The following is a 142,514-nucleotide window of genomic DNA, read 5'->3' on the forward strand; positions in this document are numbered from 1 at the left end:
ACTTTACTCCACATGCACTATTCCCATGGACACTAAGAAGAAATTTCATGTATTGTGCTGAATTAAGCCTATGGAATTTTATGGACAACAAAACCAATAACGTATCAGAAAAAAGGAGAAACAGATACTATCCAAGATTTTTTAAGAGATGGGTTGAAATGAGACATCCAGGATGATCTGACGCTGGACAAAAAGAATTCTAAAAATCCTTTAAAGTTGTCGGACTCTTTTATCAGTGTTTTTAATATTGATGTCCAGTGTCTCTACTTTCCTGGTGAGCCGATCCAGCATATCATCCTGCTCCTCGATTTCCGTCTGCAGACCCAGGGCCAGGTTCTTCAGCCGACTCAGCCCAGAAGACATCTCATCTGTCAAGGGAGAGAGGGACCATAGGGAACCACCGTGGTACAACACACACTGCTCAAATGGACACTGCCAGGATCCCCCCTCCTCCCAGGTTAGAAAATGTCAGGTACAACTTCTCAGCTCTGAGTGTTCCTCTGCAGTAGTGGAAGCACTGCTCTGTCCATAGTTGTACTGCTTCACTACCACAAGTGATCACTTCCTTCTTTCTTCCACTACAAGTTAACTTCAAATGCTTAACACCAAACTGGATCTTTATCGAATGACATACCCTGTAATGTAATTTTTATTTTTTAAATGTATTTTACAGAAAAATCAGATGCATCTTTTCTCAGCTCAGGATACACAATCTGCTCACTACCTCAACTGTTTTTCCTTAAACTTCATGTAGAAGTATCATCAATACTTCTTAAATCTTCAGTGTTATTTATCATAGATGAAAACCTCCCATTTCCAGATTTTCTAATTTGGCTACAAGGTGACTATTTTATTGCATGATTGATTGGTATAAATGTTTCTGAAGCAAGTAAGTTTTCCACAGCTTGTGAGTAGAACAATGTGTTTCCACTAAACTCTTCTGCCTATTTCTTTGATCCATTCCTTTCTGATTTCTTTCCAATCTCTTTTTTCTAGGTCAGCTACAGAGAGACACGTGTAAGCAAAGAGGCACTTTGTCTATATGTTACAGAACAAAGGAAGGCAAAGTCAGCTGAACAGCCTCGGGAAGCAATAAAAGGAATGCGGCAAATTCACAAATTAAATATTTAGTGCCTTTCGATTCTTCTATTTTTGGCAAAACATGTTAATTTCAAAAGCTGTGCAGAGTTCTAAATTATTTGGGTCCAAGCTGATGTGCAATTTAATATCTGAGCTGAACTGTCAGCTCAGTTGAATGCACTTTTCCATGAGAGGTAAGCTCTGGAAAAAGCAGCAGTACGGCATCCCAACTATACCAGTGTGATCCTGTCTGAAGCAGTATTTTCTTGTTGATGCTACAAGAACCTGCTTTGTAAGATTTTTCAGAATGGATGGATAAGACTGTTTGCCCCAGTGATACTCCAGTCAGTGGACAGGATGACTCAAAGAAACGTTTTTCACCCTGAGTGCCAGTGTTGTGGGACACTTCAGCACCATTTCCACATCCGAATGACAGAGACCTGCTGGCGTGTTCACACTTGGTACCAGTGGCTGTCTCACTGTCAGTGTGTGATCTAAGAGGACTCATGTTTTTGGTGTGGGGTTTTTTTTCCCCAGGTTGTTCAAGGACAGCTCCAAAACTCCTCAAGCACAAGCATGTGGCAGAAGAGTTGAAGTATTGATGCCAATAGTGTATCACCCCACAGCAGGTTTATATTATCCCAGACATCCTAGCTGGTTTGTTTCTAGCTGTTTGCACTTCAAATGCATTTCTAACTCAGATTTGTTACTAATTTTTGGGAGGAGATGACCCACAGACATCCCCTAGCATTCTACATTCAAATAATTTATGTTTCAATCAAACTTTGGATTCTGCCATGTAGACAGTTTAGAAATGCAGAATACAAGCAAATGAATTTTTTATTTATCGTCAAATTTCACATATTAACTAAACCAAAAAGTCTTTGTTGGTATTATATAACTTAGTAATTTTATCTGGCTTAGGAATCAAGAACTGACAACTGTATTACATCAAACAGCTTCAGTTTTCTCACTCACCTAAGTTGGTATCAATTTTCTGGTGGTAAGCTCGCAGCTGTTGGTTCTTAGGGTAGGAATCATCCCTTTGCACTGAAGAAACTAAATCTGCTTTGCTGAAATCACTGTCTGTTAAGGGTGTAGAATACAGAATGTTATATAATAAAAAAGCTAGTAAGAAGAAGCTTTACAGTTTTAGGAAGGCTGTTAAAAATTAGCCTGAACACAGCTGCCAGGTAACCCCATCACAGGGGTATCAGCAGCAGTCCAACACCGCTGTCTACAGGGCACCTCTCAGGATGAACAGTGAAGCTACAATTCTTCTTTTTGGCTGCCTTTTTTTTTAGTTCTAGTAGGCAGCTGAGAGAATAAAAGGAAAAACCCAGTCTTCCAACTCACATCCAGGTGGGACAAAGAGGTGGGACGGTCTCTGTACCCGCAGGGAGCCGTCCCAGGCGAGGCCCCCGAGGCTGCTCTGCCCTCCCCTGGACAGAGCTCGGCATTACACGGAGTGGAGCGGAGACACATCCCAAAAGCATTTCTCTCTTTACTCACACAGCTACAACTGTGGATCTCCTGCTGCTTTCCCACTCCTACCGCGCTAATTAACCGAACATCCCTCGAAAAAGGAACACTTCCTTGGCACATAAAAGCCATCCCAGAAGTTAAGGCACTGTGGGAAGGGGGAATGAGGCCAAACCCCAAACGCTGCCTTGTGAGAATCAGGTGATGACCCGAGTAGGGAGGGTTACAGTCCATGTTTGAGATAACAAGGAAAATGTATCTGACAAATGATGGTTAAGAGGAGACCCTCAAAAATAAGCTGATGTTTTGGCAAACCTGGGGCAAGGCTGCCTGCACACTGTGTGCATCTTTGGCTACAGTCTCCTCTACGTGAATATAAGCACCAAAAGCTCTTAAAGTCTTTACTAGCTATAGAATAAATTCCCCACTGGAAGGGCTAAATAAAATCTGTATCCAAATTAAAAGAATATCACATCTGCAGCATGGGTATAAAGGGCTTTAGGGGAAACAATTCCCTAGGATTCAAAGCCATGAAAGCTGGGATACAAATCTCCAGATGCTGGGCAGCAACATAAGTCAGCAGCTGGGCAGGCTGAAGGGTCTCTGCCTTCATCACTCTGCAAGCTTGCTCCACGTGGATGACAGGCAATGAGTGTAAAATAAAGTTAACAAACCTGAATTATCTAGCTTCCTTAAATTTGGATGGCTTTCCTGGTATTTTGACTCTTGTTCTTTACTAGACATCATTGCTTCTTTTAACCTAGTGAAAAAAGAGAAGAAAGAGAAAATATTGGTATGGACCACAGGCCTCATTCTGAGTCTGTTAAACAAGAAAAGATGTCAAATTTACACAAGAAGAGCAAGTTTGTTAGACCTGATCCAAAATGTTCCTTTAAAAGGAACTATTAACCATCAGCATTTATGTTCACTGAAAGCAGAACTGGTCACTTTTGTGCTCAAAATAGCAAACGGAAACATTGCTATCAAAACCAAAACTGCATCTTCTGTCTTGAAGGCAACATATTCCCTTCCTTTAGTGGAGCATGGAGGGGCAAGGGAGGGAGGAAATCAGTGTATGCAGCATTATCAGGCTTTACAGAAGTTTCTCAGGTGAAGAGAAACAAATACTGTAAGATACAGTAACTTCACAGGAATTCATTTTTATTTACAGCTTTAATAGAAGCAAGAGAAGCACACAGTATTTAACTGGGAGCACATCAATGCTACAATTTAAGATTTCCTGGTAAGACTGAAGCAAGCACGATAATTCAGAAGACTGAAGAATTACTTGTGTAATTTTGTGTAATTGGATTGATTTCCCACAAAGTTATTCTTACCACCACAAATAAAAATAGAAGTACAAATATTTTTTATGGGTGTTAAAGGAAACAGGGAGCTAGAAACCATCTCAAGACTTTGCTTGACAAAATCAACAGATCTGGTGACATTTCAGAGATGCTGTGGGAGACAAGTCCCAAGTCAAACATTTCTTTTACTTACCTGCTGTTAGCATAATAGTCAGGGGCTCCATTCTGCTCTGGCTTGCTCTCTGGAGGTTTGGCTCTGAAGTAGTTTACCAAGCCCCCCCAAACACTCTTAATGCTGTTTATGTGCCTCTGACTTGTCTTCAAGTCCTGGTCCATTTTATCCACCATCTGCTCCGTGCGCTTCAGGGCCTCTCCCTGACGGACGAGCTCCTGACAGGCATCGACAGGGAAAGAGCAGCTCATGAAGCCAAGATAAACTGACACATCAAACGTTCTAACAGACACTCTGAAGAAAAATAACAGAGTTCCTTCATCTGTGTGGGTTATTTCTAAAGGCAAACGGCTTTTTCACTCGCTCCTCTTCCCCCAGGGCATTTCAATCAAGAGCTGCTGCTCAGCCATGGCATTAACCAGCTATAAAATCCCCGTTCCTGTGCCATGCCAGATTCCTGATGCCTGCTACAAACAGCATCCAGGAGTTTTCTGTGCTGCCCTTTTGTGGGGTTGACATTTGCATCTCCTGCTGACAGAACAAGCATAGCACCACATGGGTGATGTGGTGGAAGCCCAAAGGTTTATGGCAGGGAGATGAGCAAGCACAACGATTCCTAGCTGTGAATGGCACCTGCATTGGGAAGAGATTCTATTTTCACCTTAGTGGGATGTTCCGGATAATTTAGAAACAGAATAACCAGAGTAAATAAACACAAATAGAATTTCTTCAGACTGCAGGAATATTTTAGTTAATGTTAATAGTGCAGGATTTAGGAATTTTTATATATGGAAGTACATTATTTTCTAATTCAGCGGCACAAACACTATTCCAAAGTAATTCAAAGATTTATTCTGGCAGGAAAGTTGCCTGCAGCTACCAATTGTGCAAAACAAAGAACTTAGTGTTCATATTCTGGCTAAACTGTGGGAAATTCTAGTTGAATGTTCTTTTTTCTTCCCCCCCCCCCCCCCCCCCCAATAAAGCACCAAACACACAGAACTCAAGTTTCACCACAGGCCTCGTGTCAAGCCTAAACTCTTCATTCCTCCCTTGTGCTTTTCTGGACAAACAAGTCCAAAAGTTCACAGCAGTCCCACCGAGAACCCCCTGAGCACAAGCACCCTATGCAGCTTAGGGCTGTCTGGGGGTAATTTGGGCAATAACACCCAAGGAACATCCCATTAGCAGGTGACACAAGGGCCAAGAGCTTTATGAGCGACGTCCCCGAGCACAAACTGCTCTGAAACAGGGCCCGAGGAATGAAGGAAATGATTAATCGGGGTGAAGCCAAGCACATCACAAACAACTGACAGGGCAGGCCCCGCACCCAACCGAGAGAACTGCTGGGAACCTTTCAGTCAGACAAAACGAGGCTTAAATGCCACGCAATAAAACTCAGTAAGAATTGTTAAAAGCAGCTGAAGAAACGGTCGAGTCCCCGCCCCAGCGTTACACAGACAGGGTGGAACTGGGATTTTTCGCTCAAAACCCAAACCATCGCCCAGGAAACCAGCCGGCACTAACACAGGGTGGCTGCGGAACACTGACTAACCCTACAGAGGGACGTGTCGGGGGGAAAAGGGACAAGACCCCCCGTCCCGGAGGGCCGAGGGAGCCACCGGGCCCTGCGGGTGACGGCTCCGCTCCCGGCCCCGACCCACCTCGGAGGCGGCCACGCCGATGCGCTCGGACTCGTAGAGCAGCGAGAGGGAGCGGGCGGTGCTGTCGGCCGAGGCGGCGGAGCGGCGCAGCACCTCCTGCTGCAGGTACCGCTGCCGGTCCGCCTCGCCCGCCCCGCCGGGACCCACCGCCGCCGCGTCCTCCTCATCGTCCTCCGCGAACGGGTTGTAGCTCCTCGGGACGGCCGACATGGCGCAGCCGACCGCGGGGAGCGCTCGGGAAGCCCCTGACGCTGGGGAAACCCTCACGGAGCCGCCGCCTCGGGCCGCTCCGCTCCTTCCGCCTGCGCGCGTCGGGCGGAACCACCGCGTGCCCCCCCTCGTGGGCGGGGCGATCGCGCCGCAGCGCCGGTGGGGGACAGGCGGTGCTGGACGGGACCATCGCGGCCGCGGGGGGGGGGGGGTAGGAGGGGCTGCGCTGAGCGCGCCCGTTTGCAGAGCGGGGCGGGCCGGGAGGGCGGGGACCGGGCGGTAGTGAAGCCGCTGCGGGCGCCGCCATGTTGGCGGTGTGATTGGTGCTTCGTGATCCCGCCGAGGCGGTGCTCTCGCGGGAGGGGGCGGCGCGCGCTGCCCGGCGGGGCTCCCGCACAACATGGCGGCCGCGGTGGTGGCGGCTGCGGCGGCCGCTGCGGCCACGGCAGCCACGGCCACGGCGGCCACGGCGGCGGCGGCCGGGACCGGCACCGGCACCGGGACCGCCACGGCCGGGGCCGCCGCGGCGCCCTCCGCCGGACGCGGAGGCGGCGCGGCCACCGCACGCGGCTTCTACTTCAACACCGTGCTGTCGCTGGCGCGCTCGCTGGCGGTGCAGAACCCGGCTCCGCTGGAGAAGGTGAGGGGCGTCTGTGAGGGGAGTGTCGTGTGTGTGTATGGGGGGGCTGTGGCTGTGAGGGCGGCGGGGGTTTCACGCGCGGGGGCTGCGGGAGTGCGGTGTGGGAGTATCACGTGTGGGCCTGCGGGGCTGTCACGCGTGGAAGCCGCGTGTGTGTGTGTATGTGGGAGGGAATGTCGGAGAGTCGTCATGCGAGAGGGGGGCCGTGTTTTTGTGTTTGCACGTCGCGCGAGGGGCCGGCGGGGAAGGGTCGGCCCCGTGCGGGGCCCTTCTGTGCAGAGTGTTTGTGCGGGGCGGGCTGTGGGGACCCGCGTGGCCCGTGGGCAGCGGGTCGGAGCAGCGGCGGGTGATGCTCCGGGGTGGTGCCGCTCCCCTCGGGCGGGGCTATCTGTGGTTCCGGGAGTGGGATCTGTCCCGCCGTGGGTGCTCCCGTGGGCCATCCTGACCCAAAAACGCCGTCAGCGCAGCCTCCCCCCGTGTCCTCGCAAGGAACGCGGGTCCTCAGCGGCTGCGCCTCCCCCGGGTCTGTGGAACAGGGTCTTGTGGGCGTAATTAGTCTCAGCCTAATTAGGATTGGTTGCTTTGCTCCGGGTGTCCTGTTAAATCCAGGTGACGGGTAGAATCTGCCTGGGTGAGATAAAGCTCTGCTGAAGGTAAAGCCAGCCAGGGGATGTGTGTGTGCACCGCTGCCCCGGGCAGGTGTGTGTTGTGCTGGGGAAGGAGGGATGGACACGCTGGTGTTTGGGGAGTTGGCTGCCCCGAGCCAGAAGTGACAGAACGTCTGATTTGCCTTATGCAGTAATCATGACTAAATAGCTGAAAAGCACGGCTCTGTGCTGATGAAAACTCTGGTGCTTGTTCCTGGCCAGCTGTTGCCGCCTTCGGTTCTTACTTCGTGTTCTGGAAATGTGCCATTGGTGTGACAGCCAACAGTGAATAATTTTTGTAAGCCTTGCTGTTGGTTCACTAATATCCAGGGATTAATTTATTTAATTTTTTATTTATTAGTTTGACAGATTACAGTAGAAGTTAAATGATATTAACAGTTCATATCTGTCTAAAATTACTCACTCATGTTATTGCAGGTATAACCTGACGTGGAACACATGCAGCAGCAGTCATTTTCCAAAGTTCATGTGTCCTCTCCAGCATTTTATGTTGAGCAAGAGGCTTATTTGTGTTGTTGTCTTACTAGTCTTGTAATTATGAGATCTGGCAGTTGAAGGACCAGAATCCTAAATTCCACTGCGTGTCCAGTAGCTTCTTGTAATCCTCCAGGGAAACTTTTCTTGGTTTAGAAATGTCAAGGTGGGGTGTTCAAAGAGTTATCTAAATAGGAAATGACTTGACATTCAAACATAGGCGAGTCAGACATAGTTATTTATTATGACAGTCCTCTTTAGATAGGATTTATTAACATCAAGGAAATTCATGAAAAGACAGCATGCTTGCTGCGTTTTCCATTTGTTAGCAGTTCCATAGAAAAACAAAGTATTTGGGGGATTCGATGTGTTCTTCAGATGTGTGTGTGCTGAGTATGGAGATAAGTATTAGCTAAGCAGTGAGAAAATAATAGTTTTGAAAACTTAATCTGTAACCTGAAAGATTTGAGCCAGTCGTACTCATCTTGGTAGCAGTTAATGGTTCAGTGCTGTATATGAAGAATGCATTGGTGCAGCTGTAAACAAAGCTCCAGCCACCTGGTTTTTTGTTTACAGGAATTGAGTAAACGTGATAAATTTGCCTGCTGCACATTTCTTACACATCTAAAATGCCCAGTGAAGGAAGGCTTTGTCATACTTCAATGCTCTGATCAGGTGTTGAAGAAAGCCTTTAAATCAACCCATATTGTGGTAGAAATGTTTGACTTCTGCTCGAGCTTTTCCTGTCTCTCTCTGGGTTCTGTCATTCACCACCCTTTCCCAACCCTTGAATGCTCTTGTTAAGGTTGATGACTAAAGGAGGGTAACGTGCCCATCTGTCTTCCAGAAGATGGAGACACCACTGTGCACTTCAAACTTCAGTTTGTTTTGACACTTTGTCTTGTTCCACTGTTCTTTCCCTCTGCTGTTTTTCAGGTACAGAAGCTGCTCTGTATGTGTCCAGTGGATTTCCATGGGATTTTCCAGTTGGATGAACGTCGCAGGGATGCTGTTATTGCTTTAGGAATCTTCCTAATTGAATCTGACCTGCAGGTATTTTCCCCACCTGGGCTAACTGTTTATCTTTGAAGATTAATTCAAGTTTAGTTGTTGAATGAATGAAAAGTTGATGTTTTTCTTCATAAAAGTGAATTAAAATATCAGAGGTAAGAGATGAATGCAGGCAGGAGAGCACAAGGAAGCAAGGACAGCACTGAGGAGTGAGATAGAAGAATAAAAAAAGTAGTCATGGCACTGCCACAACCAGACTGCTGGCATGTTTTCTGGTCATCATACCTTAAGGAGAGAAAGGAAAGACTATTCAGGAGGATTTACTTAAACCATGTGTGTCATTGTGTGTTCTTCCCCACATGCTCCTGAATGACAGGGATGTTCCAGTGCAGTCCTGAAGGTCAGGTTTGCAGCAGGCCCTTTCCTGCCTGGCACTGGCCAGGATAAACAGACAGACAGAGCACACAGGCTGCATTGTACATGAACATCCCTTCTGTGTCTGCCAGCCTGAGCAGGACAGGCTGGTTCTCTTCCCTGGAGCTCTGGGCATCATATTGTTCCATGCAGGGGAAAGGGAGGATATACCCAGTCCTAGGTCCAGAGTCATTAGACCTCACTTTAAAATCTTCCACGTTGCTGGGGTTTGCTTCAGGCCTGAATTGCCTCCTGTTGAGGGTCCATGTGCTATGGTACAGCTTGCCTGGTTATTATTGGGGTTGTTCTTTTTTTGTTTTTTTTTTCTAAGGCAATATTTGTATTTCATAGCATTTGATGATGTTTCCAAAGCCAGCAGTCAGTATTAGTTAATCCAACCCCATGAGGAAGGGAAGTGCTGTCCTTTGATTTGCAGGTGAGGGAGCTGGAGCATTACACAGGTGTGTGAAGTGACTTGTGTAAGGCCATGGGATGGGTCACATGAGGTGGGACTGGCACTCTGAATTTCTAGCTGCCTTCAAATTATTTTGGGGCCTTGCTGTCAGTTAATGAATTGTTTGTGGGTAGGTACGTTGTGGTTCTGGAATATTTTTCTGCAACTTTTGCAGAGAATGAACTGTTGCCTGGAATGAAAGTCTTGGATTTAAGGCACTGAATTGGGTTACTTTTCGTTTGCCTGTGTTGAAATCAGTTTTGCAACATTCAAGAAGCCTGTGGAGTAATCATGAGAAGCGAGTTCTGTGTGTGTCAATGGAGTCTTTCCATATATCCAAAACATTGAGATGATATGGTTCAGCTTTTCTTCTCCATTTTAAATAGAATGTTTTCTTCTTTAGCACAAGGATAATGTGGTTCCGTACCTCCTCCGCCTTCTGAAGGGTCTTCCCAAAGTCCAGTGGATAGAAGAAAGCAATGCACGGAAAGGCAGAGGTGATCTTTGGGTTTTCTGATCTTTCTTTTGAAATGCCAGCCAGGAAATAGCAACAGCAAAGGTTATTCAGGCCATGGTACAAGGGGAGGTGCTGGGTTTTTAGCTCCTGGCTTGACAGCCTTTAATACTCATTTTCTTTAAAAGCAAACAGGAAGTTGAACAGCTCCCTGTTTGCCTGTTTGACCACTTCTCAATAGATTGAACTTTCAAAATAGTTCTGTGTTCAATATATTTTGTATTAAATTGGAGAAGACTGTGTAGTGGTTAGAGCAGGAGAGTGGAATCTGAGATCTTTACACATCCAGTTTATGCTTAGTTGCTATTTCAGCCACTTCGTTTCTTGCTCCCTTAATGTCTCTTAGAATTAATATAAGAACACTTTTATATAGTATTATATAATTCAATATTTTTTTTAATTACTTGAAAGCCTGGGAAAGCTTTTAATTATTATGATTTTTATTTCAGTGTTTCAGACTGAAATTATGATGGTAGAGTGCTTTTAAATTTTGTGTGCAACACTGTATTTTTCTACAGTTTATCTCAGAACTGCGTGACACGGGAGTCGCACATATATCTTCTTGTTTTGATATAATTTGTTCTTTCTGTGTTGTTTCTCTCTTAACAAGTGGCTGATTTTTCTGTCTGTCACTTTGCAGGTTTGCTTCCAGTGGCAGAAAACTTCAGCTTCTGCCTGGTGACGTTGTTATCCGACGTTGCCTACAGGGACGCCTCTCTCAGAGAGCAGGTGGGGTTGGTTTGGATGACCCAGTTCTGGAGGAGAGAGCAGCAGCTGCTTCCTGCCCTGCAGAGGGGCTGATTGCTTTAGCATTTGTACTGGTGCATTCATTTGCTTGTGTTAATTGTCAGGCATATGGAAGATGTTCATAAGTCTGCTGTTACTTTTGGGTGGCAGTTGCTGAGCCCAGTTAGGATTCCAGCTCTGGTGCTGGATCAGGACTGGTGCAGTTTCATTGTGCTGGTACACACAGCTCACTGCAGGCTTTACAAGAGCAGCTCTGTGAGCTGAGTGAGGGCAACGTGCTCTTTTAGTCCCACAGTGTTAAAAAACTCTTTACATTAATATATGCAGGTTTCATTTGTTGTAGTGATCTGGTGTAAGATATGACACTTCTTTACCAAAAGATGTTTTTGTATGTCTGTCTTGATGACTTCAGATTTTGGATGCCATCCTGCAAGTAATGCAGTTCCTGTTGGGAATGTGCCAGACACCACAAATGCATGATAAAGGTACTAATAAAATTGTTACTATCTTATAACTCCTGTCCTCTGAACTTCTCTTGAGTTTTCTGGTTATCAGGATCACTCCTAAAAAGTGAGCAGCTTTTTCTTTCCACTTTTGTTTGCACGTGTCTGTTGTGTTTGTTGCTGGCTGGTAAATACAGAAGCAGAACTGCATTAATTTGTGATACCTTCATGGTTTTTCCTCTACTTGCACAAGTCAGTCTTTGTAAAGCACTTTAGACTGAAACAGTTTAGTGAAGTGGTAGCAAACCTGTGAAGAGGAAGTTCTAAGTTACTGTTAATGTGCTGTTACACGTGTTTTTCTTTTCCAGAATATTTATGCAAGTATGCAGTGCCCTGCCTGATAGGGATTTCTCGAGCCTTTGGTCGCTACAGCAATTCAGAGGAGGCTCTCCTTTCAAAGCTTTTTCCTAAAATTCCCCCACATTCCCTGAGAGTTCCAGAAGAGCTTGAAGGAATTCGCCGACGATCCTTCAATGACTTCAGATCAATTCTTCCCAGTTCCCTGCTCACTGTTTGCCAGGAAGGAACACTAAAGAGAAAGGCTAGCAGTGTATCCAGCATCTCACAGGTTTGTATGGCTTGCTCTGTGCTGGAGTCAGTGCTGAGATTATTTCTTGAGCTGAGTGAAGACAGCATTAAGCCTGGATATGCAGGGAGTCCCTTCACACATTGTTTGACCAAACACAAAGATCTTTATTTTGGTTCCACAACTGAATTTCAAAATAACTTTGTAGTTTCTGAGTAACAGAACTGTCAGTGACAGTTAAACTAACAACTGTACTAGTAAGTCTTCACATGGAGCAATTGGCAAATCCTATTGCTTCTGTTATTCTCATTGAAAAGCATTGTACTGTATATCTGTAAATTTGGGAAGCTGGTGCTTAATGGCTAAAGTTTTCAGAAGTGCTGAGGGTACAGGAGCTCTCACTGGTTTCACCAGGAGCTGTGGATGTTCACTGTCTTGGGGAAAAAAATGCATTCAGATGCTGTTTTTGAAACCACAGATTGTTCTTAGTGTAGTTTCATACAGTCCAGGAGTCATTGTTCTGATCTCTTCCTTTTAGTCGAAAGCACTGAAGTAGCATTTTTTAACTTCCTATTTTTGACTGGAATTGAGCTGATAGGCCCAGGAATATCTAGTTCCTGTTAGTTTTGCTTGAAGCAGTGTTTCATTATAAAGTGTGCAAACCATTCCCTGAAAGATCTATCAATGTCTTATAAATATTTGTTTATAATAAATAGGGCTTTTGTGCAATGTTTCAGGTTAGTCCTGAACGTGGAATTCCGCCTCCCAGCTCTCCTGGAGGAACTGCAATTCAATACTTTGAAGGTAAATTATTTTGCAAAAGAACAAGGGTTTTTTTGCAATTTATAGAAAATTGAAAACCAAAACCTTTTGACCCCTTTCTCTGCTCTCCAGAATTCTTACAGTAATTCTATGGCATGTGCCTGCTAGGATTGTGAAAAAAAATTGTGGTTTAAAGACAGTAGGAAGTACTTATTAAACACCAGTAGTTTCCAGGCTCAGTTGTTTCTGGAGGGTTTTGAGACATGATTCCCTTACTGCCAGGCAGTGCCTGGTACTGAAGAGCTTAATTCAACTAGGCCAAAAATATTTTGGGAGATTAGGCTGAGTAACTTTGAGGAATAAGTGTTAATCTTGTGCTTCACTGGGCAACTGAATTGTTGGATTAGAGTCTGGAATTTTGAAGCCTTTGTGGCACATTGTATAAATCCAAAACAATGGCTCCATTTGAAGTAAGGGTGATGTGGGTCATTGTGTAAGACCCAGTAAAGCAGAGTGTTCACTAATGTGCACTAATTACTGTGTCACAAAAGGCAGAAACAGGAACAAGTTTTATGACTTAATACATAAACCCTTAACCCCTGAGTTTCAGTAGAGCTGTAACTGTGAGTTCTAAGTCAAAGCAGTTCTAAGTAAAAGCAGATTCAGTCTCTCCTGAATCAAGTAGAGGACTGGCTCTGCAGCTGAGGTGCTTTGGTGTTTCTGGTTTTGTCTTGCCCTTCGAGGTTTTTAACAGTTTGGACTTCATCTGTTTCTGGGCCATTCTCCTCCCTCAAGCCCTGGTTTAAATTGATTTCTTCCACATTGCTTTACTTTTTCCTTCACATGGCTATTTCTAGAGGCATCTGTTTTCCTCATTCATATAATGAGATTGCAAGATAATTCAAGTATCATTCTTAAGTTGCCAAGTAGACCTTCTGTCTACCCTGCTGAACCAACCTGTTCTTCTTCAATCTTATGGTCTTTGTGGTTTGAGTTAAAAAAAGCAAACAAACAGAAAAAAAGCTGCAGGTTAGAGAGAGGCTATAGTGGTAGAACAAAAATAATCTTAAACCTATAGGTGAATAGTGAACAACTTTGTACAAATTTAGGAATCATTTTCATTGTCTCTCTAGCAGTGTTATGGTTATTCTAATTAGGATTTTACTTTCAGTACTAACTTTTACCAGATATTTCAGCTACAGGCAGCCCTTGTATTATTTCTGATGATATAGTTTGTGATAGTCTTGCTTTCTGAAGAAGATGAGCAGTGACCTTGGTTTTATTCTGGCCAAGGCTAATGGTTTAGAAAAGAAATGACTGAAGACTTTTTTGTTGTTGTTGTCAATAAATGATCTTGCTTGAAAGGCTGTATAATCCCAAGAACATTACTCCAGCACAGCCAGCTGAACACTTCAGAAAGGCAGAGATATAATTTCTCAAGTGGAAACAGAGCTGAGAGCAGTTTGCTGAGCAAGTTGTTTGTTTAGTAGAGTACTTGAATCCGAAAAATGATTTGATTCTCTTTGCTTCCAAATTGCAGCAGTGAATTGGTGTCTATTCTAAGATCAAAGCTGTTCTTTGTGTTCATTTGACCTAATATAGGGGGAAACCTTACAAGACAGTTTTGACTTAACCTTTTCTTTGCATTTCTGTGCTTTTGAATTAAAGGGCACTTACAGATGTTTTCAGGTAAATGCATGTCAGTAGCATGGGAAGGCTTCTCATCAGAAGTGTCTCTGAAAACAAGTCATTTTGAAATAAATTCTTCCATTGTGGTGGTAAACTTCTAGTGAACAAATGTGTTTTTTCATCATAGTTTTGTGTCTTGATTCACCACTAGATGAGCTGAAATGCACCTCTGAATAACTTGCAAGTTAATGACTGTACCTGTCTTGGAAATAACTCTTTAGTAGTGATCAGATGTTACCATTAAACAAAGTCAATATCCTTTCCCTCCTCAGACTTGTATTTCCATTATTTATTTCTGATTAGGTTCATATCTTCCTGATGGGAGTGCACTGGATCCTGATTATTACTTCTCTACAATCAGCTCCAGCTTTTCAGTGTCTCCTCTCTTCAATGGCATTAACAACAAGGAGTTTAACATCCCCCTGGAGATGCTCCGACAGCTGCTGAACATGGTACGTGGGGGGTCCCTGGGACAGCTCAGTGAGGTTGCATTCCAGATATCTGTGCTAGAAACAGATGCAGGGGAAGTTTAAGCTTTTAGAGTTGCAAATAAAATGACAGTCTTTGTCCCTCTCAAGCTTTGTGTAATGTTATTTTTATGGCATTTCGTGTCATGCTTCAGTAGCATTCCTAAAAACTCTCATATAAACTGTGAAGAATTTGGAAAATCAGATAAGTTTATGTCAGCGGCTTCCTGCTTGAGTCTGGCAGAGCCCTTGGTTTGAGGTAACTTACATAGCTGCTTTTTGCTCTGAGAATGAGACCCTTTTCTAGAAGGGTTTAGATGCTGGGAATTCATGCAAGTGGCTGTTTGCAGCCTGCAGCCCTGTCTGCTTCCTGCACCAGCTATTTTGGAACAGCACAGAGAGGCTCAAAGATTCTTGTAACAGCCTTAATTTCATCTGACACTTTGCAGTGAAGTGACTTGTGCTCTCTGCAGGGACAAAATTGTATTCTCTAGAGTCACCAACAGGAAACATTCTTTTTTGGTTTTATTTTTGTCTCTGTAGGTAAAACAGATCGTTGGGGATTCTCTTCTGAAGACCTTGGATGCAGTTATAGCTGAAGTTGCAGAGGTATGCTTTTAAATTCCTTTTTGAATTACCTGAATGCTTCTTTGTTTTTTTGCCATAAATCTTGGAAAATTATTCTTTTACCTGTGTAAGGTATACCTTCTCTTTGCAAAATTATACTGATTTCCTTTTTGAACAGTTTGTTCACTGGTTTAAATCTGGCTTTGGACAGTGTAAAAATAGAGGAAGGAGTGAAGGAGTAATGTTTTTCACTGACATAGGAGGAAATAGTTATTCTTCTTACTTTAGTTCTCTTGTCCTGATAAATTACAGCATTGGTTGCCCAAAACTGGTTTACTGTAGACTGAGATCTTTATTTTGTATTGCAGTAACATTGTCTTTTTTTCACGTAGATAAAATGTGTTGTTTTCTTTTTCTAGCTTGGAAATCACTGCTGCTCTTTTAGGTGGCATTCCTAACAAGTTTATGAGTGTTACAGTTTGCAGGCCTTTACTTGCAGAGGTGCCCTGCTTGGGTCTGTGGGTCCTTGTTCTCCCCTTCTCTGGGCACAGTTCTGTCACAGCCTCCAGCACATTTTCTGGAGTTCCCCTCGCCCCCTCAGGGCAGAAGGCTGTGTAGGAAGGGCTGTGTGCTCAGCTGTGTGCAGAGATGACTGTGCTGTGCTCTCCAGCCTTCCTTTGAGAACTGCTATATTTGAACTGTAGGCCTAAGTGGGGACAACTTCACCTTCTCTCTTTGCTGTCTCAATGAAATGAGAGGTTTAAATCCCCCTCTTTTATAAGCCTGTTTTCTACACTGTTGGAGAGAACAGTTGTGTGCTCCTCAAATCAAGAGTGACTGAATCTTATTTAATGCCCAGAATGGCTGGACTTTTACTTTTGTTAAAAGTAGAGGGGGGAAAGTCACGAGGTTACCTCATGTACCTGTTTTACGTGCTTGTTTACATTGTGGAGGAAAGATTGTGTGAGTGCAATGAGGTTTATTTATCCATGTAATGGAAAATACTTCATTTTGAATCTAGGAGGTTGCTTCTTTTCTCTTTCAGACGGGTGCTAGTACAGATCTCTACTACAAAGCATTCAGTGACCCCCTTTATCTTGCTCAGTTTAAAATGCTGAGAGACACATTATACTATATGAAAGGTATAGTATTTATACTATTTTTTTAATTTATTCTTCATTATGTTTGAGATCCTAACCATTGTCTGCTTTGTATTGAGTGCTGGAACATTGGAGGTTTGCATTTCCTGGGAACTCTGCATATGGTATTGAATTTGTATTTGACATGTTTCCATATAAAAAAGGTGCTATGGAAATAGAAAAAATATTTTGAGCACCATTAAAAAAGCTTAGTAGATGGCATTTGGATTATCTGCTCACTGATGGACTTTGCTATGAAATTTACCTTTTAGACAGGACATAAATTTGATTAAATCATTAAATTTATAATGCAGCAATGAATTGTACATATGCTGTTATTCTGACACAGTCACTTCCATCCTTCCAGTATGACACTGTCTCCTTTTCTCTCTTTAGACCTTCCCAACTCGTTTGTGAAGGAAGTGCATGATTTTGTGCTGGAGCAGTTCAACAGCAGCCAGGCAGAACTGCAGAAGATCCTCCACGACGTGGATCGGCTGCACCACGAGCTGAGCCCTCTGAAGCTGCGCTGCCAGGCCAACGCTGCCTGTGTGGATCTCATGGTGTGGGCTGTCAAAGATGAGCAAAGTAAAAAACGCTCCTCGCTCTCTGCAGTGTCTCTCTGTTGTGTTCGAAGTTGTAGGAATACTTATAGAGGAGATGGGGCTTGGAAAAATATAAAATGAAGGGAATACTTTTTGCTGTTAGAATAGAAGAGTAAAACCTCCACCAAAGGATTGTAAGATTAATTGGCTGGATAGTTCAACATCTCATAGAAATGGAAACAGAAACTTTCTATTGGCTTATCTAGAGGAGATGGTATAATTGCTGAATTATATGCAGCTGCTTGTTTTCTAGTTTCTGGTTTAGTTATTGCTTTTAATGTCTTAAATATTTCTCAGTGATTCTTTTAAAGGAAATGTTTTTTCTTCAGTGCTAGCAGGACTGGGAAGCTCTTTCTCATTTTTCTTCTATTTTCTTTCTTGTTCTATAAATCTTATCCATCCCCTGAACGTGAAGGATTTTTTTCCTTTGGCTTTTGTAATACTTGATTTCTGTCCAGTGTGAGCTACACTCAAAATCATCTTTAAGTACTGTCATTCTTCCAGTCACAGTGTTTGACAGAGCTTTTTGGTACAGATACTGTTTGTTACAGATACAGATACTGTTTCCAAAACTGTTTTTGCAGAAGCAGCACTAAATCTTTTTGAGGAATGGTAGTATAAGGAGAGTGAAGCTTATAAATTCTCTGAAGTATTTTAGAAATTCCAGTAAGCATTGGGTGGTGTGTGGCTAATAACAAATCTGGTGAGATAAATTTCTCTGTTGGATTTTTCATTTAAGGTGCTGAAAACCTGTGCATCAAGTTATCAGAGAAGCTGCAGTCAAAGACCTCAAGCAAAGTCATCATTGCTCACTTGCCACTGCTAATTTGCTGTTTGCAGGTCTGCCTTTACAGTGTTTGACATTACTGCATCAGTGAGTGAGAGTTTGGGGAGTTTTACAGGTTGCTAGAACACTTTTTGTCTGCTATTTGTATTTCCATCTGTGTGTTCTACATTTGGATTTTAGAGGTCTGGTGTGGAAACTAGGAACTGCTTTTAGAATTTTCTTAGCTCAGCTACTTCTCAAAGAATAATATTCGTGAGGGGTTTTTAACAAGTATTGAATTTCTGAAATATTTAGTTTCTTAGCCCATTATATAAACACTTAAAATACTGGGACTGGCAGGTCACTGAGGTTTTAGACTAAGACTTGGTTGTTCTAATTTTTATGTCTTCTCATTGTGGACACTTATTCATAGTCTTACAAATATGGTGTTTTCCCCCACATAGTAAATTATCAGGATTCTCTAAGTATTGGAACTTGCCCAATAACTTTTTTTTTTTTTGAGAGTGTAGTTCATTTCACATAATTCCTGTGAAAACACTCAGGAAGAGAGCAGCAAGGCTTGACTGGCCTCTGACACACTCTAAAATAACCTAAAAGAGATAGAGGCATCAAATGTCTAAATCTTCCACTAAAACTTGAATCCCTCAGAACTTTGTAGAGTTTAGTTTTTTGGGGTTTTTTTGTATTGAGCTGAAGCTGCAAGCTTACAGTTGAGATAAAAATTGTGCTGCTTTATTGTAAAGCTATGTTTTGTTGGTTTTATTTTTCCTTTTTAGGGTCTAGGTCGTTTGTGTGAGAGGTTCCCTGTTGTGGTTCATTCTGTCAATCCATCTTTGAGAGACTTTCTTGTGATACCTTCCCCAGTGCTTGTGAAACTCTACAAATATCACAGCCAGTATCACACAGGTAAAGGAAAAAAGGCTGTACTCCGAAGTGATTGTTTTCCAACTTTTTGATGCTTTTAGATATTTTGTGGTGATGCAGCTGTAGATGGAAATCGAGATGGATTTCTGCTTTTTTTTTTGGAGGTGGAGAGGAGGAATGCAAATAACAATCTGGTAGAAGTGTATTTAGGGGCAAACAGCATAGGTAGAGCTACATTTATCCCAGCAGCAATATTGCTCTGTCTCTTGTGCTGAAACCAAACACTTCTGAGTGAGATGCTGCAGCTGGAGCCAATGCATAATTATAGGGAAAAAAATCACAAGACCAGTTGGAACCTCCCTTGTTTCAATTTGTGGCTGTTGTGTGTCATTCTCCTACAAAGCCTGCTTCTGTCTGCTCAGTAACCTACTTTGGAATTTGGGAGGGAGCCACTGGGTCTGTCCAAAGCTGAACAAGGTCACGTTCCTCAGACTCCCCACACACGTCCTGTGCTCCAGCCACGTGATCATCCTGGCACTTGGCAGGTTTTTATTGTTGTTTTAAATGTTAATATCAAGTTATGATTTCCAAAACAAAAATGTTCAATTTGAATTGCTAATGCAGGAGCAGTATCCTGATGCTAAAGCAGAACAGGTGAAGTAGTAACTGACTAAATTTAGGAATAATTATTTAGGAGTAGCTAAATGCAGTAATGTCTGCAAGGCCAACAAATGGTGTTGATTTCCACACTCCCTGTTCTCAGTAGGTGGTAATGACATCAAGATCAGTGTCACCAACGAGCACTCAGAGTCCACTCTGAATGTGATGCCTGGCAAGAAAAGTCAACCATCCATGTACGAGCAGCTGCGTGACATCGCCATAGACAACATCTGCAGGTGAGAGAGAGCCTGGCACCTGCTGGGGCACAGGTGCTGTTTCCCTGGCAGAAAAGTATTGAGTCAATGCTCTGTGCTGCTGTAAAGTCTTTGTAACTTAGTGTGACTTCATTTTCCTTCAGACATCTCTTAGTTTCTTCTGTGTCCTAATTGTAAAATAATAATTCAGTCTTACTGTTCTTCCCACATCTGTAATTCAGGCTAGTCATCATTTTGATATTCAGCAGGGTTTTTGTTTTCTGCTTAGATTATCACATTGAGCCTCCTGTAACAGAAGGATTGTTACACACTCATGTGGGCAGTGTAGGGATTATTCTTCCCTTTTAGCTACAGAGGGCTGGAGGGAAAACAAGTAGTTGATAACAAGACAGAAGGAATTAAAGTTTCAAAGCACTGGACTCTGAATTTACCTTATTGCATATTCCCATCCATTATTGTTGCTGGAGAAAGCACAGGTAGAAACTCTGCTAATTATTTAAAATACATCTGCAGCATTCTCGGGCAATCAGTTCTCATAGTTCAGTATAAGCTTTCTTCCCTTATACCTGGCATGCATTTACAGTAGTAAAACCTGATCTGTTGAACTGATGCATTATTTTTTCTGTCCATTGTTGCTCAGGTGTTTGAAAGCTGGCTTGACTATCGATTCTGTGATTGTGGAGGCCTTTCTTGCCAGTTTGTCCAACCGTCTGTACATCTCTCAGGAGAGTGATAAGTAAGTTGTCATCATCACACCAAGTTCTCCTTCATTCATTGGACCTGAAGCTTATTCTAAGATAAAAGTACTGGCAGCATTATTTTAGAGTTAAGTGTCTCAGATCAATGAGCTTTTATGTGGGGTCAAGATCATCCCATGCCAAGTCCCTGTTTTCATACTGAGAGAGATGGATCCATTTTTACCTGATTGAATCAGCAAATCTTTGGTGAATATTAGCCAATTTTGAGTCCTCAGTTGAATGATACTCTCTCTCTGCTGTATCCTTTAAGCTTCAGATGTCTTTTTTGGCTAGATACATCTTGTCATTTGTGGCATTTGACTTCCTTCATTTTTAAAGAGACCCACAAACCAAGAAACCTCCAGGGAGATATTCCAAAGTAGCTGGTCTGACTGTCAGGTTGTAATATCTTGCCCAGCATTTTTACCTCTTTTCACAGTTGTTTCTAGATCAATTTGTTCATGGATTAGCGTGGATTTCTTCAACAGTGAGTTTGAGAGGTTGTTATTTTTTATTTTGAAAACCAACTTGTGCAGCAACATTAATGTATTGGTATATATAGAGTGGCAGTATTAAAGCTGTTAGTGATGTTTAAATTTAGTGTATGAACTGTTTCTTACAAGAAATGTAACCATGCTCAGAGGTCTTTTAACTGCCAAACAGTTACATGTATCATGTTGGGGGTTTTTGTTTGGTTTTTTTGTGACAGGGAAGCTCATTTGATTCCTGACCACACAATTCGTGCTCTGGGGCACATTGCAGTGGCACTGAGGGACACCCCAAAAATGATGGAACCCATCCTGCAGATCTTACAGCAGAAGTTTTGCCAGCCACCTTCTCATCTTGATGTTCTCATCATTGATCAGCTTGGCTGCTTGGTCATCACTGGAAATGTAAGGAAAGAACTGGCCAAGACTCTGCCAGTTCATGATCCCTTTCCTTTAGTTAAAAGGAAATATATTTTAGAAACTGCATTTGCAAAAGTTACTTAAGGTTTTTCTTTTCTTCACCACAGGTAGGCACTTGTACAGTTTTTATGACATCAGAAAAGCTATAATGTGTAAAATGCTGTTCCTATAAAGAAGATGAGTCCTCATAGAAAATAATAAAAGCTTTTTTAAAAAAAGCAGACCATAAAAACCAAATTCAATGTTTTCAAAAGTTATTATGAAGTTTTTATACTTAACCTATGTCCCAAAGAGGTGCACAGTATCTTTTTTCATATAAGTAATTAAGTTTCAAAGTCTTGTAAGTCTGTACATCTGAAAGTATAGAAGATTGTCTTCTTCAGTCATACAAAGATTAACTGACATTTTCCAAATGTTATTTGTGCCTCTGAACAAGCAATTAATTGCCAGGACACAGAAGCCTGAAAAAAGTTTTCCATCAGGAAGGCAGAGTTAAAGAACTTGCTCAACTTTTACAAGAGTTATTAATTAAAAACACTCACGAATGCACTTGCAGCGTTTGCTGCGTGGAAGCTGAACCCATTGCTCAGACTGTGGCCACACACCTGTCTGAAGAACTTGGTAACACTTAGTGCATTTTACAGGGTTGTTCTTTAGAGAGGTTGTGTTCAATAAGCTTTATTTAGTGCTTTGGGTTTGTTTTTTTGCAGCAATACATTTACCAGGAGGTGTGGAATCTATTTCAGCAAATCAGTGTTAAAGCAAGCTCAGTTGTTTACTCTGCCACAAAGGACTATAAGGATCATGGATACAGGTAACACTCAGCTGTGTCCCTTAAATGTATAAATACCATCTCAAATATCCTTTGTGCTCCATCAGGCATTTTAACTTTTTTCCAGTTTTATGACAGGGTTGTAAATAATATTGTTCTTTCTTCTTTGACGTTAAAAAGAAACACATTGGTTAAACATAGTAGCCCTTCATAATGTAGAGATTCCTGAAAACGCTTTTCACTACAGGTAGTATTGATTACTTTGTCCTCTGTAAGGAGTCAGTGCTTGTAACTGCTAAATGACATTGATGACTTATGTTATCTGTAAGTACAGTAATTAATCTCTTAGCCTAGAAAAGCTAAGAGTGCTCTGTCTTGTTGTTACTGTGGTCCCAGTACTTATCAGGGATTAAATGCAAACCATTAACAATTTAATTCTTTGCATGTAAATTATGCATTGTTGTCCCTGCTACAATTTAAGATTATCATTGACTCTGTTGGGAGTCTGGATATCTTTGAAAGCAATATGTGAGTACCTGAGAGGATTGTTCCTGTCAGTATATTTTAACAGGCTGCCTGAGCCAATGCAGTCTCAGCTTTAACAACTGATACAGGTTCTGATTCTTCAGCTCAAGGCTTTCCCAAACCAGAAACACAGCCCTTGGCTGCTTTTTGTCTGCTGCAGGAAAGTACTTTCCTTTTGGCTGTGGTGGCATCATTAATGAAATGTCCTCCAGAGGCACAGCTGACAAAGTTTTTCACTTAAATACCGGTTCTGTTTCAATTATCAGTAAAGTGCTGTGCTGTCCATAAAAACATAAAACAACCCCCTGAAAAAAACCTGAGTGAAAAAAATGTGAGCAGCCTTATGACAAGACTTACTGTGAGTATTATGAAGAAAGCAGTGAGGATATTAAACAAAGGGATTGCTTGTTCATAACTCTCCTTTCTCCTCAGGCACTGCTCCTTGGCCGTCATCAACGCCCTGGCCAACATCGCTGCCAACATCCAGGGAGAACACCTTGTGGATGAGCTGCTCATGAACTTGCTGGAGCTGTTTGTTCAGCTTGGGCTGGAAGGAAAGAGAGCCAGTGAGAGAGCAAGTGAAAAAGGACCAGCACTGAAGGTCAGGAATGCACTGGTTTTTAGTTGTGTGCAGCTGTGCATTTATGGGGATGGCACCACTGAACACACTGCTGGGTGGTTGATAACCAAACCCACACCCTCACAGGAGAAACCCACACTCTGCTGAGCCTGAGGGTGTGTTCTGGTCATGGAGTGCAGGTCTGGAATGCTTTCCAGACACCTGACTGATCCATGTGTGGTATCTCAGATAAAGAAGGGGACAGCTACCGTTCAGCTGAGGGTGGGTGAACTGCAGTGTCAGAGGCAGAGCTGCCAAAAGAAATATGGAATGCTGAGTACTGTACATCTCTTACAAGGCCATGAGTGTCTTTAGATGGGACAGAATTCTACTTCTGGTGATAGTGTGATAGGATCATAGGAAAACTGGGATTGGAAGGAACCTCAGGAAGTTATCTGGGCAAACCTGCAGCCTGAAGCAGTCAATTTGTCATCCTCATCCATCCGGAATTGCCCTTAGAAGTGGGTGCATCTTGATTTTTTTTTTTCCCCCCAACATCCAAGTTTATGCAAACTCTGTCTAGGCTTATAATGAAAATAGTGCAGTGAAGTCAAAATTACAGATTTAATAGAAATCTCTGATTTTTAGAGGTGCTTTATTTAGAGAGCAGGTTTATTCAGAAAGCTCGCCTAAGACAGATGAGGCATGAGACTTGTCTCTTAGATAATCTGTGTGGTAGGAACATTTGCAGAAGAGTATATTTGAGTGGTTTTGCTTTAAAGTAGAGTTCTGTTTATATGCAGTTTTCAATTGGGATTTGTAAAATTTACACATACTGGCCTTGAAAAGGGCATGAGAAGGTTTAGAAGAGGAATGTCTTTAAATGCTAACTGAATTTCTGCAGGAGCAGTTTATGTGCAGTTACTTTATTCACTCAGAATTCTCTGCTCTTTTGTCAAGACTTTTTTGCTGCTTCCTACTCAAAAAATCAGAGCCTTCCTCCAGTTATGTTCTTTCTTAGTGTTCAAATGCTGAGTGCACTGACTTAGGATGACTTATGAAAACTCAAGTGTTTGATAGTGATTTTATACAGAAAAAATAGGCTGTTATGTTTTAATAGTTCAAATGTGTGCATGGTGGAGAGTTAAGGCTGTCTCAGAGGTGCAGTTTGAGAGCTGTTCCTTCCTTTTTAGGGCAGAGAGGTAACACTTCCTTTTGAAATAGCCATATTTTCCTAGCAGTGATGGGAACAATATGGTTTTTTTCTTTTCAGCCTTTTTCCCCCTCCCTTGTGCATGCTGCATTTAAATAGTATTAAATTCTTTATGGATGGTAAATCCCTCTGACATGAGTCTGTTTGCCTTGAAGACAGACTGCATTTAATCAGGGATGCCAACCCTTCTCTTAAAAGGGAACTAGGACATGTCTAGAATCTGCTTTTCATGAAGTCTAGGGTAGAAAATTCCTCTCCACGGGTCTCATGGATTCCTTTAACCACAGATGACTGAGCTGAAATTGTGAAAAACATACTGTAAACATTGCTCTAAAATGACAGTTATAAATTAGTTTCCACTCTCCTCCTTTCTGGGATATTTTCCCACTGTTTTCAGTTTTGGAATTACTATGGGAGGCAAACTGCTGCACCAACTTAAAGCTGCCAGCAACTGGAGAAATGTGTGCTGGATTGAGCTAGGAGGCAGTGTTTCTTTACTGTGAGGGTACTGACAGCAGTTCTCACTAGAGAACACTCTTCTCAGTGCAGAGTAAAACTTACCAAAGGCATTCTGGAGCCTGGGATACTTCATTTTCAGGAAGAGATGAAGTTGGTAAAGCACTGCACGTGCTGTGCTCCCCAACCAAAGCAATTTTTATTTCAGTAGTTTGCCTGTGTCTCTGCTTCTCAGCATACTTAAGTTTGCTCCATAACTGTTAAAATGCTCCAGTGACTTATTTGTTCTGTTTTCAACCATGCAAAAGTGGCTTCTGTGAGGGGAAGAAAAATAGCATTTTTTTTTTCTTTTGCTGATAGTTGACACTAATGTCCCCTGAGTATGCCCAGGGATAGAAGTCATTGCATCTTCTTCATCCTCAGTGCCATATATTATCATAAAGAGCCTGACATTCCATTTTTTGTAACAGAAGTGCTAATAGTGACTTTTTCTAGTTGTTCCTACCCCTTAGAGTGTCTTGAATGCTGTTATTTTATTCCCTTCAAAAATATTTTAGGACCCATCTCTTGCTTTGCTTTATCTTGGCTCTCCAGGAAAGATAACTGAAGTGTGTTTTAATTGGATTGTGTCATTATTGTTTCATCTGAAGAGTATTTGGCTTTGCTTCTCCCTCTCTTCTTTTTTTTATTTTTTTTATTATTTCCTTTTGCTTTGTTCCACTTCATGCAAAGCTGTGCCCTGTTAGCATTTCTTCCTTTCCTCCTCCCTGTGGGGCCAGCAGTCCCTGCACCTGGTCTCTCCTTGTAAGGAGGAAGCTGGAGGGTTCCCTCCCTCCTAAATCCAATGTTGAGGGATATGTGAGGTCAGGAAAGACTTGAGAGAGGAGATGTGATGTCTGTGCTATCCCTGTTTGCCTGAGGTGGGAGATGATGTGCTGTGTGCACTGTTTTCAGTTCATAAACACTGGCCAAGAGCCAACACTTGTGTAGTGTGCAGTTTAAAAAGTCCTTAAAAGTCAAAGGAAATACATATCTCCCTTATGCTTCTTATATTTCAATGGAAAAGGCTGCTCCTCCTGCTTAAATAAATTTTTGAAAATGGTATCTTTTTACAGACTTTTTATTTTTGGTTACATTTTGATAGTAAAACGAAACTTTTAGTGAACATTTGACACTTGTTTGTGGCCACTCATTTAATGTGAACGTTCTTCTAGGAGTTACTGGATGTCAGAGTAGACATGGTATCAATGAAAATTTCTGTCTTTAGCTCAAAGCACAATATCTGAACTTCCAAACACTGACACCCCTGTGCTTACAGGGTAGAAAAATCCCTTCAGCAGTCCCTGAGGACCCACCTGAAAAGCTCTGTTCAAAGATGCAGGGTGTGCTCAGTCCTGTGGACTTTGGGGGGTCTCTCTTGGCCACCTCGTGCACAACCCTTTGCAGGACACAGAGCTGGGATTGGCAAGGTGTGTTTGCATTTGCACAGGGAGGAGGAAATGTTTGATGTTTGATGCTTGAAATACCTCTGAAAGCAAGTATTGTAGAAACCCTTTTGTAGATGTTTTGATAATTTCCTTTTTCTTTTCCAGGCCTCCAGCAGTGCAGGGAATCTGGGTGTGCTTATTCCTGTCATTGCTGTGGTGAGTAGCCAACGGTTGGGTTGTTGCAAACAGAATGATTTTTCTTACATTTATCAAATATTGGTCCTGTTTCGTGGTCTCATGGTTTGACTGACAGCTAGTGCAGAAGTCAGCATCCAAGAGAAGTGCAGTAGCACTGTAAAATAATACTTCTTGCTCTAAGAGGGGAAATAATTTGTTTAATAATGACAAATCTCTTAAAAATAGTTAATCTTTTGTGATTCAGGGTTAGATTGTTTCAAGCTATGAATTCAAGAGATTCATGAGCTAAATAATACCACAGGGAATATTACTCTAAGTAGTGTTTGGCCTGCAGTTTAATAAACAGCAGATATCTGTGGTCTGAGGAGAAGTGAAAAACAGAAGTTAATAGAAACAGAGTTAAAAGTAAATCTTACTTTGGCAGCACAGTGAATTCTGCTTCTTAAAAGGGAAAAAAGAATCAGTGATAAAGGAGGGAGAAAATGTCCTGTGTCTTCTGAAATGAGATTTGACTGTCACACTGTGGAAGTATTTTAGGAAATGTGCAAGGGCACTGATGTCCCTTTCAGAAGTATATCTGTTTGGTCCTGATTGGCAACTTTTTCTAGTAAAAAAACCATTTTTTTTAACAAAGTGTAACTACTTATTGAGGAAAAAAAATTGGTGTGCAACTATGCTAGATCTCCAACAGAAAATTTGATACATGCAATGTGTGTTTCCAGGTCAGTAGGACTGTTTGCCTCACTGCTGTAGCTTTTACTAAAAAAAAATCATGTCTAAAAGATCCACAGACAAACTTACTGAAGGACAGAAGGCATCATGCTATTTTTTCCCCTTCTGAAACTGAATTATTCTGTGGAACTTTCCCTGCACAGCTGGTGGGACTAAAGGGAAAATGTATTCCATGTTTGCAGTAGGAATGCCTGCTTGGAGCTTGCTCACGCTGCACGTCCATTAACAAGCAGATTAAAAATAATTCATTTCATACCCTGCCCTCACAAACCTCTTCACTGAATCTTGTCAGAGAGAAGGGCCCAAAATTAGCACTGGTTAAGATCAAAGGACTGTTCCTTTCCTTCCCCTGTCTCTTCTCACTTGTTTCCAGCAGAAGCTCCTCCCAGGTTCAGCAGGGATCACGAGTTCCTGGCTTTCCAGGAACGTGGTTATAAATGTCTTGGATCACTGTTGTTCAGTACTGCTCAGTTCTGTGGGAGCTGCCCTGTGTCCAGAGACATGTTCTGGTGGGTAGCATTTTTCAGCTGTAGCTGATGCAGATTTGAGTGAAAACAGGACCATTCCTCACATCCTGAGAAAACATTAGTGCTCCTTAGAGACTTAATGTAACAGTTATGGTGGTACTTTTCTGTTCCAGATTTTTATTGATGATATATTTGTTCTGAATAGCTGGTGATAACTGCATTTTTCTTAACCAATGTGACCTTTAAATGGAGTCAGATAGTGCCAGAATCTGAAGCAAGAGTTAATGGTTACATTATGGTTGTTGAAGCAAATATTTGACTTCCTTGCACAATGCATGAAGATCATGAGTTTTGAGCAGTAGCTGATTTGCCTTTCTGCTTGACCTCTTTGCCTTGAATAATTCCTGTTACTTAGGTCCCCAAAATACTTGTATGTCAGATGCTCCAGCTCGTTCAATCACTGATAAACTAATTCAGTCTAAGGTTTGCATATTTAATCTTTTGAATGTGCTTTTCTTTTTTTTATATATGCTTTTCTTTTTGAATACAGATAAAACAGTAAAATGTGCCTATGAATGTTCATGATTTCTGTTGTGCACCTTCAATACTGAAAATTATCCCCCACGTGGTTGACTTAAAAGACAGGAAGGAAGGAAGGGAAACATTTGAACTTCCTATTCAGTATCAGCTCTTCATTATCTAATACCAGTATTTTACTGGCTGACATGCTAAAAAGCTTCCTATATAGAGCAACTGATTGTAGTAGATGCAAAATTACAAATGGCAGTGTATAAAAGCAAAATTAAATCAGTAAGTTAAACTTGAAACTGGAAAACACCTTTTTGAGAGTATTGAAATAGCTGGTTTAGGTTTATAGGTTAATTTGAGTATTTTTGCTAACATAAGGCAAATTTATAATGTATTTAGATTGATAGGATATATCAAGTATTGTATCTGCAAATAATGATAAAAATAGTCTCACTGGACTGTGAGGCACATTTTTTAAAAAATACAATGTAAAGGAAGGTGTGCAGAGGTGAGTCTGTTCATTGGCTTTAACAACCTGAATGTGCAGGGCAGCTCCATCCCTGTACCAGGTAGGTGATGGTCTGCAGAGTGTAGGGAAATCTTCTCGTTTTCAGCTGTGAAACAGGGTTTGTGCAACGTTTGTGTTGTTACCAGACTGATTCAGAAAGTTTGCAGTGACTGGAAAGGTTTTGCCCATTGAATCCAGAATGGAGAGTGCATCTGAATTCTTAAGGAATGTGAGTGCTCTAAGTGGTTCTTTTTTGCAGAGAGGGTTAGGTGATTCTGAGCCAGTGAGAAGAGCATTTTGCTGACTGCTTTTCCTGTACAGGGTATTCTGAGGATATTTGTATCACTTACCTGGTTGGCCTGATTCCAATACCACTTGTGCCAGTGAAGATCAGAGAATGTATTGAAACGATGCAAGTTGGGGAAAGTAGTGGATCCATTAGTATTTCCTTCCTCCAAGACATTTCTGTCTCCCCTTATTTGGTACCCTGGTCCTTAAGGTTCACTGTGTGTCAGCCTGAATGTTGACATGCATTGTGTGTATTCACTGAATGTTAAATGATGCAAGCAAAAGAAAGAGGAGACACATCCTTTTTCAAGTTAGATTGTGTAAAATGCCCAGGAGAGACTTCTGTTTCTAGGACTGGTCAGGTATTCAGGATTTCCTTAATCCTGTTTATTATAAACAGGCATCCTGGCACAAATTTAGAGCTAAATTTCAAGAATCCAGATAGTCTAAATATTTTATTGATTACATTTTATACACTGATGTAGAACACAAAGTGTAAGTTACTTTGTGATTTTTTTTTTCCTATTAATACACTTGTATCAATACATGGCATTAACCACTTCAAACTGCAGTCAAATTACCTACTGCTCTGAGTCCATTCATGTGAAACTACCTGCAGATAATATATATTTTCTTTTGATACCAGTGGCTTTTGTATGAGCTAATACGACAGTAAATTTTCCTTTATGATACCGGTATATTGAGGTGGGATTATCCAGCCTGTGGATAAGAGGGTGTTGGAGGCCTTCTCTGCTTTAAGATTGGGCTGGGTTGGCAACTCTGCCCATGAACAGAAGGCAGCTGGTCCGATGTTCGTAGATGAGGAACAGGAAGGGGCGGTCGACAACAAAACGGGTCTGGGTGGAGAGAGGCATGAACCCCACGGTGGTGACAGCTGCAGCCTCTGTGCCCTCCTCGTTCACTGTGATTGTGCCTTGGTGACTGAACTGTTTCAACAGACAAACAAACAGACAAAAGAGAAGTTGAGGCTCTCCTGAGTACACTCAAATGATGTGTTCACAGCCTTCCCCCCATCCGTGTCCCCCATCCTGCTGGTAACACCCACACAGCAGCAATCCTGGCTTTTTTTTTTTATGGATAAGCCCGTTCCTGACTGACCACAACAATCTTGCTGCCTTTGACATCTGATTAAACATGCTCCTCATTGTATGGATAGACAAGGACATACAGAGATACTCACATCCCTCCTGTGTCCTCCGGGAAAGATGATAAAAAATACTATTTTAGCTTACTGTGCAATATTATTATGATGTTGCCATGTTATCAGGTGGTACAGTTAATTACAAAGGAAATGAGAAGAGCAGTAAATACCCTGTCAATGGTGATCTTCTCATCTGATATACCAGAGTAGTCGCCTTTTCCATTGAACAGTTCTTCTATTCCCATGGATCTCAGGTAACCAATCAAGCCATAACTCCTCTCCAACTTAAATTTAGGCAGAACCACTTCTCTTGTTCTAGTAAAAATAAACACAGAAAGGAAAAATCATTGTCAGATACATATTTGCATGACTCCTTTGCTTTACACATCTGTCGTGGTTTGGGTTTTTTGCTGTCTTCAGCAAGCAGGACACAAACATGCAGGACTGTTTACTGTACTCTTGCTTTCAAAACTTGAGCATCGTGACTTAAACTGCTTAAAAAAATTAATTCCCCTCTCAAAACTGTCAGTTTATCAATTTGATATTTCACTTATGGTGATTTGCATTATTAATGTGTGTAAGATACTTGGCTTTGAGCAGTTCAGTGCATGGGTGGATGTGCTGTAATGAATGTCAGGCTGTCAGATTTTCTGCAGTGCTAAACTGGAGATTTGTCACTTATTGTGTACAATGTAAACAGGTTGAATTCCTGAATAAGATGACAAATCATCTCTTTTTATCAAATCTGAAGGCAGATACACCTAATCTGTCATCTCCCACAATGCAGGCTGTATGATTTTCCCTCTTCTCATAGTTGTGTTGTCTGTTGTTGATTATGGAATGTGTGCCTTTACACACAGCTCTGTTGGAATGCTCAGTGGTGAACTGAACGTAGGCTGCTTTCTCTGGGATCGAAATTATTCTGCACCAGTAACCTGTTATTTTCATACTCCTGTTTTTCCTCCTAATTGTAAACTTTGTCAGTAAGAGCTTTTTCTTTAAACCTACATCATTAAATACTCAACAGAAAGAATTTCGAAACTTCATTAGAATTTTCCACCTCCATAATCCTTGATTTTGTGTTGGCATTTGAATTTAGAGAGCTCACTGGTCCTGATTAATTCAATAACTCCATTTGGGAGGGGAGTTGTTTAATATTTTTAATCAAAATATATTATCTTCTATGCGCTTTACTTACCCTTGTCAGTCTCATCAAGAAAACACATTAAGACTTTAACAAGCTGTGCTTTTCAGCAGGTACCTGTTTGTCATGCTCTTCTGCCATTTCTCTACCACTTGGGGCGTTATCTGCTTTTCCAGGGCTTTCATGGCAGACAGTTTGTGTGGCAGCACGATGAGCATGCTGATGTTCCCCACGAACGGGAGCTGGATCACCCCACAGTCCAGGTCGGGGTCTGCAGCAGCCAGGAAGTTCCCTTTGGTCTGCATCATGGGCACCTTTAGTGTCTGCTTCTCGTTCAGGCGGAAGCTCCTCTTCATAGTCATTTCCACTGGAAACTTATTCTCCCAAGTTCCTGTTAAGACAATGCGGAACACAAATAAAACCCCAAGATCCTTGTTTGATAATATATTCCCAGAATAATAGTTTACATTAAGCTTTAAGTCATGTGAATTGGAAATTACTGTAGGAGATTGATGGGTTTAGTTAAGCCTGAATTAGTTTCAAAGTGACTTGCAGTTTTAAAGTGACTTCAAAACTCCTGGCTTTCTAAGTTAACATTGGTCTGATTGAGTGTTCTGAATTACAAAAGCAGGTAAGCACCAACTGGAGAGCTGAAGGAGGTTGGTGTGTATTATTTTTCTCTACGAGGAAGCCAGAAATTACAACACTTAACAGATGCAGAATACTTGCCAGGGTTTGCCCCTTGCAGAACAACTGACCCAGGTGTATTTGCTGAGATCCAGTGCTTGAATCCAGTACTGAAGGCACCTGTTTTGAGCTTGTTACTGGTGTACCAAGCTAAACAATGGCTGCTTGAGTTTTGCATAATGTTTTAAAATATGATATGCTGAAGGTATTACCTTAAATTATTCCATTTAAGCCAATTCATTTTCTCAACAGAACCTGTTGAGTTCTTAATTCTGTGGCCCAGTTTGATGTGATAACACATTCCTGTAGATGTGCTGCAGTCTGACAGGTGTATGCCCAAATAATGCAGTTCAACACATTTTGCAGCCCAGAAAGCTTTGCCATCATGATTTGAGTCTTTTTATGTAAAGGTACTTTGGATACCCCAGATATTTACTGACTGTTTGAAAGGAGGTCCTTTTTTTAAAGCAGTGTTCTGTTGTCCTCTTTTTAGAACCATGGCTCTGGAATAAACATTATTTTGTTCCTAATGGGCAGACAAAGCTCGAAGATTATAGGGGAAATAGGGTTACTGGTATTTCCTGTTAAAACTCTGGGTTTTAGGTCACCATAGGCAAGCAAGTGTGGGGAGAATGTGGCTGTGACTGTGTGGAGAGCCCACAAATTTAACCTTAATTGGTGCAAGTCATTCTGAGCCCCTTAATCTGACTTTGCCAAATTGACTGTGAAGTAAAAAAAAAAAAAAAACCAACAAAAAACCCCCCTTAAGTTCAATTTCATTCTAATGATTTCTTCATATGTCAGGCTGATGGGGACCAGTTTGAGAAGTGAGGAGACTGTGGTTGATATTCTGAAGGGAATGGGGTATGAAATGTATTATGCCATTTCCAAACAAATTTTCTCACTTCTCAGGCACAGGGCTCTGCTGGCTGATGACATGGAGCTGCTGTGGGCCAGGGGCAGCAGCACTGTCAGCACCTGAGGGGTGGGAGACATAACCAGTTCCTCCCAGGAAAAGAGAGGAGCTGGGGAACATTTTTCTTGGATTCAGTTTTTGCAGATGTGTAAAATACTGATCCCCAGCAGGAGGCATTTGGTCAGCTGAGACCAGTTGGCACTTTATGACTTCTGTGACTTCCTGTTTTGAACCTTCCACCATGATGTCTTTTGGATCCATCCGTGGTGGCAAATGTTTTCTCCCTGATTGTTTCCTCTCCTGCATTCATGACTAAAATCTCAGAAAAAAGCAGAAAATTTTGGACCTGCCAAAATTTGTCGGTTACTAAAAATGCTGTGGCTGAAATAACCAGCTCCTACTTGATAGGAAGCTCATAAATGGTTGGAGGGAGACTGGACACCTGTGCAACATAAAATGTGCTGCTTACCAGTGTGAATAGTTTCCAATAGTTTCTTGATGGTATTTAGTATAAAAAGAGCTCGAGACCTCACCAGGTTTGGCAAGTATCCCTTTACTCAGTATCACTTGTACTGAGCATCTGTCTCTGAGAACACTCAGAGGTTTCTCAGCTCTGAGGGCTTAACAGAGCTTGTCTGCAATGGTACCAACAGTGTAAGTGCTGTAAATGGAAAGATGTGGGCAAAATTGGCATGACTAGAAGAAACAGTGGGGAAACCAGGAAACCCCAGAGCAGAACTTGCTTCAGTTCCCCTCAAAATGGAATTCCCAAGAGACTGTGAGACCAAAGAATGGGAGGCAGCAATAGAGAATTGATCTTTTTGTTTTGGGGGGTAGAAATTACAGCCTTCAGCAGATGGCACTGAGGCAATTTGAATTAACAGGAGTCCATGGGTTAGAAGAAAAAGCCAAAAATCTTCTTGGTCTTGACGACTCAAGAGTTGCAGTACTACAACTATTTATTTTTTGTTACTTTGGGGTATCGCAAGTGTTTAATGATTTCAGCGTGAGACAAAAAGGTATTTCAAATTTGACCAAATTATGGGGAAAAAATGTGTCTGGTTCACTTTGCATAATCCTTTCCTTAGGATGGTGTAATGGACAGTGAAGCCATGTCTTTAGTCTGGTATGATCATCAGAGGTGCAGTTAAGGATACAAGTAAGTGCCTTTTAGAGGGTACCTGAGAACAGGAGATTATTTGGATCTTATGCTAATGATTGCTTCAGATCTCTTAAGGAGATAAGTGGCATTATTCAAAGAAGTGGTGCCTTGCAAGTGAGTGGGAAAAGGTACATTTCATAAACTTGCTGCTCCTGTAACCTGCTGAGATGGCAGGTGTAAGACAGCCCTTGAGCATTTGCCTCCTGGAAGCAGGAACATACTTGGGGAAAAATATACTCCTTTATGACTTATGGAAAAGAGTGTGGTGCTTGCAAATGTTGTTATCCTTTCAGGCTACTCTGTCTTTCTTTACCTGTGTTTTAAGTCAACTGCTTTTCACCCTAAACAGTCAGTAACAGATTTCCTTTTTATCCTCAGTTGCTCTTTCATTGGCGCTCCCAACTCATTTAATGTAATTTTAAAAGTTGTTTGCAAAATTAACAAACTTTCAACCTGAGACAGATAACTAATATTGCAAATCTCACCACAGGCTCTTACTTTAAATGTAAAGAAATTGAAAATAAGAATTTATAGTAAGAATATATTGTACAGTCTTTACTCCAGCCTCTTTAACTGCTCAGCCTACAGCCATACATGTAGGACCCATACATGTAATTAACTGAAATATTCCAAGGAGTGAATGTGTTTGTTTTTAGTTGTAGAAGAATACTGTTTTAATTATTCTCTTCACTCCCTTCTTGGCAAGGATCATCCTCTGATCATATATTAAAAAAATAAAATACATACTTCGAGCTGAAATTCTTTGTAGCCATTCCTGTTAATCCTGAAAACCTCAGAAATGTTAAGTGCTTTAACTGAAATCAACCTCTACCATTTCAATGAAGCCAGGACTGAATGTCACTAGTACCTTGCATGTGCATTAATACCTTCCCATCTGAGACTCCTGCAAAGCTGATCCTTTCTGGGGCTATTTTGAATCCATATGTTGTTTTTTAGTCTCGCTGAATTTCTAAGGTTTTGTATGTAATGAGCATTTGCTCTATGTATGCAATACCCACTAAGTTCAGAGCATGACTAGAATAGCAGTGTGCTACAGAAACATGCAAAAATGGGCTAATAATAGAGATTCTTCTTAATGAGGGAGTCAGTAGGTTTTTGATGGTTTAGGCTAGACTGAAGTCTGGGATTTCTAATGACATATGCATTGAATACTGAGAAAATCCAGCACTAAGATTGAAATAATGGATTCTTACCTTTAAAGTAAATACAATTAAGAATCATCATGAGTGTTGCAGGGCTTACACTCACAAGAGCTTCCTTTATTAATCCTTTGGTCAGCTTCAAGATGCGTTCGTTGGTTTTGGTGATGAAGCTGGGGTCTGAGAAATCAGCTGGTTGGGCATCAGCAAAGTAGTATGTTTTCATGTTGTTTCTGAAGTCATTCAGAACAGAGAAGTCCTTCTGAATGTAAATATCATTGACAGACCTCAGTGTGTAACCAAAATTGCGTCTGAAGAGCCGGTGGGTGAGTTTGCGGAAGAGGTTGTGGACAGTCATGAGCTCGTATTTGGTGCTGGCATTAATGAACTCCTGAAAGCCAAGAACAGATAACACCTCCTGCTGGGTTTGAGCCTTCAGCCCCAGGGAGATCATAGCCATGGCAGTGGAAATACCCACAGGAGCCATGATGATATTGTCTGAAGCGTTGGCCTTGTCTGCCACGCTGCGGTAAAGGTTGAAGCCAAAGTTTGCATTGAGGATATTGAGGCGCTGGATTCTGGTTTTGCCTTGGAATAATTCCAGAATATTTCCTTGCTGAACTTCAGAAACCATGTATGGACCAGCATCAATAACATCACTGTAGTCATCTTCACTCAGTATCTTGTCAAGGTCTAGATAGTCCTCTTCCTCCTCCTCCTCAGGAATCAAGTCATTGGTGATGGTGTTCTCTCTGTGGAACTCCAGTGGTAGGTTTGGCATATCATAAGTCCCATTTTCATGTGGCTGTGCACCTTTAAGGCTTTCAAAATGCTCAACAAAGTCCTTGATCCCACCAAATGTGGAGGTTATGATGAGAGTAAATGCAAGCAATTGAAGTAGGAACTTCATTCTGGCAGATGAAAACCTGGAAGACAACACAGTTGAGAGAACAGAGGGTAGTTGAATTTTAGTAATTTTAGTTATCTATTCCCTAATTTTCGGTCCATGCTGAATTCTGTCACAGCAGAAGAGCTGTAGTTACCTTATTGAACATCTATTTTTTTAATTGGAACAGATCTTAATTAGATGGATAAATCTGTTTTGCTGGTAATTGGTTTTGCTTACATAATGCCTCCAGCCTGCCAAAGAATTGGTTGACCTCCTCCCTTACAAATTGTCGTTCCTGGCATATTTCAGCAGTGACAAACTCATTACTTAAAATATATGAGACTCTTTATTTATAAACCTGTTAAACTTAAAATGTGCACTGTGTTATGAGTGTGTGCTGAAAATATGATGTAAAGGTAAGTTTGAAGATTCGAGCTTGGGAGGAGGAGGAGGAACTCCTGTCCCAGTTCCCCACAGGAGCATTCCAAAAGGCTGAGATGTACTGAAAAATGTGAAAAACAGATATCCTGTAGCTACAACAAAAATGGGAGTTTTGTGGGAGTATTTTGGAAGAGCAAGGCTGAAATCTGACAGAACAAAGGAGGTTTAGGGATGTAGAAAGACATGTATTTGCACTAAATACCATCAGTGGGACTGCACTGGGGGAGGTGTTGGGCATAAATGTATGTTCTGGCCTGCTCAGGGTCTGACTGGGGTGTGTTACTCAATGTGTGCACCCTTCCTGCAGCTCTGTGTGCTCATCTGCTGCTTTCCTCACAGATTGGCTCCGTTCTGCTGTTTGTTTAGTTATGTTTTGTTTCACTTTGGTTTTGTGTAGCACTGCAGAACTTGTAGTGCTTTCTGTTTTCTTCATAATATGAAGTCTCTGTGAGCTCCTGTTCAGAACTTTGTATCTCCTGGCTTAGTGTTATCCCTATTCTAGATTTCTAACCCTCCCTTTTTTGTTTGAGAATACTTCTAAGTAGAACCTGCATTTTCCTAAGGGAAAAAGTTAATCAGTCTCTTCGTCTACTGAGTGTTGGACCATTGCATTTTTAAATTGCCTTTAAAATCAGGATTTATCTTAGGTATATATTGTTTGAAGAGAATCTATCAGTCTTACTCAGCTGTAAAACACTGTACCAAGAAGTGGATGTAAGACACTTTTCACCATACTATTGGGTGCAGTAATTACAGTGATCTTAAAAAGATGCAAAAAGTGTAATTCTATTGTAAGTCTAATTCTATTGATAGTACTTTTTTGTGTAAAAGACACAATATAATACAGGACAAAACACTGAATACAGTTAAAACAAAAATCTTACTAAGGTGTTGATTAAAATACTTTTAAAATTAGCAAATAGTCCAAAGAGCTCTTCCGTAGAAGTAAAATATATAGGTGTACGTACCTGTATCTGATCACTCAGCTGCACATCAGTGAATAAAACCAGTGCTTGAAGGAAAATATTTTCAAACATGTTGTAGCAGGACTGACATAACTGAGCTGACAGTTTGATTTTTTGAAACTCTCCCCCCCAGACTAATTAGCTTGAAATCCTAAAACCATTTAAGGTGATTGTTTTGCAAAAATGAAGGATCCATAGAAGATGCTTTTAGAATTGTTTTAGACTGTGACTGAGCATCACAAGTCAGTCTTTTTCTTATTGTTTCTTCATAAATCCATTACTCTTTCCCCGCCCCCAGAAGTCAGGCCCTTAGGGCTGAGATAGATCCTCTGTCCAGTAACCATTGATAAACATTTTCTGCTTTTGGCACAGCACAATTTGCTGTGTGTATTCCCAACTTTACATTCTCATCTTCCCCAGAGCTCAGTTATTGCTCAGCTGCACTTACCCAGGCAAAACATTCCCCCTCTCTGCAATGAAAATGTCTTTGCTCAGAGCTGCCCCAAATAACAGCAGAGGTAAATGGAGCTTACCTTCGAGCCACTGCAGGGGAAGGATGTGTTGAAAAGCCCAAGTAAGGGGAACAGCAGGGTTTAAATCTGAACTTTGACGCTGATTTTTTGTGTATCTCCCAAAGTAAACATTCTCTAAACCAAACACTGCTAAAGTTACTTCGTCAGCCAAAATCCCTCCCTTGCCTGGTGATCTCTGCTGAATTCTCTGCTGTTTGTTGAGCTGCTTTTATGGCTTTGCAGGTACTTGTTCACTTTTGAGGAAGGTCTTTGAGCAAAAATTGGTGTGTGTGTGTAAAGTTTCAAAGTCAAGCACACACATAAACTTGACTGTTAATGACAGTAAAAGCCCAGTTGCTGCTATTTTTTGCCAAAATGGGAGTGGGGGAGCATCTTACTGCAGATATGTTTGAGGCCTCTGTGTTTGTGATGGTTGGGATTCTTCAGCCAGTGTTATATTGGTGCAGACATTTCCATCGTACAAGCAGCTTTTTCACCAGCCTAAATCCAGATTAATTTTACTGTAATAGAGGAATTTTTTCATGCTTTTTAAATGAACAATCTCCCTCATGATTTATAAATACAGCCATATTTGGCTTTATTATGAGATTTCAGAGAAATACTGCTGGATTACATCCCTCGAGGGAATTATTGTAGTTAGAGAATATTTCTTCAAGCTAGATTAGAATGTAACGTTTTCATAATAAAGTTTAGAGTAGTAATATACAATCATATTGAATGAAGCTTGCAGTTTAATGGACAATTTCTTTCACTTTTTATACACTTGCCTGTGCCTCTAACTCTTTTTAGGATAACACACTCTGATCTTTGTTATATAAATTTATCTAAAACTGCATATCATATTGACTGGGAGGATAAACTGCTCCTCTGATGGTAGCAGCTGTTTGTGCAAAAAGCACTGGAGAATTTTTAAAAAATGTGTTGAAAATAATGCTCTTTTCCTTGCTTGTTTAGATAGCAAATTCTTCAGAACTGATGTCATTCTGTGCGTGGGTGCAAACAATGAAAGATCCCCAATTGGTGCCTCAATGTATTTCCACAAGGCTCATAAACAATAGCAACCAGAAGTGTGTTTGACGAATATTTATTTGGTTTGGAGTTCCTTTACACTGAAGCAAAGCTGCATGGCATTGTCTTCAGCACAGTTTAAAGGACCATGTGGTCTCTTCCTCCCTGCAGTTGATAGTATACTAATATTATGTATTCTCTGCAGAGGTTACTGTATCAGCATGGTGTTATTCCTGTGTGAAAACAAAGGAAATTCTTACTTCAGGCATCTCAAAAGTTGCCCTTTCAGACCTCCAACAAGAACTTATTTTCTTCAACGTAACAATAGCTATATAATACTAGTTTTCACAAAGGTGACAAAGAATGTTACCTTTGTAAATCATAATAAAGAAGGTACGTGAATTGATTCCTCAGCGTGGAATGAAGTTATCGGATCTCCCACCATTCTCTGATGTTAACTTTTATTTCTTTGGTAGCTCACTAGACGCTTGCCACCCATCAAGGAGGCCAAGCCCAGGTTGCAGAAGCTGTTCCGTGACTTCTGGCTGTATTCAGTGCTGATGGGATTTGCTGTGGAAGGATCAGGTACTGTCATTTTTAAGAGAACAACGTTGCTGCTCACATTTAAACTCCTGATGAATGTAAATACAACTGTATGAAAACCATTCAGAGTATGGAAGAAAAACCACAGGCATAAGGACACTACAAGGCAAACAGTTTCTGTGACAGTTCTCTGGTAGGATTTCTTTACATCCTTGCTGGTTTGCCATGAGATTTAGCACAGTACAATAACCTTAGTTATGTATGAGTTTTGATAGCTAAGTTCCTGAAATGGAAGATCAGACACATGGGGTACAGTGTATTCAATTAGAAACCTTTTATCCAGTGAGAAACTTCACTTGGAGTTACCTAAACATGCTTATTAAATTTGAAACATGGATCACATGTGTTGACTGTTCATGCTCAAGTGCATGGAACATTGGCCCTAGGAAGTAGTGCCAAGCTTGGTAATGTGGGTAACTTTGTGAAACTTCTTTTTTTTTTTTTTTTCTTCCTCACCCCACCTTCCTCTTTATACTTCTGTTCCAGGTCTTTGGCCAGAAGAATGGTATGAAGGTGTCTGTGAAATTGCCACCAAGTCCCCATTGCTCACATTTCCCAGCAAGGAACCACTTCGGTCTGTCCTTCAGTACAACTCTGCCATGAAGAATGACACTGTGACCTCTGTAGGAATTGATTACTTCTATTACCTCCTCCCATAATGTCTGCCAGTGTTAAATGACATGGTGCCTGTGATATACTGAAATAGCACAACACCCCTTCAACCTGCCTCCTTTTAGTGAAAAGCAGCTTTTTTACTCTGCTCTCTGGCAGCAGAGTACATAAGTGGTTTGGGGTTAATACAAGTGTTTAGGGTGTAGAAACCAAGACTTTGTGGAGATGGAAGCCTTTTATTGCTTTTTTATCCATTTTGTATCAGGCAAAACTTGCACTGTTTAAGAAAAAAACCGACAAAGTTTAAAAGGAAACAACACATTTGGTCTTTCAAAGAAATAATGTGAGTTCTGGTTTGATACTGATATTCTTCTCTCTCCCTGGTGCTTGCAGGACAGATTTTGCCCAAGGGCTGTTTTTGGTAGCAGTGTAAAGTGGATTAAGAGTTGCAGTTTATGAAATGTCCTTGGCTCCCAAATAATACAGAAATCTGCATTGTACCTGGTTACTTAATTCTGTGACACCAAAGAATGGCACAACAGATCCCTGAAGTTTCAGAGGCTGGACAGTGTTGGTGTTGGTCAAACTTACATGCATTTAGGAATTGTATTTCTTCACTGGTGTAACTGCCTGGAAGCCAGCAGTTATTTCTGCAAGGAGCTTGACTTCAGTATTTAATTCTGTTGTGTATTTGAAGAATTGTGACTCGCTGAGTCAGGGCAGCTTGTTCTGAATCTGCAGAGAGAAGCTTCTGCCATACTGTGTGCAAAGGTTAAAAAGTGAACAGAGCAGCAGCTGAATGCATGTGCTTGAGAACACAAATGAATACTGTGCTCCCACTGCAGATAACTTCATGTGTTCACCTCTAGGCTGAATTGAATGAATTACGGAGCACCATAATAAATCTCCTGGATCCTCCTCCAGAGGTGTCAGCATTGATCAATAAGCTGGACTTTGCCATGTCCACCTATCTCCTTTCCGTTTACCGCCTGGAGTACATGAGGTAAATATAGAGATAGACTGATTCACTGATGGATTGAAAAAAAAATAAAGCTGTGTATATTCAAGTCAGAATTGCCAGACACTCAGTATTTTGAGCCACATTAGCTCTACTGAAGATTCTGAGCCTGGGAATTCATCCATGCAAAATTGCTAAATGGAATAATACAGTAAGGCCTGAAAAATGGGATCTCCTCTATATAAGAGCTAAGAGGAGATGGACAAAAGGGTTCTCTAAGTATGATGTATCCTCTGCACAGTCTTGTGCTGCACCCCTGAAGGACAGTGCCTGTTCTAGGAGATTAATGTAATGTAGGAGCCAAGAAACTTTTTTGTTGTGTCCTTTTTCCCCCTCAGTAGTGTGTGTTAGGTGGACTGATCAAACATACTGAATTCACAAACTTTTTGTTTTTTTCCTTTAAAAGTCTGTTTATTACTGCTGCTCAAAGGAATGCATAGCTGAAAGCTGAGCTGGAGGTCTAGCAGAAAGGAAAGTGGTGTTGTATGATCTGAGCCCTGTTAGTCAAATGTAGAAACAAATAGGAATATCAGCCTTGCTAGAGACTGAAAATTATCATGAAATGAGCAATGATTGTAGCTGTGAGGTGTAGCACTAAAGCATAGATCTGTATTAAAAATGTTGAAGAGAAGAGGAAAAGGCAAAAAAACCTTAAAACAAACCAAGGAAAAACCCCTAAAGCAAACAAAAGATAAACCAAACAAACCCCAAAACACCTCAACTCCCCAAACTCTTCCTTCCCCAGGGTGTTGCGTTCCACTGACCAAGATCGCTTCCAAGTCATGTTTTGCTACTTTGAAGATAAAGCAATTCAAAAAGACAAATCTGGTAAGATTTACCTGTCGAGGTTTTCTTGCAACTTAAGGTACAAGGAATTTATCTCCAGGCCTGTAAAGACACAAACAAATCAAGCAGCTCTATAACAAAATGAATCACGTTGAGTAAATTGCTGTTGTGTTATCCTTGCTGAGAACACTGGTTTTGTTTTGAAACAGGTTCAGTGTTGGCTGAGTAAATATAAACACTTTTTAACTGTTAAACGTGCTTTATAAAACAAATGTAATTTTTACAATCAAACCTGTCGCTTCTCTCAATTCCTCAGGCATGATGCAGTGTGTGATAGCTGTTGCTGATAAGGTGTTTGAAGCTTTCCTGTCAATGATGGCTGATAAAGTAGGTTACATGGAAACTACAATTCTGAATTTGTATATATGTTCCCATTTCAGTTTATGAAAGTGTGTTTTTCTTTTCCCTGAAGAGCTTCATACTTCTCTTTGGCGTGTTTTTTAGCCTAAAACTAAGGAGAATGAAGAAGAGCTGGAGAGACATGCTCAGTTCTTGCTGGTGAATTTTAACCACATTCACAAGAGGATCAGGAGAGTTGCAGACAAATACTTATCTGGACTGGTAGACAAGTAGGTGTAGATTTAATTTTCCTGTTCTCTTTTCACAATGGCTGCTTAGTGATTACTTACATCTGACCACAGTCACATGGGTTTCTTGGCTGGTACTTCTGCTGAAACATCTCCTTGAAAAATATTATTCAACAGTATTTTTAGCCTGAACTCTGAAACCCCTGCTTAAAACGTGTGCCTGATTAGTATTCCCGTGGGTGCCCATGATATCAACTCAATCTCAACTCCTGTGAAGTAGCTCTGCTCAGCTTTTGGCTCAGGATTAAGCCAGGCTGCTGGGAGCTGTGGCAGCTTTGTGGCTTCTGTTGAGTATGAATTGACCTAGTGATGGATAAAGCTGCCTCTTTGAGCAGCTCCATTTCTTGATAAAATAATTTCCTTCCTCAGCTCTCCATGGTTATTGTGTTTCTGAATTCTGCCTTGCTCTAGATTTCCTCACTTGCTGTGGAGTGGAACTGTGCTGAAGACTATGCTAGATATTCTGCAGACATTGTCACTGTCTCTTAGTGCAGTAAGTCCTTTTTCTTTAATAGAACTGATTTTTTTTTCTTTGTTTTGCATTTATTTTATACTTACTTGAGTTCTTAATTTGGTTTTCCTTTTACCACTAAGACTGATAAAATCTTAATTTTAAATTCTGTAAGGTAAGAAGTGCCTTTGCAACACTATTTTGTAGGTAGCAAAACTAGTGCTAAAAAGTTGTTGTCAAATATGGTTTATAATTGTTGAAATGTCTCATTTGAAATAAAAATTCCATAGTGTTTTTCTGCTTTCTGGGTTTTGGTTTTTTTATTAATTATTGCTTTCAGATTGTATTCTCTCCAGACCATGTATGTGTATCCATATTCCTTCAATCTATTACATCTAGTATTTCTGAAGATGGAAATGCTTTATAGAGTTTTATTTTTGTAGCAAATGTTGAGGAGAGAGCTTTGGATTTTTAAAATTCTTTATACTAAAACCCAAACTGGAATACAAACAGTTTCTTTTAGAGCTGTTCAAAATTACTTTGAGAGCAAATATTAGCAAAAAAGGTTTGGTAATCAGGCTTCTTGTTTGCTGCCTGTAGTTCAAGTCAAATGATAATGAATTTTATCTTACTGAGAGTTGATAATTGTTTCTCTTTAGGACATTCACAAGGACCAACCATACTATGACATTCCTGATGCTCCATACAGAATCACAGTCCCTGACACACATGAAGCCAGAGAGGTAGGTGGCCCTCCTTGATTATCAAAGAACAAAATAATGCCTCGTGGGTTTCATCATGTCTTGGAGATAAATTAGTGAGCTACTCTGAATAGTCATTTTTAAAAAATAGTTCCCTAGATAAGATAGGTATTTATGTTTTTCTTAATCTTATTTATTTGACTTGAAGTGTGACAGTTCTTTGCTTATCAAGGGTCCATTGAACTGTTACAGAAAATTTTAGCTGTGTCATGTTGCTGCAACCTGTCGTGCTCCTTATATTACTTATTACACCATTAAAACCAGTGCCTCTTGAATGTCCTGTATTTTATTGATTGCATTGATGCTTTTTAATTCCAGAGTATAGTCAAGGACTTTGCTGCACGCTGTGGGATGATCCTGCAGGAAGCAATGAAATGGGCTCCCTCTGTTACTAAATCCCATCTGCAGGTAATGAGCCTGTGAAAGCTTCTGTGGAAATTTGATCTTTGCAGATCTTCAAAATTAGAATTAGGTGGTGCTTTTTATTTTTTAGGCTATCCAAGCATAATTTAAAATATTCTGTTGCTCTAAGATTTCCTTCATAGCACTGGCAGAAGATAATTAGAAGTTTTGATTTGATGTGACTTTTGATGTAGTCCAAACTTAAGTGTCTTGGAAAATAGGTTTGTAAACAGTTGAAGAAACTGTGTAGTCCAGGTTAGACTAGTATTTTGTCTAGAGGTGCTGAACTTAGGGATGATAACAGAATTCCTGGGATCTCAAGATCTTGGACACTGCAAATCTACCTGAAGTTTATATCTCCTTCACTAAAAAAAATTGCCTCAAGGGATTCTATCCTTATTTGAAAGGACACCTACTTATATTTCCTCCTTCCCTGTAGTCCAAAACACTTCCTTTTGCCAGGTTCTTTTTTTCAGAAGTGATTCTTTTAAGAGAAGATCTCAGCCTTCAAGCATCTACCTTGATAGCTTTATTCTTTTAGAATACAGAAGGAGTCTTACTCTTTGTGTATTTAGGAGGATAGTCAGAGTTTCTTATTGCCAGGAGAACCTGAAAGGGATGAGTAGAGACACTTTGTTGTCACATATGTGTGGAATTAAGTTTCCCATAGTTTGCAGTGATTGATGCAACACTTGTTTATGAGCTGCCTTGTTTTGAAAGTAGTTAAGTATTTTGGATTTTTAATTTTTTTTCCCAGGAGTACCTAAACAAACATCAGAACTGGGTATCGGGGTTGTCCCAGCACACAGGACTGGCTATGGCTACAGAAAGTGTGTTGCACTTTGCAGGCTACAACAGGCAGAACACCACTCTGGGGGTGAGTGTTGTTTGTTCATTTGTGTACCTGTAGATATGTTGTGCCAATTATATAACCCTCAGTATGGCCACATAACACAGATCTTCTAAATCACCTTTGTCACAGCAGTTGGATGTTACTTGGACAGATATCTTAATTCTTTCCATCTCAAATCCAGGAATCTGCCAGTCATGTTGTTCTGTAAAAGACTAGATTTTCTGTCCATGATCTCATGCTTCTGGATAAATGTGGATTACTAGTGCATGTTTAAAGACAGGAACAAAATATTCTCTATTACTGTCAGTGCAGCATATTGTTGCATGGAGAGGGCAGGACCAAGATCACATCTCCTCCTCTGTCTTCTTCCTTATCTATTCATGAGAAGGGACCAGCAGTCCCAGAGCTTCTACCCTTTATATGCCCTGGTTTTGGTCTTTCAAAAGTATATCCAAGTGTTTATATATTCCAAACTTCAACTTGCTGGATGTTAACATAGGTGGCACAAACAGGACCAGATCCCTAAAAACACCTGGATGATAACTTCATGGTGCAGGTACTAAGGGAGATGACAAAGAAAGATGCCCTCCTTGATTTGTTGCTTGTTCACAGAGAGGGGTGAAGGGGTGATTGGTGGCCATTGTGGCCACAGTGACCATGGAGCAACCACAGACAAGCAAACATGGACAGGGCAGAGATGTTTTAATGCTTTCTTTGCCTCTGTCTTCAACACTGATGATGGGCTAAGGGGGTCCCAGTGCCCTGAACTGGAGAATCAGGGCTGTGAGAATGATAAACTCCCAGCTGACCCCAAGCTGGTGCTTATCTGCTGATCCAGCTGGATCCCTCTAAGTCTGGGGGTTCTGGTGGGATTCATGGAGCTGGATGATGTCATCACGAGGCCTCTCTCAATGATTTTTGAAAGGTCTTGGCAATCTAGAGAGGTCCCAGTCACAGCAGAGGTCACAGCACCAAGCCTGACAGAGCTCAAGAAGTGTTTGGACAACCCTCTCAGGCACATGGTGTGACTCTTGGTGTTGTCCTGTGCAGGGCCAGGAGTTGATTCGATGATCCTTGTGGGTCCCTTCCAGCTCAGGATATTCAGTGATTCTGTGTCCATGGAGTAAATGCACATGTTCCTTATTGAATTTTTATCAGTCCTGGTCCTGTTGTACCTCACAGTCCTGATACTACTCCTATTACAAGCATAAGGAAAAGTAAACTTAAAACATATGTGAAGGGATAAAAAGATAAAGAGACAAATGGTTCAATATGAACAGTATAAACACCTTCATGTGGTCTGGTCACAGGCAACCCAGCTCACTGAGAGACCAACTTGTGTGAAGAGGGACTACTCCAACTTCATGGCTTCTCTTAACTTGCGCAACCGCTACGCCGGAGAGGTAAGGAAGGATTTCTTGTGAATGTGGGGTGTCCCCAGGCTCTGGCATGGCTTTTCAGGGGTGATTCCCTTCCAACTTACACTAGTGTATGGATCTATGTTATATGAAGCACAGTCTCTAAATCCCCCTAAGATAAAGAGTATAGTTTTCCTAGGTTATTAAACAGATCATTTTACCGTTGGTCTTGCAGATAAAGCTAAAGATTACATAAAGTTAAAGATCAGATTGCAGATAAAGCTAAAGATTTAGTAAAGTCATAACAAAAGATGCCTCTGTTTGTGGAGCTCCCAAATCAGCACATGACCAATACCTAACAAGATTCCTAAAAATACTGTTCTCTGTTGAAAAACCCATTATATTTTACAGGTTTCTGGAATGATTCAGTTCTCAAATGCTACAGGACAAACATCTGACCTGAATAAACTGATGGTCAAAGACCTGAATGTTGCTCTTGAATCAGGCAATACTGAAAGCTACACCCAGGCCATGTTTAAGTTGACTGCACTGCTAATAAGCAGCAAAGGTAATGAAAACCAAATGGAGTTCTGCTTTCTGGCAGTGAATGCCAAGAGTAATAAACTACAGAAACTATCCATACACCGACCCAGTACACATCAACTTGAAGCAAAACTGTGTTTTGAGTTTTTTTCAGTTAGGCTTATAATGGGGAAAAGCCTTCTTAAACTAGAAGCTATTTATAAGGAACTGATTATTTCATACTGTGCAGGCCAGTTTCATGCTGATGTGAAAAGCAGTTGTTCTGTTGGATAAATCTGAGTGAATGTTTGTTTTCAGACTGTGATCCCCAGCTCCTTCATCATCTGTGTTGGGGACCCCTGCGAATGTTCAATGAACATGGCATGGAAACAGCAATTGCTTGCTGGGAGTGGCTGCTTGCTGCCAAGAATGGGATAGAAGTGCCGGTAGGAAGCAATTTTAACAACTCTTTCTCTGCCCCTGCAAGGGGGAAGAGAGGACATTTCGAGAGATTCACAGATATTGTGAATCTGTGTCAAGTAAGGATGATAAATGAATGCATTGTTAATCACTTTAGCCTGCCAGGAAGTCTCTGTTCATGTATTGTTGGAAGCCTGAGCACCCTCATGAAGTGGACTGTGGGAAACAGATCTTTCTCAGCAGCATGAATGGTACAGCAGAAGAAACCTGTTAGGATCTCAGCTGTAGAACTTACTTTGCAGATGAGATGCCCGAGCTGTTCATGGGTCAGGTCTAGGCTATCACAATCTATAGAATGGTGTTTTAAATCAAAGAGAAATCAAAGTCATTAATTATGCTTAATTAATGCTCATTAATCAGAATGTCCAGTATCTGGCATTGCACTCTTGCATAAAAAAAGAGGCTTGCACGTGTCCTAATCTGTAACAGGCCAGACCAGTTGTATCTTGGGAGAGGGGGATTAGTGTAACAGTAATGAAGGAACTCAGCGTGGTGTAGTGACAGTCCCCACACAGCTGAGAGAGCAGCCTCTGGTAATTGCTTTGCCTAGTGATTGCTAAGTGTTTCACTTGCTGGAGATAATCATCCATCTGAATTTACTTAGGTGAGTTTACACATACATTTCAGTGCTTAACTTCTTAAGCATCAGTTTCATTTTTTCTCTTGGGCTTCTGGGAAATGTCCTTGTGTCTTATTTAGTAGAACAGATAAGCAGCCTTGGTTGCTGGGTCTCCCTACTACCAGAGGATGCTCCCAAGAGCAGGATCAGCAAAACTGAATTATGTGCCATCTGTGTGTTGGGCACTTCATCAGCTGTGTGTGCTCATGGGCCAGATTGTGTCCTGCAGTACGTGGGAACCTGGCTTGAGCTTGTCTCTGCTGGCCAGGTGTTGGAGGCAACAACCTTTAGTGGAGCTGAAGGATGAACAGCACTGGCTGCTCTGACAGTTCAGTCTCCTTAGCTAAATGCAGTGCCCTCAGTCTTCCTGTTACAAGCTGAAATTCTGGGGGAGCCTCTCTTTTGTAATTTAGGATGTGAAGGAAACGTTGATTTCGGGTGGGATGTACAGACCTGTCTCTGCCCCTCTGTTAACACTGCAGTGAATTTTAATTGATGTGGTAGATTCTTGTGTGTACTTTCCATATAAGAAGATGCTCTTGAAACAAGAAACACTGTTCCCTTCCTTTCTGCAGTTCATGCGGGAAATGGCAGGAGCCTGGCAAATGACAGTGGAGCAGAAAGTTGGCCTGTTTTCGGCAGAGCAGAAAGAAGCAGATCCATTGGCAGCCTCAGAGGAGAGCCAGCCAAGGCCCTGCCCGCCAGAGGTGACCCCACATTACATCTGGATAGAGGTGTGTATCCCTTCTGCAATGTCCCACCTGTGGCAGTGCTGCAGTGACACTGTTACAGCTGCTCTGCACTCCCTGCTCTCAGGATTCGGGAAAGGACTGGAGTCATGGTGGTAGTGCTGCCTCAGAGGCAGGAGACACGTGGAGATGAGCACAATAACTGAGGGGGAGAAAGGTGTTTGAAACAGAAAAGACTGGGGGTGGGGTTTGAAGTGAAAAAAGGTCAGAGGAGGCATGGTATGTCTGTCTCTCTTTCTCAGTTTTTGGTGCAGAGGTTTGAAATAGCCAAATACTGCAGTTCTGATCAAATCGAGATCTTCTCCAGCCTCCTCCAGCGCTCGCTGTCCCTGAACATCGGAGGGGCCAAGGGCAGTTTGAACCGGCACGTGGCAGCCATCGGACCCCGCTTTAAGTGAGTGGTGTGGGGGTTTGCCTTGGGGGAATCACTGAAATAACATTATAGGGAGAGGAAATAAAGTTAGAAATAAGGTTACAGGGAGGTGGGAGAAAAGAACTAAATACTATACTACATATCCTTGGCTTCAAGTGATGAAAATTGCTTCAAAAGCCTGCAGGGCTGCAGAGTCTAAGCTCTGTTTCCAAAGAAAAATTAGCTAACTAGATTGAAAGTAATTTTTTGGTGGCTCAGGAAACTTCATGAGATAATTTCATATAGTAAATTGCCCACCTCATGGATCTAGTCAATGTAGCAGTTGTAGATGATTTTGCTCCATCAGTTATTTTCACTTTCTGTGACTTGATGGCTTTCATTTTCTATGGTTGAGTAGTCACAGCTTCAGGAACAGACTGATGATAATGTGACCAGTTTGCCAAGAGCTCTGAAACAGACACTTCTTAGGCTGCAGTTACAGTTGTAGCCATGGTTGGCATGGTGTTGCATTGGTCACCGTTTTGGGAATGCCACAATTCTCATTCTCTGTTTTGCCTGTTAGGTTGCTGACTCTGGGTTTGTCTTTGCTCCATGCTGATGTGGTTCCAAATGCAACTATTCGAAACGTTTTGAGGGAAAAGATTTATTCAACTGCCTTTGATTATTTCAGGTACTTTTTTATTTACAACTTCTCACTGAAAATCTGTTTGTGTTTTTCCTGAACCTTCAGCAATACCTCAAACCAGCAGCTTTCTTTCTCTTCTAGTGACTTAACTTCTTCCTTTCCTTTTTCACTCATTTTAACAGAAACTTTTCTCGTGCTTTTTTGTAGTCCATAAACTACCTTAAAGAGGCTTAGATATTAGCTTCAGGTTTTATGTGAGGTTTAAAAAGCAGTGTCTTCAGGAATGTTTCTGGTTTGTTTTTTTTTTCTTTATTTTGGAGTTTATTCAATGCTCAAAACTAGATTTATAAGATTTATAAGTATCTAGATTTATAAAATTTAAAGAGTTGCTGTTACACTGTGTGTAGCTGAAATACAGTTTCACACTGAATCTGATGATTTCAACATTTGACACCAGCACAACAGAAGATAATTTAATTGATAGGAATATCTGAATGTGAGGAGGTCAGTCAGTCCTAATACTAACTTTCAGCTGAATCCAGGATGCTGACAGGCTGCTGCCTTAATTTTCAGTTATAATTGGAAGTTTGTACTCTTCAGTCAGACATAATAAAGCCACGGAGGATAAAACGTAGTGATGTGTGGTCTCATCCTTGTAGATTATGGTCAGAAAAAAAAATATTGCTTGATTAGGTTTGTGAGGATTTTTTTTTTCCCCCAATCCACTCAACATCACATTATTTGTGTAATTTCTTCAAGTTGTCCTTCAAAGTTCCCTACACAAGGGGAAAAGAGGCTTCGTGAGGACATCAGCATATTGATCAAGTTTTGGACAGCGATGTTCTCAGACAAGAAGTATCTGACTGCCAGCCAACTTGTGCCACCTGGTGAGTTCCTCTGGGTGCTGTTTCAAAATCCTCTTGTTTCTTTGATTGGATTCTACATCAGATCTGTGCTCTGTTCTTAGATAATCAAGACACCAGGAGCAACCTGGATATCAATGTTGGATCTCGGCAACAGGCTACGCAAGGATGGATAAATACTTACCCTTTGTCCAGTGGCATGTCAACCATATCTAAAAAATCAGGTATCTTTTTTTATTGTAACCAGCTCATTGCAGCCAATTTTACACCATAGTTTATAGTCAGGTGTTGCTTGAAGTCAATGTTTACCTTTAACATCAGGCTCATGTTTTTCTGGCAGTGTATTTAATTACCAGTGCCAAACTGGTAAAGGGGCTGGAAGAAGTCTCACTGGTAGCAAAATTCTGAAATCACCTGAGTTTTTGGATAGAATATTCAATTCTGTAGTGCAGAACAAATAAGACTGGAGATCAAGATGTATTGAAATCCTGTAAGGAAATTTCTTGCTTTGTGGAAACATGCCCCAAGTGCTTTTTGGGGACAGCAAAGTGACATTAGATTGTGGGCTGCGTTTGTGTACAGTTGTAAACTACGTGCTCTTTCCTTTTAGTAGACTGTCATGTTTCTAAAGTGAATGCACTACTGGCTAAATTGATATCTCTGTAGCCTTTTGTACTCTGTATATTGAGAGAACAACTGTACAGTGAGTAGCTGCAGTGCTGACTTTTCTGCGGTCACTGGCATCTAAATTACAGGTGTGTCCTGTGGTTATTCAGTTCTTTTGTGTTAATGTTGCCAGGTGTGAACAGTTTGGAACCACCATTTAACATACTGAACAAAGCCACTGAAAACTTTTTTATCCTTTTCTCAAGGAATGTCTAAGAAGACAAACAGGGGTACACAGCTGCACAAGTACTACATGAAGCGAAGGACGTTACTGCTCTCATTGCTGGTGAGAATCAGAAGGATGGGGAAGCTGCGTGGATTTCAAAGCCTCTGTTATTGTTTCAGGATACATAAACTAAAGTATGAAAGTGAGGGTGTTTTTCTTCTTCCAGAAACACATTCTTACTTTTTTTCCTGTTTCCCTCAGGCCACTGAGATTGAACGTTTAATCACGTGGTACAATCCACTGTCTTCGCCTGAGCTGGAGTTGGATCAAACTGGAGAGAGCAGCGTAGCAAACTGGAGATCCAAATATATCAGTCTTAGTGAGAAGCAGTGGAAGGATAATGTAAATCTGGCTTGGAGCATTTCTCCTCATCTTGCTGTACAGCTGCCTACCAGGTGAGTTATTTCAAAAGAAACCAACCGATGCAATTACTTCTGCCTTAGAAGTTGAGTGAGTATATACAGTAAGAACTGATGGCACTTGCTTCTGTTTACAGCCCCTTGCATATTGTCACAGCTGGTTGAAACCTCTGAAAAGAACCAGATTACTTAACAGGCTCATTTGGCTCAGTCACTAATAAAGTCCAACTCCCTTTCCTACCACCCTCTCTTTGCCAACACTTAGACAGTGTTTGGTTCAGAAGAAATCAAGTTTGGTTTTTAATAGCATTCAGCCCATTAGCAAACACAGCATTTAATCACTGCTAAAAGTATCTTGGAATGCAGTGTTCTAGCTATATATTGGCTTTCACTTTAAGAAGTATTATAGGAGAACTAGCATAGTTGGCTTCGAAAGGGAAAGGAAATTCTTTCCCCCTTACAACAGTGATGATTTTGCCAAGTAGGGTTCTGCCCACTGTTTTTTGTAGAATCCAAGACAGAATATTTGAGCCAAGAATCCAGTAGTGAAGTGGGCTGAAATACTACTGGTTTATACAAAAACATTGGATGAGGACCCATTGTTTCAGAACCCTCTTTCAAAAGCATATTGGTCCCTCAATGTGCATTATTTCATAGTTGGATATTTGTTTATTAAGCATATAATTTTTTGCCTTTTGTTGTCCTCATCTTCTCATAAATAGAGGAGGCCATCAGAAGTTTCTAACAATATTTTTGCATTCCTGGTTATACTTAGATTTAAGAACACTGAAGCCATTGGAACAGAAGTGACCCGGCTGGTTCGGTTGGACCCGGGAGCTGTCAGTGACGTTCCCGAAGCAATAAAGGTACTTGTGAATATTTATACTGTTACAGTCTTGACTTAACACAGAGGAGACTCATCATGCTGATCTGCAGTGAAGCACTCGAGTCATGTGAAGGATAGTCTTGTCAGAGCTGGCTTCTCTACATCACCTGTAAAAGAGGTGACAGAAAAGCTGAACCTTCTTTGACTCTTTCAAAAAGGCTCATTCTGTCTTCTTTCTCCCCATGCTAGAGTGATCTAGCACAAGCTAGATTATGCTTTTAGTAACCTGACTTCACTATCTTCATCTGGTGTTCTGAGAGAGGTGAGGCAATTCCAGCAGTTAGGTTTTCATGGAGGAGGTGCTTTAGATAAAATAGCCGTGGTTTTGTAAAGGAAAATGTACCATGTTTCACTTCCCCTGTTACAGGAAGGTGTATGGTGGGTTGCCTTGGGATATGCACTACCCAGGCATTAGTGAGCTTTCAACTCCTAACATGTCTGACCTGCTTTTTCAGTACCTGGTGACCTGGCACACGATTGATGCTGATGCACCTGAGCTCAGCCATGTTCTGTGCTGGGCACCAACAGATCCACCAACTGGCCTTTCCTACTTTTCAAGCATGTACCCACCTCATCCTCTGACAGCTCAGTACGGGGTGAAAGTCCTGCGGTCGTTTCCTCCGGTGAGTTCCAAAAAGCCGTAACACTGCAGGGAGGTCGTGGCCTGATCACTGTGGCCACAGGCTTTGTTCTAATGCCGTGCAGAGACGTGTGCTGGATGGGCACAGCACGTTGCAGAGTGTGCACAGAGTGGGATGAGAAGTTGAGGTTGATTGTCCCACGTGATACTGACTCATGTACTTGCAGCTTTTTTGTCATAAATCACACTAAGCTGAATTCCTCAGGCTGCCCTTCTCAGATTGTTCCTTTTGAATCTTCTCTCAGTGAGAAGGTGTTTTTTCTAAAGCAGCAGAAAGCTGGTTTTTAACACTTGTCAGACTTGTATTAGGACTGTGAAGTACATGATTATTAATGATACTTTTGATGGGAGTAGCTGGACAGAATAATACCTTGGTTTGAGGAGTTGGTATATATTTAGTTTAAAATAAAGAGGCAGTGGTATTTTGTTTATCACCTAACTGAAGGCAGCTTTTCTCTGTGCATGTGACCCATCTTCCCTTCTAACTACTTAAAGAAAACAATAAACCCCTGCCATCTCTTCTCTTTCAGGATGCCATCTTATTCTACATTCCACAGATCGTGCAGGCACTTCGGTATGACAAGGTGAGAATATGAAACAACTGCATGTGAACAAAACAGATTTTTAAGGCAGCTTTTAGACTTAAAGCAGCAAATAAGACAAAAATTAGGCTTAAAGTAATGCTGCTAATTATTGTCCTATATCTAATACATAGAAGAAAAACTATTGTCTCTAGAGGCTGGCTTGCTTTGGATACACCTCTTTTATGAACAGGTAAACTTGAGAAACCAGAGGTTATGTAGCTCATCTGTCAGGAAAGAGATTTTATTAAGGGAAGGCCCAGATGAGGACTTATCTGAATAAAGCTTTTGAAGGTCTGTGTGAGACAACCAGTCATAATTAAGTCATTATCCTTATTAATTTCTCTGTGGAGTTAAACCAGAGAAGACATCTAGGGGTGTCTTGTGCTCCATCACGTGTACAAAATCAGACCTGAGCTTCATCTTACAGAAACCAGAAGTAAAGCTTGACAACTAAGTTCATTAATGTGAACTCATTATCTGTGAACTCTGCTCAGTGCATTATTTTGAGGTGGAGGTGTCCCCAGCCTGTAGTGTAGGTGACTGTATGGAGTTATTCTGTGAGAACTTTGCATGGGTGAGTATCCTCTGCAGTGCAGAGCACAAACATCAGACATCTGCCTGTTAATGTCAGTCAAACATAGAAACCTTTACAGACCACAAAAGTAGTTGAAAGTAGAGGAAAGGGAAGGAATAGGATTCCCTCGTACACTTCAACTTCTTTTGAGTTTGTTCTTACATTCTAGAATTTTGCTGGAACTGTGCCAGAACATGCAGTTCCTGCCACCAAACTGTGCAGCCCTTGTGACCCTGCATAGATTTCTGGTATTACAGGAGCACGTAGTGATGCCAGGCAGGAGCAGTGTCTGTGTTACCTTGGCTTTGTGCTGTGCTTTGCACACACACTAGAAGATGCCCTAAGCTCAGAGGTTTGAAATCCAAATAGAACAGATGGAAAATGGCAAAAAGATGGAAAGGAGGTTGGTTAGAATGACAACATAGGTCAGTAATAAAGCTGAAAACAGTTTAGGTCAGTTCCTTACCTTTAAAATACACTGTCATTCTTCAAAGGTCTTGAATGAGAGTGCAAAGGTCTTTTTTCCATCCATTTAATACTTTCTGGGTTTGAAGAATAGCTGTTAGAAGCAGTAATATTGAATCTGCTAGAGCTGTGCTGACCTCTGATCCTTACTGAGCTGGATGTGGTTGCAGATGGGTTATGTTAGAGAATACATCCTGTGGGCAGCTGCCAAATCCCAGCTCCTGGCTCACCAATTCATCTGGAACATGAAAACTAATATCTACATGGATGAAGAAGGACATCAAAAAGATCGTGAGTGCTTGAAAATATAATCTGACTTGACTCCTTTCCTTGTCTTAGTTCAGACTAAATCTCCTTCCTGCTTCTTTCTTGGCAGGAAGTTTTAGCTGGAAGTTTTCTTTCATTCCTAGAGGTAGGGCCCATTCTGCATCAGTGCCTGGCAGAGTGTGTCAGTGGAGACACAGTGCTATTTGCATCAGTGCCTGTTTGTGAACACTATCCAAAGGGGGTTATTTCCATTACCTGTAACATTTGGCTTTCAGAAATAAGCTTCTGACACAGATGCTCCATTTTCTCACATGCAGCTGACATTGGGGAACTTCTGGAGCAGCTGGTAGAGGAGATAACTGGCTCATTGTCTGGCCCAGCCAAGGAGTTCTACCAGAGAGAATTTGATTTCTTCAATAAAATCACCAATGTTTCAGCCATTATCAAGTAAGTGTTGTACTTCAGAAATTGTGCTCTTTTGGGGCTCACTGTTCTGTTCATTACCAGTTCCTAATTAAGGCTTTTAAGGGTATTGAAGTAGTGTTTTTGGGGAAAAAAAAAAAGGAATTATTATTTATATGATAATAAAGACCATTTTTTGTATTAAGTGTAACTTAAGAGTTGTAGTAGGATGCAGAGGCTCGTTTTAGCTTGACTTTCAGGGATAATTCATATCTGCTGTGATCTCAGTGCTCATGCCTTGGCCAGCAGTCTGTCTGAAACAGCTACAACTCCATGAAATTGTCATTTTCTCAAAGAGATTTCATTGTGCAGTGTAATACCAAAATGATTGTTCTTTTTGTATATGCAGGTCTTTTACTTTCATTTCTAAATTGCGGTTATGGAGAAAGATTTGGTGTCATAAACATTGGGCTGTTGATCTCTTAGAACTCAAAGTCCCACTCATAGAGAAATTCCCACTCTTGACTGTAAATTCTGCAATAAGATATGTAATTTAACTTGGATAAAGCTTGTCAGTGGGTGACAGCAGCTCAGCACACGAGCTCCATGTCTGTAAGTGGGGTGTTTCATTGCATATTTTTAAAACACTTTCTGGTGTATGAAAGTATTTGAAAGTCCTATAAAATGTATTTTCTGGAACATAGAAAATACCTCTCTTAAAATGAAGCTTTGCAAATCACCAGGATAAGGACATCAGGTTAAAGGACACTTACATGACAGAAACAACCCAGTATTCGGGACTTTCTCTGTGCATGTGAAGAAGTTTTCACCCAGTGGGATGAGTTTAAAGGAGGGGGTTAGGAGCTGAATGTCTTGATATTTAGAATTAAATCAAGTGTTTCTAAGTATGAAGACAATTTGAGCAAGCAATGATAATTGTGCTTTGCAAGCATTGCATTTTGCACCCCAGCCTTAGAATGAGTCTTACTTTTGTGCATCTCTAGTGTAAAGACAACACAGAGAGGATGCTGTTTGCTTTGTAGATGAAAGAAATAAATAACCTGTGGTGATTTAATTATCTTAAGTGTTATGTTGCTGCTTCAGTAATCTGCTGTACTGCTTAAAACTAGAGCATAACTAATACTTATCAGCTGCCTTATCCTGGAGTAAGTTCCTCAAGGGAGAGTTTTGTTGGCATAACTATAGCAGTGCTTACAAAGGTAAAATTATGCTCAAATATCTGTGTCAGGAAGAGCCTTCATGTATTTCACTCACATCTGTTATGCTGTTTGGGTTTGGCAACAACCTGTGTGTCAGATCAATGTTAAATCTACAAAGCAAAGACTGTAACCTTCGTTAGGATGGAAAATGTTCTGGTCAGGTATTGAGCCTGTAAGTTCTCTGGAAGTGGGGGAGGAAGAAACATTTTTAGTGAAGTTTGTGTAAGTTTGGAACAAATTTGAGGCTGGTACATAGAGTAATATATAGTATGCAGATAAATAAAAGATCATTCATCTTTCTAGGCCATTCCCTAAAGGAGATGAAAGAAAAAAAGCTTGTTTGAGTGCTCTGTCTGAGGTGAAAGTGCAGCCTGGTAAGAAGTGATTTAATCATATAAAATCGTGGGCTTTTGCTTTCAACATGAGAACCGTGTTTTCTGCAAGCAAATCTTGAAATCTCTGCAAATGGCAGCTCTCAGTTTTGGTGCTGGTGGCCGTTCTTCTGTTGTAGTTTGGTTGTTTCTCTGTAGAAAAAAAATCAAATATTTTTACCCATCCAATAATTTCTATATGGTGCATCAAAACGTGCCCAAAAGCAAGTTAGATAATGCACATCATGTATAGAAGTAGAAATGTATGTCTGAAGAGGAAGGATAAATAAACTTTTTCTTTGTACCACCTCTTTTAAGAAGACGAGGCGTTTTTGAGAAGTTTTGCTGTCTCAAGAGTGAAGCATGTCCAGTTCCTTTCATTCTCCTCTTTCTCCCATCACGCATTCCTGTGAAATGTCATTAGCTGAAAGTCCTTTCAAATCTTGAACATATATTTTCCCAGTCTGAATCTTCTCTTTAAAATGGAGTTTGATGGAAGTTTTTCCTGATCTCTGTGTAAGAGGTCTTGCAGTGTTGGGGGCTGAGGGCACTCCCCAGGGCACTGGGAGATGCTGCCACATCTTGTGAGGGACTGCTGTAAGAGAAGTCCTCTCTGTACATTTCTGTGGCACAGATTCTGCAATAGTACCTCAAAACTGTATTTTATTAGTTTCTGGCAATCACTCATTAATGCACAGGATCCTGTGTCCTTTGTGGCTCACAGACTGTAATGGCCAGTTTTTCTCTAACATTTTATTTAATTCAAAACCATGTACTGAAGTTATAGACACTGACATCAGTTGCTCTCCAACTTGCACTGTCTCACCAGTGGATTTGTTCTCAGCTGTCTGCTCCACTTTGCAGGCTGTTACTTGCCCAGCAATCCTGAAGCCATTGTTCTGGACATTGATTACAAATCAGGAACTCCTATGCAGAGGTACCATGCTCTTGTTAATTCGTTTATATAAATATATATATATATAAATTTATAACGTTAATTCATGATATTCAGGTATTTTTTCTATATAAATTCTTGTTTGGCTTATACTCATCATCATCATCTTTGTTTTTGTTACAATTTAGTGCAGCAAAAGCGCCCTATCTGGCCAAATTTAAAGTGAAACGATGCGGAGTCAGTGAGCTTGAAAAAGAAGGTTGGTAACTGCATCTTAATCACTGACACTCTAATTAATTAGAGTCAGCAATTCCTTTAACGTTGCCTGCTTTTATTGACCTGTACTGCTGCAGTAAAATTATTTCCATGTTGATCTTCATCTGCAGTGGTTCAGCTGAGGAATGGAACTGTATCACAGAGAGATGAAAATTCTGAAAACTTAAATCCTCTTTTAATTTCCAGAGAGCAAGCCACATAGGGATCTTGAAGTTTAACAGTTATTTCAGACTAAAATAAAAAGCAATGGCCTTTTCCTGGTTTTTAAACTGTAATAAATACCACGTTTGGGCAGTTTTTTCTCATAATACATTTTGTGAGATGCTCCAGCTGACGGGCTTGATGCAATGCAGGCATTTATCAGGTGTATTGTGAACACTAGTTTGAGATGTTCCAGTTGACAAAGGGAACTATCTTGCAAAGCAGAAATATCTGTAATGCACCTGCAGTGAAATGTTGTGAGTCTGAGTGCAGAAGGCTTGTCCTGATGGGAGGTTACTAATGCAGGTCCATGTCTGGGTTTCGCGCTGTGCTCTCGCTGCAGGTCTGCGCTGTCGTTCTGATTCCATCGACGAAAGCACAGAAGAGAAGGTGGACAGCAAGAAGATCTGCTGGCAGGCAGCCATCTTTAAAGTGGGAGATGACTGCAGACAGGTACAAGGCTGTTGGCACTTACAGAAGACAGATTTGTAGGTGACAATGTGCAAGAAGAAAATTATTTTAGTATAGAAATATTTTTCTTTGGAACTTTGAGAATCTCCACTAGTTATGGACTGAGGGAGAGAGCTGTGTTGTACCCCTGGAGAAATAATGGTTTGGTAATAAAGGCCATTCTTTCAAGACAGTTTATCAAAGAGTGATGGAAGGTTTGTTCTTCTGAAGTCAGCAGTTAAATCATCAGTGTTGTTTGCTGCCCACCTAAACAGCATTTATCAGCTCCCCTTTTGATTTCCCCCAGAGCCACAGTGCATGCACAAGCACACATCTGCAGACCTGCTGGGGCAGCTTAATGTGCACTTCAGAGTTCTTCAGAGCATTTCTGTAATCTCGTTTATGACCCATAAACCCTGTAATGCTTGTGCCATTTTTCTCTTGTATAACAGGACATGTTGGCTTTGCAAATCATCGATCTCTTCAAGAACATCTTTCAGCTGGTAGGCCTGGATCTTTTTGTGTTTCCATACAGAGTGGTGGCCACAGCTCCTGGGGTAAGTGGGCAATTAACTGTAGTGCTGTAGAAAATAGTTCCTAGTTAAAAAAGACTTTTTCTTCCAGCACATATAAAAAATCCATATTGCAAGGAAGTACTGCCCATGTCGTTTATGCCAAATATTTGAAGTACCAGCAGTAAAAACAGCCTTTCCTTTCCTGCTTTTCTAAAGCTTTTGGCTCTCAAATTTTGCTGCTTGTGGTTATTCATGTTTGCTGTTTGATTTTTGGGACTACATTGTGCAAGTCAGTGGAAAGTCACAGAGCTCATCTTGTATTGCATGGAAATCCTAAAATAGCGGATATACTTTTTTTAGAATAAACTAGAAATTCTGTATTTAGTGATCTATAGGCTTCCCCACATTTCCCAGAGGACCTGTATGACTGCCAGGAGCCATGAACAAAATACATTTTGGGAGTGTGCTTTACAGACCTGTTTCTCCTCTTGCCCTCCAGTGTGGTGTCATTGAGTGCATTCCCGACTGCACATCCCGTGACCAGCTGGGCAGGCAGACAGACTTTGGCATGTATGATTACTTTACAAGGCAATATGGAGATGAGTCTACCCTTGCATTCCAGAAGGTAAAATATCAGTTGGCAAGCACAGCAAAATCTCAACTGAGAAACATTCTAACTATAAGAAATAATGACAGATAATTGGATAATGACTGCCATAATGCTGTGTCTGGTTTTGGATGCTGATAATCCATTTTTAGCTATGAGTGAGTTAGCTAAATAAGTTACTGCAGCTGTAGATGTATGGAGAATATCACTGAGCATTGCTTCAAACTAAAAACTTTATTCATCTGTGTCAGCTCCTGATGGAGAGTTATTAAATTCCCTCTGTTGTTTGTACAGGCTCGCTACAACTTCATCCGCAGTATGGCTGCCTACAGTCTGCTCCTGTTCCTGCTCCAGATTAAGGACAGGCACAATGGCAACATCATGCTGGACAAAAAGGGACACATCATTCATATTGGTCAGTCATATGCATATCTGGATTTCAGTCTTTACCCTTCCCTTCTGCTGTTAAGTATTGCTGATAAAAGACAGTAAGACAAGAAGGCATTTCCCTTTGGAGATCAATCCATGTACTGATTTGGCAGTTGGGAAATGTATGTGGATATTTCCGGGCCTGTTCAGTGTTGTATATTTGTGTTGGCTGCTTCTGTTTAAACTTAGCTTTGCAAAGTTTAATCAGCTTCAGGAAAGTATGTGCACACATATGTATGGCTTACACATGTGTACATAACACATGCATACACATGTATGTGTGTGTGTATATATGTGTGTAATTATAGAAATGTGTCTTTGGGTTCCTTTCATCACTGTAGGGGTATGAATTAAACCTCACAAGTAAATTTATATAATTTTGTGAGGCTGTAACCTCTGCTTTATCTTTGCTTTTCTGGAACTGCACAGATATTTCATCAAGGAGATTATTTGATATCACCATTCTTACCTCTAGTCTGATGTCATGGTGATGATGCTTTTGTTGGTGTGGCTACACTTCACCAAAGCTTTTTTCTGGTTGGAGTTAAAATGTTTGTATTAATACATGAAATCCACCTCTCCTTTCTTCTGTCAGCTTTAACAGCACACAATTAACCAACAAAGTTATGAGGCAGTTTATCTTTTGTGCACAGATTTTGGATTCATGTTTGAAAGCTCACCTGGTGGAAACCTGGGCTGGGAGCCCGACATTAAGCTGACAGATGAGATGGTGATGATAATGGGAGGAAAAATGGAGGCAACTCCATTCAAATGGTTTATGGAGATGTGTGTCAGAGGCTATCTGGCAGTCAGGTAAGGTGTTCTCAACTGCTCAAAAGTGGAAGTGCTTGCATGCCCAAAACCAGATGAGAAGATAAATAGTAATAAACTTTTATCTGTAGGGAGTCTGAGCCTGTTGGACTGTCCTGTTTACATCTTGCAGACTTTGAAACAATGTAATAATCCTACTGTTTTAAAGCTTATCTTTGTGGTATCTTTTTCTGTCCTTACGTTATGTTTGAAAATTTTATATATTCAATTCAAAAATGTGATGTTACCCACATTTCATCACACAATTTCATGTACTTTTGTGTGTGGGTGGGAGGAGGACTGTTCAATACAGTTTAAACAAAAGCTCTTTCTATCGTGAGTTTTAAGTATTATTGCTATTATCTTACAGAACTGAAGTTTCTTCAGCTAGGAGCCCCAGAGGGGCTGGCTTGAAGTCAAGATCAATTTGGTTCCCTGAGGGGGAACAGTCTGGACAAAGTTTTGTGTCAAGGCAAATGTGTCCCCCAAGTAGTAAAGTAATAGCTTGGTAGATAATAAATGTTGTGAGTAGGAGGACAGGAAGGAGAAGGGAAGCTGGGCCGATGTAGCAATGAATTACATAGAGTAATTAGGAATTAAAAGATAATATGTTCCTGTTGCTGCTTTCAGCCTTTTGTACTGTTTTGGTGCACTGATTCACCTTTTTGATACCAAAGAAATGTTGTTTGCTAAAGCACTGCTTTGTATAATCCTTGAGATTTCATCTTGCAGCATTCTGAGTATTTGGTAGTCCAGCAGTAAAGGAGTGAAATTTAATTAAGGTGACAGATTGCAAACAATGGTGTAGCTTCACCAGCAAATGTAAGAGGATTATTTGTGTTGATTTAATTACAGAAAAAGGTGTGATCCAGCTCGTTGAACTCCTCAGCTGCCTGCTGTAGCTGCTAAGGCTGCAGAAGTTTGAGTGCTGTAACCTTTTTGTCCCCTTTTTCTCCAGGCCTTACATGGATGCTGTGGTCTCACTGGTTACACTCATGTTGGATACAGGGCTGCCCTGTTTCCGAGGGCAGACAATCAAGCTGTTGAAGTAAGTCAGCATGTCTGAACTGGAAAATGTGTTCATATGTTCTTCACAGAATTTATACTGCCACAGCTTGTGCAGTGAGTATAGGTGTCATGCTACTCAAATATCTTAAATGTCCTATAGTTGTAAAAATAGGAACTTGTTTATAGAGTATCTCGGAAAGTAAGAATTCTAGAGAGGCCATTTTGTAGAATTAAGGTCAAGCTGTTCAGTGACTGTGCGAGTACATGGGTTATCTTTAAGTCTGTAGGACTAGCAAAATAAAACTGTAAATGAAAGATTTGCTTTAATTGAGAGATGATGTGTTGCAGAGTCTGTCCTCTGAAATGATGTCAGAGTCTGAATAACAGCCTCTTAATATTTGTTCTACAGCTAATGCAGTACTGAATGGAACTACGAGGTAACATACAACAGCTTAGGCAAATACAGTTTCTAATGTGACACTTTAAACAGCCCTTCAGTTTTCTGCCTCCACAGTTCACTCCAGAGTGAGCAGAGTTAGCTCAGCATTTCTTGCTTTTAACTTTCTGCAGTTTCCTAAAGATAAGCACAGATTCATGAAGTATGATGGGCTGGAGCTCAAGGGCAGTACTAGGTACAGACATGTTTTAAAAGCAGCAGCTGCCTCAAAAGAGGGATTGGCTGTTCCTGGAGTCACCACTAGACTGATGAAAAGTTCACAGCCTGTATCTCCACTATTAGACTAACAGTAAGTGCTTGTTAAAATGTTATGTAATTTGTACCAGGTGGTCTCACAAGAAGCAGGTACTTGCAGCAGCTGAGCTTATGCAAAGACACATTTGTATCACGTTCAAAGGAAACTGCACTAATTTTCTCTTGCTTTTTGTGATTTTCTGCATACAGACACAGGTTCAGCCCCAACATGACTGAACGGGAGGCCGCAACTTTCATCATCAAGATCATCCAGAATTGTTTCCTCAGCAACAGGTTTGGCATCTATGCATGTCTTCTCCCTGTGGCTAAAGGAAGGTCATCGGGCTTTGAGCAGAGCTGAAAAATAGTGTTTTATCAGTCAGATATCAAACATTTATGAGTTGTTGATATTTAGATAGTGCAGGATAGCAGCTTTAGTTCTGAACATGCTGCATCTCCTCACTTTTACACTGGGAAGGAAGACTTAGCCTAAGTCTGGTTAGTCTAAAGAGTAAATGTAATAGTTAAACATCTTAAGTGCATGTTTTATTATCCCAGATAATACAGACTGTGGAGAGTCTAATACAGACTTGTGTAGCTCCATGTGTGGTCAGCTCGAGACCAGTCCCACTCACTGGCTCAGATACAGCCCCGCTAGAACTGAACTGGATGTTCCAGTTCTTGCTGGTGCACCTGCTCCACATCTTAGATGAATACTGGGGAGTTTGAAGGCAGTAACACTGCTCTGTGAATGCCCAGGGCCAGCTTAGTTCTGACAAGCCTGAGCTTCTCTATCTGTGGCATGGTTAGTCTGTGACCTGAATAAGCTCTGCCCATGGATAATTGAGTTATCTGTAACAAGCTGAGATTTGTTTGCTCAGTCACTCATCAGAGATGCTGCTATTAATGCTGTTATTTCCTCTGCACTTTTATTTTCAATATTAGCATTCTCCTGAATTAAGGTGGCTTTTATTTCCACATAATCTTGTCTCCATGCAGCCCTGATGATCTTGCTTCATTCATTATACATTTCCTAGCTTAAAGAGCAGGATGTTTTGTGCTGTTATAACAGTTAGCTGGGCCTTCATAATGCCTCCAAAGCATGGAGGGCTAGTTTTGATTAGCAGCTGATTTCCTTCACCCATGTTTTGTTTCTGTGGGATCCTGATTAATGTTTCTGTGACAATGGGTGGAGTGTTTTTTTAAACTTTGACTTACTTCTGGCTTTGCTTTTCTTCTTTAGGAGTAGGACATATGACATGATCCAGTACTACCAGAATGACATCCCATACTGAGAGACACTAGAGATTCACTGCCGAAGTGCAACGTGCAACCCCGTGCCCTCACTCCAAACTTGTGATAAATAGGAGATGCTCTGTCACACCTTGCTATCTTCCATCTTCTGTGTGTGTGTCTACATGTGGGTACATGTTTCCTGGACAATGCAACAATCACTCTGATTCATTCCTTTCTGTAACCAGGTTATATATATTTCTGTTTTTCCCTGGATTTTTGGAGTTGGGTTGCAATCACAATAAAATTGTACTATGATTATTGAATGTGTGAAAGAGGCAAAGCTTGAGGAGTTTGATAATTTTTCATGCAATGCAAGGATTTTATAAAACCTTTAAAACATAAATAAAACCCTTTCCTGCACAATCCCACAAAATGCCATGGAAGGGAAGGGTATGGATTTCTCTTTGGAAACAGGAATGTTAACTTGTTCCAGTTTTACTGTAGAAAAAGCCTGATAATCATCCAAGGTGGTGATGTCTGTGTAGCTGTGTTCATACTTTGCACTGTACATGGTCCCTGCTACGTGGTCAGTATTTCATATGTACATGAAGAATGTATTTTTTCCTTTTGTGTGTTTTAAAAGAGAGACTCTACTGAAGATATATTTAATCTATAAAATGTAATAAAAGACCTTAGACTTTGTGTCTGTTGCAAATCTTTTGTCCTGCGCTGTTTATAGACATAAATCCACAGGTTTGTATACTGTTCATTATTATTATGACCTTTCTTTCTAATGGAGAAATCTGATTTCTTCTTCAGCTGCTTGTCTATCTTAAATGACATTTTTTTGTTCATAAAATAAATGTTTTGTGCAAGAGCTGAAACGTAGGACCAAGGATAAAGCTTCCCCATGTTGCTGACAAAGGAATCCTACCCTGGGCTGGGACACAGTTCTTTGGGGTCCTTTTTCTCTTTCTACACGCTTGTCGTTCTAGAATGAGCTCTTCAAAACGCGGGCTGTCCCCTCTTTAGGTTTTTTATTCCCTCTTTAGGGTTTTTTCCCCTCTTTAGGGGTGTTTCCCCTCTTTAGGGGTGTTTCCCCTCTTTAGGTTTTTTATTCCCTCTTTAGGGTTTTTCCCCTCTTTAGGGGTGTTTCCCCTCTTTAGGGGTGTTTTCCCGCATGTCCAGCCCGTGCCCCTCAGGGGCGGGGCTGGCGGGGCCCTGGGGCGCCCCCTGGCGGCTGCGGCGAGTGCGGGCAGCGGGCTGAGGGGAGGGCCCGGCCCAGAGCGGGGCCAGCGCGCGACGAGGGGGCCCAGCCGTGAGGGGGACCGAGCCCTGAGGGGCGGCGGGGACACGGGACACAGCCCCGAGAAGGGTTCGGCGGTGAGGGGGCCCAGCCGTGAGGGGGACCGAGCCCTGAGGGGCGGCGGGGACACGGGACACAGCCCCGAGGAGGGTTCGGCGGTGAGGGGGCACAGCCCTGAGCGCTGAGGGGCGGAGGTGTCATAAGGGAGACCCAGCCCTGACGCGTGAGGAGAACACGGGACACCGCCCCGAGGAGAGCTCAGCGCTGAGGCATGAGAAGGATCCTGCCCCGAAGAGCGCTCAGTGCTGGGGGGCAGAGGTGTCTTGAGAGAGACCCAGCCGTGATGTGTGAGGAGAACACGGGACACGGCCCCGAGTAAAGCTCAGCGTCGAGGCATGAGAAAGATCCAGCCCCGAACAGCTCTCAGAGCGGGGGGACGGAGGCGTCGTGAGGGAGACCCCGCCCTGAGGCGGGGCGGTGTCGTGAGGGAGACCCCGCCCTGAGGCGGGGCGGTGTCGTGAGGTGGGTCCAGCGCTGAGGCGGGTCCAGCCCTAAGGGTGGGGCTCTGCCGCGCCCAGTTGAAGGAGCACGGTGTTGCCATTCCCACGAAGGCTTCGCTTTCGAGGGGTCGCTGTGGCCCCCGGGGGCAGAGCCGGGGCTCCCGGGGTTCCTCGGGAGCCGAGCCATGCAGGGTGGTGTGTGCGTGAGGGGATGGTGAGCCAGTGATACGGCTACCCCTTGGTATTGTGCCTTTTTGAGCACCTCTGAGTCAGCTCTTAGGTGTCCCAGGGTGAGTTTCTGCTTTGCTGAGGGAATTCCCAGCGTGTCCCGGGGAAGCTGGAGTTGCTAAGGGGGACTCCGTTATCCCGCCTCCAGGCTGGCTGGGGAGGTCCCTGCAGAGAAGGGATCTGCTCTGCTGCGCTCGCAGCTCAGGGAGCAGGAGAGGGGCAGCGAGGGCAGCGTGCCTTGGCTCTGCCTTTGGGGTGGGTGTCGTGCGTGGTGCAGAGAAGGGCCCGGCGCTTTTCCCACTGTGGAAGGGCTGCAGCCCACCTGTTTAATTAAAAAATTACACCTGCTTTTGCCATGGGTGTTAAAATGGGTCTTGTCTGTTGCCCGTGCAGTGGGTGGCTCACAGCGAGCTGGGCTCTGAACCGCTTTTCTCATTAGCAAAATGGGGAGCTGTCACTGGCTCTGTAAAAAGGTTTGGAGGACCACTAGGGAGAACTAGTGTGCAAGAACTGCTTTAATTATTGATTTAATTTAGATTATTATATAAGCAACTGGGACACGGAGTAATTTTGGTGCTCTGTGCCTGCGGCCAATTGTACCTATTTAGGCTCCATAGGAAAGGAGCTGATTGACACAACAAGTATGGTAAACTTCCTCACACGTTTCCTGTAGTGAGAAGCAGGTGGAGTGATGAAATGTGAAGGTTTCTACTTTTCTCAGGGGAGGTGATGAGGAGTTCTAATATTTTGTTAATTCAAGTTAATGCTTATGTGCATGAATTTTTCTTTCCTGCACCTCAAAATAAATGCACTGTGTAAAATGAAAACTCAAATGAGGTTCTAGACCCAGAGAAATGAAAGCAGCTGGAGTTAACTGCATGTGGTGGTCAGCTGACCACCAGAACAGGCTTCTTTGCAGTAATGTCTTAAAAACTCTAGGATGACTACATTTGAGATAACTTGGTTCTGTCATTCCTTCTGCTCTGAAGGTTGCAGAAATGTTGTGAATGTGTTAAAACTCCATGTTAGTAGGAATGATGAGCTCCTGGAACTTCTTTTCCTGCTGTGGTGTCAGGGAAGCTTTGGTGTGTGCCTGAGCTCACCTGACATCTGCAGATTTTGTTTTTACGAGTTGACTGTGCCTTCTTCCCCTCTCCTTGGGATTCCTTCCCACAGAACAGAGGTGGGAGAAGACTCCCCTATAACTGAGCATCCATGGAGGGGATTAGGCTGTTTACATTTAATCATGCAAGGCAGTACCCTAAACATGATTTTTCCTACATGGGATGTGTACTGTATCTTTTTCCAGGGAGACTGAGGAGGTGAGAACACTAAGACGCTTCATGGTACTGCAAATGCTTTGGTGATACTGAATCAATGCAGTTGGAGACAGCACAGACTTACCTTACCTTCATCCTCCCACCAGGGAAGGATATGTCCTTGGCACAAGGAGGCTGGCAGGACTTTCAGAAGTTACTCAGGTAATTAAGAACAGATGGAATTAAGACCTACATGAAGGTATTGTGAAGGTTTTTGTCTCTGAACCTTATGCTAGAATACATCCTGATGCCTGCACAGTCCTGGGAGAAAAGAGGCATCAAAAAGAGGGAGAAAACCTGCTCTTAAAAAAAAATTATCTAAGGAAAGATGCTCCTATGGTTTCTCCCCTCTCAGAAATTCCTGGTCATGGTGAGAGACAGACTTCCCGGGCTAATACCCACTGCAGTTCTTTCTGTGTTGGCCATGCATATAAAGAGCCCTTAAGAAAGGAGCAAAATTTATAGTGATTCATTTGCATCTGATGGACCCAGAGTTCAGAGCTACTGGTAACTTGATCAGCACTATTCAAATGCTAATCTCATTATGTGTGTTAGAGACTGAAGCGAAGCAATCCACCTCCATTAGCACAACGTGCCCGTGTGATGTTCTGGCTGGTACCAGGGTCGTGGTACCCCCTGCAGACACCCAGCACATGCTGCATAGCATCAGGGTTGATGTGGGCAGGGAATGGGAGCTCGGTGGAGGAGCCAATGAAATGAGCAAACATGGGAAGAGGAGCTAGAGTTCTCTGTGGAAAAATGCTGGAGAGGGGGGAAGGGATTGTGGTCAATAAGGAATGGTTTAGATTAAACTTTTTTTTCTTTTTCATCATCCTTTCCCCTTACTTCCACATGAACACTCTAAAAAAAAAAAGAGCAGTAAACAAAAGAATTTGTCCTGAATGTAGATACGGCTTAAAAGCATAATTAATTGTGTGACCTTATGAAAAATACTGTGGCTGTGCTGTTTGGTGTGAAGTCGTGGTGGTTTTGTTTGTCCCATGTAACAAGGACTCAAGTCTGCTGGGCAGCGCGTGGCACACTCAGAGACAGAGTGCACGGGATCAGTTCTAGATAAAGGCTCTCTGACAGAACCTTGTTACTGAGAGCACCTCGAAATGGTGTTTGGAGGTGCTGCTGCAGTTTCCAGGCCTGGTGCAAAGGACCCTTCCCCACACTGTTACCCATGGTATGCCATTTGAGGGTTTGCTTCTGTAAGGATTCTGCATTTGGGAGGTCACAGGAGTTATAATCCTGAAGAAGCAAGATTGGTAAGGTGACATAGTGTATTTATTAGATAAGCTACTTAGCTGGCAAAAGCAGATGAGCTCTGATAACGTGCAGTCCTGGCACTGGCTGGCTCACAAACTAGCACAGCCTCCCCCAAAGGAGTGGTTTTCTGCTGGGCCCTTGCCACTGCAGCAGCCCTGTGACCAGAGCTTTGTCATTGTAGGCACTGCTGTTGTGTTTCTTTCTGGTACAATATCAGTTGCCTAACAGCAGTGATAGTGTTGCTGTGTGTTTTGTCATTCTAACACACCCCTCTCCAGGGTCAGCAGAGCCACCGGAGCCTCAGTGCTTACTGTGGCAGCAAGAAACCCTGAGCAGGCTTGTGTTATGGTTTGTGAATGTTACACGTGGCTCTGCTGCCTGCCAGGGAGAGCAGACCAGGAGGGTGACACAGTGACACAGATGAGCAATCACAGTCATCAGGAAGGCAGATAACAGTGGCTGGCAATGCACTGAAGGGAAAAGTTACTTATCTGACTGCATTCAGGTATCTCTTCCCAAGGAAAGCATGGCAGCCAAAAGGGGAAGGGAATTGGGAGTTATTATTGGGAGTATGAGTGTAAGTGCCCACACAAAGACTGCTATATACCCTGACACCACACACACATCTTTTGGAATTAAAAACCCCTCATTGGCAAGACACAGAGGTAGAAATGTGTCTCGGTCTGTTCTTAAGCAAGTAATCTCAGCTTTGCAGTGACAAGCCTGATGAAACAAATTGTGCTTTGCTGTGGAAGAGGAACAAAATGCCTGAATTGTAGCAAACCTAGGAGACAGTGCCAGTTACATATATTGATTAGGAGTGAACATGTGGGGTGGTAGCTTCGATCCAGATGTAAGAAGTGTTGAGTCATGGAATTCCATCCTTGTAGAGGTACAGGAGCAATACCTCACAGAGGAATATTCCTCTGGAAAACAAAAATATAAGGGGTAAAATCATATATTGCTCTCATGTAGTTCTCTTGCCCAGTGCAAGTTACATTTTGACTGCCACATCTAAGCTGTTGGCACACAGGTGAACACTGTATGTGTGTGTGCATCTTGGTGTGCATCTGTGCAACCATTTCCTTGCTGAGAACTTCACAACTGGAGCAAACGCCTCAGAGCTTTGCAGTACCTGCCCTCACTGCACAGAGAATCCTGTACATATTGCAAAGCTGTTTCTTGTGCAGGACAGTGCCTGTGTGGGAGCTGAGTGGACATGAAGGAGTGCTCTAATAAAGATACTTACGGCAGTTGTGATTAAAGGAACTTTATTAACCCAAGTAATGAATTGCAGGAACACGTTATGTTCTGGTATTGAGTCACAAACTTCAGCCTTGGTATCAGGCCTGGCCGCCTGCATCAGCTTGAACAGGACTATTGGTTAGGTAAGGATTCTTGGAGCTGTGAGGATAATGGACTGACTAAAGAATTTTGCCAAGTATAATAGGTTGTAAGTTAGTAGAACCTTCTAGAATATCTGATCTCTTAGCACCTACAGAGAAACTGTTTCTGTGCAGTTTTCAGAGGCCCTGAGACCCCCAAAGGGATTCCTGCCTCCATATCTTGGACTTGGGCAGGACAAAAGTCAGCTTTCCTATTTTGCTTTGGAGACAGAAGTTACTCATCAGTCAGATGACGTGGGCTGGGTGGAAGTGAAGAGTAAAGCTGCTTCCCATGGCTGCAAATGGAAAATCCCAGCAGTGCCAGTGCAAGGGGCATCTGCTGCCTTTTCTACCTCATATCCCAGATGAGAAGAACTGGGAAAGAGATTTTTGAGGCATGAGAGGTGAGCTGAGGTAGAGTTGCCCCAGAAAACAGGCATAAAAATCAACTGTGTCTGCAGCCCTGGTCGGAGGCAGTGCTTTCCAAACGTCAGAGCTCAGGTAAGGCAGACCCAGATGCTGAGCTCAGCTCTCGGCTCTAGCGCGACGCCTCTGACCTGCACGTTGGGCTGAACGCTGCTGACCGCTGTCCGTCGGTAGCCGGTTCCCGCTCATATTCCCGGCTTCGTTCCCTGCAGACTCGCAGGTCTGCGGGCTGGGCGGCAGAGGGCACTCCGAAACAAGCCACGGTGCCTGGGACACCGGGCAGAGCAACCCAGCAAGAACAAATCTGCCTTTCCTGTAAGGCGAGCAAGTCTGGCAGGGGAAACCTTGCCGTGACCTTTAGTTGTGACATATCTGTCACGGCAGGCACTGAGTGGTAGAGCTCGTGAGTACCTGAATATCAGATATGAAATTGCTCAAGAGCCTGGCTGTCTGTATTCCAGCATATTCTGCTGGGGAGCTTTTTGACCTTCCAAAGGACATAAAGGAAATGCATTTTGCTGGCTCTGCATTGTTGTCTCAGGTGAAGCCTTTAAATATATGGGTATCCTCTGGTATAGCAAGTGTGCAGAAATCCATAGTGCATTTACCAAAAACCCAGAGGTTTATTGTGGAGATTGCAGGAGCTCTCCTTGTTATTGTCACGCTGTGTTGGATGAGCAGCAGCTGTATTCAGCTCCAGAGTGGCTACATTTCTGTGTTCTGTGCATGTACATTTTTGGAAAACTGCTTTGGGGTGAAAGGTACTCTATATGCAGACTCTGATGTAAGCTGTGCACTATTTTAAGGTTTAACATTCTTTCTCTCTTACCTTTGAGCAGTTTGCCTTGGGCTTCACCTTCACAGTAGACTTAGTGGGGAGGTGGCACCATGTAGTCTTTAAGCTTCACAGAATAAGCAGAACACAGGTGGTAGGATGGAGGAAGAAAACAGATCCAAGAGAAGAAAACACTTTGGTGCAGCTATAAAGAGCTCACTGATTTTGACTAGTTCCTGTAGTCATTTTGAGCCCAGGCAAGTAGTATTTAAAAGTCTTCCCCTGGTGTCTGTCACCAAGGTGGAATGAGGTGTTTGGAATCCTCTGCCGTGAAGATAGCCCTGGTCTGTGCTTGTTACCCAGCTTAAAAATCATGTCTTGGGAGGTATCCCAACAGAAGCCTGGGTTCTGAGAAGTGCTTTCTCCATCTTTCCCCACATGCAAACTGGGATTTGAATTTCGTTGTTTTTAGCATCAAGCCTGGCCTTTAGGCTGCAACCCCGGACAATAAAGAAAGAAGTAAGTCCAGCTATAGCTGTGGTTGTGTCACACATCAGAGCTCAGAGGGCCACACAAATATACAGTAATTTTGAGCTCATTAGCTTGCAGACAGGATGCCTAGATCAGAGGCAAGGATTAAAAGCTCTAGGTCAGAAGACAAACCTGCCAAGGAAACACCTGAGCTGGATCTGGGATGAAACCTCAGATAGACCTCAGGAACTTGAAAACCCACTTGGTTTTCAGGACAGTGCTGAAATTAGCATTTTTTCCCTGCCTTTCTGCTGACACTGTGATCCTTCTTCCAATTTGAAGAGAGTTTTCTTCCCTTTGAGATGCAGCTCTTATCAGCTTGTGGGACAAGTGACTCAGTGCAGTGCCTGAGGCTACAGGAACAGGGCTGGTGGTTACTTTGTTCCTGCCCATCAGCTGAGCCTGGAAAACCAATCAGGTTTGTGTTTCTGCTCCATCTCAGCTGAAAGGTAAAACTCCTAAGCTTAAATGTCATTGAAGGTTTCTTAAAACCAGGGTAGGCTTAACAGCAGGTACATCAGTTCCCAGTGTCAGCAAGGAGAAGGAATTCATGTTGCCAGGACTCTCACGTGCTATATGTGGTGGGTCAAGTCCCTTTAGAAATGCTGGAAGTGAGATGTAAGGCACTTAATTTCTTGCAAAACACGTGCTATGGCTTTGGGAGCTGCTTTGGCTGCTTAATTCTTGAACTTGAATCCAATGGGATGTAAATTGGGAATCCAAAAATCAACTGCCATTTCTTGAGAATTGGGCACATGTGCCTAGACAAGGGAGCTCTCAAAGTACAAACTGAAATTGGAGTCCTTTCCCCTCTAATATCTATTACTGTGATTTTTGAGCACTATTCCAGTGTAGGTCAAAGGGACATTTCAGCAGATGCAGCTTTTATGCTGAGAATGACTCTTGCATTTAAAACTTGTTTACAACTGAGCCTGTTGATGATTGCTGTTCCTCAAAGTTACTGTGTTTGCCCTTTCCCCAGGAGATTGTGTCTAACTGTGTAGAAGTGGTAGGAGAAGCAAAGCTTGCCCTTCACTTGATTTTTGGGAGCCTTTGCAAAAAAGCTCTCCTCGAGGTGCAGATGGTTTCTGCTGAAATGGTGGAGCTGTTCTGCCTCTCAGAACTCTTGATGTACTTTGGAAGAAAGGTATTGACCAGACCCGCAATTGCACTACGCTCTGAGGGGATGTTTGGGAAGCGCAGGTGGGTACTGTGTGTGTGCCCATACAAGCTGTCACCACTAGGTGACACCATGACTCTGGCAACAAGGTCCAGATGAACCCTAAAACCGAGGGCATTTTGCTTGTTTCGGCGGGTTTGTTACAAACCAAGAACACGGGCTGCATTTTCAAACCTTCCACTGAACCGGTGTCAAGTTTCCCCCACATGAGGCTGAGGTTTGAGCAGAATGGGCATCCTTCCAGGTGACAGGGTGGGATTTACGATTTGGAGTGGAAACCATCTGAACATTTGACTTGCAACCAGGCTGATCTTGGCTGTGGTTATGCTTGGAGGACCTGTGTGCATCTGAAACAAGATCTCAGACTGAGGTTCAGGCAATACAAGTCTTCTCGAGCAAAAACCAGAAGGGGTTTGCATGACCCTGCTGAGAACTGCTGTAAGAAGTGACTTCACTGCTCACCCAAAGTGGGTCCAGGCATGAACTCAAGAGCAGTATCCAGACCTGGTCAGCAGTAGCCCTGCTTCCCTTTTAACCCATTTTCTCTGTGGCTGGTAGGTCACTGAACAGCCTTGCCCCGGTGCCACCACACCTGGCTCAGCAGTCCCCACAGTGTAATGGTGGCTCAGCCACGGCTGGGGCAGCCTTGTCTCCAAGAGCATGTTGCTTTCTGATCAACTGACTGACTCCTTACCCACCAGCAAAAGGTCCCTCTTTCTCCTGGAGCATCTTTCTGGGCTCTCACCCTAAATTACACAGTGTCCAGCAGGTACATTTCTGCAACTGGTCATCGAGCTGTGGCTCTTGCTGCTTTATTCTCTATTTTGGCAGAGGAAACACTTAGTAATTCCCCAGCCTGAAAAAGCTTCTCTCTGTTGTAATTACTTTCAATGTACACCTACTCAAGTCATCATTCCATTGCTCTTTTCATCCCTTTCAATGAGACTCAGAGGATATTCACATGAAGCATGTTAATAAACCAACCTGCTTGTCTTCTACTCTTGTAAGGGGATATTTGTGCATACTGAAATTTGGTAACTATCCTGTAATTATGTGGCTCCAAGGACAGATTCAGGGAATTGATAATCTAAGAGATGTTTGTACAATGCTTTGTCACCTCCTTTGAAATTCATGTCTCTCCACTACCACCTCAGCTCAGCGACAATCTGCACATGCAAACATGTTAAATATCTTGTAGCAAGGAGTCAGCACAGACCCAGGGCATTCACATAATGAGCGCATTGTGTGTAAACTACCCCTAAATCTACTCCTAAATATCTGTTGCTGTGTTGCCCCTCCCTAGTCTTGGCCTAGCAGTGTGAGAGATGGGTGGTCTTGTTAACATTGTGACTCCCAATAGTGCTTGCAGATTTGGATTTTATTTTAGTAAACTTGTGCATAGGAGTTTCCTGGCTTATTAACATTGTACAATGATTTTCTCCTGTGATGTTCAGATAGCTAGTTAAACAAACTAGCTGTGTTAATAAGGCTGTCTTATGCTAATTTGTTATTATGTGTGTAGAAAGCCCTTTCAAAATAGATTTTGTTAAAGCTTCATTATAAATGTAAGGTTAAGCACCACAGAAAACTCCACTACAAATGTTTTGGCTGACTGTTTGTTTTTGTAGACAGAATAGTGGAGTGTTTGCCTTGAATCATCCCAAAGCTTTGCTTTGATTGGGATATATTTTTTGTGGATGTCAGTTTTTACATAAGGCTGGAATTATTTTTTTTTGTGCTTGATGATACCATCTTTTGCTATATTCAGTGATGCAGTCAGACAACTCTAAAGGCTTAATTTTACAAAAACTCTATTCATAGCCCACCATGGAACAGCAATATCACTATTCCTATATTTAATTAACATCTAAATTAATTTGCCATTTTACAACATTTGAGTCTCTGGCTCCCCAGAAACCCCGAGGGTGTTTCTGAAATATAGGTACACCTGTTACCTTGCTGGGCTTCAACACTGTAGCTGAATTCGATGAGATGGAATTTTCTTATTCCTCTATACATTTTTATTTAGACTCTTCATTCTTATGACCCTTCATGTGATTAGGCATTGTTTGGTGGGAGTGGCAGGACTCCAGGCAGGAAAAATAAGAGGCAAACTTTCCTTTTTACACTGTGATAGTTCAGCCCAACATTCTCTGCCACAAGCATTGTGTAAAACTGACACCAGGACAGGGCAGGGCAGGCAGCAGATATGGGCAGGTAAAACAAATGGGCACTCGTGCCAGTTGTAGTATGGATGTGTTTCTGTATCAGGTTGTTCCTGTCCAAGTGTGAAACAGTGGGACTTGTGTTCAGGTGTGTTCACTGAATCGTCACAAGGGAAGAAAGTAGGAGCTCAGTCAGTCTCATGTGGTACTTTTCCTGGCAGAGTGACAGGTAACTTTCATCCCTGATAAGCTTTCCAAAATTCATTGCCTTTTTTTTTTTTTTTTTGCACTGAAATTCTTTACTGCTTAAAGAAAATGACTGCCTTCCAAGCAGTGTGTTGTACTGCAGGGATGTCTTGCTGTGTCTGGACATGCAAGATCCAGCACTCAGCACTATGGTGTCTAAACTTATCTTAATGCTTTCCTGAAGTCCTGTGTGAGCTCCTGTTGTTCCAAAGGGCCACTCTACTACAGGCACAACTTCTTTCCTTTGCCCGGGAAGCACCTCTGGAGTAAATGTGTGAGGGAGCTGAACAGAGCATCCCCAGGCACCCCCTGGGGCTCTGTGCAGCTCTGACTGCTCCAGAATTAATGGGCTCAGTGGATGTTGAAACCATTCCATAGTGTTCCTTCTAACCCTTCATTTTTCTTCCTCCACTGCCATATACTGAGTATGGATGGGGAAAAGAATAATTCCTTTATCTCTTAGCCTGCCCCTGCCCCTGCTCTGCCAGGCTTACAGTGTTCAAGGTGGATTTCCCCAGTGGTGAAGGATTGACAGCCTCCAGCATAGACACTGCAGGGAGGAAACTCCAAAGCCTCTGGGGCTGGGAGCACTGCATGCTGTAACTATGAAGAACCTCATGCCCTGCATGAAACAGCAACGTTACCAGATCAGCATCAGTGCTTGTAGGTGTGGATTTCTGATTTATTCCAACTGACTTTTACTTATGGACCTGGACCTTCTGAAAAGATGCCTCTCCTGCAGAATGTCTGGGAGGCAAATGAGACTGTTTAACAGGATGAAATGTCCCCGCAGCAGAGCCTCTCTGGTGCAGATTCCTGTAATGTTTGTAGCTTTCTGTTTGGCTGGGGGTAGGGAATCTCTTCAGGAGAACTGATACTCTACAAGTTGGTGCTTGCTGCCTCCTCACTTGCTGCATGCTGATGCAACCCAGGAAACTGATGGAGACTCAGAGAACTGTGGTAGTTTGGAAAAGAGGGGAGATACCTGTGAGAATCATCTGATCTTTCTTCTCTTGTGCTGCCCATATCTACACACAGTGTAGCAAAGTGGGTAACAGCTTGGCCTTTAACTGCATCCTCCCAACTAAAATCAGAAGTTCCTGTCTCCTTTGCTAGCCAAATTTCACTGATGCTGTTTTAACACCATAATGTATCCACTCTCCAACCAGCTTCTGCAAAGTCAGCATCCTACATGGATGCAAGAGTCCCACAGGTTGCTCATGCAGATAACCAAAATGGTGTGACTGGTACACAGAGCTGCCAAAATGAGAACCTTTTCTCAGCTGTGTCCTTTGATGAGCTGCATTGTGTTGGGAAGGTCAGCAGAACATCCTGGGTCTGTTTGCCTGTCAGCAACAGAGGATGATGTGAAGAGCCTCACGTTGAAATTGCTCTGTGAGCCCTGGACTGGAAGTGCCAAGCCTTGGCATGTCATCTGAAGAACTGTCAGGCTCCTGGCACTGCTCCTGTTTGTTGGGCCTGCTGGGACCCCAGCAGGGAAGGATTTTAATTTCTTCTCCAGCTGGGAAAACAGAGGCCTAAACAGACTTGAGTCAACAGTGCAGACTCTCATGTGCCCAGCTCTAACCAAGAGCTGCTGGTGCCCATCATGGAGAGATTTCAAAGCTAAAGAGTGTAAGTAAGGCACTGAAGCTCCCTCTAAATGTGAATCAAAAGGCTGGGTGACCATCCAGTGGGGCCCCCACCAGTGAGTTGTCAGTAGGTCATGGCAGTGTCAGACGGATGGACTCCCTGCTTCTTTACAAGATGAGAGTGTAACCACAGGGGATGAAGAAGTAGGCACAGCTTGAAGTCCTGCCTGTAGAAAAGGAGGTCCTGCAAAAGCTGTCACTCTCACATTTGGTTTTTCTTTCTGTCTCTCATTCTTCCATCTCCCTGTCTGGCCATTTGTGCTGCCTGCCTGTTTGTTTGTTGGCTGAGTGCCTGCTGAATTATTTACCAGCCTGACTGAATTAAGCAGCAGCAAAAGCAGGCGAGTGAATCCCACCTGAGACTCTTCCAGGGAGAAGGGGGGTGGAGAAGTGGGGTGTGCGTATGTGGGTGTTGATACATAGTGGTTAATTAAATATATCAGGAAAAACCTTGGGGGAGGAGAAACTCCTCTATTGCCCTGAGACAGGGCTGAAGAAGGCTGAGCACATGGCTAACACACCAGCTCAGGTGGCAGCGTGCCACATCTCCAGGCTGGGTGGGGGTCCTGCCCCTGGGAGTTGCCTTCAGCCCTGGCAAGTGTCATGTCATCCTGCTGGGCTCTGGCAGGGCTGTCAAGAGTCCATTCCCTTCCGCAGCATCAGTTGCGTTGTTTGTGATGGTTGTTGTGCTGTGTGGGGTTAATTGGGTTAATGAGCGCATTGTACATTATTAGAGGCTGAATTGACAATTATGCTAATTATTGTGTCTCCCAAAGTGCCACGGTTACTGAGGATGTTTAAAAGGACAGGGGTTCTTGTGTCACACATGCTAAATCAGACCTGAGTATCTGGACTGCAAAGGGCCTCACTTTTAACAAATCACGGTATACTGGGTGTTAAATGTAAGCAAATGTCTCCTGGTTGGCATATCCCTCCCAGCAAGAATGTTCAGGCTTGGCACACAGTCCTTAGCTCATGTAGTTCCTCACCTGTCTGTGTCTCTCAGCAATAAAGTCCTACAGATGGGGAAAATGAGACATAGGTCTTTCTGTAATGTATCAGGTCTGGTTACTCTCTCACTGAAGCATGCATGCTCCAGTGTGGTTGCTTGCTCCAAGCCAGTGCTCCTTACCCATTGGTGGACACAGTCTTTTGACTCTGAAATGTGCCCTTATCTTCAGACCATAGCACTTGGTTCAAATACCAGAGATCTTCCCATCGAGCTCTGTGCTGAAAAGCAGCAGTCTTCCCACAGGTCACTATTTGCAAAGGTGCAGGAGCAGATTCCAGTTTGCAGATATGTCAGTTTGGGCTGTTCTCTAGGTTGCATCACTTTGTCATGCAATTGTTTGTTACTGTCATGTCACTGGAGTAATGCCATCCTGGCTCTTCCTACTATGTAGGTGTCCCAATAAAAATAACCCAAGGATGCCTTTGTGCCTTTAAACTAGCTTTGGAACATTGTTTCTGGATACTGAGCAATTGCAAACCATAAAGTAATATGGGGTTTGAGAAGGGTTATGTTCCCTGACTCCATGGGCTCCCATGTGATGTTCACCAAGATTCCTGCTGGCTTCAGTGAGAGCAGAGCTGAGGCTGACAATGAGGGGGATGTCCAGATGTGCTCTGAGTTATCCTTATGCTGATCTGAAAGGTGCCTATTCAGAGCAGTATAGTACCAGTATGTGGGCTGTGCAACCTTTCCAAAAGGCTGGTCAGGTATCTGGTGGTCAGTGTGTGCAGGGCTCCATGCTGGCTGCAGTGTCTCCAGTGATTCCTTGTGCAGGATAGCTATAAACTGGGGATGAGTGATGAACTTATGACATCTGAGGCTTAAACAAGGAACTGATATACTTTTTAAATTACACCTTTAAAAGATGACACTGCTTCTCTCATCTTTTTCTTGGAAGAGTTTTCATCTCACCCAGTTTATCAGGGAAAGTCATCTGTCCACTAAGCTCCTTGTGAAGCTGGGAGTGCTTTTGGCATGTACAGTATGGAGCATCTTTGTCTTAAGCCAGCTGATTGAAAACTGGTCCCTGTCAGCTCTGTCTTTCTCATATGGACATACATGCTTGAGTATACTGGGAGAGACTTAACCCCTCCAAGCAGTCTACTTGCACTTCTAACTCCCAGACTTCTGGCTTCTTAAAGTATCTCTTCCCTTCCAGAATGTGGCATGTCAGAAGAGGCAACCAATGCAGACTTGTCCTTACTGTCCATAGCACCAGTTTACCCTACGAGGCTAAACTATAGAGTACTGTCTCTGGAAGGTGGATAAAGAGGGAGCTGGAAATGGCAAGACATAAGAAGAGCACTGCACGATCAAAAGCACATGCCTCATGAATTTATCATGAACTAACTCTGTGGGACTCTTGCTACATAAATCAACTGATAACTCACCATGTAAAAGATCATATACAACAATTCACCGCTCTCTCCCATTTCTGCTCTATCCCTCTTTCTGAAATTCACTGTATGATCGGTGTGAATGTGCTCACACACACTGCTCTGTTGCAGGGATATGTATGTGGCACATCAAGGTAATGGATTTTTCTTGAATACCCTATGCAATACTGTCATGTTGTACATCAACAAAAAGTGATTTCATATTGCATAAAGCAAGAAGTTTAAAAGAGCTGATGACCCTTTTTGGCTTTATTCCAGTTGGGGGTCATGTGTCTGGGTTACTGCCCAACCTTTTCCAGTAAGTTAATTCCCACTCTTAGAATTGTAGTGGCTGCAATGAGTTGTGCTCCCCTCCATAATGATTACTTACAGAAAGGAAAAAGTGCTTTTTCACTGAAGTCCAGCATTCGTCCTCATGCCTTGCCACCATTTTGTGTAGGTGCCTACACTTTGTACTTGCTGTGAAAACTGAGGTATCAGGTCCTAAACTGCTGCTGCACTGAGCACACGGGTCATTTTCTAAGGCTCTGCTGCAACATTCGAGTCCACATTTCTGTAACTGCCCTCGTGCCTGTAACTGTTTAATGTATTTCTTTAATAAGAAAGCTTAACTGTCTTGAATCATCAGCAGACATCATTTAGCTAGATTTCAGCAAAGCACTTTATAAGGTATCTCATGAGAATATTGTACTCAGAGAAAACAGAGATTAGGACATGGCTTGTGTGGTAGAAGAGAGGCTAATGATTGGAGGCTGCACAGGAAGGAAAGTCATAAGAGTGGAATACTTCAGTACAATATTGGTGTATTTATGAATTTTAATTCTACAGATTCACTGCACAACCTCAGGATTCTGCAGATCCTTTGTACATACAGACATATCAGAGGAGCCGAGGGCCCCTTCGCCTTTATACCCATTGAACGGTATTTGCCTGCTCTAGTCTCTGCCAGAGGAAATGACCCTTTCTGGTGCTGCCATCCCCTGCTGTGTTTCACAGAGATTTACTGCTCTCTGCTCACTGACTGTACTCAGGAGCTGGTATTAAAGCAAATACCTAAGGGATGCATACGTCAGCAAAACTTGTTCTTCCTGATTACTCAAGTTAGGCCATGGATGGCCTTTGTGTCAAAGGAAGGTTTGTAAGTCTGGATCTGCTTCCTCAGACGAGGTCAGAATTCCCTCCTAAGTCTGTTCCTTTTCACGTGTCTGAGCATGGAAGGAGAAAGAGATAGTCCTACCCAGCACGTCAAAGGAAGGACAACATTCCTGACTGATAGCAATGTGGAATGGAGAGCTTCTTTCTCTGGCATGTATAACCCAGCAGAGTGCTGTATGGGAGCATCAGGGTCAGCCTGCCTCACACTCACAACACTCAGTGCAGCTGCCACTGCTGGACGATGGCAAAGTTACCATTTCCTTGTTTGGCAAACCTGGCAGGGAGATGATGGAAGAGACGCACCTGGGGGAGCAGGTACTTGGGCAGAATGACTGATGGAGTCCCAGATAATATAATTCCGAAATTACAAGGAAGAAAATATCATATGGGACCAAAAGAGAGGAAGGAACATAGAATAAAATTAAAACAAAGGGTGGAATATTGTCAGAGGATACAGAAAGGGACTTGCCTTGGCAGCAGTCTGAAGAGGATGTTTTTCTTCCCTTTGTCTTTCTCAGCCTCTACACTTTCTCATCTTTCCCACATAGATATCTTAACCAGCTTTCTCCATGGCAAGTCCAGCATTGCTCAGCTCTCAGAGACAGGTTGATCTGTGCTGGCTGTTTTTGTTGAGATGCTCTTCTCCCTCTTCCATTTTCCTATGAGGGAATTCGATACCAAGAACAAACCTTTTGGATCTGTCCCACTGACAGGAGGTGATATGTTAACAGGGAGAAGTGAAGGGAGCCATCCATGCCTGTCACTTCAGAGCCTTTCCTGTCCAACTTATGGATGTTTGCTAAAGAGGTGTTTTGGTTTAACTGTAGCTTATTGGATTATGTGATTATGGCATTTGAATTCTTTATTAGATCTTTTCTGTCTTGGTCCCTGGGGTTCAGAGGGACTTGTTTTCTGGCCTTTGATGTGTTTGAAAAAGTCAGGCTATTTGTATCACTGCTCCTTTGCTTTGATTCTTTGACTCCTCCTCTAGGGAGCATTCTGATGTGCAGAGCTCAGCTTTGTGTGTCTGTTGCATGGGATGTCTTTGTGGTTTGTTTTTGTACCGGGCACAAATCACCCCTCCCGCTCCCTTCTTTGCAAGTTGTCATGAAAGCAGGCTATTGCTGACCAGTTCTTTTGGAAAACTTGTGTTTGCTGACAGCTGTGTAAAAGTCAGTATTTTAATGAGAGACACAGTATCTTTGGTTTGAGAGAATAGGTAGCATTGCATCAATTGTCCATTTCCCCCTCAGGCCCTTTCTCCTGTGTCTGAAAAAAAATCTTATCATTATAATTCACTTATGGAAAGAATATTCTTCACATGCTGCTGTATCTGTTCTTCCCTGTTGGTTTTGACTGAGGTGCTGGGAGAGGACTCCTCCAAACCCCATGGTGGGAAGGGAGAAGATTCTACTCCTGTTCTTTGCCACAAAGCAGCACCCTGTGAGCAGAATTTCAGACAAGGGAGATTTGCTTAGCCTGCAAGAAAAGGTCAGGCCCAGGCGGGTAAACCCTGCCAAGAAGGGTCAGTGTGGTGAACCAACTTATGCTTCATTTGTCACCTGTCAGTGCTGAGCACGATACACTTAATAACACAGTAGTGGAAAGGACAAAGGGGATTTCTGAGGGGAGAAGTGAGGTAAGCCATAATTAACTAGAACACTGAAGGAGAAACTCCATCTTGGAGCTGCTGAGTTTCTCTTGTGAGCTCAGACATTTTCACACACACTCCTGACACACAGCACAGCCCCTCCTGTGTGCCCTAACATCTGTCCATGGCTGTGCTCCTTGCAGTGTGTCACACTGGGAAATGGGACCAAATGAAAGGAGGACTGAACCTTTGTGGACTCAGGCAATGAATGCAGTACAAAGATCTGCATCAGGGTGCCCCGAGGAGAACAGTGTTATTAATGGCCACCCCAGCAACAGGAAACAAGGAGTTCCCCTTCACTCCCTCTTTCCCTGTAGGATGAGCAAATGCCTGTACCTGGTTTGTGTATCACCAATCCTGAATGAAAAGTTACTGCTGCATACTTGCTTTTCCCAACTGAGAACATGCATGTTTTCTCCTTTTGTTCTGAAGAGTTTCCAGCCAGTGCCATGTCCCTGTAGAACGTACCCTCATGTGCCCCATGGCACAGGCTGCTTCAATGTTGAAGCAGAAGCCAGTTGGAAACAAGCAATTTGGTGACCTCTTTTTCTCCCCAGGCATAGTTTGGAAATAGCTTTGCAAGGGCTGCCAGTGCCCAAGCAGAGATTTGGTTCCCACATCCTGCTGTGTGAGAGCTGCTCTTGTTTCACGTGGTGACACCTGGCAGAGCAGGCTGTGAGTGCTGAGCCTGCCTTCTACCTCACCCCCAGTGCTTGTAGCTTAAGTGGGCCTGAACTATTTTTAAAGGAAACCATTCAAGTGTTGTTAACAACAAAGTCATAATGGTAGCCTCTGACACAGCTGGAAAACATCTGCAAACACTTGGAACAGGTAACAGTTTGATGAGGGTAAAGTTGTATCAGACTGCACACGGCTCATGAGGATTAAAAGCCTTAGCTAGTGGGGTCAGCATGACCTCTGGTTTGACTTGGAAGCCCTTTGTGTTCAGGAAATATTGGTAAATCATGGCAGCTCTATGCGTCTGGAGAGTGTCAGGATGTAGGATACCAAACAAAAAGATAATTCACCTGACAAATGTAGCCCTACTCTATGGAATTTTCCTCTTGAATTTGCTCATTATTCAGAAGTTGTTGGATTTCTGTGCCATTTTGAAGGGTGGGGAATGAGTTTTTTGTTTTGTCATAGGTTGTCTTTTAAACAGCTGCCTGCACTTCATAACTGTGGTCACTGTTTGTGGTTAAATGACTAATGTTTTACATTCCCTAACACTGAAAATAGTTGTGGTGCCGATTTTGCTGGGATTAGTTTTGTTGTTCTGTTTCTGTAAAGACTTAGGCAAGTGGCTTTCTGCTGATGCAGACAATCATGGAAAGCCTAAAGCTTCATTATTCACAGAAGTTATGGCAAGAGCACAGCAATGACCAAAAGAGTGATTCCCACAGCCAAATAAATATTTGTGAGGTTTCAATTGCTGCATTTGCTCCGAGCAGTGTCTGTATGGTCAGGATGTCATGATTTTTCTGTGTCTGCTATTTTAGCTTGAGGTCTGTGTGGTGATAGACTCTAAGGAGTGAGGAGCACACTATTTTGTGAATACAGCAAAAAGACAGGTAGAAAGACACAGTATTCTGTGTGCTCTCCACCTGCCACCTCAGGATTACCATTCAACAACTTTTACTTTTAAATAATTTTGTTTGAAATGCCAGGTGAAGTAGATTTGGAAATCTAGGTATTTTCCTGATCATTATGGAGCCATTAACCAACACTGCAGTTGTCCCATACATGATGTTGCTATTTTTGATCTTGGGACCACCACAGGTAATCTTTTTTCTTGTCTTCTCACTTTTCTCTCCTGCTTCTCCCTTGAAGCAGGAACACTCAGGGCATGGAGCAGCTCCTAAATACAAAGTACAAAGACAGCAGAGCTTCAGTGCTCCAGCTGTCACTCACAGTGTCCTCTGGACCTGTGTGGTTCTATTTGGCAGAGCACTCCAAACTGCTGCTAGGTGAGATGTCCACTAGAAAGACTCTGGGTTTATGGGCCTCTCTTAATTTTCTCAAATATGGTCTATGCAGAGTAAATAATGTCAAAAGACCTTGTTGGAAAGACCATGGCAGAAGATCTGTATCTGCACAGTAATCTCTGTGCTGGAGACACTCACTGTGCTGAGTCAGCACCTTTCAGGGTTTGCAAAGATGGGGAGAGGGCTTGGGTTTTTAAAGCTTACTTAATTCAGTTTAAATATTTTCTTCCAGTTCCAAACATGATAAGTAACTGCTTTGTGTCTCACTATATCAATCATCGTGGACTAATCCTTGAGCAGGCTTCTTTGTGGCATGTCCAGCTGACCTCAATTTAAGCATTCTTGGGAGTTGAGCAAAGAGGCATTTGTCTACCAGCAAAACAGGGGAATACCAGGATTCAAAATTTGGTCTATGCACCACTTTGGATCTGCATAAATGATATCAGTAAGGAGTAGGGTTCTTCGTCACGAGCACTGGGACAGCCCGTAGGCTACAGAAAATGATGCAGATATGAGGGCATGGTAACAAATGCAGGTGTCAATTCATTAACATTATTCTCTTTCCCTAAAGAAAACACTTTCATCACAGTTAGATCAGAGGCAAACACTGTCTTCCAGATTTAGCTGCGCTAGTAAAAGATGTTTCCTCACCGACTGATGGTACTGCACCCTGTCACTGGGAGAGCCGGGCAGAGCTGAGTGTCTGGGGAAGCAGCTTCAGTCGTTGGCCACGGCAGATTTGTAGGCTCTGAAGAAAATCAGGGAGTGCTCACAAGAAGTGTTCCTTTTGCAGATGGGTGGAAACACATCCTCTGTGAGGACAGAAGAGGTGGGAGGAGTAACCAAGCAGCTGGGGGAGGTGAGCGCTGGTGTAACCGGCTGTGTCCTCAAACACCTTTGTACCACTGCAGTGACAGCAGAAAACTGCATGCTGACACATCTTTTGTGTCTACATGCAAATTTTAGATGACTTCTTTACCTCTCATAAAGCAGCAAAGTTGGGTAGGTACCACTTTTATATAACTTTTAAGGTACCTGCTCTAGGTTATGGGAAGTCAGTGACAGACCTAGAAACAGAGCATAGAAGTCCTGGGTTTTTAGCTGTCTTCACTAACCATTAGATGGTACTTCCTCCAGATGTTTCAATAAGGGGTGCTATAAAAAGTTCTTGACGTTTCTGTTGCAATTCCTCATTTCCAAAGGGCTGACTGCCTTTATGTTTTTAATATCATTGCTTTGAAGCACCACAGCTAGAAGTGACAGTGCCAGAAATAATAATAACAATAATAATCTGCATAGCACAACGGGCATTTTACCAGCATGTCAGAAGACAAAGGTCTCTGTGTGTTTTGTATTAGCACACTAAAAAAGTCATATTGAGTCTATCTGGAATGTATAGGTGGGAACCTTAACCCCTCATATGCTGAGAAGAAAATTGTATGCAGACTTGAGAGCTGAAGTAAATGAATAAAAGGGCACGAGCTTCATTCCTTTGGCAGTGGGAGGTCTTTCTGGACCATATGCCTTGACAGCTTTGTTCAACCTTAAGTATTTAATATCCATGTGACACCAGAGTAGTTATTTACAAGTATTTTTCTATTTTCTTCAGTCGAATATAATCGTTCTTTACCATAGAGCAGACAGGCAAAAGCTAATCCAAATCCTTTTTTTTCCCCCTGCAAATTCCATTCTTATTTCTACCATGGCCCATGTTCAAAACCCAAACAATAAAGCATACAGCTGTGACACAGGAGAATTGTCCAAAAAGGACGATGTCTGAAGGTTTATGATTAGGTTTTATATTCCCTCTGTCTACAGAGCAGCACTTCCTGAATGTTTCTGTGGTGGGAAAAGCATCCCAGCCATTTCCCCTTGTGGATGATGGTGTAATTAGAGCTGTAAAGAAAGAACCCATGACACTAAAAGGCTATAAGTGCTGTAGATTTAGGACAACAGGTTTCTATGGAAACTGAAGTGAAAATAGGACCTTAAATGGGTGAATAACAATAACACAGAGGTCTCAGTTTGGATCGGTCTGTAAGTTGCAGCAAAATAGAGCCTGCCTTTCTGGCACTTATTTGCATAACGTTTTCCATGGTGCTCTCCATCAAACATTGCCTCTCCGGCTCTTAATTTTTATACAGAAACATCCGTTCCTGAAAAAAGAAAGATGAGGATTTTCCAGTGGATGGATGCACCCATTTATAGATGTTATCAAAGTAATTTGAGCTTAATATAGGCAAATAAGCAACACAATAAGTTATGGCATCCATTCTCATCACTAGTACTACTCTTTGGAGTCCTTGGGAGTAGCTGAATATTTTCCTGCAGCTCATGGAATATGAAGTCTTCCCATATTCTGGTTCAGTGACGATGCACTGGAGAGATGAGGCACCTTTGCACATGATACCTGTGTCATTCCCTGCATGCTCAAATTGCCAGTTCTCCATAGCCAACCGGCTCCTGAAATTCTGCTGGAGTGTTTTTCAGTCTGAGACTTGGTCTCATGTTTGCAGTGCAAGATCCTTTCCCTCAGCTTTCCAGTTTCTGAGGAAATTAGGAACAGTCTCTTACTGGCAGGAAATCTTTCCAGGATTTTCAGTAGAATATGCTGCCTTACGTTGGCTGTGCCATGCTTTAAGCAACATCTGAAAATGCCACAGCTAGAAATGCTCCAGGAAAAAACAAAAGGGGACTTGGCATTCTTTGCATTGTTATTTTTTTCTTGTTGAGCATTTAACCACAGTGGAAGAAGTAAAACTGCAGTGAGGGAAAGACTGAACTGCTAGTGACAGAAATACCCATATGGTCTTGTTTGTTTCTGTAGAAACAGCCATGCAAACTTTGTAGTGATAAATACACAAACTCGGGGATATTTGGGTTGTAAATTACAGCCTTCTCTGCAACTAATGTGTATAAGCTAAATATACAGAAATATATATGTAGCATTAGTACTAAAATCAGTGGCAACCAAACTGGGGCACATCTGTGCAGTAATTGACCCTAAGAGCTTATCATCCCCCTGGCACTCTGAATGGTTCATGGTTCTCTACAGCCTGAAACATGAATTAATTTTGCAAGCAGTGGCTAAAAGTCACATAAGCTGCAGTTTAACTCTTTGCAAACCATCCCAGAAGAAAAGCCAGGTTCATAAAATGCTGTGTCTTTTTCCCTGTCCTCATTGGTGCAAAACCACTGTTCCAAATGGGAACCACTTAAACCAGTCCATTGCCAGTCATGAAGTGAGTCAGGATCCTGGTTTGTGGGAACAGAATTTACAGCAACACCCTGTGTCCAAATTCTAATGATTTCTGGTCTGAAACTTGTGTCCTACCATTTGAGTTTTAGTGAAATAATACAGGCTTCCCTGACTCTCCAGCTTTATGTTGCCATAAATGAGAGAGAAACTGTCTCTCTGTGCACGTGTCCAGAGTCTCTCCTGGCAAGCCAGGCTGATCCATGGTTCTGGCTGCTCTGCTTGTGCAAGCTCAGGGCATCATCCAGATGCTGATGTGCTGGCTCCAGACAGGCTCCCCACAGAATAAATGGTGTTAAATTCTTGATCTGATTGGCAGCCCTGGGAATTCAATTCAAGTCCCTGGGGAGAGGCAAGAGAGCATTTCTTTTCTATATGGCTATTGTCATGAAAATGAATAAATCCTTCTCCCTCCCCCCCATCCTCAGGTTGTCACTGCCCTGGATTAATTTTGTGTATGGTTTTCATATTCCTTCCCTCGCTGCTTCTTGAGGAGGGGATTGCCTGATTCTGTGTTCAAGTTTAAAGCAAAGCCAAGCAGCCTGGTAGGTGTTAATCCAGGAAGGGAAGATGAGCAACCTGGCTGAAGCCTGTCCAGCCCGATGGTCTGTGGATGCCCCAGTAAAGAGAGGGGCTCCTCGGGGCCGATGGGAGCAAGGCCAGTCACACTTTAGCACTGGGTTTCCTTTACCACTTCTATCTCATCACCATTCTCTTCTTAAGAGACTCCTCTAGGCAAACGTAAGTTACCTGCAGCCGGGCCGGGGTCTGTTGCCCCCCTCGTGTGGCCCCGCTTGCTCTGGCTGACACGGGCCACGCGGTATTTGCTGCCGGGCCACACCCGGGAAAGGAGCGAGCCCCGCGCGTGGGCTGGGTCAGGCACAAATACATCGGGAGCAGCAGCTGGGACCCGGCGCAGGGGCCGGGCTGAGGCTCAGCCATCAGCGAGTGCCTTGGGGATGCTGCGCTGCGCTGCAGAGCCGGCTCGGTGTCAGAGCAGCGACCGCAGGGACCAGCCCTAACGCGCCGATCTGAGGAAACCCATCTAGCCTTTGTTTCAGCAGAGCATCTGAGCGTAGTTAAACTTCACGCTTACAGCAGAGCTTGCAGGGGAAATGTGGAAAAAAGAGAATTTTGTGCTGAATTTTTATTCACCGAAACTTTCTGCTCTGTCTCTTCCCTTTTGAAGGCAAAAATGATAAAAGAAATTTATATTTTGGGAAGGAAATTTTTCAGTTTTGAATATGGATTGTTAAGACATCTGATTTATAACTAAAATTTAATTGTGAAATGAATGAAGTATTTCAATGGAAATTAAAATCTCGCCTAGAACCTCCTTTAGAAAAGGAACCAATATTTCTCAAACAGCTTTATTTATATGTTTAAAATTACTTACATGTATGTGTCTTGCTGAATCAGAACTTTAAAAGACAAACCCTTTCTTATCTTAGCTACAATGCCCATTTTAACTTATGTAAGACATTAACTATAATAGTTATATGCTACCTCTTTTATCTCATAATTATAGGTCTTTAAAAACCCTTTTTTAAAAGTAATTATTATATGGAGCAGGGGCTTTACCTTTAAGTGTCATGTATTTGCATAAAAATTTACATATATTAATGCTAGTAAGTGACATAGGAAGAGAAACAGAATTTCACTAAACTGCTCTGAACTAGGACTCAGTGTGGGAGGTCGGTGACACCAGCTGTGCTCCCCAAATCCTTGCACAGTGACAAAACTCTGTTGGGCATCGTTCTGTCGGGCTGGCCGGGAGTGCCGACACCTGTGGTGCTGCTGCTGCACTGGGGTGTTAACACCTTGTTGAGCTGAATGGGAAACTTGCACCTCTTTTTAAGGCAGTTGATTTCGTGATTTATAATCCGCACTCTGGAGGCTCTCAGAGGTTCTTCTGAGGGCGCCAAAGGAAGGTGAGCCTGTTGTCAGTGTGCTCAGATTTGCCATACAAAGCCTAGGACAGCCACCAGGAAATTTTTAGGATCTAGATTGTCAGCAGTTGCAGCAGCCAGAGCTGCTCCTGGTTAAGATCTGGACGTTTCCTCTCCAGCCTTCACATGGGGTTCTGGGTCCATTCTCAGCCATCCTGTGTTCACAAAAGCATAAAAAGAGAAAGTGTTCAGGGAGAAGTGATTATTCTTAGAAACATGAGGCAGCTTACGTAGAAAAAGAGAGGTTATTCAGGTTGGAGAGGGAGGTAATAATGGAGAGTTATTTCAATTCCAGAAAATATAAAACTCAAACAAACCATAAAATAACAAAAAACAATTCCAGAAGCATGTGAAAGGAGGACTGGTACAATGATGCATTTTTACAGTAGAAGAAGAGGGAGATACTGAATAACAAATGTTGCTTTGATAGGCAGCATTTTTAAAACAGGTAAAGAAAAAGTTAGAGTCACATGCAGAACATCTTGACAAAAGGTAGCATTTGGCCAGGAGTTCAGCAGGATCCAAAGAAGTAAAGAGGAGAATTTTCCAAGGCAGAAAAATCAAGGTATCAAACCCCCTGTGGAAATTAATTGAATGTTGAAGCTGCACTCATGATCTTGAGTCCTTCTCATTGTATCTAAATGCCGAGAACATCAACAGCTGAATTAAAAGGGATAAAGTGAAATAAAATTATAAAGCTACAAGAACCCTGTATGTCAAGGCACAACCTCTGACTTGTGCCCTCTAGAAAGGAGCTTTCCCTCCGGGCAGACTGGTCTGTAATTTGCCCACTGTGAAGCTCCTCAATCTTTGCAAGGGATTGTTTACAAAAAGGAAAACAAGAAAAAAAAAAATCCAGTTTCTGAAGCACTGAAATCCCGGAGCGCAGCAAATCCCGAGCCGCTGAACAGTCTCAGTGGCCGGGCGGCGGGGAAAGGCTCTTGGCGTGGGTGGAGCTGCAGTGCCCGCGGCCCTCCCACACCGCCCTCGCCCCTGTCGGGCTCGGAATGCGAAGGAAAGCTGAGCGTGCTTGAAGGGGAAATTATTTCTCTGAACTTGTTTGAATGTTGACGTTAATTTACCATGTTTTGTGAGAAATACTTGAGTATGTGGGAGCCTTTCTTCTCCAAGTTAGTGCAACAAATCTGCACTGACCCAGAGCAGCCTTCCCCAGCACCTCAATCTCTTAGAGAAGGATTTCTTTCAAAGCACAAGCCTCTCGCATACAAGCTAAATGAATATATTTCCATTTAGGAAGTAATTAATTTATGATGAGTAAGGGCTGAAAAGGACACAGTTACAATGGAGGCACTGGAGCCAAGTAGTATCATCATTTAGGTGCAGCATTTGTATCTGCATATAAATGGCAGATAAATTGTGTTGTTCAGTCCATCTGTGTAACAGGAGAATGGCACATACACAGGTGACTCTAGGGAAGGAAACGGTGCTGCTTTCTTTGAGATCTGCCTTTGTGCTATTTTAAGATGGCATCATTTTTGAATAGCAGTAGTGGTAAGCTTGCTGTGGTTTATAAACCTTTAACTCAGCAGAGGCCCAGGATGAGAAAAGAGCCCACCTACCTGCATGAAAGTCATCCCCCTGCATCTTGCTTGCAGTTTGAATACTAGAAAAGCAGGGCTTTTTAAGCCAAATTAATATGTAAAAGCTAAGCTATATCCAGTTGTGAGACATCTGAGGCAATTTTAGTGTCAGTCTTTGGGATTATGATTTACACCATGTATGCCTTTTGACCATGGCATAGAATAGCTTTAAAGTATGTTCTGACTGAACATGTGCTGCTGCCATCTTTGTACTGGTGTGGGCACGGTGAGAAGCCACAGGCTTCTAGAGCAGAGCTTAGTGTCTTTATGAGAATGTACTTTTTTTTTTTTCCCTTTATGGCTTTGATTTACAATTTTTTTCTCCTTGAGTCACAGTGAAAAAAAAGACTAAAATTTTTAATTTTTTTTTTTGTGGAAAAAGGCAAAAAAGTGTTATCTTTCAAAATCTATAATAATTGTAAAATCAAGTTTTGGTACAGATGAAACTTATGTACATTCAAGGAACATTTCAGAAAGTTTGGTACATGGCATTACTAGAAAGGGGCACAAAAGGCAGATGAATGCATTTCACAATTTCAGTTCATGTGCACAATTCTGCAGCCAGGGGCACCAGCGTGTTCCAGAACAACCCTGACTGTCCAGCTGGGGAGAGGTGAGCACAGTGTCCTGCCCACACCTTAGTGAGACAGGCAGAATGAGCCCCAGTGAATGTTGAGAGGCAGAATAAAGCTGGTGGGATTGCAGGGATGGGATCTTGAGTTTGCTGCTTCTGTTGACAAGTACAGCTGGTTTGTGCAATGTACTGCAGAGGTTCTGGGCGTGTTTTATTGCTGCAGAGGACAGTGCATGCCTTGGCTATCAGCATTAATAGTTGTTACTGCTCAGTGCTGGATCATTATACTCATTTGTTAGATGCAGAGCAGTTGCTGCAGATTACATTGATGGCATCTGAACAGATTAGTGGGAGCTGCAGTTTGCTGCAGGGCAGCAACCCATGTGAGAGAGATTAAGGGTCAAATTCTGCTCCCCAGTATACCATTGTAAATATCAATAATCCAATTGATTTTATCAAAGTAACTCTGGATTTAAACTGGTGTGATTAAGGGCATCTGACCTCGTTGTTTTGTTTGTTAATACACACAGTACTGTACAGCAGCAGTCTCTGTAGTGGGTTTGAGAGGAATCTATAGAAGATATTCCAATACATTGCTAAGATTTTTGAAGGAGTCTAAATAACTAACACGAGCCTTTCATTCACTGCAATGGTCTCATGTTTAAGTGTCTGAACAGCTCAGCCATACAGTGTAAAATGGAAATTGTGTTCTAATGCAGTTTTATGCAGCAACTGAAAGAGGATGCCCCCATTCCTGGCTGAGCTGTGACCAGGCTGCAGGGTGGTGCAGAGCCAGCAGGATGCACGAGGTATAGAACACTGATCATATGAGATGAACAGGCTGTGAATGCAAGTAACATTAGTGGTTACTCATGGATTTAGTACTTGGATTTAGTACTTGATCTTATTACCACCAAAGCCTATAACAAAACTTCCCCCAGCTCTAGGGGGAGGAGAATCAGACCTGCTCCGGGAGAGCACAGCCCTGTGTGTGCTGCAGGGACAACAGTGCATCGAAATGCAGATTACACTGGTTTGCTGCAGCGTCAGGGAATCTCCTGGTGGTGTGTGCTCTGTAATAGAAATGTCACTCAGCCTGCCTGCTTTTATAAATAAGCAAGGTTATTTTAGTAGTACTCTTGTTAAATTCGCAGCTGCTAAAGCAGCTCTGAGTGGCAGGGGTAAGGCAGCTTCACCCACAGCCACCCTGGATGGCTGCAGGGGTTTGATTCTTGTTCCTCCAAGGAAGAACGGCAATTTTCTTCTCACACCTTCCACCTGCCCTTGCAGTTCTCTTCCAAAGCAAATGTTGCAGGGAGGGTCATGGTAGGGGTGTGGGACAGACAGATTTATCTTTGCAAAGGGACGTAACCTTTGCCCCCTGTTGCCCTGTAGCTCTGCTGTGTGCTTTGCCTCGCGGAGAAGGAGCCAGGAACAAGTGCCTCTCTTGGCACTGACTGGCAGCGTGGGTGGTTCTGTGGAAGGCTGGGGCTCACAGAGGAACAAGCAAAGTCCCCTGCTAAACCTGGGTCCAGAGTCTTGTCACCTGCCCAGAACCGTTTCTGCTCGTGGCTGTGTGTGTCTGGCTGCATCCTGCCGTGGGGCTGTTTGCACTGTGGTGGGCCAGAGTGGCCAGCAGCCACTGACTTACTGATAATTCCATAAATAATGAATGTGCCAGAGTTTAATGGGATGGCTACAGGGCCCTTATCCAACCTCTTCAGGATAGGGTCTCTCTTTGAGCCTTGTGATCTTCTTATCTTTGGATTTCTGGATTGCATCAACTGCTGATTCTTCCTGGGAACTTGGTCCTCCCACAGGTGACCAGCTATCGAAAGGACAGTCACAAACCTCTCTGGCCTGAATCCCACTGAAAGTGATGGGCTCACAGTCTTGTGGTAACTTAGACTGAAGGATCTCTTATTGTGGCTGAGCTTGCCTTACTGACTGCTTGCACCTTGGTTCTGGAAGACAGCTCTGTGGAGTCCTGTGCTGTGGATTTTAATTAACTGTCTGAGTGGAAGGAGCCTCCCATGGAAGTGTTGAAGCTTTAACTTCCTGGGGAGGAAAGCTGTTGTGTTGTGCAATGGCAGCAATGAGTGTGCCAAGGCTGTCTTAGCTTGCAGGTCTGAGGAGTTTCTGTTACCGGTTACTCCATTCATGAAAAGAAAATCCCATTCATCTTTCTCTACTCAGTTCTACCCTCTGTAGGCTACAGGGATTTAACCCACAGCATTTAGAGTAGGCATTTTGAATCAGTCATTTGCTTCCTTGACTGACCCATTGTATTACCCTGACTAGCAGCTGTGTACTAGGACTGCTAACCTTCAGTGCATTAGTTTATCTCCCAATTTTCTGCTCTCAAGAGCTGGGCTCTGTAATAGGCCAGGGAGGTTAGAATATCTGTGTGAGCGTTAAATGGATTTATGCAGCTTTGACACAGCCAGAATCACTGCTTCTCAGCTCTGTCATTGTTCCTATAACAACTTAATTATTTGATTTCCAGTTGCTACTGTATTGTTGTTGTAGGCACTGTATAAACATAGAAAAAATGATGGCCTCTGCCCTGGAGCTCTTGCAGCCTTGCCTACACAACAAGACAGCAGACTGGTGCAATGAATGGATACTGCCAGACAATTAAAAGTGTAAAGCAGCAGTTGGGTTTTAGCCTCAGGTCCTCATGGCTGTCAGGTGCCAGTCTTGTGGTTATGTTCAGGTTTGCCTTCTCCTGGATGCAGTCGGGAGACCTGCTTGTGTATCGTTTATGCAAGCATACATGCTCTGGTTTGTGTTTAAATGTTGTAAAGCACGGGTTTGGTGCACAGCTTGAATGAGACAAAAGCCCAAGATAACTGGTGGGGCACTGTCCTGTGCCAGGCAGAGCCTGAACGGCTGCTGACAAAAGCCACTGATGGAGAGTTGATGGTTTTCCCTGCCCTGACCCAGTTTCATTACAGAATCTGAGTTATCACAGTATCATCCCCATGATATCCCTGACTCTGTTGGCTTCCTCTGGTTACTCTGACCAACATACTTTAGTTCATAGGGATGGGAAAAGCAGGCTCTTGTAGATGCTTCCCCTGACTATGGACACACGCAATAGCTACTCTGAGGCTGATTTTGATCCTAGGAGGTGTCTACTCAAGCAGTAAATCCAGGAACATGTTCTACACAATTAGTCACACTGGGTAGATAATGAACTCAACAAAAAACACTCAAAGTCAACAGTTGTGGCAAGTTGTTGGCAAATATTCCAGATAAGTAAGGTATTCCAGGAAGTATTGCAAGTATTCTGGTGTGTAGTATGTTTGCATAAACCATCAGATAAGGCTGTATTACACTGTTAAAACTATGATTGAAATTATCTGTTTCTGGTTGGTTTGTTTTTTGTTGGTTGTTTTTTTTAACAGTTTTGACTTGAAAGGCTTGAAATTTTAATAATTTAACAAATTGTGCTTAAGCAATGACTTTTTGTCAGTACTGTTGCAGTGATAAGAAGTCATAGTACAAAGGCAGATACCGTGCTATTGGTTATTAGTGGGCTGTATTCCAAGCCAGGCAGGAGGAGGTGAGGACACTGCCTGAGCTCAGGAAGAGCCAGGAAGGATTGCCTTGAGGGAAAGCAAGATTCTGCCATCAGCTGGTTCCAGTGAGCAGCTGCTCCGCTCCTGCCTCTGGGCTCTGGCTTCCTGCAGCTGATGGGTGGTGTTTTGCTTCTGTGTGAAACAGCAGCCCCTGCAAGGTCCTTCCAGGCATTTCATGTGCAGCTGTTTGACTAGAAAGAGGGGAGGGGTAGCAGAGCCGTGTTGCAAAGGAGGAAAAAGGAAGGGGAACGTGCCTCTGCATATCACTGTGCTTTAGGCACTGCTGCAAGAGGTGACTGTCCCATTTTCCCTAAAGGAACAGTGAAATCTGCATAGAATGCCTTTAAGAAAAGGCCTGCCTGGCTGGGGAGGTTTGTAGGTATCTTGGTATAACAAAGAGGTGAATCTTTCCAGCACAGACTGAGCCCCAGGCAGAGCTCCAGACAGGAGCTCCCATTTGACATTGTGTGACTTGCTTGTAGAGATGTGGGGAACCACAAGCTGTACAGGCATTTGCTTCCTTCATAAAACCTAATGTGCTCTGCATGACACCAATGAACAGGGTTAATCATTTCTGTGTATGTCAATCCCTCAGGCACTAAAATCTGATGAGAAGCTGCTCTGATACTTGTCTCTTAGTGCTGGAGTCTGATGTGTCACAGTTCTATAAAACTGGCCCCTCTTATTTTCATGTCTTCTTCAAAAATCAGTTTTTCTTCCCTTTCTTGCTTTGTTTCATTGCTGGGCAAAGCATCGTCTCTTCAAATGCATCATCCTGCACTGGCATCCAGGTTTTTTGGCTGTTCTTGGTTTCAACAGACCTTGCAGAAGACGTTATTTACATCACTGAAGTTTGCAGGATCTGACTTGTCTTCATCCATATGTAACTAGTAACTCTTTGATAAATTAAACTTCTACCCAAGTAAGCATGTAGAATCCCATCATCTTTGGAGTATGTGTTCTTGCTCCCTAGTTTTGAGATATCAGCAAGAAGCAGGTTTCTTTTGGTACTTTATTTAGCAGACAAAAGAAACAAGCCATATCACCAATCTCTGATTTAATTCAGCCATAAAAGCCAGTGTTTGTGTTTTTTGTGTTCCTTGTGTGGAGTTGGAAACAATCACCAAAGTATTTTTTTCCGACATTAGAGATCTTTTCTGGCACACCAGCCTTTTTGTCTTAACAGACTTTTTTTGTGATCTGGCTGCTTTCATGTTATTTTTGTAAGCCCTCTTTGCTGACCCTAAACTTTTTGATATATTCAGCTTTTGAAGTGCTAGTTGTTATTGCCCATTTTGTTCTGGCTTCTCTGCTGTTGTTTTCTTATTGATGGCCTTGCAGACTTCTGTCCACTGGCTTTTAATGAACCTTCTCTCTTTCTGAAGCTCCTTCAGAAATGATGCATTATATGTGAGATTACATGTAATGAGGAATCTTTGCCTGTCCAAAGATTTCTATCTCCATGGGACAGGGTTGTGTCTGGACTTTGCAGGAATGCCATGGATAAGGAGATGGTCAAGAATCCTGGATTTCTGTGCTGCAGTTGCAGGCTTTGGTGGGAAAAACATGAAAGGTAAGTACCACAGCAAAGGAATATGTGTAAAAGCAGTCAAGAAGCCTTTTCTTGTCTTGAGTTGGACATAACAGTATTTTAGTTGAAATCAGTGCAGCAGCAATTGTACTTATATATGGCAGAGGAAAGCTGGCAGAATTGGGACCATAATTTTTACAGCGATGGGCTTGAGAAAAACAGCCCTGAGCTGAACAACCCCTTTACAAATGGCCATTTCAGGTGAGGCTGTGCAGGACAGACCAGGCTTCTCAGCAAACCTAATTAGTCCAGGCAGAATGCCATATTAACACAGCTGCATTGCTTCTAGTTCTTCACTAGTGCTGAGCAAGCTTAGCTGGAGTTAACTGCTTGGCTCTATGTGGCAGAGATTGAGCCTCCTCCCTGCCCACTGCTTTGGTTACTTCTCCTTTCAGGAGGGAGATGAAGTGAGTGTGGCTTTGTGCTGGGACATCTGTACTGCCCTGTATTGCTGGGCCACCCCTCTTTGTGAGCCCTGAGAATGATGAGTGTCAGCAGAGCCTTGGGACTGCTGTCTCTGGGAACACTGCTGCTAACACTGGGCACACACCTCATCAGTTTGCTAGGAAGGTGAGACTTGTGGTCTGAAAACCTGGGTGGGGTCTCAAGAAACACGCTAGCAAATAAATGGTTAACCAATAAGGCTGAGCATAGAAATAGGATGGAGGAGTGTAATTACCATGGGATAAGCAAATGATTAGAGTGTTATGATGCTCAAAGTATAGCCCTAGAGTCAGGTGCTTAATTATTAATATTATTATTCATGGATGGGTCTTTATGATGTGGGAAATGAATATTTCTGGCACTGGAAGGAGATGTAAGACACCAGTTTAATATGCCAAGCAGGGCTTACGAGAGAGCAATGTGCTTCATATAAATTAAATCTACCCGTTAGCCACGTGTTCTCCACTGGGGATGGATTCTTCATCTTCTTGCTTCCTAAAGCTACTCATAAAATGTGAAATTAAAAAAAAAAACCCTCCCTTTAATATTTTTGCAGGTAAATCAAAATGTTCAAAACAGAGGAGAAAGATAGGGGCAGGAAGACATGGGTGATGGCTGTGGGCTCAGGGGAGGCAGGGCTGAGAGCCTGGTCTTGGTGACGAGCTCAGGACTGTTTTTCAGGTAGCACTGGCTGTATTCTCCTTTCATTCAGGTACCTCATAACCTCACAAATCCATGGAATGCATGTGGTTAGCAGCACATGTCGGAGCAGACACTAAGCAGCACTGATACAGCTTTTGTGCTGACATAAGCATGAGCTGCAGCATCCCCAAGGCCAGGCACGCTAATCTTGGCTTGGGAACTGTTGTCAAATCGGATGTTTTGGTGTCTATTTGCTGCATTCTTGTGCTGAACTCCTTCATAGCAAAGGCTTGTTTGTCTGGGACACAGCTGTCCATGAGGGTGATTTGGCTGATGAAATCTGTGGACCGCTTTGGAGGCCACTATGTAAAGGTCTGGATTAGTACTTATTTGTACAATCTTATAGACTAGATTCAAATGGGCATCCCAAACACGTCCAGGAAGAACAGCAAATGACATGGCTGTAGTCAAATAAAAGGAAAAGGTTGTTTTGCTTGGCCTCCAGTCACTGAGGGCCAGTGTCAGCCTTTGCAAACTCTAGACTCAGGCATTAGCTGTCCTTGGAGCAAAGGAGTTGTGTCTCTGTGTGGATAAGGGGGTATTAGTAAAGCCTTGTTCTCTAGGCAGACAGTGCAGAATAGAGCAGAGGGAGAAAAAGTGGTATATAAAGTGTTGTAGGGAACAGAGGCTGTGTGCATGCTGAGCATGCTGCCACACTTCTAGGTGAGGTTTCTTCCCTGTGGGTATCTGCATTTTTGGCAGTGTGGCTGTTGAAACTGTGTTCATCTTTCACTCCAGTCCTAAAATCATGTGCTCTTGCAAAGTGCCTCTGTGTGTGGTAGGGCAGAAAAGGAGTGGGAAAGATACCTCTCCTCCTCCTTCTTTCCCTTTCTCTCTCTTTTTTTTTTTTTTTTTGCTTTATTACAATCACAATCCTGCTTTTTTGATCTTGCTTCCTGCAATATTATGAGGACTGCAATGGATTGCTATGGCAACTGGCCAACCAGGCCTGCATACTAAATGAAGACACCTCCATGAGGGCTCACAGGGGAAGGAGATAAAAGTGTAAACGTTGCAAACAAACAGAAGAAACTCCAAACAACAGCAGTAGCACCGTGGATGGGTTATACTGTGACACAGGGTGGAGGAGCACAAGGATTAAAGCTCTGTATGGATGGCCAGCCTCGGGGCCAGGACTTTTTGTCATGCACCAGCAGGAGAGAAAACTCACATTCTTCTCCTCCCCCTGTCTCCGAAGGCCTCGCCACAAGCAGATATCCAACACACACGTGTGTCTGTAGCTATAGGTGGACTGCTAATTTGCAGGGAGTTGGGGGGGTGGCTGTGTGAAATCAGGGATGCAAATGTTCAATTATTGCAGCTTGACAGTGATGAATGGAGAGGGGAAGAGGGGCTGCATGGCTGGGTTCCTCCTTTGGGTACTTCTGTTCTGGTTGGTCTGAGCTGCATCCCTGTCCCTGTGCCAGTGGCTCTGGGGAGTCCTGGGCAGGAGCAGGGAACACAACAGAAGCAAAGTGCCTGTCTGGCATGGGACAGGGACAGCTGGCAATAGGGTAGGTCTTTTCTGTTTAATAAAACCAAGTAGAGATGTTGGTTCCCGAATCTCTGGCAGAGGAGGCAAAGAGGTGGGGAGGGTATGTTTTTCCCCAGCATACTTGTCTTTATCTCCACCTTCATCTCTCTGCTGTATTGGATGTCCCTCCAATCTCCCACCCACAAGCCCATATGGCATTTCCCCCTCCCCACAACTGGAAAGCTCCAGCCTTTTTCCAGAGAAGGAGGAGGGGGGCAGCGTGGTGGGAGGGAGGGGGAGGTTGGTGCCGCTGTTAGGGCCAGATGGCCCTAAGGGGCTCACTCTGGCTCAGACCTTTTCAGCTCCTTTATCTCTGCTCTTCTCCTTCCAGCAAAATGGGCAATTGAACCTGGCACTGCCATTAAAACCTCCAGGATACTTTCATCCTGCTGGGCTGTGGGATGAATGGGGTGACCCCAGAAGAAGTCCCAGGTGTGTCCGAGGCTGAGGCCTGTTGGAGCTTGGCACAGAGCATGAGAGCCAGTGCCCTCTGAACAGGTCCAGGAGCCTTTCCCAATTTCCCTGTCTTTGCTTTACTGAGCACAGACTCCCATTTGTCTTCCATGGGGTTGCATTGGGGCACAAGGGATGACAATTTTGCCCTTCACCCAGAAGGAAAACCACCATGTGTTAAACCAACACATTTTTATAGGCAGGGCAAAGCACTTGGTCACCAGACAGCCTCTTGAAATCAGGTGCAGAGACACAAACCTGATAAAGGAGGAAATTTCCACAGAGCAGAACAGGTGACAGTGAATGCTGGAGAAAGGCAGACCTGTGTATAAATGCATGAACCCTGCTGAAGGACAACGTGCAATGAACAAAGTATGTATTTAGCAGTACTGATCTGGAACCCTGCACAGAAAATCAAGCAGTGTTTTTGTTCTGGGGCTCTGCTTTTGGCAGTGCTGTTTGCAGACACAAGCTGCCAGCCAGCAGCAGGGCTGTGCTGCAGAGCACTGCTGGGACAGTGACAGGGCCAGCATGTTTATGGCATGATTCTGCATACAGTGCTCCATACACATCAGCTCTCCTTCACAGTGTGTCTTTGCTGCAGAATTAATGGCTTTTTTTTGTATTAGCATCCTCCTTGGCCTGTTCTAGACAGCCACACTGCAGAACTGCAGGTGAGTTGACTGTGCTGTTTTATTCTCCACCAGCTGCACTGTGAAGTTGTCTGGGTTCACATCCTGTAGCTCTCTGAGCTGTGCTAAGATGAACCACTCTTGAATATATTTTTCATTGTGTTTGTTCTATCATATACTAAAGGGTTGGAGAGCTATTGGAACTTAAGCAATTCAGTGGATTTAAGTTACCAAAATGAGAACCCCTGTGGTGTTACAAACCTTCCTGGGCACCACAGTAGCGTGTTGCTAAAGTCATTGTGGGGCTGCTCATGGCAGGCTTATGTGTAGCAAGGAAATCTCATCCCACTGATATGTGCACAACAACAACAGACTTGTTAAATCTGAGATGCTGAGCAAAAGGTTTGCACCACTGATTCTTTCCTCTACTCCCTGCAGCTGGGGTATAGCTCACACATTTGCATGTGTCACCGTGGCCTTCCTCCTTCTCTGTGTCTGTGCCCCAAATGGGTGTCACCACAGGCCTCCCACCACCGTGTAACAGGTACTCTTTGACATGGGAACAGAGACACTTCAAAGATTTGCAGAAATGGTCCCTAATGCATCGGAGGAGTGGCACGGGGGGGCTAAAGGAGGCAGTGGGCTCAGCCTCCTGTCTGGTGGTATTGGCAGTACTAAGATAGCAGGAAGCATCTCAAATACCAGGACTAGGAACAACTACATACATTTATAACTAGAGTTTCTGTTTATAACGTGTGTTCAGCAGGGTAGACCTGTAACAAGTGTTCTGAATTAACCTTCCTGCTGCACACAAGCCCCTTTCAGTGTGGTAGCTTTGTAAAACACTGGATTAAACTCTGAACCTCTGTAGAGGCTGGGGAATGCTGATCCCAAGACATCAGTCTGAGGAGCTCTGCAGGAGTCAGGCTTTGATTACCAATGCTGTGTTCCCACAAAATTCTGCGTCCTTCCAGAAGTTGGGCTTCAACCCTGTGGCCCTTCTACAAAATATTTTCAGTCGATTTTACTTTGCCATTTTCAATAAGTTGTTTCTTTGCCAGTTTCAATGTGTTGTTATTCCATGCGTGGGGCTGTACCAGGCTCCCTGTGGCTGGTAATTAAACACACTGGAAATTCTTGTGCTTTCATTTTTGACCAAAGCCCCTGGGCTGGCTGGCACAGAGGGATAAGGTTTGCTGACTTTGGTGCAGGAGGCCCTGAGTTCAGATTCGCTTCCCTTTCTCAGCACTTTTCTCTTTCTAATGAAAACAATAAAAAGAAGAGCGATGTGATCAGAAAACACTTGACAAGTACAAAAATATTGGAAATGGGATGTTTGCTGCAAAAAAATGGGATGAAGTTAGAACAGGCTGAGCCTTGAAATGGGCCAAGTTAAATAAGCAGCAAGTCCTGATAACTTGGCCCTTTTTTTCCAAGGTTCATACACCCACATATGGGATCTCAAAAGGGTGAGCCAATGTAACCCTAATTGTGTCTTATTTATCTTGGCTGCTTAAACAGCTCACCATGCTGTAACTTGGCCCCTTCCACAGTGATCGCATCTTTATACAGTTGACCTTTTCTTCCCCCTCCAGTTTTCTGTATGTGCTACAAGTTTTCATGTCAGATATAATTATCTGAACCCCCGTAGGCTGTAAGGATAAGGTTTCAGCCATTTTTGGCAATGGGGTTCTTTCCCAGGGCTGCAGATGGGTTAGGTGAACCAGATGTACTCAGATAAGTTTGTTGCAATTTCTTTCTGGTTTTTGGGTTGTGCTTCAAAGGATGGCCTCTGTGCTTAGGGGTTAGTTGCCTTATAAATTGTAACTTACATTTTTGCCTTTGTGATGAGGGTATTTTTCATTTCATTGAAACCTGGCTTAAACTATCATGTTCTTGTAGATTCTTTTCTAGAACTTGGGAAGTGACAGTTGTGTTTGTTTGCTGGTATGTAAGTGCTTGGACTAAGCTTGAAAAATAAAATATTGAAATATTTTGGAAATCAGAGGCAGCTCAGTTGCTGCTGTACTGTATCACCTGCAGCAAGCTCTGTGTAAGGGGCTGCTCTGTAATGGGACCAGATTTACTTGAGAGATAAAGACACTGCCTGGATGTCAGGGCTGTGTGTGTGCAACTGCACAACCAGCCTTCTGCCTTCCCCTGGGCCCCCACAGCCACTCAGCCACTCCTGCAGCTGCATCTTAGTCTGATTCTTACAGATTACTGGTGGGCTGGGAAGTAGACAGATTGGTGAGCTGGTTAATTAATTCTGTTTTAATATTATTATTTATACTGAGAGACTACAAAGAGCTGTCAGAGGTCACACTGCCCCTTTCACTGGGCACTAGAAAAGCACATGGGCAGGACTTTGGTTTCTATCTCAGTAGACCTATCTCAGTTGTGACCCTGATTTTGCAAAGAGGGAACGAGGGAGATGGAAAGTCAGGAATTTGGCCAAGGCTGTGCAGAGACTGACGGAGCCAAGAAGTAATATCAGCTTCCCCCACCCCTGTGCAGGGCATTCATTGAAGTTTTCTCTTTTAAAATTTCTCCATTTTAGTAATTCCATGCCGAGTTCCAACCTCTTTTCTCCACCCACACCCCCACCTCTCCCGTCTCTCGCTCTCTCACCCCATCCCCTCAGACTCAGAGCCACGATACAGTGTTTGCTGGGAACAGCATCATTTTGGAAACAGCACAAATGTGTTTCAAGTGAGAGCTCTGTTCAGCTGCACCACGTGTAAGGGGTGGAAGGGAAGTGTAAAGAGCTCTGTGGCTTCTTTGTGTCAGTAAGTTGGTGGGGCTGTTTTTCCTCCCTGCAGATGCCATGCAGGAGCACCTCCTGACTTCTGTTAGAGCCCCGTTCCCTGACAGGGCCACACACTGAACTCGGCTGAGCCCCAGCTGCACTGACTAAAGGCCGTCAGAGCCCACAGTGCTCAGACCCCTCAGGAATTGGCTCCAATTTTTTTTTCAATTTCATGTTTTTGTCTGTTTGGGAGGTGACCAGTGGCACTTAATGTGGGTCAAGCCTGGCAAACTGATCTCCATGGCAACCCTTAATGAATGCCATTGGCTCAGTGGTTCCATCCCTGCATCTCATTAAATTTCAATGACTTTCATGGGGCTCGGACATGTAATTAATATCAAACACATGGTATTCAGCAGGATAAGGTTTAACAGCAGGCAACTTGTGCAGGAGCAGGAGAGTGACGTGGGGGGGAATGTTTGGGCTCTGTCCCCAAACATGACAGGAACAGACAGCCCGTGAAAAAGAAGCGGGAGGCAGGGCCTGGCGGTTGCTGCTCATGGCCCAGCAGAGCCTCTGACGGGCTCTTTAGCCCTGTCTGCTCTGCTGCAGATTGGGAACCAGTTGTGGTCAGGGCTCATGCATGTTCAGAGTGGTTCTCAGCTGCTTTGTGACCAGTGGCCAATTGCTGAAGGCAGCAGAGAACCACTGTAGGAAATGGGGTCACATGAGCTGGCTAAAGAAAACTCCTCTAAGGCCCGGGAGATCGGAGCAAACAGCTCAAGGCAGGAAAACAAATGCAGTTGCATTCGTTGGGTTTCTTTTCACTGTGCACAGGTACAACCTCGGTGGCACATTGCAAACCCTCCCTGGTCCCCAACACGGCTGCAACACAAGAAACCACCATGGACTGGGAAAAATCTTGTGCTTATCATTGGAGCTGGGTGAATCATAAGACTCTTCAAAGCAAGGAAGAGAAATTCAGGCTGGAGGTGCAGCAGTAGGAGCAGCAACCACAGTGTTTGCACAGAGACCACCCGAGCTTCTCCCCATCCAGCTGCACAGTAGGGCCAGGGGGCCTTGTTCTCTAGGGGAAGGGACAGATGCCAGAATACAGGGGGGGAGTGGTGAGGAGTGATTTTTGTCATTTGCCAAAATGAATTTGAATTTCTTAGGGTTTGCATGACTCTAGTGAAGATCTCAGTCATTTCAGCTGTATTAAAATCTTCCAGCATATTATCTCACATGGATTAATGTTATCAGACATGAAATGAAACAAAAAGGGGGGGGGAATGGAGGAAATAACCTCTGCTAATTACTAATATGCAAAGTGAGTAACAAGATGAAGAAATAATGTGCTATCAGATACAATCCTGGGGTTTTTAAAACGAATTATTTCATCTTCAACTGCATTGCTGCTATTCCCCAGGGAATAATATACAATTCCCACAAGGATGTGAGGGTATAATTCAGTGGCAGCTCTGGTGAAGTTATATTCAGTTTAATGAACGTCGGTGGGAAGCTAAGATTGAATTATTGCCCGAGTGCTCTGTCAGGTTGCCTCATGTTGTTATGCAGGATATAAAGAAAATTATTATTGACAATACTAAGGAGATTCATTTTGTCTGAGTGAAGAAGGTAAGGGAGGTGTATTGAATATGTGACGTAGTGGGAGAAGGTTAATCATGACTGTAATGTGGGCTGGGAGATCGATCATGTGTGGATCCCAGGGATGGGTATTTAATGGGGGTGTGACACAGCAGTGGAAGTTTTACTGGCCAGGACGTGCGGAAGGGACAGAGCTGGAGGGAATAACAATGACTTACTGTGTGACTCGTAAATAACAGTGTGGGGAGGATGGTATTCAAAGATCCTTGTGCCCACTACAAGGTGCAGCAGTGGGGGGAGAGTGCATGGGATTTCCGACAGGGTTGGGGTAAATTCAAGGCATCTCTCTACGTGTGCGAAAAAACCCCCAGAGAGCCTCTGCCAACTTGCAAATGCCAGAGCGATTTACACTCGTCCTCTCTGGCCGTTGGGTGGCAGCATCTTGATGTGCAAAACGAGCATCTCCAGCGCCCTCATTCCGAGCATCCCAAAGGCACCCTCGGAGGGCTGGGAGCTGGGACTCACACCGAGAAACACCGTGCCCAGGCTCCCGGTTACAACATGGTTATGGCCTTCAGATGTGCCTGGGGAGGTTTCCATTGGATTTTAGGAAAAATTCCTTCACTGAAAGGGTTGTCAAGCATCGGAACAGGCTGCCCAGGGCACTCGTGGAGTCGCCATCCCTGGAGGTATTTAAAGACTTGTAGATGTGACACCTGGGGACATGGTTAGTGGGGGACTTGGCAGTGCTGAGGGAACGGTTGGACTCGATCTTAAAGGTCTTCACCAACCTAAATAATTCTGTGCATCTGTGGTGCTGCAAGTGAGGTGTGGCAGAATTCTAACCCAAACTCACTTTCTGTAGGTCCCACTTTATTTCCCCATGTGGTGCAGCTGGAGGCTCCAGTCACACACTCTGGGGGGGTTTGCTCCCAGGTTTTTGGGAGACCAGCTCAGAGCCTGGGAAGGGTGATGTTGGAACACATTGCCATGTGCCAGATGAAGGATGGCAGAGATTCTCAGGGTATCCCTGTACTGGATAGGCAGGTGAACCTTGGAAGCTTTTTGTATAAAGCTGGAGGGCAATGAGGAGGATGCTGGACAGTGTTCTGAACTGGCCTTGCACTTGCTCAGGGCTCCACATCCTGCACTGGAACAGGCTTGCTGGCCTGCAGCTGTGGTTGCAATGTGGCATGAGGGGTGCTCTTGTACAGTTGTCTCTCCAGCAGTGAGCAGATGATGTTTTAGACTTACTTAATGTATCTTATTTTCTAGTCCTCTGCCTGCTTCTCCTTCTCTAAATGCCTTTACTATTCTATTTCTTTGGTTCTTCCCTTTCTTCCCTTTTCTCAGCCCACTCTACTGCTTACAACATAGGCAAATTGAGCTGGAAGGGATGTCAAAAGAGAAGCAAAGGTTTTCTTCTGACTCAGGGCAGGTTCAGCTTTTCCAGGGTCACTCCAGGGACAGAGCTTCTGCAGCCTCCCAGACAGTCCAGTCCTATTGCTTCATTATTCCTTACTGTAAGAAGTGGCTTCTTGGTGTCCTGCCTGGACTCTCATTAGTTCATTCTGCATCATTTTTTATTACTTCCACTCACCATGGCCTGGGAGCATAGATTGCTTCCTCCAGTTCCCACATCCCTTCCTGTGTTTGAGTACTTTGTCATATTTCTCTATAGGATTTTCTTATTCCTCAAGAGGATAAACTGAACAATTCCTGTAATTTGCATAAGAACTTAGCTGGCCTCCTTGGCTCAACAGAGCAGGAGACTCACAGACCCATCAGTTCCAGGTGTTTCCATGGACATTCTGGACTTGAATCAGAAAAGAGAGAGGTATGAAAATTACAAAGTAATACTGTGCAAAACTGTGCAGAATTGGCAAAACTAGTTTTTGCTAAACCCAGATTTGAGTGTCTTTGAGATCTCCAGATCTGTCGAATTTAGTTGACATTAATCAATGAGTTATAAGTAATAAATAAAATGTAGTGTACGGTATCATAATGAATATTTAAAATTCCCACAATTATTACTGGAGAGACGAGCACAAACATGTAGTTACACATCCAGCAGGATTGTGTAAGATCTGTTTTCTCAGAAACCAGCTGATAAGTGATGGATGGTTTGGAAAGAAGGATCTGAACATTTTCAAACTTCCAAGAAATGTTTGCTTAAAAACAGACATTAGAAATGCTTTGTTTAAAAAAAAAATAAAATTCAATCTCTTTCTTATCTTGCCCTTCCTACACAGGAAATTTATGAGTTACTTTTCAGGATTCCAAGTCGCACAGTTCTAATCAAGATTTCACTACACCCACTCAGAAGGCATTTGAGGGATTGTTTGATTCATCAAACTTTCCACACTGAAACAAGTAACTTCCAGTTTTGGGTACCACTGAGGTAAAGGGGTGTTTGCATCTGGAGCACTGGCCAGGGCCCATCATCAGTATGGATTAGTGTCCATAGATTAGCACCTATTAGAAGGAAATTAATATACTGAAATTCAGTGCAAACCATTATAAGCAAAGCAGCTGGTGGTCTTGTTTCAGCAAATTCCATTATCTTGCAAAATAGGAGATCTGTCAAAAAAATCCTTTTCCCATTTTTTCTTGTTATCCGCAAACAACTTCAAAAGCAGATTAAATTCAGTCTCCTCGGGCCTGTCCACCACATTTCACTTTCATATTTTCTTAGGAAAAAATCTTACAACAAAATATGGAGATGATTGTTTCATTTTCTCAACCTGTCACTCAGGGTGTTTGATGTGCCTGTTCAAAGTGCAGCACTTGCACTCAGCACGTTTCCATCACAGGCGGGAGGAGCGCCCGGTCCACGCCACCCACAACTTCTCCAGTGGTGGCACTCAGAGCAACGTGGAGCATTCCACTGGTTTCCATCTGCTGAGATGACAAGAGTGAAAGGCAGAGAAATACATAAATAGGCAAAAGCAAATTCTCTAATGGCCAAACCAGAAGATATTCTCAGAAACCATAGAATACGTCAAGTAAGAAGACCCCAACCTTGTCCAGTCTCCTGCTCAAATTCCTCATCAAACATATTCGAATTTTGATATCCTAGACCTCACTGTCAAATTCCTACACTGTTTGTTTTTTCCCAAAGATTTATCCAAGTCCCATGGGTATCTTTGTTCTTTTCTTCTTTTCTAAGTGCAGTTCTGCTTAGAGCATCTCACATTCCTGACATTTCTCTTTATTTTATTGCAAATAGCAAGAGACAGTCTTCAGATGCAAAATTTGAATCTACATTCAGAATTGTAATCACAGGACAGGCTGTGCTAAAATGGAGCTGAAGTTCAGACTATATGTCAGTAATTTAACAGTAAAACACTGCAATGTGTGTCATCCCAGAAGTGTGCATTAACATACCCAGGGAATTCAGAATTGAGATAAAACTTTAAAAGAATCCAAATAAAGGAAGCAACAAAAAACCACTGAAAAAATACCAAACTCTACCTTGTAGAGATACAGATTTGTTACTATCATAGAGATGTCATAGTGCCTGTGGGCAAAATTAAGCAGATATTAAGACACACTAGATTTTGCATATTAGATTTTTTTAAACTAGGATTATTCTGAAAATGCTGCTGATACATTAAAGCACCTCAATCTTATTTTTTCTTTGTGAGCCAAATAGCAAAATATATCTGTGAATTCACCAGGAATTCCTACTGTAAAATCTGAATTCTCAGGTTTTATTCTAAGGAGTTGCTAAGCTTTTTCTTGTGAAACAAAGAAGTTTGGATTTTAGGAAAGTCCATTTAACGACAGTTCTGCTCTGAACTTGGGTACCTGGCACGTCAATGGGGTGGATGTAGATTGATGTATGGAGAGAAAAGTGAAATCTGTAATGAGATTTAGTGTTCTGCAAGTGTGGTGATCACAGACCTGATGAGAACCTGCCAGTCCCATCCTCAAAACTGAGAACAGGCACAGAGTGATCACACTTTAATGTTTTGGGGGTTTTAATTTTATTTTTTTAATGACAAAATGTATGAGCCACAGGCAGGACATGCCCCTGGTGTTCAGATACTGAACTGGCTTGAGTGAGACTGTCTTACCCCATCCCTGTCTCTAGGCAGGTTCTCGCAGGTCTGTTTACATTCTGTCAAAGTCAAGAGGAAGGAAAGTTTTCCCTGAATTCAGGCTTTTGCTTTTTCCTTTGTTTTGGGGGGTGGGGGAACAGGAGATCTGCAGAGGTGCTATTTCCAAGCTTTCTGGCATGGAAGACAGTTGCTGCATCACACCAGACACCACTTTGACTGCTGCAAGGGAAAAAGGTGCTTGTTGAAATCTGCTGCTGCCTGCTTGGAGATCAGATAAATGCCAGTAAAGACAGATAAATCAGAAATGGGACAGCTGCACTCCCTGGCAAAAGGCCACTGTAGTTAAATGTGCAGAAAGCAGTGGGCTTGGGGATTGAAAAGGGGAACCATAATGGGAAGATGTAACCTGTGAAGGGCCACTTCCCTTCCCTCCAGCCTCAGGGTGCCAGTGAAGGAGATGCCAGTTCTCCCCTGGGTGCTGCAGGGCACCTGTTCTTCTGCCATCTCAGCACATTGTTGTGCCTGGCACTGAAGCTGCTTCCTGACAGAGGATGCAGCACTAGTTCCCAGTTTCCCAAACTCTGTATCTCAAACTCACTTGTCCAAAATCTCATGCTTGGCACCAGGCCTTTTTTTTTTTTTAATTTTTGTTGTTGTTGAGAGGAAAGTACCTGCTTTTGCCTGGTAGAAGATCAAGCAGATTATCACAGCTTTGTCTTAGGGACTGAAGAATAGAGAGGGAACCAGCAACTGTGAAGCTGAGGGAGGAGAATTCCTTCAGCCAGAGCCCTCTGGGCACCAGTGCACGAGTCTGGCATTGGCACCATCTGATCCAAGCTTGCAGCAGGGAGTTGTTGTAGAGCCCTGAGTCAAGTGTCTGTTATTGCCTTGGGCATGGCACTTCCCTCATTTCCCATTCAGGGGCTCAAAATTGCTACAGGCTTGGCATGGATGGGGAGTGGTGGTCACTGAAACAACTCAGCAGGTCTGGTTCCCACCTTCTGCTTACAGCTCCCTGCCAGGGACTCCAGCTGAGCTGCTGGTAGTGTGGAATGAAAAGCTGGAAGCTCAAGGTTTCCCAAGGCTCCTGCCCAGTAAGTGTTCTGGCAAATGAAGCCTTGTCACTGAAATACAGTTCCAGCCTTGTCTCTGGAAAGATGGCAAGGCCCTTTTGCTGTGTGTGAATCTCTCTCGCATTATCCAGTCAGCGGGTTTGGGGGATCTATGCATTAAATAGATTTATGTGTTTAATAATTATTAGTTTCAAAGATTTACAGTGCCCTGCTGCTGCTTCTGTGACTCTGCCTCCCCGGGGGGATAAGAAAGTGAAAATCTTTCATCAAGGGAAAGGAAAAAATTAGAAACTTTAAATCTTCCATCATTTGGAAAATAGGTTGTGGAGAAAGGAAACACACATTCTCTGAATGTTACTGGTTAGGTGAGCTCATGTGTGTGTCTTGGGGTTGCACATTATACACATGTTTAGGGCACGTGTAAAGATCTGGATATGTTTATCTCCTCCCACTTTGCTTTAAAAAAGACATTTAGACAAGTTAGGGGCATAACCAGAGGAAGCTTCACAGCTGTTCTGCCACTGTTTTGTGGTGCAGTGACAATTTGATAGAAAGAAGCAGCCTTCATTCATCAAGCAAAAAGGAATGGGATTTACCAATAAGAAGATACAGCTACTTCTAAAACAGCCTTGCTTTTTTATGTCATCTTCAAAGCTGTCTCTTGGTCTGTGCTCATATCAGCTCCAAAGCTGCCTCATGCCAGAGCAAGTCCCATTGTGTGAACTGGCCATTTTAGTCTCCTTTTCATGTAGAGTGATTATAGTCACTATAAAAGCAAAAGGGAACACAAAGGGGAATTTAAGAACTGAAATGCTTGTACGTGAACATATTCCTATCTGGGTTTGTTGCAAAACCAGTGCAGTTTCATTAGATAACAACAGTAGAGGCATGAGGAACTTGGAATGCACCTTACAGAAATTGAATTTGGATGACTCGTTTTGAAATGAGAGTTAGATTTGGAAAGGAAAAGGAAACCATTCTGGATTACATATTTATAACAGTGAAAGTGTTAATGAATTTCATGCTAATCCTGATTACCTGCAAAAATTAGAGGTTCACAACAGAACTTAAGGAGAAGTGGCATGAAACTGGAAAGTGTGTGTTGCTTCTGGGAAGAGAAAATTTAGGGAAAATGTGTATTGTGAAAGATGAGAACCATACAGTAAAGAATTATGTTTCTGGAGTTTTCCTGAGGCCTGGGCATGTCCAGGGTCCCAGAAGGATGACAGACATGTAGAAAACACCAAAGTTCCTGCCCTAAGTGCTCCTTAATTTGAAACTAAATTTGTGAGTGCCAAGGACAAGAACTGCCTGGTGACATGGCAGAGCTCTGAGAGATGAGCAAGCTTTATGCCCCTGGAATGTTGAACTCTGGGCAATCTACTTCCCACCCCTGACCTGAGTAGTTCCAGTGCCTCGGTAGGAAGGAGTCAGTTGTCTCACCTGGTCAGCACACCTACATGTCCACACTGCAGTCTTGCTGCCAAGCTCATACTGATGTTAAGGAGCCTGTGGAAGAGAAGTTTATCTTGAAATCTGGCAGCACAGAGAGGTAGGTAATATTTGAGTGAAGTTGCCAAAAGACCCTCAGGGCCCTAGCAAATTGCAGCTTTTGAAGGACTAAACTGCATTTTTCGCTCGTGATCTAATTTTAAGAATCCCTATGGAAAAATCCCTTTGTAATTGGCCTTGCAACCTTAGGTTGATAATTCAGATCTGATCAGCATGGTCAAGACAGACTCTTGAATTTTGGTTCATGAACAGCTGTCTGGAGGAGCAGATAACACACAGCATCCAAACCAGGCCCTTTATGCTCAGGGGATCGAATAAAATGTGCTTCAAGAGCATCAGTAATGCAGCATCTGCATCTCTGCCACCTCTCCCTGCAGCAGCTCAAGCAGCTTCTGGCCTGGCATGGACAAGCACAAGGAGTGCCCATGTCTAGGTTCTGGCTGGCAGCTGCAGGGGCTGGGTTGGCCCACCCAGAGCACCCACAGGCAAAGAAATTCAATCCCTGCTCCTGGTGCACACGAAAAAACCCCTTCATGGACACTGCAGTCCGAGGAGTTGGCTGTGTTGAGAAGGATGTTTAAGCTGCCCACAGAGGTTTCATGTGGTGCAAGTGGTTTGCAGGGGTCGAGGCTTTGCTCTGGTTGCAGAAGAAAGCTGCTCTTACGTGTGGTAGATGAAGAAGAATCTGGAGGGCTGTTCCTAAACTTGGAGTGATCTGTACTCTCACTTCAGCCACTTTGCTTTTCACTTGTAGCAACAGGGTCTTGCTCTCAGATAACCAACTCAAAGCAGGCTGATGCTGTTGTCCTGTAGTACCTGGCACACTCTCCATCATTACTCAGGGACTTCCCACTCCCAGCCTCTCCTGTGGAACTGCAGGGGCATGCAGGACTGCAGAGTCCCTTTTTCACCAGACTTTGCAAGTGTCACTGCCTGTTCACGTGTGAGCTGAACCCCCTCTTGCACGTGTTACATTTTAACACCTTTAAGGAGTAAAACATCACCCCGTGGGGGTTGTGGTCTGGTCTGGAATGGCCATTTGCTAAACTGCCTGTGCAATCCCAGGAACAAGAGGAGGAAAAGGACAAATGGGGAAGAGAGGGGTTTCTGTTGTTGGGAGGGGTGGTATGGGGGTGTGTGGCAGTGAAGATGCACATGTGCACTAACAGGCTTGGAGGTCTTCATTGTTTCTATCTAAATGTTTTTATTTATTATGCTGGAGCTAAACATTTGTTTTTGCTGTTGCTGTTAGCTCTCCTTTTTGTGCATGCTCCTGACAGTAAACATGCTTGTTCATGTAGATAGTACATACATATATTTATGTGCCTACAGCCTTCAAGGGACAAATGAGGACACAGGACTTTACAGCATCCTACATATTAAATGCTTGCTGCAGTTGTCTTTTTTTTTTTTTCCTCTAAAGAAAAAACTGTTTGATTTTTCCCCCCTGCTCTGATTAGTGCTTATTGGCCAAAGGTGTCTCAACCCTCTGTGACTGTAATCTGACATTCAGGAGACTGGAGACGCAGATGAATCATTTTCTTACCATCACTGCAGCCAGAGTGCTGCAGTCTGTGTCCCTGCCCTGGCTCCCAAATAAGTAGTGGACAGACTTATTTTGATTTCCAAAAGCCTTGTTCCTCAAAATGCTGGAGGCAGAGGAGAGGGGATGATTACTGGCATGGTATTACTTAATAAAAGCAGGGTTTTGAGTCAGCTCCTCCTGTTATATTTTCATACCCTTTTTGACTTCAGTCCAGAGGTGCACTCGGTTCCTTGGTAAGCCCAGGGTGGCTTGGATCAGCCCCTCACAGGGACAGTCCCCAAGTGCCCATTGTCTTGTACCTTTAGAACAGAAGGCAGGAATGGTGTTTCTTCAGATGTGGCTGGAGTATGATCAGGATTGTCTGTAGCTCTGGCTCAGCTGTGCTGAGCTCAGCACACATCCTGTGTGATGTGTACAGGGCCCAATCAAAATAAGATCTGGATTGAAAACTTGGCTTTGTTGAAGTCAGTGGAATTGCTTTATTTGGGTTCATTACTTAAACTCATCTCTGGTAAATGCTGAAGGTTTGCAGTAGTCTTGTTTATAGTAGTCTTCTCAGCATATTGCTAATGCTTTTGCAACACACTTCTAATAGGACTACTGTTTTGTTATTGTCCTTCTGTGGTCAGTACCATTGTTGTACTTTTAAGATAACAAAATGCTATGATTTAATATTTTTAAATCAAAAAATAGGAGAGTTGCACTTTAGGCATTATGTCAAGGTGTGCTTAAAAGCATGTGACTGCATTTACACAATTCTGCAGGTGAAATGCAACTTCATTCTTTCAGTCCCAAATAGGAATATGTAAGGAGTATAACAAAAATAACATCCCTTCATAAGAATGGAGCTCTGTAGTATGTTTTCCATCAGGCTGTGCTGAGAACCAAGGCAGTTGCTGTTTATGCAGGAAGTTCATTCATAGAAATGTAAAGGCACAATGAATAGCAAAGGAGGGGAACAGTTGTAAACTCTCTGTGCCACTTAGGTGCTGCTGCATGAGTTTCTGCATCCTCAGCTGGTATGAGAACCCAGGATCTCTGGCACTTGCCATTTATAGCACCATCTTGTATGGTGACCTGGTGACTCTCTGTGGAAAAGAGCACTCAGAGGATTAAAAAAGTCATTCTTGGCTTCCTCTACCTTTCTTTGATAGCTTTGCATAGAGAAATGTAGGTATACCTGAGGAGGATTAGCCTGCTCTGTATCTGCATGGGTTATTCTTGTATCCCTGTAGATACAGAACTGCATGGCAGCAGTTTACTGAATTCTTCTGTCGGGCAGTTGAGACAGTGTTAAAAAGTAGGTCATTTGAATGCATTCCTGATAACAGTAATGGATTCACACATCAGCTGGCTGCTCCATACACATGTAACCCCTGCCCAATGTCACCTCCAGAGTGCTTCACTCCCAGGCCGTGGAATGTGCCATTTTGCTAATGCACATATGCAGAGTTTGCATTTCAAACTGAGGAGAGCTGAGAGCTTAGAAAACGCTGCTAATAACTATTCCCCAAAAAGAGTCTCTCAGACCTGGGCTCTACATGGCTGGGATATATGAAGTGGCATCAGGATTAGAACTTGCTTAAAAAGTCGTATGTTACTGGGAGGCTGTTTTATTAAAAAAACAAACAAACAAACAAAATGAAAAACCCACCCCACAAACAAAACAACCCTCTTGCTCTTTCTGGAGTACACACACCAGAGGATGGTGTGTTCAGTTCTGGGCATGTCTGTGGGCTGCTCAATCTCTGCAGCCCCCTTTGGAGCATCTTTGTGCTTCCCTGGTGCTGCAGCGAGCGCTGCTGGAATGGGCTGTGTGGTGACACGGCCCCAGCCCCGCGGGCTGGGCGCCTCAGGCACTGGGATGCTCCCTGCCCAGGGGGTGCAGGCTCTGTAATCAACAGCTCTGTGTTGCTTTGCACGAGTAGTTGCTTCTTCCTACTTTCAGGACAGCTTGAAACTAATTTCTGAATCTTAAATACTATATACAGTTCCTTCTGCTGTCCCCCAAACAGTTTAAAGCGATTGTGCCAACCAGGAGCAGCCAGGAGCTGTGGGTTACGTGTCTGGCTGTTGCTGTTGTTAAGCCACTGGAAGTAGCAATAAACCTCTGCCCTCCCCAGATCAGCTCCTCAATAAGCAGCACTGAGTTAGGGAGCAGCTGCAAAGGCAGTTAGGATAGTAGGTCAGAAAGACAGTGGCAGATCAGAAAGGCAATGGCAGAGCTTGGGCTGAGGAATTAGTGTCACCGTTAGCTGCACACAGAACAAGAGCTGTGAGCAGGGGGGAACAGAGACATTTCTACCCACTGTATGGAGACATTGCAGAAATAGTTTGTTTTTAAACTGGAAGAAGCAAAAGCAAATCTAATCTCTTCTTAGAACCCACTTGTAAAACACCACAGCTGAGATAGGTGTACTTTGAAGTGCAACTTAGGAAAGCCCAAAAGATGAGCTAAAAACCTACCAAAATATAACAGAGGCACAAAAACCAGTTAACTCTCTGCTAGTGGACTGTGCCATGCAAGGAAGAGAGCATTTCTTAGACTGTAGAGTGTCTCTTTCCATAGCAATGCTGGACAGTGCAAAATCTTACTTGACAGGTAAAAACAGTTTGGTTAAGCTCACACACAGCCTTTGCCTTCCCCCCCAGGTCTGGTATGATTAAGAATTGTATGTGTCTCTTATGTGTCTCTATACTTAAATCTTACGTGTCTCTACACTTAAAAATATTGTACTGTTGGATTCACTTTTCTTGTCTAAAGATTCAGGAATTGCTGATGAGACGAAAACCTGCAGCTTTAGAGAGAATGTATCTGAAGAGTCAGCAGTGATACGCTACCGCAGGCGGTTTCTGTGCGTGCCTGTGGTAGGAGGTTGGCTTTTCCAGCGCAGCATAATGCAGCAAGTTGATGGAAAGCTGAGTGTGATGCAGGCTTGGCTAATTGGAGCACTCCTGGGAGGATGTGAATTGCACAGTTTCCATAATGAGTAGAGAGAAAAGATAGTTTACATCCCCTAATGTAACAGCATCAGGACAAGATTAATAGCAGAACCAGGGCAGCGGTGTCCATCAGACACTTCATTATTAAAGGAACTGGGTCTTGCTAATGGCATTGTGCTGGTGATGGTGCTGTGAGTCAGGAGGCAAAATCCCTTCCCTGCATCTCCCCTAACTTTCTTATCACCAAAGCCTAAGATTATAATGGACACATGAACACAGAGATTTTTCTGTTATGTGATGCAATTAAACTGTGGTTCAGCTTCCAAACCACACTGGAAATGGAGTCCATGGATCTTTTAATTCTGCTATTGCTTTATAAAGGGTCTTATTGGGAAAGTTAATGAGGAGTCATTAGTTTGAGGTTAGGGAGGTGGACTGGATTTGTGTAAACATGCCGTTTTCTTTTGTGTTTTGAGCACACTATACACTGGCCAGGTTCTCAGTGATATTAAACTGTATCTCAGCCTAGAAACTGGGCAGCACAAATTTGGAAAACAGTCACCTTTTTTGGCAATTGTTAACCTGGAATGGGATGGCAGGGAGTGTTACAAATCAGCATGCACGTACCAGGCTTGACTGGGAGGCTTTTGCTCTGAGAAGCATTGTAGGGTTAGAAACCAAAACAGGTCACTTTGCTGTCATTTCAGATATTTATTAGAATACAAGCTATGGTGTTGTTTACAACCAGAGAGGAAAAGATCTGTAAGTCCCCACTGCTCTAGGTAAAATATGTGCCTTTTTGCTGCTGGTTTTGAGAAAAATCACAATGAGCAATTTTTTATGATCTGTGCTGGCAAAAACGCTGTGTGTTTTTCAGATACCCTGTTTGTGGGAGGTGCCTTTGTCAGACAAATACTGCTTGGGTTAACACTAGATAAGTGTCTCTAATCCCAGTGCATGTTCAGTAAAACCTAATCCCATCCTGGTCAAGGTTTCAGTGCAACTTCAGATCAGTTATGTATGTTAATCTGTATCACCTTCCCGGGCAGATTTGTGTCTGTGTTGGCACAGGCACCCTCAGCTTTCACAAGACATGGTGCTGACTGCCCAGACTCAAGGCTCTCTTCGGTGCCACACAGACACTACCATTTCCAGTGTTTGGTGTGGTGATGTGGTGATAGCTCTGGAGGCCCCAGTTTGCTCTGTCCTGTCCTGGTGTAGAGGCTTGGCAAGCTCCAGTCTTGGCTTGGAATGATGCAGAAGGTGAATCTGTAGTGCAGTAACTGTCCCTGAACAAATCCCTGCAGTAAATACTTTGTTGTTACTCGGAGAGTGCAATGGCAGTCCTGTGTTCTGTCTGGGAACTGAGAGGGGAAACTTTTGAAGTCAAAATTACAAAAAGCCCGAATCTTCCATAAACAATATAAGTGCAGTCATCTGAAGAACTCTTCTCTGCAGTTACCATGATTACACACCTATGGAGCAAAGAAACCGAGTGTCCGGTGGTGCTCTGGGCATACAGACCTCCTTCCTTGTGGCAGTCCATGTGTGCATCCAAAGCTGGTCACTTAACCACCTGCCTGGCCTGCTCCTCTGAGTTCATTTGTTTCTTACTGTGATTGCCCGGGTCATCTCAGAGTGCTTGTAAACAGAGCACGTTTCCTTCTCTCTCTCTCTTTGTTTTTTAAAATGGAGTTAACCACAACTCAATATTTGTATCATTCAAGCTCAATTAAAAGCACACACAAAAAAGTTCACGAATAGTCTGCTTCTAATGAAGAGGCATACTTTCATAACAGCCCATGTTCAAAGATACTTTTAACAACGAGACCGAAGGATTTACGATGTAAGTATTTCAGTCATTAGAAAATTGGAATTGTTTCTTTGGAGAAAACAAACAGGCTCTGGGCTCTTCCTAAGAGCAGTATGAACTCAGCGGCTGGCAGCGAGTTCGCCCCCCTGCAGGATGAATTAATGATAAAACTGCTTTCGTTCAGAAGGGAATTTTATTGGGCAGGATGCCGGGTACCAACACAATGAGGTCTCCAGGCGCCCCTCCCTCTAGGGGTCTTCAATTACACTTCGTAATGAGCACTGTTTCATTAGTGAGGAAAGCAAAAGTCGGCACTAATTAAAATTAAATTAGGACACACTCAAGTTGTGTCACACAGTGTGCTGAGATATTAATAAAAAGGAAGCTGCCTTGAACAAGCATGGACCAAAGGGTCAAGTGATAACAATTAAAATATTGGATGTGATGTCAATGCTGAATTTTAACACTCCAGTTTTGGCTTCGTGTATGGAAAGATGATGTCTGGACTGGTTTCTGTAAGTTGGAAGAGGCATTGCATCTACATCTGTCAACATAATGTCTGACAGAACGTTTTCCTAAAGCTTGCATACTCGCCAGAGTATTTCACAAGAACACATGCGTGTGCACATGTGCCTGCAATGTGCTGTTCATGCCTGCTGTTGAGCTGACGTGTGAAAATAAGATGTACATTCCACGTGAAAACCCTGCACAAACTCCTGCTGACATACAAAGGTGTCTGCTCGAGCACTCGTGGAGCGAAGCAGTGCATCTGCATTGTTACATATGGATACCAGGAGAGGAGCACACATTTTCTAGCTATCTGTGTCACATGAAGGCAGTTTCTTCCAAGAACAACTGAGTTCCAGTCCCAGCTCAGCTCCCTTCCTGGGAGCACTAACACTTCATTTACCTTAGCACTTGTGTGATGCCCGTGACAGTGATCCTCAGAGCCTTCGTAGATGAGCTGCCCTTAGGTTTAGAGCATTGCTGAGCTTCGTTGCTTGTTCACCTTTTAAAATCTGCAGTTTTTACTTCTTTTGCTGTGCTCTGCCTCAGTGCCTTCTGCCGTTGCTCCTTGTCCCCGCTGTGTGCCAGCAGTGCAGGGCAGGCACCCCCCCAGATCTCACTGCAGGCCTGGCAGAGCACAGTCACCCCAGCTCCAGTTCTCCAGCTGCATCGGTCTCAGCCTGTAGCTAATTGTTCAGACTAGTTGTTGTAAGCATTTTTGAGGAAAACTTACTGCCCAATTTAACTGTGTGTTTAATTAAGTTGGTTTCAAAGGCATTTGCCAAAATATTAAAATATATTTGACCTTCAAAATATATTAAATAGCCATGATGTTCAGCAAGGCAAATTACAGTGAACATCTGTACAGTTTGTGTTTAAATATACACACGTGGAGCTTGCTGAGCTGGTGAATGGATATGGAATATTCAGCACACACAGATGGTAATCTAGAAAAGAATTTGTTCTTCTCGGTGAATATATTCTTGCACATGAGTAAAATTGTGGCCAAGGCACCTCACGCAGTGTGGATCTGTTTGCCTTGCAATAATTATTGATGTTTGCTGTGGTGCAGCCGTAGGTTGGGCATGAGACTTGGGTGGAAAACTGAGCAGAAATAGCATCCTGATGTTACATAAGAATCCTTGGAAGTTCAGGCACCCAACCACCAGCCCACCCAAATGCCCACATCTGTAGAAATAAATTTCAGTGGAGTTGGCCTCATCATATCTTTTTGTGCTTTAAGTCCTCTTCCTAAGTGTTTGGACAGTTGGTTTCCTTAAACTTGCTGCTTGCTTAAATACTTGTTGGATGTCTCCCTGTCTGGGTGTTTCCCATTGTGGCAACTACAAAGAAAGCTTTCCATCCTGTGGGACTGTCCCTGTGCATCCAGGGTAAAACTGGCAGACTATTTAAGGCCCAGCTCTGAAAGCTGACTACTTACATTTCCTTAATATGTATTTACAAGACAGATCATGAAGCCTGTAAATATGTGTTACAATAAAAACATCCCTAATGTGTAACTGAATGCTCTGCCATAACCATTCCACACGGGCTGTTACTCGCTGTGAGGGCAATAACCTGCCTTGCAATGATTTCCTAATGTCTGGCTTAACAAAGACTCTGACTTCACTAGGTCATTTATTTACAATTCTATAAATGCTCTACCTTTTTAGTACAGTCAAAACATGCGTTTGTGGATCTTGTGAGGGTTTTGTTTCTTTTCTTGTTGTATTTGATTGTAATGACATACATTTATACTGTGCTTTCAATTCAGGAGACAGAGATATAGCTCAGATAAAGTGCCTGTGACTTCACCACCAATACAGAAGTTGCTCAGAGGTGGAGCAGAGCATCTGCTGAATACGGCACACAGACCAGGTAAGAGAGTTTTCAGAGGGATTTTTAAGTTTAGGGATTTTTAAATCCCATGTCCTGCCCAGAAAATCTGAATTAACAATCCTGAGTTGTTGAAAGTGAGTATTAAATCTGCTGAGCAGGAGCCTGATCACCCGGGGAAAGATGCAAAGGGAAAAAGTAATCAAATCACCAGAAACCATTCCTCAGCACCTTAGCTTTCCTGGATGCCTCCAGTCATACGAGACCTAATTCTGATGAGCTTCGAGGCAGGACAATCTGTGAGCCTCGTGGGTTTGCTCAGTGCTTCAAATTATGCTGCAGCTCTTTGTAAAATCTGTACATGCTCGGAGTTAAGTACCAGCCCAGTGCTGCACTGCTGAGTCCCGGGCTGCAGACAGCGAGCATTATAGGGGAAAGATAATCCTAAACTAAAGTCGTTAGCAGTAAGAACAAGGAATTCAGGGTGGTTGGTCACCTTAAAGGAAGTGAACCTGGCTCTTCCACATCCCAAAATCAGTGGAGATACAAGGCTGGTGCTGGTAGTCTTGGGAGATCCCCCCGGCAGTCCCAGGCAGATCCATCCCATGACGGTGGCACACGTGGCTCAGAACGGCTGTCCCGTTCCGTGCAGCACACGGGATGGCTGAGATTTCACTCTCTGGAGCCAACGGTCCGGCACTAAAGCTGTTAAAAAAGAAACGGGCGGGGTCGGGGGGAAGCGTACTCTTCTCAAATACATTTCCAGTCAGTGTTACTCCTTGTCCTTTTAATGTGCACTCGGGAAAGGTACAAGCAGGCACGCTGTGGATGAGTAAGCAGGCAGCACACCAACATGCACACACAGCACTATTATCCTGGCGTGCCTTGTACAGGCATTTTCTTGCTAGTTCCTCTTGCCTTTCACTTAACTTGCTGGGGATTGCAAAGGAACACGCTTCTGTGTTCGCTTATATTGAATCACTGGATGATACAGATCTTTGCTCTGTTACCTAAGCCTGCCTGGTCCCATTCAGGAGCAGCGCATTTCTTTTTGTTGTACGGGGGTACTTGCTTTTGCCTGCTGCAGCCCTTTCTTAATGGTGAATGGAGAGGGAGTGAGTGTGGGTGTGTACGTGTGTGTGAGTGAGCTTTACAAATCCCCTTATAGACACCCCTTTGGCAAGCTCTTTTATGAAATTTTTATTAGTATGTTCAGCAATGTGCATGTCCTCAGGAATAACAAACAGCACAGAGAGAATATATAGCCACTCAAATGGTCCAGGGGCTTCAGAAGGGAGGTGAACAATGCTACTTTAAATATTGCAGGATGGTTTACAACCCTGAGGGAGGTGGTGTGGGGGAGGAGAGGGGAAGAGCAGATGGGCACAGTGTCCATTTAAGGTGGTCTGGCACAGTTATTGGTCAGCAACAATGTGATTTATATTTGGAGGCTCCTTCCAGCCCTGTCTCTTGAGTTTGCATATATGCCTGTCTCTGAAAACATTGCCATGGATTTCAGGGGGTTCTCCAGCTAAGCTGTGCCGCAGTGAGTAGGTTTAAAGATTGACAGAATGTTTCAGTGATCATTTCATGTGTGACATGGCCGCCGTGCCCTGTGTTAGGGGCTGACCCGGCAGGTGATGCTGCCCGCCTTCGCTGCACTAAGCCAGTCTCAAATCACAAGAAGATGTGTGCCTGTCATGGGGATCTGCTGAGCTCAAAACCTCTGGCAGGACCTGAAAAACATTCAGAAACATTACTGGCCATTATCCCAGACACCAGACTGGCTCCAGGCTGTGCAACATGGGGAATGAAAAAACTGTGTTATTTCGGGCTTTTGGCTCCAGGAACTTTGGAACCGCACGAGATCCTTGCATTGATTGAAGGTCCTGGTGTCTGAGTAATCCTTAACATCCCCATACTCCTGTGCCTCATACTGCAGGGCTCTGAGTATGTGCAGTTTTCCCCCTGGGCAGTGGGAGCTGAGGATGCTCTTTCATCAGTTTGAGCCGGGGAGGTTATGCAGATTCTGGCAGCCTTGGCTGTAAAAGAAATCACCGGACTGTGCTGGTTGTATATCCCCAAATAATATTTGTGTGATCCTTGCTCCTTTTAGAGTGCAGGAGCTCTGAGGCTCGTGGACACTGAGCTGTTGGTTTCCTTGGGAGAAAAGGGACCTGATATCTACAGCAGTGCAGGTATCTGTCCACAATCAGGGCCTGGTTCATCTGCTAAATTTCTTTGAATAGGATTGTATTTATGTTTGCCAATTCTCCTCCCCAAGTGACCCATTAAATCACTTTAATCCCTTCACTCCAGTCTGTTCTTCTACTAAAATCCATGTTTTCCTGTAACTTGCTTCTCATAATCAGCCCATATGCCTGTGCTGCCATCTGAGGTGGTCAGCAAATGGAGTTTATAGACTGGCAACAGGTAGGTCTTGGTGCCTTCATTTCCACTCACTGGGTGATCCCCTGAAAGGCCTACAACTTTTTGCCCCAGTTTCCCCACCTGCAGAATTGTTTATTGCACTGCAGGGCTTCACACAGTAAGGTCATCAAGAGAGCTGATATATAAAGGCTAAGGAAGAGCATTTTTACTCACATGAACCTTGATATGCCAACAAAATTAGTCTCATTCCCCTGGTTTACTACCAAGAGTGGTATCAGACTCCATAATAAACTAAAACTGTCCATGTAAGAGTTCTGGTTTATCTGTTTGCATTAGGATTATTCTGTTAATTGTCATGGCAGTGCAATATCACCCAAGAGCCCTAGAGATGAAGTTTCCTTAACTTCAGAGTCTTCAGGCATGTGTTTTTTGTATGGAGAGACATAATGGCATATGGAAAGAACAGTGTTTGTGTTTCTCTAAGTGTGAGATGACAATGGATTGTCAAGTATTCAGCCTTCATGCTGCTACAAGAATAATACAAAAGAAACAGGGCATCATACTGAACAGAGACTGAACTCTTTGGGGCAGGAACCATCATTTTATAATGTAGGCACCGTCTCCAGCATGGTAGGTGATTTATCCCTGAGGTTATTTAGCATTCCATCAGAAAAATGTCATTATTGTCATCACAGACTTGCCTGTGTGATGAGATGTACATAGAAAGGTCTGATATTTTAGGGTTATATGTGCAAAACAGTTGGCTGGCTGCTGCTTGCAAATCCAATTTTGTCCTTATGCATTGCCATGCTTTAGCTGTTCTGGGGTCCTGCAGCCCCTGACAGGAAGGGCTGTATGACAACCTTACTCAGTTTTCTGATGTCTAGAACCTGCAGACACAGTTCATCCAATGGACCTTAAGGATGTGGCCAGGCATGTACAGTATCCAGCCACTGGAGTAGTCAAAATGGGTGTGACCCAACCAGAGGCTGGAAAACCGCCTGACACACTTGGCAAGTGATGTAATTCTCCATTTTCAGGAGGAAATTCTTTACTGAACCCCTCTAGCAATGAACTTTTGGCCTGAAGCTGCAGTTTGGATTGCACAAGCTCAATAAATGTGTAATTATAAATACTAGAGACACACCAAGCCCCCCCCCTTCCTACAAGTAGGACCTGTTTTAGAAGTTGGGAAGGAGCAAAGATCCAACCAGTAAAGCCATTGCAGGAGCCAGCTGCTCTGGCAGAGAGCAGCCTCTGCTCGGGGTGTGGGCCCTGCAGGAGATGGCTCCTGCCCAAGAAAGTGTCATCGGTCATCCTGGGCATTGTGGCAGCCAATCAAGCCAGCAAAGCCATCAAACATTCAGCCTCCTCCTCAGGTCTTGCTGCTTTGAATTGGCTGCTTGACAAGTGTGTGGTAATTCTGCTTTTACCTGAAGTCATTGCCTAATTTAGAGTTTGTTTGCAGCTTTGCCATTTAGGAGCCAGGGCTGGATGGGAAGCCCACGGCTGTTGGGGTTTCTCTGATGTGGGAGATGGTATCACGCAGAGGGGGAGAATCTCTACTTTCATAAAATATCAGTCTCCAATCGTGGGGTTTTTTTCTTCCTCTCTTCTTAAATTAGAGTGACTACAATGTAATGCAGAGATAGAGGAACCACTTTGATGGTAGAAATCTACCTGCAGCAGCTTGAAGCTCAGCACTGGTAGACCCTACCCTGCTCCTCTCACTCCAAAGGAAGGATGCAGAGCTCGTGGTCTAGTGATGCTTCCACACCTGTAATACAGTGCTTTGAGAGGCAGCAGAAAGCACTGGGAGGGTCACCGAGGCAGGAATGCTTACAGGGTGATTTCAGGGCAAACTGTGCTTATGATGTTCCAGGCTCAATGTGTGTGTGCCCAGCAGTTCCAGAAGGAACACCCCGCTTTTCAGTTTTCCAATCTGAGCCATTGGTGTTTCACATACATCTGTGCTGAGTGGGGTGAGGCTGGGATGGATGGAAGTTGTTTACATCCTCATTTCAACTGTGACAGCGTGGGGTGGCAGAGGAAGAGTCACTGCTCTCCTTGAGAAGTTGGAGATGTTGGTTTTGTGGGGTTACCCAAACCCATGGTAACTGTTGCTCTACCTGCATGTAAGGCCTTTTCAAAAACCTCTGCTAGTTTGCATGCTAGCTTGCTAAGCCTTTCATGTATAGGGTGGATCCAGCACTGAAATAAGCAAATGAAAAGCCTGTTGAAGGAAGGGCGAGGAGTGGAACCCAGAGGTGGCATATTCAGTCCTTTCTGAAGGCCAGGAAGACCTGTCCAGCCTGCTCACTGCAGTTATTAGATCACTAGAAAAACTCAACACCCTTTCAAAAAGCCTGGCTTACATCTAACTGCAGATATTAGAATTGACTGTCATTGAGCAAAATCAGGCAGGAGCAAAAGCCAAAATATTGTTACTCTTAGGCTGGAGAGTGGAAAAAAGAATCCTTGTCCTAAAGTGTTCAGAACATCACCCCAAAGTCGTGATGCACCATACAGCAATCTGTTTGGAAAGCATTAGGATAAAGTGTGTTTGTGGGGTGTACGAGTGTTTGTGCACACACACGTGTGGTTTAGGGTTAGCAAATGGAAATGTTTTCATTTCTGCCTGAATATGGATTTATCTTTGTGCTTTAACACACCTACAACATGCTTGTTTCAAACCTACACAGCTCGTGATGGTTATGAAGCATGGTTAGTAATTATTGTTAACCAGGGCATTTAGTGATGATCCAGGTGTGAGCAGCTTTGTCATGGCTCTGTGAGCTTTCTTACCGGGGTCCTTGAAGCTCCAAAGGTCATTAGAAGAGGGTGTGGAATAGTCCGAATATTCCTCTGCAGGACACAGCAGATCCTAGTAGAGCTCCAATGCTTCTTGCTGTTAGAGCAGGAACAGCAGTGTGGTTCCAGTTTGGAGGTTTACCTGGTTAGTGTGTTCTCCAGATGTCTGTGTATTAAATGGGATCGAATAATTTGTCCCTGCCTCTGTGTAGCTTCTTAATCCTATACAGGAAAGGGTAATCAAACATTTGTGACCATTTAAACCATGTTGTTTTATAACTCTCCCAACATTCTTTTCCTTCAGATTTTGCAAAGTGATTCCCTTTGCTCATCTTTTCTCTTTTTCTCTTTCAAGAATGCTGGTTGTATAACCTGCTGGTTCCTTTTGTTCTGCCCATGGACTTCAATTTGTTTTGGCACTTTCTGCAATTGTGAAACTTGCAATTAAGCTAGGATTTTTATATATGCTAAATTAGTTGCATTAGTTCAGCAAAATATTTGTTTTAGCTGTAATAACAGTATTATAATATCACAGTATTACAGTATCAAGGTAGATTATCATTTATTATGGTGTATTATTGCAGTTAGTAAACAACACTGTCTGCTGTAATTGCTATATCAATACGACTGTTTCAAGGATCTACCAATGTTTGTACTAGAAAACTAAATTTCAAGGGTTTATAATTCACCCATTATATATTGCCTGAAGGTGGAAATTTATATAGTATATACCAGTATTGGGGAAATCCCTGTTCCCTTTACTATCCAGTGGATTGAAGCTTATCATGCTTGGAGGAAGATCTAACCTCCTAGAACTACAGCTGTGGAGGCTTATCTTTATGGGTAGGAACCCGTGCCAATCCCTGCAACTAAAGGTAGATATCTACTCTCTCCAGCTTCTAGTAAGTGTGTCTGCTTTTTCTTTCTTGATTACCTATCCAATTGACTCATTTTACACTTTCAGAGGAAGGGAAGGATAGAGAAAGAAAGCAAGAAATGTTTAAGAGAGAGATTTGTTTCCTTGTCAGCAAAGAGGTGAGAAGAAGAAATTCCTGGACTGAAGTCCCAGTCTCAGACTGCCAGCTGTTCTCTGACAGTCAGTGTTTAGTCCTTATTTTCCAGAGGCAGGGAGGTACCATGGACTAGAAGTAGTTATACTTCTATTTCCCTAATCCTAGGGGGTGTTCTGGGGAGCCTTGTCCTGCTGCAACCCCAGAGGACCTAAAAGGTGTGTCTGTAGGAGATTTTTGAGTTTTCTTTCCCAAGGCTGTCCCCTAGGATCTACATGGAGGATCCTTCTCTCTTCCTTAGAGGTCTGTTCCCGGGTTAGTTAAGGAGGAGGCTTCTATATCAACATCAGCCTGTACCTCTTCATAAGGGGCCCCAAACCTACTGTTCCTTTCTTGATGGCATGATGGTATCAGATATAGCTTTGGGTATTTGAGTAATAATAATGATGATAATACTGGGCAGAGTTCAAAGGGGAAGAATTTCAGGGAGATCTACTACAAATCTCTTGCTATATATTGTGTGTGTGTGTGTTCATATGGAGGTGTAGGTAACAGAGTGCAAACCCAGGCACAAACACTAGAGCCACAGTTTTTCCCCACTCCAAAGTGGAACACAGCAAGGATGAGATTCCAGAATGGAAACAAAACAAAAGAGCTTTCTGGCCTGCAGTGGACCTTGATTGACTTCAACTCCTCACCGAGTGCAGGAGCAGTGAGGGCCAGTATGAGCAGGGTGAGCTGAAACCAGCTCTTCCCGGGTTGATTCACAGGAACCCTCTCATGACTCTCCTTTCACCCATCCTCCCTTCCCACAGGTTCCACGTGCTTTGCAATCGGGACATTGTCAAATGAGCAGGAATTGGCGATCCTGTAAATAATCTGCAACAAGGGGAGCAGGTGCCAGGGGGCGCAGGAGAGCCGCCGGTAGGACACCCATCCTCGGCCGGGAGGTGCTGCCGGGGGTAGGAAGAGTCCTTCGCTCTACGGAATGTACAACTACGCGCATTTAAAGCAGGTAGGACTGTGTTTTAAAGCTTCCTGGGTGACTGACCATACCTCCTGAAATTCTACCTAATGATTTTGCACTTACCTTCAATGATATCAGGCTGCGTTCTGGCCTCTCTGGAGGAAGCAACACAGTGTAATGGATTAACTCAGAGAGTTATTCACTCTCCAGTCTAATGCAACTGCTTCTGGGGTGAGAGGGGCATAAAATGCTGAGATTTTAGATCAGCTGCCCCAGTGAAATCTAAAATAATTCTGTCAGCTGTCAATGAAATTGTTTGATTTATACCCATGTACAAAATATAGCCTTAAAAATGCCTCCAGTAGAAACTACATCAAAATGCTAGCAATAATTTGGCCAGAAAACGAATTCTAAGGCAATTTTTGCTGGTCACAGATGTATTTAAGCCAGCTGCATACACTGGCTTAAATGCATTACATATCACATCTGCATCTCTGGATTGCACTCACAGGAGAGAGGATGCATGTAAGCTATATAACTACACTGAGAAGCATTATGGAACCCAAACCCAGACAGGACAAAGCCCTCCTATCTCATCCCAACATCATGTGAGACTTGCATGTACTCACCCAAGAGGCATTTTTCTTTGCTGGTCTGGCTGGTTTTACCACAAAAGGGTTATGGTACCAGCAATTTGATTATGGTGCAAGTGGGGGATTATTAAAGGTTTATGTTTCCTCTGGTAAAATTCTATGATTGCATTTGCAGAATTACTCTGATATTACTAGGACTGTCTAAAGAAAAGACATTGAAATATAAAAATTTTAGCAACACTTGGTTTTTGCTCTTCTTTAGGAGAAGTTCATTGATTTGTTGCCTAGGGGCTTGCTGAAGAGCAGCACTCAATATCTCCACTGCTCTGGAAGTTAATTCTTCTTCATTCTGCCAAGTGCCTTTTCTCTTTCAAGCAACTCTCAGTACTGTCCACGTTATTCTTCTCTTGTCTTCTGAGTGCTAATATCTACCCCTTCCTTCAGTAATTGCTACCATGTTGATAGTAATTTGTACATTTGTCTTCATGTGATTATTTATTGTGTTACAAAGCACTCTGTGGCAACAGAGGATTCCTTCCTTTCATGGATGAATCAGGTATCTCTTCAGTGACGTGCTAAAAGGACAATGCTGATCTGAAAACAAAGCTGCTTCATTCAAACACTGAAGCTGGACATATATAGCCCAATGTATGGCAAAAGCAAATGTAAACCCATTAGATAAATCTTCCCTCAATAACAGGTTACTTTGGCATAGTGAAGGCTGAGAGAAATTCTATAAATACACCAGAACAGGAGAAAAAAGAGAGGTAAATACCAGGGAGGAGAACAACTGCTTAGACTAAAGGCAGCACTGGCACAGGAACAGATGGGTGTCATCTAGCCAGTAGTAACTGCAGCTGGTAATTAGAAGGTTCCTAACCATCGGAAGAGAGAGATTCTGGAGCAAAATCCCAGCAAAAAATGATGCTTTTTGCTGTTGGGATTTTTTTCCTACTTCTTGCTGTGAGACAGAAGTCAGTAAGGTGGCACGAAGGGTTGTGTTATCGGGTGTGCTGGCTGGGTTTGCACAAGTTCTTCCTCCTGTGCCCCTGCAGCTCTCAGTGAGCAGGAGGGGTAGGGGAGAGAACGTGAGTAATGTAAGTAAACATCAGCATCTACACAGTGTGAGTTCATCTGCAATATTTTCATCCTTCCCATGCTTGGACTATGGGAGAAGAAATAGCCAATTGTGTCCTTGTGGCACAATCAGTCCCAGAACAGTGATTCCTGTTGTAAAGGCCCGAAGATAAGAGGAGGCAGGAAAAGTCACCCTGGGGAGTCTGTCCCTCTGCAAAGGATTGTGGAGTGGTCTTCTCTAATGCTGGAGAAGACAGGCCTGGACCAGAATGTCAGATCTAAACAGCTCTAGGTCCTCCAAATCTGAGGTCTGTAGTATGAGCCTATCTCCAATGACATCTCCTTGAATCTGAATCGCTTCTCCTGCTGCTAATGCACAACAGGCAGAAATGTATTCTCACACCCACTGCTCACCTGTGATTCTGTTTTTCTCTTTAGTAATTGTGCAAGTCACCTGATAATTTAGCTGAAAGCCCTTACGAGACATTACATAACGTCCTCAGAGAAACACTGTCTGCTGTAACATTGGAGAGATTATTATGTAAAACTTTCTCTCTTTTTCTCAGTTGTTTGGTTTTGGGTGGGGAGTCAGGATGGATTTCCACTTGGCTGAGTCTAAATGGCTTCAGGCTTACACTGTATTGCTCCCCTTTTTTATTTGTCTCTGGAGACTGTGCTGGAACTGCCTTAGCATCACAAGTGAAATGAGTTTGGCAGGGCTCTCTGGAGTCAAGGCAGCACACCTGGCTGCGAGCAGAGGTGCGATTCAGCTCAAGTGGTAACACTTACTCAAGAAAGCCCCCAGCTCTAATGTGATGATTTAATTAGCATCACTGGACCAGATCCATGGGATAAAACCTTCCCCCAATACTCCCTCTGGACTGCAGAGCTTTCTGTATGCACAAGTAATGCTGAGGGGATCGTGCACTGCTTGCAAACATGAGCAGAGCTGTGGGCAGGCCTGTGCTGAGCACAAGTACAAAGAGGCAGATCCCAGCTTCAACTGAAACCTCTGTTTCTTTTCCCTGGGTTGCTCTTGAAGGCTTGACCAGAAGGACAGGGTCACTCACTCTCTCCTTTTTTGCTCAACACGCAGAGGCCCTGCCTGCTCTAATGAATGGCCTGTGGGTGACACTGAGCTCCCACAAAGGTCTGAAGGGACATTAGAAGTGAACACCCAGAGCCATGACCCAGCTGTCCCTCACATCCTGCTTCTATCAGCATCTTGGAGATCTCCACCCACAGCTGCTGGGTGGAGGGGAGCAGGCAGACCTCTGCCAGCAGTGTCCCCCAGCTGAGGGGTGACCAGGCACTAAGGGCCATTCCCACCACCACAGCCCTGGGCAAGTGCTGCAGGAGCTGATCTCCAGCCCTGCTGGGCATTCCTGCACCAGCCTCCTGCCCACTGCCCTGCCTGGCCTCCAGTTCATCTGCAGAGACCAGGAGCTCATCAGAGCTGTGTTCAGGCAGCACTTGGATAAAGCACTGGAAAGGAGAGGGGGGTGAGAGCTTTGAGGGGATGTCCTGGACAGAGGACTCTGCTCCCTGAGCACCCCCACCCCAGCACAGTCCTCACACAGAGCAGGGGGAAACTGCACCCAAGCTCAGGTCAAGAGATCTTATCAGGAACTGTTTTTCTTCCTGTCCAGAAGTTCTGAATGGAAATACATTCTCTGAAATACTGCTTTTGGCTGCATATTTCAAAGCAGAATGAAAAATTTCGTTTCAGCTAAAAGTGTTCTCTTTGAACTGAGATTTTGAGCGAACTTTTTCTTCTTGAAAACTGAGATTAAAGAAAGTCATCAACTGCCTATCAAAAAGTGCAAAATATTAGATTTTTTTTTTTAATTGCCCTGTTGAGGAAGGGGAAAAAACAATAATTTGTAACAGCTATGTTTTTCAAAGGGAAATTTTTCAAACAGCTCTATCAAAATTTGTGTTTCCTTCTGCTTGTTCACATCTCTTTTTTATTTTTCCCTCCTCATTTGGGACACCATGTAACAACTGACAACCCAGAAAGTCTTTTTTTTTTTCCCCAAAAGTTCACAAACCTCCTTGATGAACAAGCTTTAGGCTTGTCATGAAACCTGAACCCAAGGCAGGTTTCCTGGCTTCAGCTTTCAGTCTGATGTTGCACATGGCTCTGGCTCAGAGGACTGCTTTAGTATTGGAGCAGGGATGGGAAATCCACTTGTGCAGAGGAAAAAAAGATGGAAAGTGTATAGCTGCAGTGTGGAAAATGCAGCTGCAGGGCAGCCCCTCTGCCCCTGCTCCTAAACCCTGGACTGGTGCTATGCTGGAGTTCTCACCAGCTTTGGCAGCTGAGCTGGATTGCTGTGGACCACCTTAAATGTTTTCCATGCCAGCTGAGCACAGAAAGCTGCTGAAATGGGTCTCTGCTGTGCGGTGCACTCTCTCTTAGCAATGCCCTCATGGTGACTCAGTCCCATTCCCCGCTTCTTTTAACCCACAGCAGGTCAAGAGTTTAACAAAGTGACTGGGGCTGGGAGCCAAGTCCCCAGAGTTGCAATCTGCAGCCAGCATGCCAGCATCTGGAAAGCGTTTGTGACCAATAAAAAATGAATGTGCAGACTCCGCCAAAGCAGCAATCATTTGGCATCTCAAGCCCAGATCTTTACAAGATGATTCTTCTGAGGCTTGGAAAGGCTTGCCTTAGTGTTTTCTAATAAAAACAGTCCTGGGCTGGGCCAATAGCCGGGTGAAGAGTGCTGTGCGTCGCCACATGGGAGACAGCCAGCCGGGAACGGGAAGACACTGCTGGAGTGTAACCTCTGGGGCTGGCTGCCTCATGGTGGTGGTGCTGTGCTCAGGCTGGGCCAGGGCACTGTGAGTGCCACAACAGCTGCCACTCAGAGCACACCCTGACCCTGGGCTGTGTTATCTGGTGCCGCAGGACTCCTGGGGAAGGGCACACGGAGGACTGGTGGGTACAGAACACCCTGCAGTTAGGGCATGGAGCTCTTGGTCAGTGTGACAAGAGCTGCCTTAGACCAACCCCACGGATAAAGCAGTTTTCAGTATTCAGCAGTCACTTTTCCAGCTGGTGCAGCTTAGATGTGCCAGGCTGTCTCTGCACAGTATGTTTGCATTCCCACCTTTTGGTCAGTTCCTGACTGCAGGAGATCAGTGGAGTTGTAGGAGCTGCTCCCAGGCCTTCTCAGGCACAGGTAACAGCACAGGCCCCTCTTGTCTCCTGAAGAGACCGAAGAGGTTTAGTGTATGTACTTGGTACCTTGGAGTGGTACAAGCCTGTGAATGCTGCCATTGATGGTCCTTGCCAGCAGCTCATGCTGCTGTTGTTGACTGCATCCAGGAGACATTCCCATTGCTTCCACACTCTGTCCCTCAGGAAGTGTTGAACTCGGCACCCTGCTCCTCCTAGCAGTGCTCAGTGGGATGGGTTTGTCCGAAAGCACGTTCCTTCCCTCAGCTGGATTCCCTCCTTTCTCCTGCTTTCTCTCTCCCCTCTGCAGTGCCCATGACTGGCAGTCCTTCCCGCACAAACCTCTAGGGCTGTTTGGACTCCACCACATACCCTGAATTCCACTCCAAGGAAAAAACTGAAAATGAGTGGAAGTTTAATAATTGTCTTGAAAGTTGCCAGAATACTTTTGCTGGAGCTGGATGGATGTTGTTCCTATGGTGTCATCCTTTCAACCACAGAATCAGTGCCATGGATAAAAGCAGTGCAGGTGGGCTGCAAAAAACCCCACAGCTAAAATCCTCTCTTAACTGTGCAGACAGAGAAAAGAAAGACACAGTTGTTCCCTTGACTCTGAGCATGATTTGCAGAGGCACTGCTCCCACAGAAGAAGAGCAAGCTGGCATCTAAACTGTGGGATTCAAGCACAGATACAATGCAGATGCCCCACCTTCCTGAATTTCATCTTGTCTTTGAGGGACATAAAAACTGATGAGGGTGAGGATGTTGGGAGGATGAGGAATTCTGTAAGTGAAGGAATTTTCTTTTATTCATTTCCGTTTCAAACTGCAGATATTTGAAGTGAGGGCCCCTGGGACTGCCAAGGCTGTGCATACACTGCCATTTTACTAAGTTTGGTTTTGACTCAGCACCGTTTGTTCTCACCTTGGTCCTGCTTGCAGTAGGAAAATGAGCCAGAGTTAGCCAGTCTCAGTATATTCCCAAAGGGTAGGTGAGGGTGGCTGACCCAGGGTAGGTAACAACAGAATCATCTGAAGAGATGTTACTGGTCTGAGTCAACCTACAGTATTGCTAAAATCCCCCCTTGTGGTGCTAGTCTTGGCAGGATTAACAAAACAAACCCAATCCTCTCCCCCTCCCAACACCTTGTGCTTTGAGTTTGTGTCACACATGAAAAATCCCTCCAAAGGAAACTCTGCCAAAACTACTTGATTTCCCCGGTTTGGAAACTTTAAATTGGGCAAAGTTGGCTTTAAAAGGTGAGGGACTCTTGGCCAAAACCATCCTGATTCAAATTTCAGAACAAAGAGAAATCCAGAGACATATTTAGTTTTGCTTTGGGACATTTCTTGGAATCCTAAAGTTATTGTCACTTACTCCCGTAGTCAGTTTAAAAACAGTCCTTGGAATTCATATCAGCCATGTTCTCTAGAAGTGCCAGTTCTTTTTCCCTTTTGTTATTTTTAATGTGGGTGGGTTTTTTTGGTTTTGTGGTTTGTTTTTGTTTGTTTGTTTGGGGTTTTTTTTGTGAGAGGTGCCTTATTAGCTCTAGTAAGAGATTATTTGGAGTTTGCAAAATACATCTTGTAACTACTCAGCACTTTCCATGCATCCCTGAACACTGCTCCTGTTTCCTCTAGATGGAGATGACCTGGTCTCTTTGCTTCTGTCATCCACACAGCAGTTTCCTCACAGGATTAAAAATGTTCCACTTCCTACAGATGCTTAGATATGCTGGACTGGGCCTGTGTTAACCCCAGCAGTGCTGCTACTCTGATGGGCCTGTTGAGCCTCCCAGTGATAAGCAGCTGCTTTGTTAATGCCCCAGCCACCCCTGGGAGGTAGCAGGGTGCTGGGCAGGCAGATCCATAATTAGAGGGTAAGGAGCTGTAGGGCTGTGGCATGTCCTGGGCAGGCAGCAAGCATTGGTTTGGATTCTGCATCTGTAGGATGGCAGCTGGAAGGCTTGAGGGGTGGAGGCAGATGACAGCCTGGGCAGTGGGATGCAGGGCAGTGATGCAGAACGTGCATCTCAGGGGGTGGGTGCTGGGCAGGCTGGTGGGCAGTGAGCAGGTGGTGTGTGCACAGCACACGGTGACAATGCCATGTGAATGAGATGGCTCTTCTTGTGATGATCCTGGGGCTGGGAATCTTTCACCATTTTGGTTTCTGGTGGCTTAAGATCATTAACTCTTTTGCACACAGCAAGCTGCTGTCCAAGTGATCACAGAATACTTCTGGGGTTTATCCTTGAAACTGTTCAAATGCAGGTTGCTGCATTATATCTAAACATTCTCCGTGGTTGTTGCACTGTTTTCCTCTGTCCTGCCTCTCTGACAGGGAAGGGTTAAATCCCACTTTTCCCATGTGCCTGCTGATGAACTGTGAATATGCAGCCAGGACCTGTTTTCACGCATATGTCCCTTTCTATAATCCAATCTTCTCCACTGTGGCACAGACCTGGAGGCTCTTCTGCAGGCAGATCTGCTGCCATGGGATAAGAAGCAGTAGGTTGATTTACATAATCATATATGCAAATAAACCAAAATCAGGGGCCTTCCATTCAGCTTTGGTTTTAAGGGGACTTCTTCCATGGGCTGAGAGCAAAGGGATTTGAAAGGATGGTTTTCTTCTCTGGAGCTCTTGAGAAACAGAGCACACCCTCAGAGCAGCACTGCTGCTACCAGCCCTGTAGAGCCCGATGGGTGTAAATGATTAATTGTGCAAACCCACCTGATAGCCCATCCCATGCAAATGCAGCCTTACCCTCTAGGCCTACATCATCTGTTCCCTCTACTGGAAGTGTGGACGGCATCCTTATGCAGGAAATGAAAGAAACTCCATCTCTGAGGAACAAAGGGAATTCATCTCTTCATCTGGTGGAACATTTAAAAGATGTTAAAAGCAGCAACAGCCTCACACCTGTGGCAAACCAGATGAGCGCTGGTGGAGACACGTGGGGAGGTCATTCCAGTGTGTGCCCTTAGAGAGGCTACAGGGAATAAATCCAAGTGTGGCTGTGTCTGTCAGCACTCGGACCGAGAACTCCAAACACTTGTGCTTCTGCTTGGTTCAGTTGCCCTTAGCCTTGGGTAGGGATGCAGGCCAGCCTGGTGTGGCCTTCAGGAAAGTTCCAGGAAAGAGTGGTGTGAGCCACCCATGCCAAATTCACTGATCAGTTCAGTGATCTTGGTTCCAGCAGTGACCCTTGTAGGGGTTTCCCGTGGCAAACTCCAGAAGGCATGAGGCTAACAAGATACCTGTGAAGGTACACAGATACCTGTTCTTGACCTGTGAGGCTGTGACAGGTACCAGCAGCGTGGCACATCTTAGCCTGGCTGATGGAGGGCTCTAAAGATCTAATGATCCAAAGATGAAATGTTTAATCAAATTTCTTTAATCCTTAAAAAAAGCCTAAAATTAGTAAGCTATTAATCTCTTTCTTGCAACAGTGGGACTAGAGGTAGATTGGATGTGATAATTAAACATTGAATAAAAATTGATGACATTTTGTCAATTTTAAGTGCTTTGCCTTTGGAATTCTATTGACTTTAAGGGAATGTGTATCTTGCTGTGCTGTTCTGCCCGAGTGATCAACTCTTACCTGAACATACATGGAACTTTGCAATTTGCTTTAAAGCTTTAGATGAGGGAAAATATGGCCAGGTGCTCTGAAAAATGCCACAGATTAAGGAAAAAAAATCAAACCCAAGAGATACCATAGGTGAGTGCTGTTGACTGTTTTGTCCATTACAGATTCTGATGGCATGAAGCATAACAGTGGACATTCAGAGGTAGGTAAAGCTGTGTCTTTAGCTTTAGGCAGTCTCCTCAATGAGGGGAAAATTATTTTTGACCTAAGTCTGCTAAGCAGCTTCATCATCCTGGAGTTCAGAGCTGCAGACTCCAGGCTGCTCTGGAGGTGCAGTGCAGTGCAGTGGCCCTTGTCATACCCTGCTACTCAGAGCTTGGCAGAGCTCTCTAAACAGCTACTGCCACATCCACTATGCCAAGGGCAGGCAGAGGGAATGTGAAAATGCTGACTGGATTGCTTTGGTGGTGGTAGGAGATTCCCTCTGACATCTCATTGAGTCACCTCTGCAGTCTCTTTGCCCCTGGAGCAACACAAAGTTGCCCTAGATAGGATCGGAGTTGGCTCATTAGGAGTGTGTGAGCTGTTCCTGCCTTGCACACTCTGTTGCACCCATCAGGTCTTTCAATTCTAAACCAGTGTCTGCTGCAGAGGACTTACAGCATCACCTACACTACCAGGACATCTCAGAAGAGCAAAGATCTTGAGGACCTTCTAAGAATTAACTAGTACCGAAGAAATGCATCTTCTCTGAATTCCTGAGAACTGTTGACACAGACAGTGAAGAAGCTGTGTCCATCTTTTGCAACTACAATGTTCATACAGCACTTGTGCAGAGAGGATTGTGTGTTCTCTGAGGTTCAGTCCCAAAATGAAGCTGAGCACAGTGTTCCTGCTAGGAAACACTGCTACTGTTAGCACTTGGTCTGACTTCAGGCTCTGATGCCCACGGGCTCAGTCCTTACTGCTGAGATGTGTTGAATTTTTATAGCATTTTGCAGCACCAGTGCACACTGGGTAGAACTGGTTAAGTCAGGCAGTGCTCTCCTTGAATTGGTGCATCACAGACAAGAAACTAGTACAGTCTCTTCTTGACTGCGAATGGATAAACTCAGGTGGTACCTGCCACCTGAGGCAAGAAGAGTTGGGGATTAAGGGAGGACTCGTGGCTTTTTTCCTTGAAAGGTGAGCTTTTGAAAGTTAAATTTGCTTGTCAGGCAGAAACTGGGTGTGCCTGACACAGCCTCTCCTGTGGTCTCATGGAGAGTCTGGGTCTGGAAGGCAGGGGCTGCAGCAGCTTTTGAAAGTGCTCATCCATGTAATTTGAGTCTGTGTTTTGCTTCTACAGTCCGTAAGGATGTCTTTGCCATCTCTTGATCCTTATCCCAATGATAAGCCCGACCTGGACTGCAGGTGTCACCCAGCATCCAGTTTCTTAGTTCTGACCAAATCCCCACTGGGTGGATGGGGGCACATTGACCAGCCCTGCTCTTACATGCACAAGGATTTACCATAGCAGAGAATCCTGCAAGTGTGAGTGTGTGTATTTATAGGGAGGCAGATGTAAACCACATTTGTCCCGTGTTTCTGGCAAAGAGAGAGCGTGAAATATTTGTGACCCGAGTCATTGGCTTTCCTGCCATTTGTATAAAAATTTCCAGATGTGATTGTTGATGCCTCACCTGGGACCAATTAAAGAAAGAAGGGATATCCAGAACCAACTGTATTCATGTGGATACTTGTTTGTGTGTGCGTGCGTGTGCTCATCCCTGTTGCAATGTGTGTGTTTTAAAGTAAAGCAGAATTCCAGTTCAAAGAACTTGTGTTCTCTCCTAGTGTCTTCCTTTTCTCTGTTATCCTTTCCTCCTCAGATTGTCCCTGTCCCACAAACCAGGAACAATCTGAATCTCTTAGACACTTTCTCTCCTCATCCTCCTCCTCACACCTTTTCTGTTACACCTCCCACTTGTGGCTCACTTTGGTCACTGTGCTCTTCCCTGCAGACACGGCGAGTTTCCCGGAGAAGATTCCGGAATAATATAAACTCCTAGGAAGACAGTGTGAAATCTCTAGTTACACAGCACCAACTGACCAAAGCAGGGTGCAGTGCAGTTTGGACTGCTCACCTCCAAGGGAGCCCTGTTCCCTGCTCTGTCTCCTGCCCTCGCTTTCCTCACCTATTACTTCAGTCTGTCAGCCTGCTGGGTCCATACTAGACTGTGCCTGGAGATTAAACTCCTGGCTCTCCTCCCTTCCAGGCTGTGTCTACAAGAACTGCCTCCTGATCACCTGTTTTGGCTCCATTTTCTTCACTCTACTCATGACTAGAAACTTCTCTCCTTCTTGTTTATTTTCTGTTGAGTTTCTCCGCATGTTTTTGTCCCTCCCCACAGTCCTCCCTGACTGTATTTACCAAGCTGCCTCCCTGCCTTAGTCATACTCTGCTGGAAAGCAAATCTGAAGTCATCCAATCTTCTTTCCTTCTTTTATTGTTGTTTTTGCAAGGAGAGTTCAAACAAACAAACACCTCCCCAACATCTGGTGCCTTTCAGGAGCCTTTAACTCATGGCCTGAATGAGTATGTAGAAGGAAGAACAGGATGGGAATCCAACTAACTTGTAAAATCTAGGCATGGACTCAAAGGCACAGACTTATTCTAATTCAAAGTATCGAGAACAAAATTTGGACTTTTCTGCTGATCAGTCATCCCCTTTTAGCCATGATCAAAAACAGTTTCTGTGCTTCCCTCCATGCCTGCTGGTGTCACCCACCTCGCTGTGTGGGCACAAGGCCTCCGCTGTGCAAGCATTTATTCTAAAAGGGAAAGAATGCAGGGTCCTGTCTGCAGCAGGACTCACTGGACAAAAGGTCTGGAACCAGAACCGAGGGGCTGTTCCTGTGTAAACCCACTGTGGCAGGTATCGGGTCCAAAGTGAACTTTGCTTTCTTCTGTCTCATTTTTTAGCATTGACCAAATGGATTTGGATATGTTTGTGTTTCCTTTCAACACAGAGGATAATTAAAATACAATTGTGAATGCTGGTGGATGTTTCACACAGTCATTTGTTCATTAACAAGGTGTTTCCAGGGTAGTTTTGTTTTAGCTCTAGACTTTCAGCTAGGATTTTATTCCTCCAGCAGCAGATTTTCATAGCTAGACTAGAACTGACAGTCTTAGTAGGTGACATGTTAAAACAGGACTACAATTCAAGTGTAGATTTATCTTTTCGGTGTCTGTTGGGGAGAGAGATACACATATTCTAACCAGCTGATTACAGTCTTTCTAAAAGGATTATTTTTGTTTACATGGAATAAAGCCAAGGGAAATGATGGTCTATTGTTGTGCCCTGAAAAACGTCTTTAACAGTTAAAATTGTTCTGCTTCATTTTTTATAATTTCAAAAAGGGACACACACAATAAGGCCAAGGGTGCCAGTTGCACAGTGAAGCTTTTAGGTGTCTGTAGGTATTTGTAGGGGCATTATTCTCTTGTGCAGTTCTGGCTGGCAGGGGTGTAAACCTCTCAGACTTTGCCCATCGGTTTACACTGGCACCTCCAACCCTTGACCCAGACAACTCTGCAGTATGGAAAGGTGTATTTTAACTCCATTGGGATACTGGGGGTGTCAGGCACTCCAGCTGCCTAGTGGTGAGTCTCTCTCTCTCCTTCTGTGTGCAAGCAAATAAGAAAATAAATGCAGCGCTAGAATATTCCTCTCTCTGCTCTGTTCCCTTGCAAACATTCCAGCCACCTGGGGCTTTAGCCCACACTGCACTGTGGGGTGAGCTACATGCAGCTAGCCCAGAGAGGAAGGGTAAAGATAAACTGAAGCAGTGAGTTTAGCAATGCATCAGCCAGGTTATCTCAGCTTCCTGCACCATGCCAAAATTTCCCTGAGTTGGCTCTTTGATGCTTGGCCTCTTTGTCTTTAACCCCAGAAAGACCAGAGCGGTGTGTTTTACCCTTCCATGTGCTATGAGCCTCTCAAAGGAGGGGGTGGGCCAACAGTGCCCACAGGGCAAGTGTGGAAGGAATGAGAGTGGGCAGCTGGAAGTCAGGGGGATGGGACACTGCAGAGAGTGCTGTGATGGCCCCAGGGCAGTGCAGGAAGACTGGGGATAGAGGGAAGCTGTGTAAAGCTGATCCAGTGGGAGACAGAAGTGGGTGAAGAAGATTCATGGCTACATTAGAGCAGGGGAGTGGAGTGCTAATATACTGGTGGCACGATCAGGTATCTGGCAGCGTTTCTTTGCAGCGAGGCCAAGCTGAACATTCTGCTGCATAAATGATTCCTTGCTTTGCAGGAGAATTTCTGCCAAGTCCCTTCCTCTTCTGGCTCCCAGGTTTGGGTGTCTTGCTCAAGTCATGGGGCTTCCAACCACTTTCCTGGCCGCTGCAAACTAAGGTGGTGCCAGTACTTCTAAAAACAGCCTGTGCTCTCTCCTCCTCCTCTTCACTTTGGTGAATTCCTGCCTCCTCTCTTTCAAGCAATGCTTATTCAGCTTTCCTTACTAGACTCTCGCCCACTCTGGAGCATACCGAGTTCTGACCTGAGGAGTGAAGTAGGTAATGCAGGAGGGGCAATTTTAGGAAATATTCAGCCTTCCCTGCTATTATGAGACAGGTCTGACTGCTTTGAGCTGCTTTCTACCTTCAGCACTTGCTTTATTGTCCCAGCAATGCTTAAATGAACTCTTTTAAAGCTTTGTGGGTTTTATTCCTATCTGAGGGGAAACTTGCATTGTTGAAGATCTGGCCCAGTTCCTGTGTACTTTAATCAACACTCGGCTGTGCTTGAAACTGTAAGGACTGGGGAGGGCAAAGACTCCCCCAGGGACACAGAGCATCCACCGATGGGTGCAGGTATGGAGGGTGATAGGGAAAGGGAAATTTCGTGGTGGCTGCAAGCAGGGAAGGGCTCGTGCCCCACTGTAGCAGGGCCACAAGCCATCTGTCCCCACACACGAGCAGAGCTACTGCATCAGTGCAGCGACAGTCGTGGGGGCCCTCCAGGCTGGTGGCAGCAGTGGGGTTCTCTCACCCTGGCAGGGGCCGTGGGGCTGTGGCTGCTGCGAGCCCGAGCGGGGGTGGTGCTGGGCTCAGGGGGCTGCCTCGGGCCCGACCTGAGCTCCTCAAGCACAGCAGCGCCCTGTGGGTCGGGGGGAGGTCCGTGGGTGAGGAGCAGAGGCGGGGGGTGCCTAAGGCAAGTGGCTGCCCGCGTTGTCCTGTGTGTCAGACTTGATTAGATTTGGCTGGCGCTGGGGCGAAGGCCCCCACGCTGCGAGGGGTGGGGTCTGGCTGGAGGGGCAGAGCCAGACCCTCCTTTTATGTGCTGCTGAAAAGTGGCCTTTGTTGTGGGGTTGGCCGGCTTTGTCCCCTCCTGGAAGTAGTGCCCCTTTCTCTGGGTTTCAGCCCCCGAGAGAGGTGAGCAACCCAGTGTTTTTGTGTCAGATTTGAGCTCTGCCTTGTGCCAGTGCTTGGGTGTCGCACTGGCCCCCCGGGGGTCGAGAGAAGCATTTTTCCTGCTAGTTTGGAGTTGTTAATTTGAAACTGCATTTGGCGAGGATCCAGCAAGGTGTTAAGCTACTTTAAGTCGGGACTTCCCCCCAAGTCCCTCCCCTGTTTCTTCACCCCTTTGTGAAAGGTTTAGAACAACTGGAGACAGAAACTCAAATAAAATGTGCTCTTCCAGGCCTTTCTGCAGACATGTCCCCTGCAGATTGAGTGATCCGCACTCAGCAATTTCCCATAAGGATTTCCATCTTAAGGTTTTGTCATTATAGTATTAATTTTGAGCAACATAACAGACTGGGAGTAAACAGCCCTTAGTTGACTTTACAGACTCCTGAGCACCAGAATCGATAATTGTCCAGCCCCTACAGCTTACCAAAATCTTCTTGTGTCAGAGCTGCAAGATCTATACCCCACAAACCAGAGCTCAGTGGGTGGGAGGGCAGAAGGTGGGTGTTCCAGAGAGCAACTTTCAGACCATGGGTCCCAGGGGTCTTGTCTCTCTACTGTGGGATAGACCTGGACTGAACATGCAGCCGTGTCCAAGGACAGTGCACGGGCAGTGCTGCGCTGCTTTCCAGTCCTGAAGGCTTTGCTTGCCCAGCAGTCCCTTTGCCACCTTTTTGCCCATTGCATCTGCAACACATTGGTCCCTGTGCTGTGCTCTTCAAAGGGTTTTCAAGCATCATTTTAGCTTGTCCAAGGCCAGGTAGCA

General features: G+C 43.6%; 3 protein-coding genes across 5 annotated transcripts; 1 reads left to right on the forward strand and 2 right to left on the reverse strand.

Annotated features, from left to right (window-relative positions):
* Window positions 1-209: 209 nt before the first annotated feature.
* SNAP29 (synaptosome associated protein 29) lies at window positions 210-6,037 on the reverse strand. Its single transcript, XM_064674808.1, has 5 exons — window positions 5,706-6,037; window positions 4,063-4,259; window positions 3,237-3,322; window positions 2,059-2,166; window positions 210-368 (listed from the first exon to the last, which is right to left on the reverse strand). The coding sequence occupies exons 1-5, from the start codon at window positions 5,913-5,915 to the stop codon at window positions 211-213; spliced, it is 759 nt and encodes a 252-aa protein (XP_064530878.1). The 5' UTR covers window positions 5,916-6,037; the 3' UTR covers window position 210.
* A 263-nt stretch (window positions 6,038-6,300) lies between these two features.
* On the forward strand, window positions 6,301-65,208 carry PI4KA (phosphatidylinositol 4-kinase alpha). 2 transcript variants are annotated; one of them, XM_064674804.1, is made up of 55 exons: window positions 6,301-6,555; window positions 8,634-8,750; window positions 9,980-10,073; window positions 10,731-10,819; window positions 11,250-11,322; window positions 11,649-11,908; window positions 12,604-12,670; window positions 14,621-14,769; window positions 15,328-15,393; window positions 16,397-16,493; window positions 16,887-17,078; window positions 17,835-17,935; window positions 18,659-18,788; window positions 19,510-19,642; window positions 20,262-20,357; window positions 21,068-21,251; window positions 21,977-22,080; window positions 22,996-23,164; window positions 26,384-26,434; window positions 39,483-39,591; window positions 40,096-40,232; window positions 41,091-41,224; window positions 41,985-42,067; window positions 42,342-42,412; window positions 42,530-42,654; window positions 43,084-43,165; window positions 43,783-43,866; window positions 44,203-44,292; window positions 45,044-45,163; window positions 46,450-46,542; window positions 46,909-47,065; window positions 47,338-47,465; window positions 48,694-48,852; window positions 49,110-49,261; window positions 49,803-49,910; window positions 50,625-50,752; window positions 50,833-50,952; window positions 51,601-51,680; window positions 51,822-52,015; window positions 52,755-52,845; window positions 53,321-53,488; window positions 54,036-54,089; window positions 55,299-55,419; window positions 55,713-55,842; window positions 57,321-57,391; window positions 58,253-58,325; window positions 58,472-58,542; window positions 59,104-59,213; window positions 59,663-59,767; window positions 60,225-60,350; window positions 60,627-60,747; window positions 61,415-61,574; window positions 62,530-62,619; window positions 63,481-63,564; window positions 64,514-65,208. In XM_064674804.1, exons 1-55 carry the CDS (start codon window positions 6,316-6,318, stop codon window positions 64,563-64,565), a joined length of 6,393 nt encoding a protein of 2,130 aa, XP_064530874.1. In that variant the 5' UTR covers window positions 6,301-6,315; the 3' UTR covers window positions 64,566-65,208. The 2 variants fall into 2 exon arrangements, with proteins under 2 accessions (XP_064530874.1, XP_064530875.1); XM_064674805.1 differs by having other exon boundaries at window positions 19,513-19,642.
* SERPIND1 (serpin family D member 1) lies at window positions 29,376-38,141 on the reverse strand. Of its 2 annotated transcripts, XM_064674806.1 has the most exons (6): window positions 37,999-38,018; window positions 37,469-37,512; window positions 35,225-36,096; window positions 31,363-31,636; window positions 30,272-30,416; window positions 29,376-29,886 (listed from the first exon to the last, which is right to left on the reverse strand). In XM_064674806.1, exons 3-6 carry the CDS (start codon window positions 36,078-36,080, stop codon window positions 29,695-29,697), a joined length of 1,467 nt encoding a protein of 488 aa, XP_064530876.1. In that variant the 5' UTR covers window positions 36,081-36,096; window positions 37,469-37,512; window positions 37,999-38,018; the 3' UTR covers window positions 29,376-29,694. The 2 variants fall into 2 exon arrangements, with proteins under 2 accessions (XP_064530876.1, XP_064530877.1); XM_064674807.1 differs by lacking the exon at window positions 37,469-37,512 and having other exon boundaries at window positions 37,999-38,141.
* Window positions 65,209-142,514: the final 77,306 nt, after the last annotated feature.

Source organism: Pseudopipra pipra, chromosome 18, assembly GCF_036250125.1.
Source record: "Pseudopipra pipra isolate bDixPip1 chromosome 18, bDixPip1.hap1, whole genome shotgun sequence".
Classification (NCBI taxonomy): domain Eukaryota; kingdom Metazoa; phylum Chordata; class Aves; order Passeriformes; family Pipridae; genus Pseudopipra; species Pseudopipra pipra.

Coding starts and splice junctions, on each gene's coding strand:
- SNAP29 (XM_064674808.1), bottom strand. CDS start 5,915: ATGTCGGCCGTCCCGAGGAGCTACAACCCGTTCGCGGAGGACGATGAG. Junction 3,323..4,062: donor GACTATTATGCTAACAGCAG/GTAAGTAAAAGA, acceptor TTTTTTCACTAG/GTTAAAAGAAGCAATGATGT. Junction 369..2,058: donor GAAAATTGATACCAACTTAG/GTGAGTGAGAAA, acceptor CTCCCTTGACAG/ATGAGATGTCTTCTGGGCTG.
- PI4KA (XM_064674804.1), top strand. CDS start 6,316: ATGGCGGCCGCGGTGGTGGCGGCTGCGGCGGCCGCTGCGGCCACGGCA. Junction 11,909..12,603: donor GTGTATCCAGCATCTCACAG/GTTTGTATGGCT, acceptor GCAATGTTTCAG/GTTAGTCCTGAACGTGGAAT. Junction 60,351..60,626: donor CTACCCTTGCATTCCAGAAG/GTAAAATATCAG, acceptor TTGTTTGTACAG/GCTCGCTACAACTTCATCCG.
- SERPIND1 (XM_064674807.1), bottom strand. CDS start 36,080: ATGAAGTTCCTACTTCAATTGCTTGCATTTACTCTCATCATAACCTCC. Junction 30,417..31,362: donor CAGAAGAGCATGACAAACAG/GTACCTGCTGAA, acceptor TATTTTTACTAG/AACAAGAGAAGTGGTTCTGC. Junction 29,887..30,271: donor AGAAGATCACCATTGACAGG/GTATTTACTGCT, acceptor CTGTTGAAACAG/TTCAGTCACCAAGGCACAAT.